The sequence below is a fragment of the Chenopodium album genome, chromosome 24 (genome assembly GCF_948465745.1).
Source record: "Chenopodium album chromosome 24, dcCheAlbu1.1, whole genome shotgun sequence".
In the NCBI taxonomy this organism is placed as follows: domain Eukaryota; kingdom Viridiplantae; phylum Streptophyta; class Magnoliopsida; order Caryophyllales; family Amaranthaceae; genus Chenopodium; species Chenopodium album.
In genome coordinates, this window is record NC_137857.1 from 21202605 (window position 1) to 21346783 (window position 144179).

Genomic DNA, 144179 nt, shown 5'->3' on the forward strand with positions numbered 1-144179 from the left:
CCAAACCGAGTATTTCTCACCATGGTACTTGACTGATTTTCTCAAACCTTGTCATGTCATGATTGTTGTGTTGTGTTTTCTTGTGCTTAGGCTCCCTTTGCTTGAGGACAAGCAAGAAGCAAGTGTGGGGGAATTTGATGAGTGGCATTTATGCCACGGTTTAGTGCTCCTTTTTCGGGGTTTTTCCTCCCACTTGTAGCTTATTTGCCCATTTTTCCTCCCCTCGTTGTTTTCCTTTTCTTTGTTTGCTTTTCTCGTGTTTTCTTTCTTTCGTTCCCTTTTCTTGTCTCTTCTAGCTTTTTTTTTTGTTTTGTAGGACTTTGGCCCTTCCGAATGAACCATTGAAGGCTTGGCTAGACTTGGATGGAGGATGATGTTGATCAAAGATGGAAGATAGGCAGAGCAGGGGAGCCGCGGGCGCCGAGCCTGATGCCGCGGGCGCGGGGACCTGAGCAGGGCAACTTCACAATCATTCAGTAGATGTCGCGCCGCGCCTCAGGAGAGGGCTCTCCTCCCTAAGCCGCGGGCGCGGCACCAGAAGCCGCGGGCGCGGCTATTCGAGCTGACTTGACACCTATTGCTGTGCCGCGGCCTCTCCTTAGAAGGAGATGCCATCTCCTTGGAGCCGCGGGCGCGGCTGTCTGGGTTTAGCACCCCCGTAACCCACGATGTAGAGGGCGCGGCTGCAAGCTAGAGAGCTCTCCAAGGCTTAATATTTCCGTCTTTTATGCTTCATATATATAGCCTCCTATTCAAGTTTGTATTATCATCTATCATTACTTAGAAACATTTTAGCCCTAATCTAGTAAGAGAAACTTCATTAGTAGAGAGAGAAAGTGTGGATTTCCATTGATGAACTTGGATATTGAAGAAGGAGCTTGATTGAATCTTTATAAATCTTCATCTTCAATTAATGAGCAATCTCTTACTCTCTTTCTTTACTTTTGTATTTAGTTTTGTTTGCTTATTTTGATTTTCTTTCTTTGCTTATTGATCATGTTGATGCTTATTGATTTGATGATTGATATTGTTTTCAATATGGTTTGTGAGTAGTCACCTAGCCAAGGGTGTGGGGATGGTGTAGTTGTTGATTGATTCATGCTTATGATGTTGGGGTTTTGTTAATGGTGATTAAAGTCTTTGTATGTTTGATATTCTTTAATCTTCTTGCAAGTGCACATTGTTAGTTGATTAAAGGTGAATCTTTGCTAACAAGAAACGGAAGTTGACTTAGTTAAGGTTCATTGTTATCGATAGTTCTTTGATTGCACCTTCTAATATATGGTTCTAGTGTGGAAACATGGAGGCTATGTTAGGAGAAATTGATTAACCCCGGAAGGCGGTTAGATTGAGCTTTAATTCGATATTCTTGCATGCTTAGTTTACCATTGCTTTGCTTCCGTGTTATTGCATGATCAATTTGCAACTACATCTACCTACTTCCCTTGGTGCTTAGTTATATTGATTTTTAATCATTCTTAATCTCTAGTTTAATCTCTTAGTTTTTCACACTTCTTGTTTCGAGGTAGCTTAAGTATTAAGTAGTGAATGTGGTGTTTATGCGTGTCTCCTTGTGGTTCGACCCCTATGCTTGCCTTATACTTGTATTAGGTTTGTTTAGGTGTATAAATTATATTTGATCTAGGGATAGACAAATTGACGACGCGTTTATTCCTTTGTCAGCTTGTGGTGCCATACCTTCAGATTTCACTTCACAACAACGTCGAAAGGTCAAGCACGAGGCAAAGAGATATATTTGGGATGAACCAATTTTGTTGAAGAGAGGGGTTGATGGGTTGTTGAGGAGATGCGTCCCCAACAACGAGTTTCAAAGTGTTCTCCATATGTGTCACTCTTCACCTTATGGTGGGCATATGAGTGCTCAAAAGACCGCCTCAAAAGTTCTTCAATCAATGCTCTTTTGGCCTTCTTTATTCAAGGATTCTTTGATGTATGTCAAGACCTGCGATAAATGTAAACGGGTGGGGAATATTTAGAGAAGGGATGAAATTCCATAAAACCCCATCCTTCAGCTTGAAGTTTTCGATGTGTGGGCTATAGACTTCATGGGCCCTTTTATCTCCTCAAATGGGAACAAATATATTTTGGTTGCCGTTGACTACGTGTCCAAATGGACGGAGGCCGCCGATGGGTACTCAGTTTACAATGCCAACATTTATGATTGGCATGTAAACAAAGGGCACTTTGACCCACCGGTGAACTATCCGTATTTTCCGCCCCAACAGGGGCCGGTTCCTTCTCACGAGGAATCGCATGTTGACGGCACTCCCCGTCAACCGGTTTGGCCCTATTGGTCTGGGCCTTCATCTCAAGGGGCCCCCCGAGTGAACTACCCTACCTCTGAGGGGTACGATTACAAGGCACCGGTGGGGTGTGATTACCGTGGGGACCCAAACTACCCAATGTACACATCCGAGCCTCTTGAGATGCCCCCTCCCTTTGACCCTCTTCCGGACTACCAACAAGAGTTGTATCGGAACCGCAGTTTTCCACCAGGTTACACCGGTGGTTGGGACCCCCATGGCCCTCCTATCGACGTCGACTACGAGTGGCGTCCATATGGAGAGGGCTTTAGTTCTCACATGGAGGACTAGGGCCCTCGGGCCGAGTTTAGCCCTTCCTCTCACCCCATTCTCCACTTTGTTCAAACCGAGGACGGTTTTCCATTCAAATGTGGGGGGGTGCTTATTTATTGTTTCATTTAAGGGCTTTGTTCTTATGGGGCGCAATTTTGGGCTAATATGTGTCTTTTTGGAAGGTTCCTTCCCCTCTTTTCAAAAAATGATGATGATGATGTTTTTAATGAAACCTTGTGTTGTTTTGGCTCCCGTTTTTTTTAAAATCCAAATTCCCCTTTAATCCAAACTTTTTTTTCCTTTTTCTTTTTTGTTTGTTCTTTTTCTTTAGTAGTTTCTTTTCTCTATTTTGTTTTCTCTTTATTACTTTGTATATATTTCTCTTGCTACTAACCAAATATTTGCCGAGTTGTTTGGGACTTTGACACTTTGTAGGGCTTATTGGCGCATTCCCACGTTTTTCCGAGCAATGGAGTTTCAACTACTGTGGATTTACGTTTCCTAAGCGTAATTGGGTGACAAATTCTCCTTCTCAACTCTTTAAATATTTGATTGGTTGCATAGCTTAGGTTAGTTTAGGAAGGAGTTGAATGGTTCGAGGTTGATTGATTTGGTTCTAAGGAACCTGGGATCGTTGATGTTGTATTCAACGATCATTGTATGTCGATTGGGATTTATATGATTTACATGCCTCATTTATGAACCTTTTTGATTTCTTCCTTTTTCTTTGTGTGTTTCTTTTCTTCTTTCCTTTATGTGACATTCATAATCATGACAAGAGAAAAATTTTTGAAAATTGAGAATTTGCTCGTTCATTTGGAAATGTGGACCTATATGCTTTTGTTATGACATATTTTTGAATGCTTACCTTCCTAGTTGAAGAGGGTCTTCACGGTTTGAGAGTGCTTAGGGTTGAACTAGACACATTTTAAGCTAAGGTAGCCCGGTTTATAACTCTTGAGGACGTTTGAACCACTAGTTCACGGGAAAGTGGTAAGATGGTGTTGCTCTCCGTAGTGAATAGGATTCCCTTGGTTGGTAATTGCTTATTTTCATGCCCCATGTGAGCGTTTATTGTTCAAGCCTCCATCACTTTTGTTGAGCGGCATTTTGGATCCTTAACTATGCGTGTCTTAATCCTTGTGTTGGTATCTAGCTCCCAAGACCGTGATCATATAACTCTAGAGGAGGAAGAGGGCATCTCTTCTCATTTTTCTTTGTTTTCCTTGTGTTTTGTTACAAATTTGGTTTTTATTTTACACATACCTTCTTGCTAGCCATGTTGAGCCTTATTTTTCCTTTCTTGGTTAAACCACATTACAAACGTAGCGGCCTATGTTCTACCAACCCTTATAGTTAGTGAAGCATCGGCTTGTGAGGTTCGAGTTTGAGAGTCTTGATTTTAAGTAAGGAAGTTGTGCAATTTGGTTCGAATGAGGTCTTGAAAGTCTATTCATGAAAAAGTGTGCAAAAGTTTTGGCAAGGAAGTTGTAATTTATGAAAACCAAACACCATTCAAAAAAAAATGAAGAGGAAAGAAAGAAAGGAAAAAGAGAAGAAAAAAAATTGAGTTGAATGAAAATCTTGCAAAAAAAAAAAAATAAATAAAATAAAATAGTATTGTCATGTAATTTGTATTGAAGGTTGTGATTTGAAATTTAGGTTAGATTCCTATGTTGTTATTGAGAGATGGTCACTCATATGCTTCACTTAGGAGTTTCCACCAAAGTTTTCAAATTAATTCCCTACCTTAACCTTTAGCCATGACATTACAACCTTAACTAAGACCCTTAGACTTTAGAGGGGCGTGGTCAAGGAAACGGTGGAGGGAGATGGATTTCAACCCTATGGAGAGAGTATTCATAATTGAGATGTCGGGATAGCCTCATTGTTCCACATAGAATTATTTATTTTTCCAGTTCCCTCGCGGAATCATGAGGAGCCAACTAGGGGATGAATTGTAGCTAGCGGAGAGATCGTGGACCGTCTTGGATGGGGCTAGGGCGGAGGATGAAATCATTAGTTCTCTATGCTTAGCTTAGGTTTGTCTCTTTCAACCTTGAGCATCTTAAAGCGTGTTTTCCCTCTTGAATTGAGAAAGGTAGGTATTCTTTTATCAATGTCATTATTTTTTAGTCCGAATTGAGCATTTCTCACCATGGTACTTGATTGATTTTCTTGAACCTTGTCATGTTGTGTCTGTTATGTATGTTGTCTTTTGCCTTGGTTTCCTTTGCTTGAGGACAAGCAAGAAGCAAGTGTGGGGGAATTTGATGAGAGGCATTTATGCCATAATTTAGTGCTCTTCTTATGGGTTTTTCCCTCCCATTTGTAGCTTGTTTGCCCCCTTTTTCTCTCCTTTTTGTTCCTCTTTTCTTTGTTTGCCTTTCTCCTTGTTTTCTTTGTTTTTATTTTGTAGGAATCAAGGCATTGGAAGAAGAGCAATTCACCCCCAAAATCCCTTGTATGCGGGCGCGCAGCACTGTGAGAACCTGCGCAGGAATGCTTCAAGAACTGAACAGAAACAGAAGATTTAGTGCGCCTTGTGCGAGCTTTCTGTGCGGGCATGCGACTTTGATATGTGCGGGCGCACAGCCCTAGGAGAACCCGCACAAGAAAGCAGCAGAAGCAGAACCAAAACAGGGAGTTGTGTGCGCCTTGTGCGCACCTTGTGTGCGGGCGCACACTCTTCAAGCGCGAGCGCGCAGTATTGCTGGGAGAAGGCGCGCATCCATGGGTCTAATTCCTCGTACCCACAGATCTGCGGGCGCACAAGATCTGCAAGGGCGCACGCACAACATCTGCGCGGGCGAGCAGTGTATATGCGCGGGCGCGCACCGCTGAGTTGTAGTTTTTTATTTCATATTTTTTGTATCTTTTAAAGGACCTCTATATATAAGTCGTAGGGAGATTAGTGGATCATCTATCATTACTTAGAAACATTTTTAACCCTAATCTAGAAAGAGAAACTCCATTAGTAGAGAGAGAAAGTGTGGATTTCCATTGATGAACTTGGATATTGAAGAAGGAGCTTGACTGAATCTTTGTAAATCTTCATCTTCAATTAATGAGCAATCTCTTACTCTCTTTCTTTACTTTTGTATTTAGTTTTGTTTGCTTATTTTGATTTTCCTTCTTTGCTTATTGATCATGTTGATGCTTATTGATTTGATGATTGATATTGTCTTCAATATGATTTGTGAGTAGTCATCTAGCCAAGGGTGTGGGGATGGTGTAGTTGTTAATTGATTCATGCTTATGATTCTTGCAAGTGCACGTTGTTGGTTGATTTAAGGTGAATCTTTGCTAACAAGAAACGGAAGTTGACTTAGTTAAGGTTCATTGCTATCGATATCATTGATTGCACCTTCTAATATATGGTTCTAGTGTGGAAACATAGAGGCTATGTTAGGAGAAATCAATTAGCCCCTGAAGGCGGTTAGATTGAGCTTTATTTCGATATTCTTGCATGCTTAGTTTACCATTGCTTTGCTTCCGTGTTATTGCATGATCAAATGGCAACTACATCTACCCACTTCCCTTGGTGTTTAGTTATATTGATCTTTAATCATTCTTAATCTTTAGTTTAATCTATTAGTTATTCACACTTCTTGTCCCGAGGTAGCTTAAGTCTTAAGTAGTAAATGTGGTGTTTATGCATGTCTCCTTGTGGTTCGACCCCTATGCTTGCCTTATACTCGTATTTGGTTTGTTTAGGTTATATAAATTGTATTTGATCTAGGGATAGACAATTGACGACGCGTTTATTCCCTTGTCACTATCCAGCCTATGAAACTTTGCACAAGGATCACAAATATTGTGAGAATTATTGGTGGGCTCATATTGCCTTTGAGGAGTCTTATCGGCCGCAATACTCCAAGTCGGCCTCCATTATTCATGCGGCTATGCGGTATTTTAGCCGAATCCTTACATATGCATTCTTTTCCTAGGAATCGCTTGGTTCCATGTTCCCAAGAAGAATTGAGTTGGCTTTAATTGGCGGATAAGCCTAAGGATGATGAGGTTGAGGTTATTTTTTTTGCCTCGCATTTGCTTGATAGGTTCGTTGATATTCATGATGGGATTTTCCTTTCGGGGACCATCCTTGTGCTTTCACTTGAAAAGAAGTATGGGGCAATGCTTAAGACCCTTGAGCCTATTCAAGATGTGAGAGAGAAGAACCCCACACATATTCAAAGCATCTATGCATTGATTAATAAAAGGTTTTTGGAGCGCACCATCAAGGACAATTTGTTTGTTTGGACGGTTTCTCGTACAACGGATTGGTGTCTCATTCCTTACCCGGAGGCCATGGTGAGAAATTTGGAGTCGGACTTACCTTGGAGGCCGGGCAAGATGGACATTGACCGCTCTCTCCGAAGGGTGCCTTTGCCGTCCCCTCGCCCGAAGCGACGTGTTCCCTCGTAATCTCGGGGAGGTACCTCTAGCCCTCCTCTTTCTCCCTCTACTTCTTCTACACTTGATTTGACTAGCTTGCATGATAAAATTGATGCTCTTACTTTAGCTTTGTCTTCCTCTTCTTCTTTGGGGAATGATTTTGTGGGAGGGTATGATTATCATGCTAGAAGGATTTATGATTTTCATGTTGCTAGATGTGAGATCGAGCCATACTTGAACTATCCCTATTTACCGGTCCAAGAGGGCCAATTCCCCAATGGGAGCCTTTTGATAAGGTCGTAGGTCCTCGACTTTGCTACCCCTATTGAGAGGGACCTCATGTGGCACCTAGTGCCATCCGTGGGACCACCCGAGGGGACTATGACCATAGGAGACCGGGGGGATGTGATTGGGCTTATGATCCGGGTAACCCTAACTCTTTTCCTTCACCCGAGACCGAGGGGAGGTGGGGACGTTCGGGTCCTCCTATTCTTGATGATTGGACGTATTTCTTTGCGTTAGATTCGCTTCGTAGTTTGAGTAGGTCCAAGGGGAAGAGTGCCCAGATTGCTGATGATGTAGTTCGTAGTGTTGTCTATAGCATTGGGGGGGGGGGAATTCTAGTTCTACCCCCTACCACAATGCCGAGTGAGCCTTCTTGGCTACCCTCCCTATGCTTGTTTTATCTTGCTTAATCTTGAATGCCTTATTGTTAGGTTTTGGCTTGGGGGGGGTAGCGTATTTCTAGCTTGGGGGAATTATTTCCTTGTGGTTTTGCGTTATTTGTTTTCCCCTAGCTTGTGGTTCATTTGGTTATGTTAGCTTTTCATTCTTGCTGTCCTATATCTGCTTCAGCTGTTCCTTTGATGTTTCTGTGATGATTTCCTGATGATGGTTGTTATGATATTTTTCTGATGATGTTCTCATGATTTTCTGATGATGATACTTTCTATCTGCTGCTGTTATGCTCTTTTTCTGGTTTTGTCTGGAAGTTACTAACAATTTTCTTTGTATATAGTTTTCTTTATTTCTTTTGCTCTCATTCGGGTTTGATTGTCCTGCATCTATTTTGGAGATTTATTCGGTGACTCTCACATTCGCTCTTATTTCTTCGCTTTGCATGGATTATCCGGTGAGACCTTTCCTTTTTCTTTCTTTTATTTTCTTGGTTGCTTAGAATAGGAAGTCTAGGGAAGTTGAATGGTTTGAGGATGTATGTGTTTAACACCTAGCGTGTTTGGGATCTTTTGGTGTTGTTGCCATTAAGATCACTCATATTTTGATTGGGGTTTATGTGTTGCATATGCATTCTTGTTCTTTTCTTCATTTCTCGCTTCTCCTTTTCTTTGATTTTTCTTCTTGTTCTTTTATTTTTCATCCTTTATTTTTCTTTTGCTTTGTTTTTGGTTTTGAGGCTTTTCCTTTTCTTTTATTCTCTTTTTATGATTTAAACTTCATATCACTAGACTTTTGCCTTTGAATGATTTTCTTCCTAAATAATAGAGGTTTGCACATTTTGAGATTATGTTCGATTGATTTAAGAACTAATTCATGCTAAGGTAGTTGGTTAGAACTAAGAGGATCATGAAACCGGATTCTACTTGATTGTGGCATGTTGCTAGTTGCTCCCTATGGTTGATTTGATGCTAATATTGAGTTTTTGCTACATCCGTGTGAGTTCTTTGTTTTTCAAGCCTTCTACCTATACTTGTATGAGCGGCATGGATTCTTGACTTTTCCAAACCTAATCTTGAAACTTGACTCATAGATCTTGAATCTGATACTGAACCGTTTAGGGAGAACATAGGCATATTTTTGGGGTGGTATTTTTCTATTTCTAGAATAGTATTCTTCATTTTTGTTCATTTTGGGTTTACATTTGCCTTATTGCTAACCCATTTGAGCCTTTACCTTTCTTTTCTAGCCACTTACCTTACATTCTTGAGCCTTTTGTTTCTTTTCGTTCCATTTTTGGTTTTTGTGAAGCAATTGGTCATCTTTTGGAGTTGTGGTGTATAAGTTTGGTTTTAGTTCTAAATGAAAGCAAATTTGTGTTTTGTATGTATTTTGTGAATAATGGCAAGTGAATAAAAAAAAAAGCTGTCCAAGTTCATAAAAGGCATGGACAAATAATTGCAATATTGAAAAAGCCGTCTGAATCTAGAAAAAGGCAAGGACAAAGCAAGTCTTAAAAAAAGACTAAAAATTGAAAAAAAAAATTGAAAATCCAAAAATATTTTGAAGTATTCTTTTCTCCTTCTAAGCATTGAGGACAATGCTTCATTTTAGCTTGGGGGAGAAGCGTTTACGCTTTTGTGTATATGTTTGTGAATGTAGTTTTGAATAAACTTGGGGGTATAAGGTGTATGTATTTTTTTTGGTTTGGTGACTACTTGATTGTGATCCTAAGAATTGGCCATTCTATTGCTTCATTGATTAGGAAAACCACCAATTTCAAATTTTAGCCTACCTACACCCTTTCTCGCCCTTGCATTACAACCTTGGGGAAAGACCTTTTGACCTAAGTGGTTGAGTCATTCATCGGAGGAGAGGAATGTAAGTTTTAAGAATAGGGAAAGGGGATGCAAATGTCAAGATGTCGAGTAGCCTAAAAAATTTCCTTTTTCCGGTTCCTTCGAGGATTCATTGGGACGCTCACTAGAGGTAAATTTGAAGCTAGTAGGGAGAACGCGGTAAGAACGAACGGGATGAAAGTGGAGTGTGATACTTAGTTCTCTATGCTTAGCATGTTTTATTCTGTTATCAACCTTAGATATCTTGAATTATGCTTACCTTTATTTATTTGAGAAAGTTTGTCATTCATTTGAATTGTAGTCATGGTGAAAAGTCCAAGTCGTAGAATTTTGCTTCTCTTTTCCTTTGTTTTGACTTTGTCTTTTTTATTTGCCTCGTGTTTTATTTATGAGAGTTATGGGTCAAACTCTTAGGACACCCTTACGAGACCTCACTCGTCCTCATAGGCGACTTTAGGGTTTAAAGGGCTTGTTGTAGCTAAAAACAACCGTGATTCCTACGACAGTGAGTCTTAGTGTACATTCCCATCATGAGTATTTCTTTTTCCTTTTTAAATAAGTTTTTCATCCTTATTCTTTCTTGCTTTGTTTTGCTCGAGGACGAGCAAAAGTTTAGCTTGGGGGAATTTGATGAGTGCCATTTATGGCACTCATTTGATCTCTTTTAGGATGATTTTCTTTCCATTTTATAACTCTTTTTCTCTAGTTTTCTTTATTTTTGTCCTTCATTTCGTTAGTTTGTGCTTTTCGTAGTTAGTTTCTTTGTTTTGTGCATTTCTTTGTTTATTTGTTCTTTTTCCCTTTTATTTGTTTGTTTTCGTTTGTTTTAAGGTTATGATCGTGTTTCCAAAGATTCCCGAGCCTCCCTCTTTCATTTCTAATCAAGATTGGATGCTTTGTGTTCGCTTTGGAGCTTCAAGTTTGAAGGAACGCAAGGAGCAAGTCAAGAGATTGGTGCACATATGCGGTGGGGGCGTCATTATTGCCAAAAACCCACCAAAATATCCATTTCAAGACTGCCTACCTTGGTGTTCATCATCATCATCATGTAGATCGCACGAGGTTGAGCTTGGATGAAGAAGGGGAAGGAGGCCCTATAGCCAAGTGCGGGCGCGCCCGGGGTAGGTGCGGCCGCACACCTGGGTGGTGCGGGCGCACCAGGTGTGGCCGTACAAGTGTACGGGGTAGGGACCCAGGTAGGTGTGCCCGCATCTTCTCCCTTGTGCGGCCGCACCTCCATGGGTCTCTTTTTGGACGATCTAACTAACTTCTCTCTAGTTAGTTTAACTATATAAAGCTTTTTCTTTTATTTTTTGAGAGAGAGGAATTAGAATAGAATTAGAATTAGTTTAGATTGAATTTTTGGGAAGAGAGAGAAACACTTGTTCTTAGATTTTTAGAGAGAGAAAATTTGGGTTTGATGTATGATGATTGAAGATTGCTACATTTGGTTTGATTTCTATCAAGTTTGTAAGAATTCTTTTCACTTTAATTCAATCTTTTGTTTGATTTCAATTGTTTTGTTGTTTGTTCAAGTTTGTTGATAGTTTGATTGATTTAATTAGTTTGATTCAATTGATGAATATGAATTTGTTGGTTAGATAAACTTTTATTTTGATGTTATTAATGGATTGTGAGTAGTTTGATTGCTAGGGTAATGGTGAAGCATGTATGAGTAATGGATTTAAGTTAATTTGGAGAAATTGATTGAGTTGATGATGTGATTAAATTGGTTAATCAATTTTGTGCATGTGTGTGTTCGATTTAGGCTTGATCACCCTAGTTATTCACACTAGATTGCATTGCAAGTTTGCATTGATACGAACAATTGATTTGTGGCTTGAATTTACACGATTGAGGTGTCTTGTGATGTTTCCTAGCTAGAGTTTATCGTAGTTGACGCTAGTTAGACCTCTAGAAGAATAGCTTGATATGCTCTATTGGTTGAAAATTTGATTTTCCCTCACATTGCTTGACCTCCCAATTGATTGAATTCATTATGAATGCATGTGGATCCCAAACCCTAGCACCTTATACATTTGATTTCATCTAGCTTAATACTTGTGTTTGCCCTAGTTTAGAATTCACAACCCTAACTATAGACTTTGGAATAGCTTGACTATAGACGATAGCCAATAGCTCACCATTCTTTTGGGTTCGACCCTTGACTTACCATATACTTGTATAGGGTTGGTTAGGTGTTTATAAATTTTGTTTAACAGTTGGGGAGGGTAGATAACGACCTATGTTTCTCATCGATCAGCCATGCTAGGCTCGGCTTAGTGCGCATGCTAGCCACCTATGCTAGGACATTTTTGCCCCTAGCACTCGGATGCTCGGGGCAATCTGATGTTAGGGTAATTTGGGAATGTGGTTGATTTATTATTATTTTGCGCGTCTCGTCATTTACTATTTTTGGCTCGACTTCCGACGCTCGGTTTCGACGCTCTAAGCTCGAATTACCGACGTCTAAATATTTAACACTCGGGCGAGGAATTAATTTCTTCCGAATTAATTCGTCGACTCGGTTCGTTTATTTGCTTGGGTGTGACCCGAAGGGTTCAGACAAGATTAAGCTTTAATATTAATTATGCAATAATATTACTGATCGAAAGCGGCCTCCACCCAGGCATTCCGATCACTTGACCTTACTGAATATATTAGCTTTCTAATTATTCTGAACCCGCTATCAGAATAATACACTTGTTCGAAGGACACCATTCCTTTTAGATGTTACTTCTCACTTTTTTGCCTTTTGTAGGACTCAGACGAAGAAGAAGTCATGTCTTGGGGCCGCTTATTCTTTCCCCTCATTTGGATATCACCATCGATATCCACCCCAAATTCCCTTGCCATATCGGGATTAGAGATAGCCTTTGAAGAAAATTTGTTTTCTCCTTTGTCATCCTTTGACCCAATAGTAAATCCACCCTTTTCGGACCACCTATGATGCCTCTTAAGCCTCTTTCTTTCGACCCTCTCAAAATCAGATTCACTGTACCTAATCGAGTCCCCATCACAAGAATGCGGATAGTGCCCAACTGCCTCCCTTATGCGCTTCTTATCATTAGCACTATCATCATGATTAAATAAATCAGTGAATTAAATGACCTAAAGTGTGATACCAGAGTATTAGGTGGATCAATCTCCGTGAGAGGGAGGTTCGGGAGCCCTGCCAAATCGGATGAAGAAAGTCGAAGGAAGGGTGAGGTCGTGCCTCTAACTATGCGGTGGATGGATTAGATTTCCTCCCTCCTTGCATTCCAGATTCCCAAAGACAAGATTGTGCTTGCTTCCATTATGCAAGCATAGTCATCATCAGCAAACTGCTCTTCATTCCCACCTCTTCTCGTCGCCATAATTGAGGTACTCTCCAGCCATTGTTGCGTATATCCCTCAATAGGAAGCTCAATCCTCCTGTTATAACCTCTCGCATTTCCTAAAATACCATCCTTGTTCCTTTAGAACTCCACGGGTGAAGTAGCCCATTCTGAAATACCCAAATAGTGTAACAGGGTAACAGGCCCGCCTCCTTGCCTGTTCACGTGTTAGGCCGATGATGATTCCCCAACTTCATAAGTTGAGCCCATGAACAAAAGCTGAGAGGGAGGAGGCATACCAATGGTTGGTTGCGCACCAAATTCCCTAGTAGCCATGGGACTAATTAGGCTTAACCACCCCCCTCTAAATTCAGCAGCATCATTATCAACATTCCGTTCCTGTTTTTCAACAAAAATTCGAGTATTCCCCATATTAGGGTTACTCGAGTAAGGGTTTGGCATCTGTTCTAAAACAAATTCAGCGGAAGGGTCTCCACTTAACCCCAAACGCCTCCCAGGTGATAGCTCAAGATCCGGCCTAACTGATGACAAGCTAAAGTAGTATCACCTAATCAAAAGTATAACCTAAGTCCTTTAACTAAAGTAGATTGGGAAGTAGGGTCGAATCCACAAGGAAACAAGTCTTTCTATTCCTAATTTATAATTATAATCTAAATAATTAAGGTAACCAATTGTTGTTATTAAAGGGAAACTAAACTACGAAGAGTAAAAGTAGGGAAGAGTAAAGGATAGAGAAAAACCTATGAATTAAAGACCTAGGGCACAGGTTCACCAACAAATAATTATCCAGCGTAAAACATAGTAATCAATCATTAACATTGCATAAATAATATATATCTAACAAGCTCTCGCAATTTACTAGATCTAAGCTCTTATTGAAAATAGCCTGTAATATCAAATTAACATCTGCTCGATTCATCAATTCAATATTGCTATAATTTACAAGCCATAATTGTAAAGCATTAAAACAAATCAATAAGAAATTATCATGTAATATCAATAATAAATACTAGTCAATCATCAATGCATCAATTAACCAGATCATAAAGGGCTCTCGCTACGTATTATATAATCACATAATTAATCTACCGGTATCAAATCTCATCTCTCGAATCTCGACTTAACCATTTATTAATTAATCTGCCTATTGAAACTAGACCTTAATATCAACTCTCATCTCTCGAATCTCGAATCAATATTTTCAAACTCATGTATAAAATATCTGCGCTAATCTAGTCACAGAGCATTAAATCAATCAATAGGAAATTAATCTAGCATTGACAATTAACAACAATAAATTACCCCTTCATATTATTTATGGATCCCCATAAACCCTAGAAGAAAACAACTCACACATAATTAAATCTAAACTAATCAAAGCAAAAAAAAAAATAGACATGATCAAAGGAATAAAATAAATAGCTGAGATTAAGATAAAAGAAATCGTTACCAAAGTAATCAGAATAAAGAGTTGAGTTAAGAACAAAGTATAATGTGTAGAGAGAAGTCTAGAGAGAGAAAATAATCTAAGTAGAGAGATACAAGAAATCGTTACCAAAGTAATCAGATTAAAGAGTTGAGTTAAGAACAAAGTATAATGTGTAGAGAGAAGTCTAGAGAGCGAAAATAATCTAAGTAGAGAGATAAAAAAAATTAAAAGGAAGTACTAAAACAAACTTAGACGACGAATAAAACTCCTAATGCTGACACGCACCCGATCGGGCGAGGCACCAACAGATCGAGCGCGCCTTTTCGCCTATAGAGTCTTCTCTCGCGCCCGGCCGGGCACGAGTTTGGGCGACAGCTGATGCTTCATATACTCCGCCCCGCCCGGTCGGGTGCGCCTTCGGGCGGGAGCTCTCTTGGCCGAGCAAGGCCACTTGGGCACAATGGACTCCTCGTTTGGGCTCGTAACTCTGGCCCAAACAAAATATCCTCATTGTATCTTGAATACTCGGTCCAATTGCCTCGAAATCTCAAATACCGAGCCCTTAATCACCGGTTCGATGACTCTAACCGGCCTTGGGCTACGAAGGATGATCGTGCTCCACCAATGTCCGTAGTTGCTCCATGAAAACCCGGGAAAATGCTCCAAAAGTACAATTTCCTACAAAACTCTACCAAAACTACGAAAACACTAGAAAACACCAATTAGTAATAAAAGTGGCTCTAAAGAGCCAAAAACACTACTAATTATGACCAAGGGACAGGGGTAAAATACTATATAAATTAGACACGTCAAACTCCCCCAAGCCTAACCTTTGCTTGTCCCTAAGAAAAGAGCTCATCAATGAACATATAAAACATGCCTCACCCCAAATAAACAAATCAAGCACAAACGACTCAAGGCAAATCTAATAAACATGCTTCAATATCAATCAATCTCATTCATCCAATCACTCACATTCCCCAACAATTGTCAAATAGAGCAAACCACAAGAGCATATAGAATTCAAGACTAGAACTCACACACTCAACTCTCATTTATGTGGCGAGTAAAAGATGTACTCGATCGCTCTCCATCCCAACCCTTTTATGTGAACAATGCCCTCCTAAACTCACAACACTCGTGTATTTAAAAAGACATACACTCAACCTAGTAGTCGACTCGGAATATGTCAAGTCAAAACTTGCATTGATAAGCAACACTTTCACGTCCACACAACTCTATGCATAAGGTCGAAAGGTCTTTAAAGCTTGTAATGTAAGGCTAGGGTAAAGGGTAGGAAATATTTGGGAACGTATGCGAGAAAAGCTATGCTTAAAGGGAGCCAAATAATAATAAAACCAAGGTTAAAAATAAATAATGACCAATCATCTCCAACATACTCAACTTCAACAAAGGTTCACCAAATACAGCTCCAATCATAATAAACAATCCCAACTGTTTAGGGTAATTTTACCCCGCCATGTGGACCAACCAGAGGGCGACACGTGTCAGCCCAAGGATGGTCCAAAGTGGACCTATCCCTGCTTGACACGTGTCATCCCAGATATTTGGGGAAATGACGGCCTTCAGGCCCAAATCCCGAGAAAGCCACAATGCGGCGCAGCCCACCACTAATTAGGGTTCTGTGACCTAATCAGGGGCACAATTCCCAAGGACCCTATAAATAGGGAGATTCCCCTCTTTTGGAGGGCACGTTTTTCCATTTATTACAAATTGTCCCTTTGATAGAGACAACTGAGCTAGAAATCCAAGCAGATCCCCACCTAAATTTCCGCACCTTTTTCTCTCCTTTCAAGTTACTAACTTGATCGTCGGAGGCGGAGCACCTACCAACAGGTGTCTCCGTTTGTCTTGCATGTACAGGCCGCTTACTTCTATACCAATTCTTAACTCTACTTCTCTACGTCCGGTTACTCAGACTAGTAACCAAGAGGACTTACAGCCGGTTATTCAACCGGAAGGTTTTGAAATCCCTCAGCCTCCGCCTCAGCCTCAGCCAGAGGTGTTCACTGAGGAGGAGGAAGAGGAAGACAATGATGTGGAGACCTACATAACTAAGGATGGCTCCCTCATCTCTAAATCCATTCGTTCCAGAGATCAACTGGAGCAAAATCTAGACCAGGCGGGCCCAAGCAGGCGCTCCTCTGGAAGGCCAGAAGGGGAAACCCATAAGGCAAAAGGTCAAGCCCTAGTCACCCAAGATGAGCTCATGAAATTCATGACTTCTTTCAAAGATGAAATCAAGGCCATGATCAACCAAAACAAGGCAGGCTCTAGCAAGAGTTAGCCGGCTAAAAAGACTCCAATGATGGGAAGAAAAAGACGCCGGTCAAGGACAGGCAGCCAACTCCTCATCCAAAGGAGAAGGCAGCCGCAAAACTTGACTAGTCTAAGATTCTGATGCCCCAGCGACCCCAGCCGGAGGCTCAAAAGGCGTCTACCTTCGATGCTAGACATGTCATTAATCGGAGGAGACAGCAACAGTTTGAGTCAGCTTCTACCTCCAGCTTTCCAGACAACTTCAAGGAAGCTTCTGCAAGGAATTCTATGTCCTTGCATGAGAGTCGGACAGGCGGTAAATCCGTCAACACCGAACCTCAACTGATGATAGGGTCTATGCCATACGCACCCCAGGCGCAGTTTGGGCAATATGGCCTCCAGTTCATGCAGCCACCCCCATTCGGAGGTCAGGCGGCATATACCAATGTCCAGCCACTGGACTGGCAGCTGCGGCTGATGAGGCTAGGCGAACAGCCGTTTGCCTTTGCAACCAATATAACCGAGGCGTCTCAGCCGTCCAAGGTAAAGAATGTGTTGGTGGGCACCTATGATGGTACCACCAACCCAGAAGACCACCTGATGGCATACACCAACCTCATGTGCTTACAGGGTTGGGACGATGCCACCTGGTGTCTATGTTTCCCGGCTACACTGAAGGGCATTGCCCAACAGTGGTTTAGCAACTTGCCAGCCGGCTCAATTGATTGCTTAAAGAAGCTAGCCTTCATGTTTGCCACCAACTTCTCAATGAACATCCCTGCTAAGAAAACGAGCCTTGATCTGAGCACTGTTAAGCAGGGTAAGAGAGAAGGGCTACGCTCATATGTCAGGCGGTTCAACCTGGTCAGAATATAGATCCAGGGACTGTCTGACGAGGTAGCTTTTACGGACTTTTTCAAGGGTCTGAAGGACGGGTCAGCTTTTAAGTTTGACCTCGTCCGAAAAGGGGCATTTACGCTACAGGCGGCCCTGAAGGAGGCGGAGAGCTACATACAAGCTACCGACCTCTGCACGCCTGGTAGCCAGTTAGACTCTAAGAAGTCTGACAAACAAAAAGAAAGCCGGTCAGCTCAGTCGGGTAATAAAAAAGAAGAGAGCATAAAGAGAAAAGAAGTCTGGGCGGTTAGTGATTCTGACCAGCCGTCCCAGAAGAAAAAGAGAGAGTTTAAACCGTACGTCCCCAAGTACGAGTTTAACAAAGACTGCAACTCCATCCTCATGGAGGTAAAGGACCAGCTGTCTATTGAGAAGCCGAATCCAATGAAGAGTTCCGTCCAGTCACGGAACAAAAATAAATTCTGCCAGTTCCATGAGGAGGTTGGCCATGACACCAACGACTGCTTCAGTCTACAGCGGACGTTGGATCGTCTGGCTGACAAAGGGCTTCTAAAGTCCTACATTTCTAAGTCCCCAGCCGGGGAAAAGAAGAAGAACAAGGGTCAGTCCTCCAAGGCTACCCCCCAGCCTACTAGTAGTTCGGATACCGACAAGGATCCGGTCTACACTATAGCAGGCGGGTTTTCATGTGGTGGCCCTACTATCCGGGGCACCAAGAGCCATCTTCGAAAAATGGACAAGGGTGATGATGAGCAGGCGTCTGCTTCTTCCACCTTCCCAGACGTCCTCATAACTGAGAAGGACAGGGGCAGCGTCCGCCGTCCGCATAACGACCCGGTCGTCATCGAATGTAAGGTTGCCAACCAGTTGGTTGGACGGATCCTTATTGACACCGGCAGCTCGTCGGACATTATCAGCCTCCGGTGCCTGTAGAAGCTGAAATACAATGTCAGCAACATGCATCCGGTAACCCACCCCTTGATTTGTTTTGGAGGTGGGATGGTCTACCCTGCCGGCAGAATTGACTTGCCCATCCGGCTGGGAGAAAAAGGCTAGGGACGACATATTGTCGTCAGGTTCTTGGTCGTGGAGGAGTTGACCGCCTACAATATCATCCTTGGTAGGCCAACCCTCAACTAAGCCAAGGCGGTGATCATCCCGTCTCTCATGCTCATCAAGTATGAGCGGGATGATGGCTTTGTTGGTTCCCTGAACAGGGATCAGAAGACGGCTCGGGAGTGCTATTTCTCAGCCGTTAAAGATACAGTGGCCCCAGACGGCCAAGAGAAGGAACCAATAGACCTTGACGATGTCAAGGATGTCAACCCTGCCCCAACAGCCGTTGGTAAGAAAAGAAAAGCGCCTCTGCTGGTGGAGGTGAAGAAAGAGAAAAAATAGCAATCACTAACCGGGGAACGGTCAAACGAGCTCCGTCCCCAACCGGCTGGAGAGAATATTGATCTCGTTTTGGACAAAAGCCGTCCAGAGCGTACGGTGAAGGTTGGGACGGTTGCTTATACTACTCAGGGTGCAAGCTTGCACCTTCTGCTGAAAGAATTCAAAGACATCTTTGCCTTTGAAGTGGAAGAGATGCCAGGCGTCAGCCCGGATCTCGCTTTCCACAAACTCGCCGTGGATCCCAAAAAGAAGCCCATCCGGCAAAAGAAAAGAAACCATGGCGAGGAAAGAAGTCAGGCGGTAGCTGCCGAAGTCAAAAAGCTGCTAGACGCCAGGTTCATTCGGCCCTGCAATTTCCCCGACTGGGTGGCCAAAGTGGTCCTTGTTAAGAAACCGAACGGGACCTGGAGCATGTGTGTTGACTACACAGACCTCAACAAGGCGTGTCCAACGAACAGTTACCCGCTTCCAAAGATCGACAGTCTGGTTGACTCTACAGCCGGTCACGCCTTGATGAGCTTTATGGATGCCTACTCCGGCTTCCATCAGATACCCCTCTGGAAGAAAGATCAAGAAAAGACGACCTTCGTCACTGATTTGGGGTTATTCTGTTATACTGTGATGCCGTTGGGCTTGAAGAATGCGCCTGCCACTTTCCAACGGATGATTAATACGGTCTTCATTAATCAAATTGGGAGGAATGTGGAGGCGTACATCGACGACATGATAGTCAAATCCAAGCAACAGACGGATCACCTTGCTGATCTCCGAGAAACGTTCACAACCCTCAGGCGGCATAAGGTCATGTTAAACCCCAAGAAATGCGTCTTTGGTGTTGAGTGTGGGAAGTTTCTCGGATTCTTGATTGATCAAAGGGGGATAGAGGCTAACCCCAAAAAGATACAGGCTGTAATTGACATGAAGTCAACCCGTTCTGTCAAGGAAGTTCAGAGACTAACTGGTTGCCTGGCGGCCTTGGGGAGGTTCCTCAGCCGGTCAGGTGACAAATGCCTTTACTTCTTCTAAGCAATCAGGAAGAAAAACAGGTTTGAATGGGGAGACGATGCTGAGACGGCATTCCACAAGCTAAAAGAGCACCTGCACTCTCTGCCTAGGCTGGTCAGTCTTCTACCTAGGGAGACGTTGTATATGTATTTAGCCGTCTCAGATCATGCTCTCAGTGCCGTTCTCCTTACTGAGCGAGACGGCGTTCAGTTCCCGGTTTACTTCATTAGCCATGTTCTTAAAAATGCTGAACTCCGGTACCCCGTGGTTGAAAAATTTTGGTCTTGCTTTGTACATGGCATTCAAAAAATTGAAGCCTTACTTTCTGGCTCATCCGGTGGTGATTTACACCGACCAGCCACTCAAGCGGCCAATGTCTACCTTGGAGTCATCCGGCAGAATGTTAAAATGGGCTATTGAAATGCAAAGTCTTGAAATCACTTACGAACCAAGAAAGGCGGTGAAAGGTCAGGCGTTTGCTGACTTCATTGTGGAAATGACCCGTCCGGTGGCTCCGGATAATCTTCATCAGGTTTGGAAAGTGTATGTAGACGGGAGTTCTACAAAGAACGGCTGTGGTGCAGGCGTAATTTATGAGTCTCCTGAGGGGGACAGATATGAGTATGCACTACGGTTCAAATTTCAGGCCTCGGACAATGAGGCGGAATATGAAGCCCTGCTAGCCGGAATCCGCATGTGTAAGGCGGCAGGGGCAACAAAAATTGACGCCTACTCTGATTCACAGTTGGTCGTTAGCCAATATGAGGGAATATTTGAGGCAACTCACCCGGCTATGATCAAATATCTTCAGGCGGTCAAAGAGGAGGCTGGGTCACTTGAGGAGTTTCATTTGAATCAAGTACTCAGGTCTGATAACAACCAGGCGGATGCACTATCAAAACTTGCATCCTCCGCCTGCCATGATACGCTTCGGTCAGTCTTTTGGAAGTACTTAAAAGAAGAAGCATCTATGAAGATCCCATTGGAGTCCTAGACCGAAGCTCTACCTGGATGGATGGCATCCGGGCATACCTCTCAGACGGTACACTTCCTGATTCGCCACAGGAGGCAGCCGTTCTGAAAAAGCGAGCCGCAAGCTTCGAGTTGAGAAATGGAGAGCTCTTCAAGGCGGGGTTTATTAAGCCTCTTCTGAAGTGTGTAACCCCAGAAGAGGGGAAGGAAATTCTCGAAGACTTGCACTCGGGATTCTGCGATATAGGTGGCAGATCTCTAGCCGTCAGAGCCAGATGACATTACTCTTGGCCCACTCTAGAGGCAGATGCCAAGGAATTGGTGAGGAAATGTGACAAATGCCAGAAATTTAGTAAACTTATTCACCGTCCAGCTACTGATCTGACGGCCATCCACAGCCCAATCCCGTTTGCAAAATGGGGCATGGACATTTTAGGTCCTTACACTCCTGCACCAGGCGGAAAGTGTTACATCTTGGTGGCTGTGGATTACTTTACCAAGTGGGTAGAGGCTGAGGCGGTAAAGAACATCAAGACATCAGACGTCATTTCCTTCATCTAGAATAATGTTATCACTCGGTATGGGGTTCCTATGTCCATGGTGTTTGATAATGGTCCTCAGTTTGAGACGCCTCAGCTTAAAACTTGGTCGGGAAATCAAGGGATCTCAAGTTATTTTGCATCAGTCGGCCGTCCCCAAGCAAACGGCCAAGTTGAAGCCTTCAACAAACTGATCTCAGAAGGCATTAAGAAGAAAATTGAAAGAGCCGGTGGCTTATGGGCTGAGGAATTAATCCATGTCCTATGGGCCATCCGGACAACAGCAAAGGGGGCAACCGGTGAAACCCCATTTCTCATGGTTTACGGTGCTGAAGCCGTCTTGCCCATTGAACGCTATGAGCCGACTCTCAGGGTCATGCTCTATGATGAAGAGGCAAACTGGGAGGCAATGCGCCTGGCATTGGACTCACTTCCAGAACGCAGGGGCAATGTCGCCTTGCGTCATGAGATTTACCGTCTGAGAATGACAAGAGCCTACAACAAGAGAGTACACAGGCGTCCTCTGAAAGTGGACGACCTAGTGTTACGGAAAATGGAGGCAATCGGTAGGGCCAATGAGCTTGGAAAGATAACTCCTAATTGGGAAGGCCCCTACCGGATTTATGAAGAAGTAAGAGACGACACCTACCGCCTGGAAACTCCAGACGGCAGGCGCCTGCCTAGAACTTGGAATGTAGATAATTTGAAAAAATACTACTTCTGAGATTTTGTAATTTTTGTAAACAAGAAGTACGTTAATGAGAAATTGCCTTTTGTTTTCATTTTTGTTTGTCTTATGCCCCGTCTGAATTTCAAACGGGTCACTTGTGTGTTTCTCTGAGTTTGACACTTGGAAATTGAATTAACGTCTGATTGACGAAAGGCCAATGGCTAGATAATTAAGCTAAGCACAAAAACGCTTAGTGGCTATACAGCCGGTCTAAAACAAGACCAGAGGCCAATGGCCGGATGGCTGCTTTCCCCATAAATTCGCCTGTCCCAACATGGACAAAGGCGTCCGGCGACACCCCTCCGGGTGCAATCGTCGCAGAGAGAAGCCAGCTTGCTTACTCTACGTACCAATGCAGGCGGCCACAATTGGACAGCTGAATCAACCATCCATAGCCGTCTGACCTGAACAATCTAAGGAACGACCAGGTTTCGGATCCCGGATGTTCAAGGACATCAGTCGGCGATCGACTGCAGTTCTTACTTATCGTTTTTTCGGTTTCAAATTGTATACATCCTCGTTTGGGGAAAAAGAGTTGTGCAATGGCTATATAAACTCTACTTAGACGGACAACACCGTCTAGCTAGAAGCTGAAACGCCTGTTAATGTACGGCTGTGTACTTTGTTTGGGGTAATCACTATTGTGATTGATTGACTTACAAACGTATCATGCTCTTTGCAGCATCAGACGTTCCCAAGTCAATCAACCAACTCCATTTGATACCAACCACACAGCCGTCCAGGGCCCTTAGCCGGTAAATACATAGATACTCGGCACACAGGCCGGAAAAGCAAACTAATGGCATACTGCCGCAGATAAATAAAAAAAAAAAGAAATTGGCACACAGCCACTGAATTCACTGCCCCGCAGACGGTCCCTCCTGGCCCTTCTCTCCTTCTTCAGGAGCTTCAGTCTCTGGAGCTTCAGGCTCAGGCTCGGGATGCTCAGTTTCAGCCCAGGCAAGGAAGGACTCAGGCTCCAGCTCACCTTTCTCTCTCAAGTATATAACTTCATCAGCATACTTGTGAGCCATAGCCTAGACGCCATAATCCTTGTCAGGATACAAGGCGTTCCAGGCAATCCTCATCATAGCCTCGTTGTCGGCGGCCATCTCAGTAACCAGACAGTTTTGATCCGCTTGGAGAGTCGCTCGGAAGTTATCCTGAGCCTTGGCCGCCTCCTTCTCCAACTTAGCAATTTTGCTCTTCAGATCAGCATTCTCTGAAGAGACTCCTTGGAGCTTTTGGAGGTCTTCCTGGGCCTTCTTGAGGTCCTCCCTGAGTTTGGGGAGGTCCACCTCCGCCTGCTTTTGGGCCGTCTCGGCATCCTTAGCCCTTTTGTTGGCCGCCTGCAGATCCGTCTCTAGCTCTGAAATCTTGGCCACCTGTGTCATTTGGGTTGCTTTAGTTTCACAATCGTCAATTATGCACGAGTATAAAGCAACATTATCTGCGTCTGTGGCGGCCTGCTTGGCCCGTCTTACCTCATCCCGTTTGCGGGTGTAAGGACGCTTGAGCCCGTCTACCCGCAGCAGAGCCTGGAAAAGCAAAAGAGGTTAATAGTGCAGGCGGAGAAAAACTTGGAGAAAGCTATTGAAAATTGTTCAAGTGTCTTACCTCAGCCAGGAGGGTCAGAATACGTTCAAGGTTGAACGTCTCAATCCCCAGGATAGTATCCTTATCCCGTTTGCTGACAGCATCCAGCATGGCCTTGGCATGCTTCTGGACGTCTGGCCAACGGGGAGATTGATCTGCACCATAATCAGCGTTAGATTGAGATACTAAAGCAGCGCCTATCTCGTTTCGACCGTCTGAGGATGACGTCTGCTGGGAGTGTGTTTTCACTTGCAACGGCCATCCCAGCTCAAGCGAGGATTCAAAAGGGTTCTTACCTGCAGAGCCGGCTAGACGAGAGCCGCTGGCAGGCGTGGTGAACCCCCCGGTTGTAGATAGGGGGTTGGCCAAATCAAGACCAACAGAGCCGGTCACCCTCTTATTCCTCCCCCCTATCCGCATTTGTCTCCCGACTGGGGCGTTGGGAGTTGCAGTGGAGGTAGCCTTTTTTGAGGACTTGCTGGGGTTAGAGGCGGTGGTCTCCTCCCTAGCCCGTTTGAGTTTTTTCTCAAACGTCTTGTCCACCTCTCCTCCCTGAAAAAATATAACAACAAGTTAATGTTAGCAGTCGAAGGAAGAAAACTTTGAAAGTAAACTCGCAATAAGAGTCAGCTGTTTACCTTGGCCTTGAGCTCCCGCGCCTGGGCCTCCGCCAAGTCACGGCAACATGTTCAAAGCTTCTTCTGCAAAAACAAAAAGGGAATCAATTAGTACATCATCAAAAACATTTCCGACACAAAAGTACTACAGACGGAAAAGTATTCAGGCGCATACGTCTGGTGAACATGTGCCCTAGCCCGCAGGTGGCTACAAAGCATTCATCCCTGAGCCAGGCGCTCTTAGGGATCCAGTTCTTGGGGACTTTTATTGTCTCCCCGGTTGACAATGTGGCGTCTGTGAGGCCGAAGAAGTCAGCTTCAATTATTTTGTCAAAGTCCTCATCCGGGATCCGGGGAAGACAGCATTTCCGACCCAGAAGGTCGGGCTTCTTATTGTACTGGCGGAGCTCGAAGTTCTCCCGCCTGGTGGGAGCCGTCAACAGATAGAATCTGTGCTTCCAGCCGTCGAATTTTGAGACCTTGTCCAAGGTCATCATGTATTGGGGGAACGTGGTTAGAGTATACCACGCTCTGTACCCGCCTGGGTTGCGGCTAAGATAATGCATCTTAGCAAAGGCTTCCCAGCCGGGGTGAATTACTTGGAATTCACAGGCGGCAACATACCCTAGAATATTTGCCCAAGAGTTGGGGGTAAGTTGCCAGACTCCGAGGCCATAGCCTCTCAAAATTGCATTCACCGCCTCGTGAAGGGGGAAGCGAAGTCCTGCCTTGAACGTCGCCTCATAACAGCCGAAGTAGCCGTTAACGTTTCGTTCTTCGTCTGCCCAGGAAATGGTGCCGTCTAGGGGAGGCACCCTTATTTTCCACCCGTCTCCCATTGGGTGCATCTTCAAAAAGTTTTCAAGACCTCTTTCCATAAGGTCTCTATCTTGGAGGGAGACGTGGATCTTGAAGGGGTCGTCCTTCTCCTTCCATTTCTTCCTCTCTTCTTCCTCACTATCCTCAAGCGGAGGAAGATCGTCACTGCTCTCTGAGGAAGAGACGTCAAGTCCGCTTCCCGTCTCCTCCCCAGATTGGGAAACGGAAGCTGAGGCGGCCTCCTCACCGCCTTGGTCGTACTCGTCCAAAAACGAGTCAGGATGAGTTGGGGGGCCACGCGGAGGGGATCTCTCCGGAGTCGTCTGGTGTTCAGAGCCAGACGTCTCTCCCTCAGGCGTTTGGCCGCCTGAGCCTTCGCTTCTGTAATCAGGGTCTTGTGCCGTCTGCATTGTCCGAGCCATTGTGTCTTGCACAGACGCGCAAATGGTCGGAATCCAAGCATGAGGGTGGTCCCAACACCCTAAGACGGCACTACCAGTCCTAGACTCAGCCGTCCCTGGTGAACGGCTGGATTCTACCCTAGGTTGTGCCGTGTGTGTTGGTGATGAATCCATTTATTGCAAGGAATATATACAAGCGGTAAAATGAAAAAGAGCTGAGAGAGTCAGAGACGGTACCATTAGATTTGAGATCTGAAGGTAGACGGGTCCGCCTGTGTTGAAGAGGCTGAGTTTTCTTAAACTTGCGCTTGACTTAGACGGGTGACTTTTGCTCTCTCTTTCAAAATTCTCTCTAAGTTTACTCTGAAAATTTTTGTGGAACGTACAAAAATATGAGCGTAAACGGCTATATAAAGAGGGTTAATGAAAGGGTATTCTTGTAATTTACCTAGAAGGTGAACTGTAAAATTTTGGCGGTAAAATTACCACCATTCAAAGAGTGACATGTGTCACAGATGCTCCGTGGCGTGCCACGTCACATCTGTGAGGGGCAAATGTTTAGGGTAATTTTACCCCGCCATGTGGACCAACCAGAGGGTGACACGTGTCAGCCCAAGGATGGTCCAAAGTGGACCTATCCCTGCTTGACACGTGTCATCCCAGATATTTGGGGAAATGAAGGCCTTCAGGCCCAAATCCCGAGAAAGCCACAATGCGGCGCAGCCCACCACTGATTAGGGTTCTGTGACCTAATCAGGGGCATAATTCCCAAGGACCCTATAAATAGGGAGATTCCCCTCTTTTGGAGGGCACGTTTTTCCATTTATTACAAACTGTCCCTTTGATAGAGACAACTGAGCTAGAAATCCTGGCAGATCCCCACCTAAATTTCCGCACCTTTTCCTCTCCTTTCAAGTTACTAACTTGATCGTCGGAGGCGGAGCACCTACCAACAGGTGTCTCCGTTTGTCTTGCATGTACAGGCCGCTCCGGACCAGTCTTCGAGCTGTAACTCTCCCGAGGGACAAAAACACCCAAAACACCAACACTTACAAATTTCAATCAAAAAGATATAATATCGTAACACTTGAGTGAATAACAAACTTTAACTCTCAAACTTGAAATTTTCATTGAAAATTTTTTTTCTTTCTTTTCTTCAACCTTCACTTAGAACATTTGAAAATATGACATTTTTTTTCTTTTTTTCTTTATTTTCCTTTTGAAGTTCACTCTTTTTATTATTTTTTCTCTCCTTTCAAGTTACTAACTTGATCGTCGGAGGCGGAGCACCTACCAACAGGTGTCTCCGTTTGTCTTGCATGTACAGGCCGCTCCGGACCAGTCTTCGAGCTGTAACTCTCCCGAGGGACAAAAACACCCAAAACACCAACACTTACAAATTTCAATCAAAAAGATATAATATCGTAACACTTGAGTGAATAACAAACTTTAACTCTCAAACTTGAAATTTTCATTGAAAATTTTTTTTCTTTCTTTTCTTCAACCTTCACTTAGAACATTTGAAAATATGACATTTTTTTTCTTTTTTTCTTTATTTTCCTTTTGAAGTTCACTCTTTTTATTATTTTTTCACTTTTTTCCTTTTGAACCTCCAGTCAAGATATTGTGTTGATCTAAGGGGCCGGAGCACGGGAGAGATACCATGCGGGGGCATGGTGACAAGGCTTTTGACTCGCATCCGCCTTGACCACTATCTACCCTTTTGCAAGGAGGTTGGAGATAACACTACCCAATATCTTGACTGGAGACAATTGGGGCAAATTCAATTCATCTCCAAGAACTATGAAGATGGGAGATATGAGTGGTTAAGGAACAACGAGCATTGGTGCTTTTTGCCTAACCCCGGGTTGACTTCTTTGGGCCAGATCAACACCGAGAACATTTGGCAGGTCCCTAGGTCCTTTCGGCGCCCCAACTTTGACTCCGATGAAGATGATGAGGATGATGATGAGGAGTTCCAAAGAGTCCAACAACAACAACAACAACGTCAACAACAACAACAAATTCCACAACAACAAGTTCCTCAAGAACAAGAACAAGAAGGGCAACATGCTTATGAGAATGCCGACATGAGGGCTCTTAGTGAGCAAATGAGCGGATTGCAAATCCATTTGGACGGCATGTATGATCAAGATTTTGAGGCCGTCTACAACCAATTGAGAGGTATCCAAGAAAATGTAACAAGGTATGTTCGCACAACAACAACAACTCTATGATGCGGAAGATAACCGCGGGAACATTGTTCCCCCGGCTAACTATCCTTACTTCCCGCCCCAACAAGGTCCTATACCTTCTTACGGGCATCCATATTGGCCGGGTCCTTCCGACCCCGATAACGAGCGTCGCTTCTACCCAAATGAGAAAGGTAATTACGATTACAAGGCTCTCGGTGGATGTGACTACCGGGTGATCCTAACTACCCCCATGTCCATGAAAACCACCCTTACGAACTACGATTGCCCGACAACTTCACCCCTCTTGCTCCTTGGCAACAAGATCTTTTCAAGGGGCATTATGGGTGGCCCTAGGGTTTTACCGGAGGATGGGAGCCTTATCCACCTCCATCCTTCGATGACCCCGTGGGAAACATTGACCCCAATGGGGCAGGGACAAGTGGTACTGGTAGTGGTGGTGGTGATGGTAGTAGTCAATAGTTCCCTTATACTTTTTATGCTTTTTGCCTCCATCCCTTTTATTTTTGATGCTTGTTTTGTTTTTCTTGGGATGTTGAGATGTATCTTTATCTAGCTTGGGGGAACTAATGCTATGCTAAGTGGCCAATATTTGTTGTTGTGTACATATCTTAGTTGCTTGCATGTTTATTTTGCTCCTCTTGTTTGGTTTCCTCTTTTTCTTGATCTCTATGCTACTTTCCTTGTAGCTTGTATGCTTGCCCGGTTTGCTTGGTTACTTGTTGATTGTGATGATGCTTTGCTTATGATGTTGTTGTTGTGGTTGCTCCCTTATATCCAAATCCCTTTAATCCAAAACCCTTTGATCCAAATCCCTAAAATCCAAATCTTGTACTACCTCCGTTTCATCTTTTTTGCAACTTTGTAATATTTTATATCTCACAAATAATGTCCAAAGTTGCAAAAAACATGAAACGGAGGTAGTAGTTTAGCTTAGTTCTTTAGCTAGTTAGTTATTTTCTTGCTTTCTTAGATTTTCTTTCTTTTATTCCTTTTATTCTTTGATAGTTTAGCTTTTATTTTCCTTAGTTGTTTATACTTTTTGCTTAGTTTAGTTTCCTTTTATTTGTTATTTTCTTTCCTTTGTTTTGAAGTTACTAACCATTTTCTTTGTTTATAGCTTCTTTTATTTTTCTTTTTCTCACTTGGTTTCTTGAAGAAGCTCTTGGTCATGGAATGCAACCAAGGTGGTTTCTACTTGCTTCGTTTATTTTTGCTAAGCTTGGAGCCCGGTGGATCTTTCTTATTTTTCTCTTTATTTTTCTTTGGTTGCATAGAATAGGATTAGTTTAGGGGAAGTTGAATGGTTCGAGGATGAATGCTTGTTAACACGTAATGTGTTTGGGATCGATGACGATGATGTCGATCGATCACTTGTTTGTCGATTGGGATTCTTATGTGTTTAACTTGATTTCTAGTCCATTTCTTTATATTTCTCCTATTTTTTCCTTTCTCTATGTTTCCATTTCTTTTCTTTTATTTTCTTTTATTTTCCTTTTCTTTTATTTTCTTTTATTTTTCATTTTATTTGAGGTATGATTTTGAGGCTTATTTTTCATTTTTATTTCTTTTGAATTGGACTTTATACATTAGACTTTGTCTTTTACATGATTTTCTTCCTAGGTGGTAAAGGTATGCACAGTTTGAGACTATGTTCGGTTGACTCCAGGATAGGTGTATGCTAGGGTAGTTGGTTTGAACTAGGAGGAACATGAAGCCGGATTCTACTTGTTTGTGGCATGCTTGGTAGTTGCTCCCTATAGTCAATTTGACACCATTTGTGAGTTTTTGCTACATCCATGTGAGGTTCATTGTTTTTCAAGCCTTCAACATTCTTTGTATGAGCGGCGTGGATCCTTGACTATGCAAACCTAATCTATAAAGCTTGATGTATGATTCTTAAACCCGACACCGAGCTATCTAGGAAGGACAAAGGCACATTTATCGGGGTGGTAATTTTTCATTTTTGATATAGTTTGTTATTTTCTTTATTTTTGGGTTTACATTTGCCTTCTTGCAACCATTTGAGCCTTATACCTTCTTTTCAAGCCACATCTTTATTACTTTGACCTTTTGTTTTATTTTCTTTTTATTTTGGTTTTTGTGAAGCAAATTGATCATTTATGATGGAATTTGTGGTGGATGAGTTGGAAATTTGGTTTTTATGAGTGCAAGTTTGTGATATCATTTTCTTTTGTGAATAATGGCAAATGTTTGCGTAAATCCGTCCTACTTCATAAAAGACATGGACTTATAAATTGCATTATAGAAAAAGCCGTCCGAATTTAGCAAAAGGCAAGGACATTGCAAGTTCAAATAAATATACAAAAAATATATATATATATATATAAAATAAAAAATAATTCAAAAATATTTTGATGTATTCTTTTCTCCTTCAAAGCATTGAGGACAATGCTTCATTTTAGCTTGGGGGAGAGGCGTTTACGCTTTTTGTATATATTTCTTTGTGAGTATAGCTTCAAGTAAGCTTGGGGGTGTTGTTTTTGTTTGGTAATTTCTTGATTGTGGTGTTAAGGATTGATCACCCTTTTGCTTCACTTTTTAGGAAAATCACCAAATTTTAAATTATAGCCTACCTTCACCCTTTATGCCTTACGTTACAACCTTGGGGAAAGACCTTTCGACCTAGATAGTTGAGTCACTATTCGGGAAAGGGCATCATGGGTCATTGCCTAAGGAAAGGGGATGCATAGTCAAGATTTTCGAGTAGCCTAAATAAATCTCTTTTTCCGGTTCTTTCGAGGAATCATTGGGATACTCACTAAGGGGAGATTTGAGACTAGTGGGGAGAACGCGGTAAGATTGTTTGGGATGAACGTGGATTGTGATGTCTAGTTCCTATGCCTAGCATACCCTATGTTTCAATCAACCATAGATATCTTGAAAAGTGCATACCTTAACTACTTGAGAAAGATTTTCATTCATTTGCATTATAGTCTTTATGTAAGTCCATTTCGCAAAGGTTTTGTTTTCATTTTCTTTTCTTTTCCTTTTATGGTTTGCCTCATTGATATTTGGTGGAGAGTTGTGGGTCAAACTCTTAGGGTACCCTTACGAGACCTCACTCGTCCTCATAGGCGACTTTGGCGTTTAAAGGGCTTGTTGTGGCTAAAAACAACCGTGATTCCTACGACAGTGAGTCTTAGTGTATATTCTTATCTTGAGCTTTTTCATTTTCAATAAGTTTTTTTCATCCTTGATCTTTCTTGCTTTGTTTTGCTCGAGGACGAGCAAAAGTTTTGCTTGGGGGAATTTGATGAGTGACATTTATGGCACTCATTTGATCTCTTTTTGGATGAATTTCATTTCATTTTATAACTCTTTTCTTTAGTTTTCTTTAGTTTTACTCTTGATTTCATCATTTCATGCTTTTCATAGTTAGTTTCTCTATTTTGTGCATTTCCTAGTTTATTTGTTGTTTTTGTCTAATATTTGCTTTTCCTCTTTTGCTTGTAGGTTATGATCAATTGTCCGAGGATTCCCGAGCTTCCTTTCAATGGTTATTATCGCTTTTGATGCCTTATGCTAGTGCAAAGAGCTTCAAGTCAAGAGGGACCCGAAGAGCAAGCTTCAAGACCTTGTGTGTGCACCTTTCATGCTCTGTGTTCGCCAAAAATACCAAGAAAAGATGCTGCCTACTTCGTTCCCCATCACCATCACCAATGGTGTGTGCACCGGATGAGCTAGGACAAAGAAGGAAGGAACTTCACCCACATAGGTGCGGGCGCACACGAGGGATGTGCGGCCGTAGATCAGGCGCGTGCGGGCACTCCTAGCTTGGTATGATCCGTGCGCGCCTTTCTCTCTCCTATGAGCGGCCGCACCGGCATGGGTCTATTTTTGGGCGTCATAACAGACTTCTTCTTTGTATATATAGTTATTTCCTTCTGTTTTTGGCTAAGTTTTTCATTCAACAATTAGATCTTAGTTTTTTATTAGAACTTTAGAGAGAGAAACTCAAGATTGAAGAGAGAGAAACTCATGGTTTTTGGTTAATTGTTCAAGAATTCTCCATTGTAATTGATCTTTTGATCATCAAGTTTGTAAGGATCTTTCATCTTTCATTTCAATATAAGTTTGTTTTTAGTTGATTTCATTTGTTTTTCATATGATTGTTGATTGTTGATGTTTTATTGAAGTTTGATTGATTTTTGTTTTGATCTTTTGATTTCTTATATGTTGATGATGAAATTGATGATTAGTGTAGTTTTGATCTTAATTTCTATGGCTAGTGAGTAGTTTACTTGCTAGGGTAATGGTGAAGCATGTATGAGTGATGGATTAGAGTAATTTGGGGATAATTAATGGAGTTGATGATGTGATTAAACTTGGTTGATGATTTATGTGCATGTGTGTAATTGATTGAAGCTTGGCCATCTTTAATTGTTGCACTAGATTGCATTGTAAGCTCACTTTGATACGGACCATTGATTAGTGACTTGCAATTTCTCGATTGAGGTATCTTGTGATGTTTCCTAGTTAGTGTTTAGCGTAGTTGGCGCTAGTTAGACCTCTAGGAGAATAACTTGGTATGCTCTTTTGGATGCATGTTTGATCTTCCCTCATATCAATTGACTTAGTTAGTTTGACCTCCCCAATTACCCTTCTCTATTTCAATTACATGTGGATCCATTCCCCTAGTGTCTATTACATTTGATTTTATACAAGTTCATTTGCATTGATTAGCTTTAGCCTTAGTTCTTACCATAAACCCCACACTTGACTTCGAAGTAGCTTAACATTAGACAATAGACATTCAATTTCCATTCCTTTGAGTTCGACCTCGACTTACTACTATACTCCTATAGGGGTTTGTTGAGTTATAAATATTGTTTGATTGGGTGGGGAGGTAGCCCAACGACCTACCGTTTCTTCTCCCATCACATCCAAGCAATTAAACATCAAATCATGATCAACAAATCCACAATGCTCATCATCATATACCAAGAATTAAAACAATATTTTTTAAGTATGGGGTGCAACGAAGCATGATTTACAATTCATTGGAACGTATTTTTGTATTTTTTAATTTTTCAATTTTTTTTTTTGTGTTTTTCATATAGGAAAGCAAAAGAAACTATACTAGAAAGCGATAAATCTACTCTAAGAAAAAACACCAAAAATAAAAGAAAGAGAGAAAGAAAGATACCAAATCTAAAATCTTTCCCAAGCCAGAATCAGACAATGTCCTCATTGGCTCGGGAACTAGCCCAGCATGGCTAATCCTTATCATCCTCATCCATGAATCCAAATCCTCCTCCGCTGCCACCTGCACCAGAAGAGCTACCACCAAAATAGTTAGCGTGAAAACTACCCCCTGCCGGTCCCCCAAAAGGAATGTCCTGGCCGTACCCATGAAAGGTAAAATAGTCAGTATAAATACCATGAGCAATGGAATCCCTATCGTATCCCTTGGGTGGAGGCTAAAACCAGTCAGGGTAGATAGCATCGTCAGGAATGTTGCCCCGACGAGCATAATCATCATAAATAGGGTAGAGCCCTCTACCCTGGTTCCTCTCAAGATACCCTAATCTATGGTTAATGGAGCCTACCATCCTCCTAAGGTTAGTGTGGGAATGCTCGATACGACCCAAGGCATGACCTATACTCTGAAGGTCCCAAACTGGGTCAGAGTCACCATAGGGAACGGACTGAGACATGCGAGGTGGTGATGGGATCACTACATGCGAAGGCTCAGGTGGTGGCTATGGTGGTGCTACTGGAGGTACTTGCCCTCGGGCATGGGCAATAAGGATATTGTAAGTGTTGGATGCTTGACCGGGAGGGAAAGCGGTCAAGTCAGGACTAGGTAAGGGAAAGATAGGCAATGGGTGCTCGGTCCCTGTCCTAATACACCAATGGGGGGTTTGCTCACCATCTAATCGTACCCAACCCAATTCCTCAAAGTACCTCACAGTCATATTGTTATTCGGTCCACATTCGGTCATCCGGTGGGGTCCACTCTCAGCAAAACCGGCCTTTTTAACTGATATCCTAGTGATTAGGCCACCTAAATGAATAGGGGTACTAGACTGGGTACTGGCCGTGGCATGTCTACTCAAATGGTGGATGATGTATCTACCTATGTTCAATTTACTAAACCCATACAACTACTTCATTGGTTTGGGCATTATGGGGCTCGTTCTTACCAAGAAAGCACAATCCTGCAAATCTTTGCCAGATTTTTGTGACAGGGTGATGGATAGGTTTTGTACTAGCATGTTGGGGTTCGGGGGTCGGTAAACCAGTTAAAACATGATAAATATCACCCATTTTATAATCAGCATGCCATTGATGAGGTAGTTCAGAATTCAAATCAAAAATTTTACAGAATTCCACATAAGTTAAACTAAGGAAAAAGTTAAACTAAGGAAATTTTGACATTTGCTACCACTAAAAACACTATGTTTCCCATTTACTACCTGTTTAAAATTTTTTTGTAACTTTAATACCACCTAAATCAGAGTTTGTTAAAAATCACTACCACATGCCTTTTTCTATTACTATTTCCGTCAGTGGGGTCCACTTCACCGTTTAGCCACCATTACATCCCCAGCCACCTTATTGCAACCTTCCAACCACCCTCCATATATCTCCACCTCATCTGCCAACCACTCCCTGTCAGCCACCCATCCACCCTTCCCCTGCCGGCAGTTGGCATCCAAAAGTTTCGGCTAGCGCTGCCGGCGACTACACCCCCTTCCCTTACCCCCACTTACACAGCCTTTTCCCCCTTTTTGTTGCCCCGACCACAATCTCCAACACGAACCGAAAACCACGCTACCCCATTTCCATTCCCTCACCAGATCGGCCCCCCACCATCACTAAATATAAACCACCACAACAGAACCATGGCTACCTTCTTGCTGCAACACTATGCCAATTCGATACACCATTTCAGCGGCACCTCACAACCACCATCAATCCAATAATTCGCTGCCAAATCCAACCTCCAAAAACTTCGGTAGCAGCCATTAAACACTCAATTGACCACAAATCGTAGCAATTCACCCAATTTATGCCCCAATTTGAAGATGAGAGCCATTGATATGAGCACCAAAGGGGTCACAAAACCATTTATTGGACTCAAATGGAACGCCATAAGTGTGAGAATTAAAGATAACTAAGGGGAAATTGGGGTTTTTTCCAATTCATTTGAGCAAACTTAGGGATCATTTTTAACAATTTAATTGTCTGCAGTTTAAGGGATAAAGCTTAAAGTTAGGTTGAGTAGTGTTAATTTGAAAGTATTCTTGGAATAATCTGGAAATGATTGATGAAAATGGGTTTTGGGTTACTGTGATTGAGATAAAGAGAAGAGAGAGAAAATAGAGATTTGACTATAGGAAGAAGATGGGTTTTGTTCTTGATTCCATTTTAATGGAGCTTCGAATGAATTTGCTTAAGGGGCCAATTCTGATAATTTTGGTTCGTGGTGGGAAATGAGATCGAGGTAGCAAGAATGCAAACAGGCTTTGGGCTGGGGGTTGTGGTCGGGGTGGGGTTGTCGGCGCCGGCCGCCGGTTGGGGGAGGGTGGCTGACGGGAGCAGGTGGGCTTTTATAAGGTGGCTGATTTTTTTTTTTATGCTTTTTTATTTTATTTATTTATTATAATTATTTTTGTTTTTTTTAATAAACTTAACGGAATCCTAACGGAATCCGTTAAGTGGTAGTCATTTTTAACAAACTTAATTTAGGTGGTAGTAAAGAAAAAAAAAATTAAACAGGTAGTAAATGTGAAACATGGTGTTTTTAGTGGTAGCAAATGTCAAAATTTCCTTAAACTAATATTCCTATTGTTCAACCTAAAAAATAAGTTCGGCCCATTTCTACTATTTACAACTTTCAAAGAGGACAAAAATTCACACGTTAATTTACGATATGTAGGATAATGCATGTCAACAAATTTTCTCATTCCTATATCGTTCAAAAAATGTTTAACAAAATCATATAAACCATAAGATTCAAGGGTAGAGCGGTGTAACCACCGTGAAGGAATTACCTCACGCCCGTAAAGGTGTTCTAGTCGTTCTTTTTGCTCTGGGGTAACAATCCGGATTATCGGCCATTGTGGAAGCTGCAAATTCGGATCATACTCCTCCCTTGAACAAGAACCTCACCCAAAAATCGACCGAAACCTCTTTGTAGCCATAATTAGAAATGGGTATGAAAAATTATTTGATTGAATATTGATGAATTTGGTATGTAAGTGTAGAGGATGAAGAGAGGATTAGAAATATATAGAAATTATTAGATTTGGGTAAGAGATGGAGAGGGAAACTTAAAGAGAAGTTAGAGAAAAATGGAGGATAGATGAGAAAATGAGAAAAAGAAAGGAGAAGAAAAAAGAAGAAGACGCGGATTTTGGATGGCTGGTTTCGCGCTCAGTCGGGCGCCGCGCCGGCCGACCGGGCGATCTAAATTTTAGAAATGATATTGTTCTCGTGCCCGGTCGGGCGCCCTTCGCCGGATCAGGCGATTTGCTGCCCAAAATTCCTTCTTCTCTCGCGCTCGGTCGGGCGCTGTCTCGCCCGGTTGGGCGATAAAAATCACCGTACACGTCAAATCTCGTGCCCGATCGGGCGGAAATTGCCAATTTTCCACATAAAGAGAAAGGAAAGAGAATCTCCCTGATTTGGTCTTGCGTGACCCCAGCTTGCCTAATAGTATTGCAATACTGACAGTAGTCGACAATGTGAAGATTGGGGTCTTCACCCTTAGCTCCACTAAATTGCTTCCTTTCTATCATCGTGATGAACTAGGGCTTGATCTCGAACTTGTAGGAGAAAGGTGGGGAAAATGCGCCAAAGATGGCTGCGAATAATCGTTGATCTTTTTAGGAGGTTCTCTTGTCATCTCGAATTCTAGTTCTAAAGAAGTTTCTGATGGAGTTTCTGAATCACTAGAATCAGATGGAGGGTCTCGAGGAATATCACCACCGAAACTCGCCAGTATTTGCCTGTATAGATTCTTTTGTCTATGGAAAGAGCGCTCGATCTCAGGATCGAATGGAATGTAACCTGATCTGGAACACCTGGCATAAACAAAGAACTCGACGACAAATATGAGAATTGTCCCCAAGAACTTACGTTCTCTGGGACTAAAGAAAATAATCTAGACTACAAAAACAATCAGAAATAAAAATTAAACTGTTTCCCTGACAACGGCGCCAAATTTTGACAGGCTAAAGTCGTTTCACCTGATCAAAAGTATTACCTAAGTCCTCTAAGTAAAGTTGATTGGGAAGTAGGGTCGAATCCACAGGGAAACGAGTCTTTCTATTTCTAATTTATTATTATAATCTAAATTATTAAGGTAACCAATTGTTGTTATTAAAGGGAAACTAAACTACGAAGAGTAAAAGTAGGGAAGAGTAAAGGATAGAGAAAAACCTATGAATTAAAGTCCTAGGGCACAGGCTCACCAACAAATAATTATCCAGGGTAAAACATATTAATCAATCATTAACATTGCTTAAATAATATATATCTAACAGGCTCTCGCAATTTACTAGATCTAAGTTCTTATTGAAAATACCCTTTAATATCAAATTAACATCTGCTCGATTCATCAATTTAATATTGCTATAATTTACAAGCCATAATTGTAAAGCGTTAAAACAATTCAATAAGAAATTATCATGTAATATCAATAATCAATAATAGTCAATCATCAATGCATCAATTAACCAGATCATAAAGGGGTCTCGCTACGTATTATAATCACATAATTAATCTATCGGTATCAAATCTCATCTCTCGAATCTCGACTTAACCATTTATAAATTAATCTGTCTATTGAAACTAGACCTAAATATCAACTCTCATCTCTCGAATCTCGAATCAATATTATCAATTCAATATTTCTATAATTTACAAGCCATAATTGTAAAGCGTTAAAACAATTCAATAAGAAATTATCATGTAATATCAATAATCAATAATAGTCAATCATCAATGCATCAATTAACCAGATCATAAAGGGGTCTCGCTACGTATTATAATCACATAATTAATCTACCGATATCAAATCTCATTTCTCGAATCTCGACTTAACCATTTATAAATTAATCTGTCTATTGAAACTAGACCTAAATATCAACTCTCATCTCTCGAATCTCGAATCAATATTATCAATTCAATATTGCTATAACTTACAAGCCATAATTGTAAAGCGTTAAAACAATTCAATAATAAATTATCATGTAATATCAATAATCAATAATAGTCAATCATCAATGCATCAATTAACCAGATCATAAAGGGGTCTCGCTACGTATTATAATCACATAATTAATCTACCGGTATCAAATCTCATCTCTCAAATCTCGACTTAACCATTTATAAATTAATCTGTCTATTGAAACTAGAACTAAATATCAACTCTCATCTCTCGAATCTCGAATCAATATTGTCAAACTCATGTATAAAATATTTGCGCTAATCTAGTCACAGAGCATTAAATCAATCAATAGGAAATTAATCTAGCATTGACAATTAACAACAATAAATTACTCCTTCATATTATTTATGGATCCCCATAAACCCTAGAAGAAAACTTCTCACACATAATTAAATCTAAACTAATCAAAACAATAAAATAAGACTTGATCAAAGGAATAAAATAAATAGCTAAGATTAAGTGAAAATAAATCGTTACCAAAGTAATCGGAATAAAGAATTGAGTTAAGAGCAAAGTATAAAGTGTGAGAGAAGTCTAGAGAGAGAAAATAATCTAAGTAGAGAGATAAAAAAAAATAAAAGGAAGTACTAATCTTGCTTAACGAAAACGTTTTTATGTTAAGCAAGAACCTGAACTAAAACAAACTTAGACGACGAATAAAACTCCTAATGCTGACACGCGCCCGATCAGGCGAGGCACCACTCAATCGGGTGCGCCTTTTTTGCCCATTGAGTCTTCCCTCACGCCCTGCCGGGCGCGAGTTTGGGCGACAGCTGATGCTTCATATACTCCGCCCCGCCCGATCGGGCGCGCTTTCGGGCAGGATTTCTCTTGGCCGGGCAAGACCACTTGGGCACAATGGACTCCTCGTTTGGGCTCATAACTCCGGCCCAAACCAAATATCCTCCTTGGGTCTTGAATAATCGGTCCATTTGCCTCAAAATCTCAAATACCGAGCCCTTATTTACCGGTTCGATGACTCTAACTGGCCTTGGGCTACGAAGGATGGTCGTGCTCCTCCAATGTCCGTAGTTGCTCCATGAAAACCTGGGAAAATGCTCCAAAAGTGCAATACCCTACAAAACTCAACCAAAACTATGAAAATACTAGAAATACCAATTAGTAATAAAAGTGACTCTAAAGTGCCCAAAACACTACTAATTATGACCAAGGGACGGAGGTAAAATACTATATAAGTTAGACACATCAACTGATTCAAGCTCCATTTACACAACTCCGAGTCTTCATTTGACAGATCTTCTTCACCCGTATGGAACTGCTCGCTGCCATCACTCTCTTGAGATGATAAAGGGTCATCACACGAATGGCCCTTATCAAAACCCATATCCTCTCTTGGCACTCTCCTATACAAAGAAGAGTCCTCTTGAATCTCATACCGACGGAGATCGATGCCGGTATTTCAAAACCTGCGGCAGGCCGCGAATAAAATTTGAATAAAATGGGTACTCAACTTGCCCATACAGAACCCATCTCCCATCCGCTTCCACCTCATTTAACCTACGTCATACTCTTCGCCTTGCTACCACAGCATGAAGCTTGCAACGAGAGGTGGAGTGGCCTGCACGACAACAAGATTTTCAGAATTTGTAAATTCCTTCGTACCTCAAATACACCCATATTACTCTATTAGCCTACAAGGGAATAAAACATCCCGGTATAAGTGGAATAGACAGATCAATTAACATACAAGCTCTCTACTCAACATGAGCAGAAAAATCATGACCTTCATGATATATTTCTTTAATATACCCCACGTGCCAAAAGATTTGCCTTGCCCAACTTACTGTGAGATAGGCTAAAGGTAGCCCATGTACTCTCACCCATACTCTCGTTAGAGTGAAACTCATTAGGTGGGGCACGTAATCTACTTGATACCTTCTCAAGTTGATGACTTCCATCAAAGACTATCGTACTGGCACTCACTAGGCTCTCTTGATCTTGATTGCTCCTGCATTAAAACAGGAAGTACGGCCCCGACCTATGAACCCTTATCTCCCCCCTCATTATCCACCGAGTATTCACAATGTGTTGCACATAGTGTTTAGAAGGGGGTTATGGTTTTGAGTTGAAATAATAGCCACATTTTTTAAGGTAAAGTCTTTTAGAGTGGGAATCAAAGGTCCCCCCCCTCCCCGCAGATCTCAAATATTATGACCATCCTGATCATTATGAGGGTTTTCTTCATAACTCATAATGTAGACAAGAAGAATAAACAGATAAGACAAGATTAAAGAAAGAAGGAGGAGTTAAGTACTGGCAGAAATAGAAAAAAGAAGAGGAAACGAAGAGAAAAGAGACTAAGAAAGGAGTAGATAGAAGTTAAGTTATATATCTGAAGTTCTTTGCATTTATAGGCAAAATTCTGTTCTTGGAAGATTAACCAGAACACGCATGGGGAGCAAACACTGGAGAAATTAAACTCTAATTATATAGCCGCCTCTAGCTATTAAAGACTGCACCAGTAGGAGACAAGAGCAATTACTGCTTGAATGGTATTGGTTGCAGAAACCGAAGGGGTTCACAGCAATGTTGGGAGGATAAATTATCTAGTAAAAGGTTGAGGCCTTTTATGAAAAACGAGGTTAGATTAAATGCCAGAAATTTAATCTTCTTGAGATAACAGAAAGATGATTAGGATTACAACAGACAGAAGAAACCGATTGATATCCCTCCCCATTTCGATGTGTAGAATGCTTATTAAATATGCTGTTGGAGAAACAAGCATACAAGCAGCTCCTTGAAGGAGATATGAAGAACCCTAGCTGAGCTAGGGAGACTCACTTTTTAGTGAGAGATGCTCCCAATTCTAGAGAGAGAAAATTAGAAAAAAAAAAAAAAAACTCTATGGATGTTTATTACGTTACAAAGTTGTTTACCCTTATTCTTGAATAATTAGTGACCACTTATTATTAAACTCTTTCGCTTTACGTCATTTACATATTATTAAACTTGGTGATAACTCTCAAACCATAATCATTCAATCAACAATAATTATTCAACAATCAACCATACCAATTTAATTCTTGAATAATTAGTGACCACATAATATTTAAATGTTGAACCTATTTTAAATCTACCTCGGTGTCGACACCTTAAACGCATAAAGCGCCACAAATCCTATCCCTCGGTGTTAAAAACACCTTTAGTGCACTAAGGCACCAACATTAAATTTATTCCTCGTGTACAAAGACACTTAATTAGCTCATTCCTCATGCTTAATGCATCAATAAAAATTATATGAACCATAAATAAATTCCTTTTTGATATCTCAAACTCAATTAAACATGTAGTTTAATTAAACATTCATCCTAACATGCCATAAATAAAAGTGTGGTTCATATATAACATGTCAAACAATAATTTCCAATCCTTCATCCATCACAAATAAATCATGCTTCATAATTCAATCACCAACATCAACATATCCACAATTTCCAACATAATCTTAGCATGATACTACTTGGGATTAATTAAATCAAGCCTAGCATTTTCCTACATCACAATTATATGCCAAGTACGGGAACGTACCTTGGATATGATCTTAGAATCGCCACAACTATACGAAATCACTTAATTGGAATTCTCCTACAAACCAAACTTATAAGGAGGCATTAATATCTACTCCACACAAATTTCCAGCAATATATACTCTTATTAAATTAAACCACTCAAAATTAATTAAAACAAGCTAAAATTTTATTTAAAACTTCATACTTTAATCCCAAAATAATGGGTAGTTAAAATTCCTTAAAGAAACTTGATTTTTAGCATACTACCAAAAATTCCAACATTATGAGTATATTAAACTTGTTGTAATTATACTTTAAAACACTTAAATTAAAGGTTTAAACCACCCTAATCATAAATATAATCCTTTAAACCATTTATGAATCTAGGATTTCAAAATTAGAGCTTTTTAAATAGAATTAAAATCTGAAAATTAAATTGCATACTACTCATGATCAAACATCATTATATTAATCATAAAACCCATATTTAACAATTAGATCTAAGGTTTAATAAAAAATTAAAAACAAAGAACAAGATTAATTTATTTTTTTCGGAAAAGTCGCAGGACAGCAGCCACCACGACACAGCTGGGCTGCAATCGCGCCCTGCCGGTGCCGCTGCGGCTGCTAGCGCTTGCGCTGGTGGCTGTGGTGGCGGCCAGTGGTGCGTGGTGGTGGAGTTGGTCGGCCGTGATTAAAGGAGAAGGGGAAAAGAAAGAAAAAGAAATAGAAAATAAAGGAGAAGGGAGAGAAATGTTACCTTGGGTTTTCTCCACTCTAGGCAAAGTTTAATTTGCCCAAGTGTTGAATATTTATACCCCTTTCTCTAGAAACCCTTCTTACTTAACTTTCCCTTTTTAATCTTTCTAAACCCTTTCCAATTAAAACTTTACTAAAATAAAACTTACTTAAATTAAACCCCAACTTTAATAAAATAAATTATTAAATAAACTTTCCTTTTATAAAAATATTTCCAAACTTATTTAAAATAAATAATTAAAATACCATAATAAAACCTTTCAAATTGTTTTAAATATTTCACAAAATACTTATTTTAAACAAAATACGTATAAAAATACAAGGTATGACAGTCTGAAGCTTGAATTTGACTATCATATCATCAATGAACGTTTGTACATTCCTCTCAATCTGATTAATGAAGATTGTATTAATCATTGGTGGAAATTAGCAGGCGCATTTTTCAAGCCAAACAGCATCACAGTATAAAAGAATAACCCCCTGATCAGTGATGAAAGCCGTCTTCTCTTGATCCTTTTTTCACAGGGGAATCTGATGAAAGCCTTTACATTGCTCAGAACATTACTTCTTTTTTTTTTGAAACCGCTAGGAACAATATTATTGGTAAAACAATCTATAATAAGGTATGTGACAAGATCATCCAATTTATCCCAAGGCAAAAAGGTTGGACAATCTGCCAAGGAGTTTTAATGAGCTTATGGGCTCATTAGAAAAAGACTTAACTTTATCAATGTTAGGAGAAGAACCCAGCTTGTGAACATCCTCTTGAAGATAGATTTACTATTAGGACTTTGGGTTTCAACCAATTTATACATCATTCAGATTTGAAATTACATCAAAATAAAGTAACCAAAAGGATAAGCAAAACCCTTAAATTATCGTTAACAATTTACATTGAATGGTAAGAGTTTTCAGCTTAGTAATTATTTTGCCATTCAATCGGTTACATCAAAATTAAGTAAACCTAAATTAACAGGAAATCACATAAAACATATCTAACAATTAAATCTTTTACAGAATTGAGACCATCAAATCCCTTAGAATGTGTCCTGCCGAAGATTCATCTATTGGCAGCATGAGAGCCTCCCTCATGTCACCATTAAGAAGCAATTAATTATATGGAGGAGGCATAAAATTAGATGATTGTCAGCATCAAATCGATGCAAGCTTCGCAAGAGTATCATGAACATCAGCAAATCAATTTCCCAGATGCTGCCTTCTATACGTATAAGTTCCGAGGAGCTCTTTGTCATCAAAATATATATCACAAAGGTAATAAGTTGTACTACTCATCTTTCACCTGTGACATAACTGGAACCCCTTTGCCTGTAAAACTACAGCACTGCACTCTCAATTCATCACCTACCTTAAAGTCCCTCTCGTCATTTGCCTGCAGACAAATATCAAATTGTTAGAAGAAAAAGTTTTATGCAGAACTCCAATCTCAAAGGAATATACTTCCTCTATATTCATTGGATTCATCACTTTCTAAATATAAAAATTTTAATTTAGATGCATCACTTTCCCTTTTAGTTCATAAATTAACTCTATCTCTATCTCTATCTCTATCTCTATTCTACCACATGGACCCTCTTTATTTTTTTCTCTCTTAACTCTCTCTACTCCCAAAAATATCTAATATTCTGCAATTACGAAAATGATGCATCTAAATAAAAATGGAGGGAGGAAGTAAGTTGATTCACTTCACTAATAAAGTAACAATTAAATATTACAACAAGACCAGTGCATTGCACTTGGCTTATGAAGAAAGGCAATTTGCACACTATTTAGCTTCTCTATAAGAAGCAATTTAAGCAACAAAAGGGAAAAAAGGTGATGAATTTTGGTAGGATTTGTAGATGCTAGAAATTTTTATTTATTTTTTTTTAAATTTCAAAACAGCGCGATAGCTGGAAGGACACCAGAATGGTAATAAGATTACAGAACAAATTTAATGTCACAGCAACAAAAAGATCATGCTCCTTTACACTGGAACTAATGGTGAGGCAACCTAGGTACATACTCGGTGGGGTATCAATCAATCAATCCAAGCCTAAATACCATATTGAAACCTGTTACATATCGGGGTATAATAGTCATTTTATTTGAAGCATCAATGCCATCTTTTGTGTTATAGTATAATTTATTAGATTTTACTAGGAGTGAGTAGAACCGGAACCAAAATTTGTTGAAACAATTTCCTCAAAATGAGAACTGGAACCGAAAACTTTAAGTTCCTGAAAATTGGGAACCGAAATCGAAACTTGTAGGTTCCAGTTCCAATTCAGGATACCCTGTCTTTTAATATATTTTTTACATTTTTTGCAAAATAATTTCAAGAAAAATTTGGAGGATTGTAAATTTACAAATCTTACATCTTGTAAATACAACAAATTAAAGAAGTTGTTTAGCAAATTTATTAAATATATATATAACTATTATTTTATTTTTAATTATAAAATTTTGGGCTTGAATTGATGTATGATGTGGGCTTAAATGATACTTTTCAGGTTACAGGGTACCCTACTCGTTCCGGTTCCAAAAAATCGAGAACATGACCAGGTTCTCCATTTTATTACCCGAAACCGAAACCTCTCGTGCAGGTTCCAATTCCGGTTCTGATTCAGAATCTGATTCAGGTACCCTGATTTTACATTGGTGTATAGAATATGATTTACTACTTACAAATTTATCCTAAAAAGGTTGCATTATATCATTACACCTTTTAATGGTATTACTGATTTACATGGTGGCATATTTCACATACACTAGCATAAGACGTACCCATTTACAACTTTGGCAACTTTTAATATATCATGTGTAACTGTACCATCGAAAGGTATTATTTACTTGACAGCATTATGATACCGAATTAATACCTCATTTAAGTTGCTCAAACTGGGTCATTAATGATGGCCAGTGAGGCAGTTAGTATGTTTTTAAGGGTTAACACCAGTTGACCTCAAATAATTTATGCAAAGTTTACATTTTGTTGTGCAAATTGAAGCATCAAGAGTTCATATATACGTTGGAATGTTGAGTATTTCAGATTGGGGTGATACTAGAAATGTTCTAGAATTTTGCTTCAAACCAATTACTGAAAGCAGTATGCAACCCAAAGTTTTTCCTTCTACACATCTAGTGTGACCCCAAGTCTATAATATGCTCACTTACACATTAACATGAGATGGAAACCATTTTAACAGCTTCCTCAATATTCCAGTCAGTGATAGAATACAGCAAAGATATTTAAAATCTGAAGGGCAGTGTCCTCATTGATCTCCTACCTTAAAGGGGAATTTGAGAGAGGGAGGGGAAGGGAGCATATTAAATGTAATGGTGACTACAGATTCTAAAAAGTTAACAAGAATGACCACAAAATGTAGCACACAGATCACAGGTGTACAGAGTCTGCAAAAGACACTAATATAGGCTACCAACTTTGAGCATCCACGCATACAGTTTCTTAATGAATAGCTTGCCTAAAATTCTTTGATGATAGATCAATAATGTAAATCATATTAGAGATAAGTTATACTTTGTAAAACACATAAAAATTTTCATGTTGACATGGAGGCCTGAGAATACAAAACTTCTATAACAGAGTCAATTCAGAAAAGGATGAGATGTAAAAAGGAAACATACCTCGAAACGATACATTCCTTTAAGTCCGCCTCCCAAATCGAGGACTAACCCCCGTGTACGAATTTGATATACTTTAGCTGTGACTACTGTGCCAAGTTTCAGGTCTTTTGCACAAATACCAGATCCCACTTCTGACTTCTTATCTTTAGACACATTATTCGGACTAGCAGATTTTTCTCCACCAGAGTCATTGACACTTTGATCTAGAGTTAGTTGATCAGAGGATGCAAAAGTGCTGAGAGTCCTATTTTGACTTAAAGCAGCTAACTTTTCTTCCTCTTCATCACACTCTGCAGCACTTCGAATAAAAAAGGAACTATCTGAAACAGCAGAGGTTGCGACTTCAGCAGCTGCATATTTAGTTACAACTGGGTCCTTTTTACCACTATTCTTCTCTTGACCATTAGTTTTATCTCCAATTGATGCCCATACTTGAGATGCACCTTTTTTTGTTCCAGCAAATCCTTTATCAGCAGAAGAGCTCTTATTCGCTTTAAGGGATAGTTTAATATTACCGCGAACATCCTGCTCTATACACATCAAAGAAAGCTGCTGACCAATAGACACTACATCTGAAATTCGAGAGACCTGATGGGAAAAACAGACACGGGAAGTTAAAAACATTTAGCTGATTCAGTTGACCTGCTTGAGCTGTAGACTCCAAAAACTATACTACCTCCGTTACATATTAGTTGCAACTTTGGGCAATATTTGTGAGAGATAAAATATTCCAAAGTTGCAACTAATATGTAACGGAGGTAGTACTAAAAACAAAATTTGGTCAAGGTCACTTGATTTGACAGCTCAAAACAAACGAGACCTGAAAATCAATCTTCTAGAAGAGAATAAAACCACCGCCAAACTGATCAGCACAGTATCAAGGGTTGTCAATGATCTCAGGTATATAAGACTTATAGTGCAAAGGCATGGTATAAATCTATTGCTTTAGATTTGAGATGGATGCATTTAGTTTTGATGTTCTTATTTCCCAATTCTCCTATGATTACTACATTTAATCCACCTTCATATTGTTAAATTAAGCAAATTTCAATTTAGAGGCCTAGAGGGTCCTGTAAAATGCTTGTACTTGTCCAATGGTTGAAAGAAATTATGTGCTAAAGCAGGGGATTACTAATTATTCACATGCTGCTGATGGAAAATTTTGCTGAATTTATATCTCTTGACTTGTCATTCGGTGTTAAACTTTAATAGATAGGAACAAATGAAACACAAATAATAAAATAGACAAAAGACAATTTTATGAATTTGTTTGCTATTTCTTTCAATTTGTGTGCCACTATTATGAAAACTTCAGAAATATAGTAAAGCAAGATATTAATGTTCTGTTCAAAAATTTAAGCATGAGAATATTAAGCTCTGTAAAAAGAGCGTAAACTACTTGGACCTTGATTCATTTTTGGATGCCGTCCATAACATTCATAAGGCCACAGAAATACTAATTAAGGGGAAAATTCTGATGGAAAATATGAGCTGGAAAATGTTAGGAAGAGCAAAAGGTTTCTTCAATTTGAAAGAAGGTTCATCGTTATTAAGGAAGGTGATTCTTACAAAGACAAAAGTTAGATTACTTTTAAGTGAATTTGCTCACAAAAACTGCCAACGAAGATACAGAAAGGTCAGTAGGTTAGTGTTGGCAGAAGCATGAGACCAGTATTAGCAAGCATATTTTATACTGGAAAATGTGAAACTCTTATTTTCATTATAATGTTGCTTCAGATTATCAGAAGCTAGTTTCTAGGAAAGTAGTTTCCTCTGATATCAATCCAATTAGATGGCTACTATGCGGATAAGAACAAAAAATTTCAAGCATGGCTTCATAGGACAAACTATGGTGAATTAAAAATCAAAATTCTAAGAGGAGACGAATTCCATCCCAGCAGTGATGATGACAAAGGAAAAAGTAACCGCATTCATAGAGTCCAATGAGGAGCACTGTTATGTCACTAGAGTAATGCTCGGAATGGATTTTTGATTGGAGACTATAGCGACTCCATTGAGATAATTCCAATGGACAGATGCTTAGAGTAGACTAGTATTTCAATTTCTACCGTCTTCCAGTGGGAGCATCGTTGCCACCCAATAACACAATGAGAAGAGATAAAAGGGATGCTTCTGCGTAAGTTCCGACCTTGCATGAGCAGTGGTAGCATACACAACTCAGAGCAGTGGCAAATTACCAGCAGCGGTTTATCAAGCTGTCATAAGACAATTTGTTTATGGATTGCGCAATGACATTAAGGTGGAGGTAAGGCTATTAAGACCCAACCAGCTAGACTCGGTGAAGGATTTGGCATGCAAGGTGAAAGATAAGCTTCGTTTGGGCTAGCAAAGAGAGTTTAGTGGCCAGGCCCAATTTTGAAACAAGAATAATGCTGCTTCTTATAACACTTTTGATTCTTATAACTCAATAAGAATTTGAACAATGATTTCACCCCGCCTGCTAAATAAAAACTTTAAACAAAAAGCGCGCTAAAGTCCCAATCAACTCCAGTCAATATCAAACTTTAGTAATCCCAATAGTGTTGTGAGTAATTTCTTTACTGCAACGGTTGCTGTTGGAAAGCGGAGTGGGGTAGCAACAGTGGGATAACCGATCAGTTATATAAGAAGGTTAATTTAGGAGAAAACACACAAAACAACTAAATAATAAATAAAGGAAAAAAGAGGAGAAGAAAAAAAAAAAGAAGAGGAAAGGGTTGTTTTGAAATGTAAATCATAAATGGGGCAAAAAAGAGTTGGAGTATTATGTTAATTTATGAATGGTAGATGGTCTGAAATAAATACATAATTCCTTGAATCACCGCAACACCATTAAGGTAATATCATTCCTCTCCAGAAAAATGCTCAACAGCATTTTCCTCCAAAGCAACATAATCTCTTTCCTTAACAAACCCCACAAGCTAAATCATCATTAGCCAATCTGCTAAATTTGGGCCCAAAGCCAAGGCCACTTTATGCATTAAAAGAATGTTCTCTGAAGAAATAAAACCACTTACATTGATAGGGATAGGGATAAGGAGGATATTGTAGGATAAAAATGATGATTTCCCTTTATTGTTATAGCTTAGGAATTAAATTGAGATAAGTTACAGAACTACTTAACTACCCTTAACCTTCTCCTCTCCCCTCCTCTTTCCCTATTTATTACGGGTAAAAAGTCTTTTACTAACTCATTTTTATCCCCATCCCTTATAACCCCCAGCCCCTATAAGTAGCTTTCTTATCCTTATCCTCATTTCACTAAACAAACAAAAGAATTCTCAGATCCTTTTCCTTCTTATCCCTATCTCTCTTCTCTTATTCCTCCAAAAATTATGTGAAGGAAAACATTTGAGCAAGACTCACTGTTAACTTAGCAAAGCAAGTTGTGACCTACTTTTCGGAGCATATCATTGGTATTGATCCTCCACAAAGTTGGTGTGTTAAACAAAAACTTCCACCTTAAAAGAGATCTTAGCCATTAATACAAACTTTGTAGGTGGAAAGGCATAGCGTTTTTGGAGACTAGCAATAACCAATCGGCAGTTGCAGTCCCTATGCTATTTGTTTTGGATTCTTTCTCTTTTGTTATTTTGCTCTCTAAAAAAGAAGGGAAAGAAAAACACTCAAGAACCACCAAAACATACTCTGACGAGTACAACACACACACATCTGATTTTTGCACTAATAAATCATTATAAGCTATTTGCTATATTACCTAAAGCAGTTTGAGAAAAGAAAAAAAAAAATCAAATAAATTATCAAGATACAAGTCATTACTACAATAGAAAATCAACAAAACTACAATGGAAAAAAAATTAAATTTTTAACATTGAAAAAGTGACAACCATTACAATATTTCTTTGAAGTTCAAGAGGAATAAGTTCATGCTCTTTTTCCCATCCTTTTTACTTCTTTTTTTGGGTTGTGGGATTAAATGGGATATAAGTTGTAAGTTTGAATTAAAGATATCACAAGAATCTCACTTACAGGTTCATGAGACAGCTCAGACTTGTGCAGAAGACCTTGCTGACCTCCATTAAACTCCACAAAAGCACCATACTCTTTGATTGACGTTACAATGCCTTTATAGACCTTTCCAACTTCAATATCACGACCTATGATAAATTCAATCTGAAAAAGAGAATTAGTATTCCTATAACTCAACAAATCATAAGAATATTTGTATTGGTGTACAATGGAACCACAAGCAACTCAACAGACTGAACAATTAGGGTTGAAAATAATTATAATTGTAAACAGAAGAGCCTAGATGGGACACCTTCTCCTGTGCTTTTTCCATTATAGATTGATTTTTAGCAATTATAGTAAGTGTTCCATCACCAACGGAAATCCGTGCACCTGACAAGAAAATTGATGTAGCAACTATTAGCACTTGTTAAAGAGAATTACAGGCAGTAGATTGTGTTATTAGTTTTCCAATCTCAATAACCTTATATTTGAAGTTTTAATATTAATAACCTACAGAACTCCTTTTTTTTATTATTAATATTTTTTTTTTTTTTTTTTTTTTTTTTTTTTTTTTTTTTTGCTTTACACAGTTCCTGTTCTTACATATTTGGATAATGCTCATACTGAAATTTGCTGATCCACAATTAAATTTTCGAAAACTAGGTACAACAAAATAAACCGTATTAGATTTTAAATAAACCTGTTTCTTCTTCAATCCTTTTTTTCAGGGCACCTAAAGGTCCAACCAAACGGCGAATAGAGTCATTGTGGTACTTCAAGGTAGCTGCAGCAAGGAAAGTAACTAGAATTAGTAAAGGTGCATCACAATGGTGACATAGTAGTGCGGATGTCATCAATAATTACCTAATCGAGGGGAGTTTCTATCATCTTCAGTACGAGGTGCATTAATCGCACGCTCCATATGATCAAGAATCTGGAGACGGCCTCTAAAAGCAGGGTCCAAGCTTTCACAAATTATATCCAACGGAATTCCAGCTGGTTTTATGTCTAATTGAATTGCTGTTATTCCATTACGTGTCCCGGATATCTTGAAGTCCATATCTCCGAGATGATCTTCCAGCCCCTGAAAAATTTGATCAATAAAAGCATTACGCTGTGATAGTCTGGCCAATCACAAAAATAAAAAACTGAAGAGTGTGATTTAGCTCGGACAGGCAAAGGGTGCCTTAGCAAAAAAGTTGCGTTGAAGTAGCTAATGAGCTATAAAACATATATCTGGCAGTTCCCACAGTAATAGTAGTTAAATAACAGACAATAGATGAGAAAAAAGAACTATGTATCTCGCTGATGCTAATTCAAATCTTCACATTTATATATGTAATCAAATGAAACAACAGAAGTTTCGACACTTATCTTTGTTATAAGAAGCTTCCAATTCTGCATGTAAGGACTCAATCAAACAACAATTATAGGCTCAAAAGACTAGAGCTCATTGTGACAAGACCACTTCTTAAAAAGTTCATGAGCAACATTGAATGACAAAAAGTAAAGTGATGCATTTGTGACCACAAAATTTCCTACTATAGTTCACCTATAACAGCAGCCCAAGTTTATTACAGTAATGATACAATCAATAGTAATGTGAAGGCATAAATAAGATTAGTGGCTAAAATGAGTGCTTAGAATGAGACCAAGGCACAAGGGCATCAATTTTTACTTCTCTATCATAACACTTTAAATTTAAATCCTACATGATGCTCGATTATTTGCATATAAGGACTCAATCAAAATTCTATTGAAGGCTCAAAATACTAGAGCTCATCGTGACATGACCACATCTTAAAAAGTTCATGAGCAACAGTTAATGGTTATAAGGGTTAAAAGTTTAGTGATGCACTTGTGTGCAACAAATTTCCTACTATAGTTAACATAGAACATCAGCCCAAATTTATTATAGTCATGATTCAATCAATAGTAGAGTGAAGGCATAATTAAAATTAGTCGCTAAAATGAGAGCTTAGAATGAGACAGAGGCACAAGAGCATCAATTTTCTAATTCATTCCAATAACGATTTTCCACAAAGGGGATATTCAATCAATCAATCAAAGCCTAAATCCAATAATTGGGGTCAACTACATGAACCAAAAGTGATAATTCCATGTAGTCATCCACATAAATCTAAAGGTTGATATTGTTTCTTAGAGTTCCACTACAAAAGAAATCCGTGTGAGAGAAATTTTAAATAAAAATAGTTTGTTTTTTGAGTTCAAGTTGGGTGCTTCCTTAAAATTCATAAGCAAAAGGATACAATCAAGGGACTCTTATACCATTTTGAATATACTCCCCTCTTCCCCTTTTGTTTGCTCCATAGGATTAAGGTCATTTTCTTTTTTATTTTTGGTTGGAAGAAATTTATGGAAGAGAAAAGTTTTAGGACCAAGGATAGTGGTTGTGAAGATAAAAGTGTGGTCCCCTAACCTTGGTTGGAAGAAATTTATAGTAGAGAAACTTTTTGGGACCAAGGATAGTGGTTGTGAGGATAAAAGAGTTCCCCTAACCAAAAATATTAAGGGGTAATTTAAAAAAGATAGACTAAAAAGGAAATTAGAACAAATATTAAGGGCAAAGGGAGTATATCTATGCTCACTTACAAAATCCTTATGTGCATCATCTAGTCTTTTAGTTTCCTACATTTGGAAATCTAAGCTATAAAAAAAATGTTCATTAGCCTTTATGTGGGCAACATATTATGTTGGCGACAAATTAGGAGTTGTTTCATATTGGTAGAATGACTAGAGTTTTCTAGCACTCTAAGTTACTGCATATCTTTAGAATTTGGAATCTCGATTATTTTCTCCTTCCATTTGTCAGGAATAAGCCAACCTTTGCGTAGTTAGCTCAAAATAAGTCAATCTTTCGATTAACTTAAAATAAGTCGACTTGTAAGAGTATTTTCTTTTAATAGGTAAAATGACCTACAACTTATTAAACAGGTTATTTTTTTTAATTATAGATAATTTAATAAATTTATTATGTTAATTATTATGTTAATAAACAAATTTAAAAAAAATTAAAAAATAGCTCAACCCCCTTCCCCCTTCCCCACCACTGCCAGCCCCTGCTTTGCCAACCGCCGGCGGCCAGAGGCCAGCAACTATCTCCCTCCTTCGGCGCCGAAGACCACCTCCCTCAACCGGCGCCGACGACCCCCACCTCTCTCTTACCCTTTTCCTCATTCTCGTTTCCCCTAACCCCACTCTGACCTTCCCATTTTCCCCGACGAACACTACTCCTCTCCCTCATCCCCACCATAAATCGACCCACCTGTAAATGCGTCATCAAAAACCTAATCCCAATCCTTGCGAAACCATTCTAAATTACTAAATGGGTTTAGGTTTCACGTTTCCAAAAAGGGGAAGGGGGCAGGGGAACGGGAGAAAGCAATGGGTTGGGTGTCGCGATGGTGGGGGAGAGGGGTGGTTGGAGTCGCCGGCGCCAGGGAAGACATCTGGCCGTCGGTCGCCAGCAGGGGGAGGGGCTGCCAGTGGTCAGTGATGGTGGGTGGCTGGTTTTTTTTAGTTTATTTGTTTATTTTATCTTTTGATATAATTATTAATTGAATTAATTGTTAATTACTAATTAATTAATCTTAATTATTTTTTTAAAAAAAGGACCAACCACACAATGACACATGGCATACTTTACCTTAATTGCCGGTTAATTATTAGTCTAACAGGTTTTGACTCATTTTGAGAAGATATCATATAAAGATCGACTTATTTTGAGTTAATCGAAAGGTTGGCTTATTTCGAGCTAACCACGCAAAGGTTGACTTATTCTTGACAAATTTTCCAATCACATATGTAGGTACCCTGTATAAGTTGGGTAGAATGAAATGAGAAAATCAAAATTAAAGATAAGAGTGTTTAGCTTAATTTGGATTGAGGTTAAAAAGAAACATTGACACCTTTTAATAATACTTTGCGTAATTTTCTAGGACCTTTAAAAGATGACATTCGTGATGCCGTGATGATACCCCCCCCCCCAAAAGAACTTTCATTATAGGATCATATTTACAAGTATAGCAATAATGAATGAGGGCTTCTTCCACAATCTTTACCTCAATTAACTTTTCAAGTCCCACAAATATCAGGCATTATTAGAAGAATGATGATAAGTAAGTGTCTCACCAAAATGTCAGTCAGAATGCGATAATCCGTTATCTTGCCAGTAATTGGGTCAACCTCACTAACAAGGCCTACAGATACACCTGCTACATGTTCTCTCACAGGAATTCCAGCATCCATTAGAGCCATACTACCTAATAGAAAAACGGAGTAAGCGAAGGGAGGGAAACAGAATTTAAGTAGAACTACAAATGCATCAATAATAACCCATGAAAATTCATAGAGCACTTACATAGAAAAGTTGTCGTTATATCATTTAGAAAAAGAGGGGGGAGAGGGGGCGGCGGAGGATGGCATCATTGGCAAATCAAAGATTTTGAGGGAAATAGGTGCATATTTCTATACAAAAATTGTAAACTTAATAATGTCTAGCACATAAATAATTAGTTTAGTGTTACAACAGAACAGTGGTGGATCCGAAAAAAAAATTCCTAATATGTTCAGGGTCATAAAGAACGTACTCCTTCCATGTTTTAAAAAGCATTACACTTTGATCGGTACATAGTAGGCAATTTAATTGACTTAAATAAAATAAAAGGTAAGTGGGGTAGTTGGAGTATTAAAAAATTGTAAAAGAAAGATAGTGGGGTTAACAGTTTATTGAAAAGTAATGAATGTGAGAAGAAAGAAATAATAAAAAAAAAAGGTAGTGGGTTGGGTGGGGACCATGAAAGGAGAAAGGAGTAATATTAAAATGTAGTTTTTTTCCAATAAAGGAAATGTAACACTTATTAAAACACGGCTGCATTTGGTAATTGTAACACTTATCAAAACACGAAGGGAGTATAATAAAATCCAATAGTACAATTTAAAATTTAAATTACAAATCATGATTCGGGTGTGCACATTCCTTTAAAAAAAAAAATTCCAATTAAGATGAGTCTTCATGTTTTGAAAGCTATTTATTATATCATCATCCTTAACCTATGTTACTCGACTCGGGTACCCATGTCCGACACGGGTACGTATCCAAGTGTCCGACTCGGCTATTTTGTGAATTTTTTTTTATGATTTTCAACTATAATGAAGTGTCCATGTGTCATACCCATGTCCGAGGGTCGAGGGTCCGACACGGGTACTTGAGGTAAAATGAAGAGTCCGAGTAACATAGCGACCTTCTATGTTACTCGGACTGAGGTACCCATGTCCGACACGGGTACAAGTGTCCGACACGGGTACAAGTGTCCGACTCGGCTATTTTGTGAAATTTTTTTATGATTTTCAACTATAATGAAGTCTCCATGTGTCATACCCATGTCCAAGGGTCGAGGGTCCGACACGGGTAGTTGAGGTAAAATGAAGAGTCCGAGTAACATAGCGACCTTAACTATATGACTAACAATCATTCGATAGGTGATCACTCATCTTGTTGAACAATTTGTTTTTTACTTCTTTACATAAGTCATTGAGGAGATTACTCTTCACGTATTCAAAACTAATTAACACTAATTCTACATCAAACCTAACTCAAAGTCTCTTGAAAACATGTAAAATTGTATATTGTTATTCTAATTCAACCCTAAAATCTGAAATAATAAAATTGCTTGAATTGATTATAGATGACAAAAATCACTTCAAATAAAAGTGAGGTAGTCAATGCCTACTGCTTTGGTTTGTTTAGGAAATAGGTACCGGTATTTAGGGGTGCTCACATCCGGGTACCCGTGTACCCGGGTTTTCGGGTAGTTAGAAACTCGTCCCAATGCCCCGACCCGAGAAAATCGGGTTCCCGGGTTTCGAGTACCCGGATATCTCGGGTCGGGTCACAGAGTACTCGAATTTTTTAATGATTACAATTAATTTGCTCCCAAAAGGTAAAAACGTGATAAACAATCAAGATCTACTACCCAAACTGAACACAATAGAATAATTATATTACAACCTACATACAAAATAACCAATTTCACAAAGCCAATTTCAAAAAAAATAAAATAAATTGAAATATACAAAGAATAAAAAAGAAATTAAAATATAATTAGAAATTGCATTGCCAATTTGCCATCAAGGAACTAGATCGTACATATATAAACAATTAAAAAAAAAAGAGAACATTGGTATTTGCCTATTTGGTACTGTTGAAAGTCTTGCAACATAGAAATGGTTTATTAGAGCTTGGAGTAGCGACCACCGCGATATTGTTGGGCGAAGTAGCAACGACCACTGCCAACGGAGTAAGGCGAAGCAACAACAAGCCAGAGACGAAGGTTGGAAAAGCAACGGTAGTGACAGAGGAGTGGACGATTGCCGATGAAGCTGAGAGTGAGGGATGAGAAGAGGCTTTGAGAGTTTGAGGAGTAGAGAAATATGAAAAGGGGATGGAATTAAGGCGTGAGGAATTAAGGATGAATTGAGTGAAGAAGAGATAGAATGGTGGCTGCTTTTTTTTTTATTTTTTTTTTTAGGGAGTGTGAAAAATAAAACCCTATAGCTATTGGGCTGGGTTGGCTTGAGAGAGTGAGACTTTTTATTTTCACGGCATTATTCTATTGTTAACGGGTACTCGGGTACCCGAGATAACCAAATTGCGGCCCATGACCCGTCTTATGAAATTGTTATTTTGGTAAGTCGGGTACCCGACCCGAAAAAACAAAAAAATTATCCAATTACCCATCGGATTTTTTGCGGGTCATCGGGTAGTCGGGTCGGGTTTTTTTGAACACCCCTACCGGTATTGGGAGCCCTTTTTGGGCTAGTAAAAGTCAAAAGGAAAAAAAAAAAAAAAAAACCAATCAAAAAAGGGGGGGGGGGGGGATGCCATGACCACATGTATTAAGTCAGACTCCCTTACCGCTGGCAGTGGCGTTTATAGAAACATAGTGCATTGTTTCATATAACCCATTATCAAAACTAGTATATATACATAACCGATCAATTATTTTGGATCCAGTATGGGTTCAACTAAACCCATAATGGATTGAACCCATACTGGATGTGCCACTACAGTAGATCATCATTGTTTATAACTATAAACTTTTTTGTATTTTAATTAAAGTAACTTTTAGCATTGCCTACCAAACTGACTAACATAATAACAAATTAGATTTTTTTTTTTTGGTGTTCCACTCGGTTCACCCTTTGGGCTAATTCGAATTCGGGAATCAGTGGGTGGTTAAGTTCCCTCCTAATTGTCAATTGTTGTTGCAGGGGATCAAACACAAGTCCTCCCTACAAGTGTAGTCCTAATCACCACTACACCAACAACTAATTGGTTAATATAATATCAAATTAGATGATTATAGTAATAAATTTATACTTGTGTAAATTATAAATTCTCTCTTAAAAAGATAGTTTATCCAAAATTTTTGCTTGGCGCAAAAAAAAGACAAAATTCTAATTGTTGTAAAGGTAAGTTATGTAATTTTAATAGAGTGAAAAATGAGAATAATTAGTGAAAAAACTTTAAAAAAAAAAAAAAAAAAAAAAAAAAAAAAAAAAAAACACGCAATTAATAAGTAAGCAATTCAAATGGAAGTATCTAGTAGACCACATTTGTATTTATTTAAAATTATGTATATAACCCTCTAAAAATTGACTAACTTTCTTCAATATCCTTGGAAGAACTTAATATTACAAAGCATATGGCAAAGTTCCTGGAAAAAACCATCTTCCATTATGGGGTCCCCATGAGATAATCAGTGACCAATGAACCCATTTTCAAGCAGAATGCGAAAACTTACGGGCAAAATACAAGATTCAACACCACAAGTCCTCTCCATAAAGGCCACAAATGAATAGGGCGATGGAGGCGGCAAATAAGAACATCAAGACAATTATCCGACAGATTTAGGCAACAGGGTAGGTTAAATACTTTGCCGGATTAACCCATTTCTTTCTTACATTTTCGAGCGATAGAAAACCCTAGTGGGGATAGGCCTTATGAGGGTAAAAAGAGCATTTCTCTATACTCAAGTTCGCTTCGGAGGTTAGACTACTTGAGCAACGAGGCCTTCTTGCACCTACCCTGCGACTAGTCTACTACTCGCTTATCGGGAGTTATTTAACATAAGGCTATCAAAAATGCATTTAATGATTATTCCGTTTGTCCCGTAATTAAGTGCTCATATTCCATTTTAGGTGTCCCAAAAAACCGTGCTCATTTGAAACCTTACCAATCTATCATAAAAGTTTGGACAAATTTACCCTTGTAAAAACTTGTCCTACCTTTTTGTACCCAAAAGTGCCATATTTGTACCATTTCACCTAATTCCCATTCATTCAAATTTCAAACCATCACTTTCTCTGTCATTAAATGCATAAGTACTAGCAGATTTACATACCGTTAATTACAAATAAAGGAATCTCACTATTCCTTAATATTCGTACTATGTGATAAACAAGCACTTAATTATGGGACGGAGGGAGTAGCTTTCTTTAATAAACAAAACTTCCATATTACTATACAGATATTTTTATAAATAGAGAAAAAAAAAATATTCCTTCAATAGTCTTTGGTCTGATTTTAGACTCGTGATCAAACCTTGTTGATTACTGAAAAAGGTATGAAGTATGAACAACGGGAAAATATTAAACAACCAAAAACTTAGGGTTTGAACATAGGAGGTTGGGACTCACTGCAAACATGTACAAGGCTGGTTCGTGTTTAACACTCTAAAATATTGACTTATAGGTATGGAAGCCGAAAATGAAATATAAAAAAGACAACTAATTGGGCTCGGGGGTACCAGACTCCACCAGCCACCTTATAGCTCCTTCCATGGGAGTGGAGACGTAAAAAAAGAAAATAAAAATTAAAAGATAACAAAATAAAATTAAAAACCTTTCAAATATGTATGAGAATAAAAAGAGAACAAATGATGCAGTACAAAGCATTTAACTTAGATGTACAAGATATAAGACAAAGTTAGAGACCAAATAGTCACTCCCTCCATTCCATAATAATATTGACACACTTTACTTTTTTTCAATATCCTTACATTAACTTTGACAATGGTTTTTTTTATTAATGCATTATAATTATAATAAAAAATTAAAAATTAAAATCATCATGTACATGTTAAATTAGATAATGATATAAACTTTCATTATATCAACTTTTTTGTAATTTTATTTATCTTTAATAATTCATATTTAGGGTCAAGCTAGTGCATTGGCAAGTGTTCTATTTTGACTGTCAATTATTATGGAACCGATGGAATATTATTATGAAAAGTTAGACAGAACGGAACTGATGCAAATAATGTATGAGAAATACCTCCACAAACACTTGCCATTGAGGTGGAGCCATCAGAAGCCATGACTTCTGAATTTACACGCACTGTATAAGGAAAATCATGTTCTGGAGGCAATACAGCAAGAAGAGCTTTCTCAGCAAGTGTTCCTACATCACAACAAATTATATTTTAAAGCCATCAATTGTGTGAGATATTGGAAGAATTGGCCTTTAAGTATAGTATTTAGAACAAATAATGTACCATAGATTCAATAAATTTTTAACACATAAACAGAAGATTAAGAAAATCATAAGTTACACATAAACAACGACGTCTCCCACAATGTCATCAATTTTACGACACAAACATAAAATAAAACATTAAAGGCAAAAGCCAAGATTTTGAACCCATATTAACGGATTAACCTCATTCAATAGAGCTTCCTGAAGCAGCAAAAAAAATCTATAGAATCAACTATGTCTGCTAAACAAAACAACCGTACTTTGCCTATCAGTAAATAAACTAAGCCTCCAATCAGCATTTATGCACGGCACATGTAAGCTATAAAAGATCCAGATACCACACAGCTTGCAAATCTAATGTTCTGGATTATTGCAATTGCTTGATAGAAGACAAAATGATGCATATGTGGGGCAGAAATGGCTATGCCTAGTTGCCTATGCTAGAGTATTTCTCTACTCTCCTTACATCTCACTAATGCATTTGGATGCCACAATTTAAAGGTTAATGTCCAAGTTTGACCTTTCACATCTTAGATACCCACCATAAATCTTTTATGTTTATGAAAATGCATAGGACAACAAAAACAACCTACATCACTACACATTGTAAATTGTAATGCTTACATAGAAATCTAGCACGACATCAATTAGTCAATGACTTAGGCGTTAGTCTCTTCACCTTACATTAGGATCTTGTCATGTGATCAAATATCTGTAATTGTGTACTAGTCAAAATTATTAAAATAAAATATCTTATAAAAATACACAATAAGATAAATCTAACACCTTATTTGATATTGGTTTTCCACATGTATTTGTGTATATATATATTGTAAAAGTTCAGTCATACTGTAAATGAAGAAAATCTATATGATTTTTAAAACTCAAAGGAATAACATGTGATTGCCATGTGTCACTCTTCCTTAATATGAGGTGGCGACACATGAGTAATGACATTGCATAAATATTGTTTAAAAAATTGTTGGGTTAATTAAAGGTTTGATCCGTACACTTTAATTTTAATGAATGTTCAACACAGCAAGAAATAATTTGCAAGCAATATATTAACTAAAAAAGTCAATAATTAAAAATAATAATAAAAAGCATAAGGAATAAAAATTATTACGGAGTATTCCTTATTCACAATCAATTCTAATTCTCTTCATATAATCCCACTCATATCATCTCTTTAAATTTTTCATTTCACATAAAATTACATTCATTTCCCTTCAAATCCAACTAATTTCACTATATATTGTATTCTTTTATCTTTAAAATACATTCATTTCTCTTTAATTTACATTCATTCACTTTTTATTTGAGTTATCAATAATTCACTTTAGTTTGTAACCAAAATTGCATGTAATTAAACCCACAAAGATTTCGAATTGCAGTTTTCAATTAGCCATCTATTCTTATGTAACAATCTCTGACGGCTTGCTATTTTTCCTTTAACACAACTTTATAAACACTTACTTTTTTTACCCTTTCATATCTAATTGCCTTCGGGAACTTGGCATTCACAATGATGTATTTTATTTTAGTTTGTATATATTTTTTCTTACGGTGTATCAGAGTTCACTAATCATTGTGAATTGGCAATCAATCAATCAATTAATCAATCAAAGCCTTAATACCATAAATGAGGTCGGCTAACATAAACCAAATTTATTTATTCCGTGTAGTCATCAACATAAATCTTCCTCTTCCTATCAAATGCTTCATCCTCATGCAAATCCATATAATTTATATCCTTTCTAACTCCTTCCAACCAAATCTTTTCGGTCTCCCTCTCAACTTGGCCTTCACAATGATGTATTTTATTTTGGTTTTTACATAATTTTTCTTATGGTGTAAGAAAAAATATACAATAAGATAATTAAGTAAAAACCAAAATAAAATACATCATTGTGAAGGCCAAGTTGAGAGGGAGACCGAAAATGACTTGGTGAAACAAAATTGGTAAGTTGCATAGTTTTGTATTCTATTATTTAAAATGGTTTGATTATGGCTTATTGTTCTGCATGATAATCTGAAATTTATTCATGAAAAACATTTTATTGCATGCCATTATCTCTTTTGGTGAAACTAGAGAAATTTTTAGGAAAATCTTTAATGTACAATTAACCGTGTTGTTAATTGGTTAAATTACAAAAGATAAGCAGACAACTGCAGGAAGAAAACATAGACGCAAAAAGAAGCTAAGTAAGCAACTTAATCAAAATGAAGCCCCTCCAAATACTAAAATGGAAAGGACAGACAACAAATGGTAACAAAGTTGAAGTGTAAGAAAACTCTTCACATATTATCTACACAACAATCACAAATAAATAATGACTTAACAATTAATGTATTTCACTTGTATTGCTGCCTACAGGGACAAAAGAGTAGTGAGGAACAAAGCTACAAAAGGGAGAAAAATATGTATTTCGTTTAAGAAAAATGATAGAAATGTCATCTAAATTATGCTATAAAGTCAAAGTCTTCAAAAGACCTTTAATTACTTTTAAAGTGAATGTTTTATGCGGGACAATTTAAAAAAATAAATAAATAAATAAATACAAATAAAAATAAAAAAAAATAAAAAATAAAAAAAAAAACCTTAAATAATTTACGGTAATTCAATGACCTTCAAATTTGTTAAGGAAATAATCTCAGCTCCATCTTTCAAATTCAAAAAAATAAAACCCCCAACTCAAATTAAAAATTCTGGGCAACGCCCGCACCACACACTAGTTATGGGATCAAACAAAACATTAATAAATTCATATTAGATAACCTACTTTAGGTGAAGGTAGCAAAGCCTTTATAATAAGGCTTACTTTTAATACCCTATATTTAACAAAAATAAAAGAAAAAATTTCCACACGTTATTCTGTTTTTCTCTTATAAAGTACAAGGTCCAAAAAAGCCACTATAATAATAAATTTATTCTTTCAATGAAGTAGTTTAAGCATTCCTTAGGTTATTTGCATGAAGCACGATGTTCCACTTTCCCCATTGTCCTTGAGTTAAAGACATAAGATCATTCTAGTAAAGCATTTTACTCGATACCAATTTCACATAAATACCCACTATAAACCCCTTACCCCAATCCACAATGAAAGGAATAACATTGCATTTTGAAAAAGGCTAGATATTATTATCATAAACTCAAAAGTGCAAGGAATTAAATATATATATATATATATATATATATATATATATATATATATATATATATATATATAATTAAAATAATCAACAAGAAATATTTGTTCTAAGTCCTTTTTCTGATTTAATAATTTATGTAATTCACTAAAAATAAACCTTTAATAATGAAAACTAGCATAATAATAAGTATGCATAGAATCCATGATTCAATCCACTTCAATATAATATTTATTTCTTATGTTGTCTTATAAGTTATATGTATTTTGTTTGCAATAATTGGCATATAATAAGATATAGCTTAATGTTTAACCTTGAGATTAAGAGTTTAATTATTGATATTTACGAATTATTAATTACTTTAGACTCCAAATGATGCAACTATGAGAAGACCTGGAATTAAACTTAAAGTAATAAAGCAATTAATATTTTATTTTCTATTATTAATTTATAATTAACTTCGCCAAACCCACTGCTAGTCCCAAGATAAAGGAGGAGGGTTATGGGACAGCCAAGTGTAAAAAGTGTAAAAAAATTCTGTCACATCACGTGACATGAGCCACAATGTTTGAGAGTAGTACTAGATGGGTGACCTCCTAGGAAGTCCTCGTGTTGATTCATGTAGCCGATCCCTCTTATGGGATTAAGGCATTCACGCAAGCAAGCATTATTAGTTGATTATTATTTGACAGATTTTTATAATTTTTAGGAGTTAGGAATAATACTATATAAGGAAACAATTGTAATTTTTATATTAGAGTTTATGCGGAGTTAATTCTCCTTTGTGGCATTAATCATTTAATTATGTTTTTCAGGTGTAATACACAAACTTAACTCTTTATTCAAGAATGAGCTAGTTATTTATAGTGTTCTCATTTAAGAATGATTTGAGGGATTCAAGATCCAAGGAGTTTCTTTAAGTTGTATGATTTGATTATTAGTTACTTTATTTTTGTGGTCAAATTCTATATCATCCAAAAGTTCTTGAAATTTTTAGAACTTCATAAACAAAATGACTCATATGGTCCATTAAAATAAAGTCATCCACAACCACCGTATGAATTGTCAGATAGCTTTAAATTATGTTGATATACACATAAGCTATTTCTCTATAAATCAAATACCAAGGACTCAAAGTTGACCTTGGTTTACCACATATACACAAAGAAAAGTTCACATATCTATGTTGTTTGCCCGATTTATAATACATCCAACCCCACAATTAATTGACTCCACCCACCTAAAAATTAGACTCGCTTTTTCTCCTTCGTTAGCCTTCATATATTCACAATGCAATAAATCTTCTCTCCCTCTCTCCATTTTCTTTAGTTATGTGTCATTACAAGTAGAAGTACCAATCGAAAACATAGACGTTATTTATCCTTTGCTTTGTTGCAATAGTAAAAACAATGTTTCTAGGTTTATGTTTCAAATGTAGGTATTAATAAATGGGCTTCAAAATTATTAATATGACACGAAGTTATCAGATTAGTAAAAAGGTAAATGACCAGAACCCCCTCCAACAAATTATGTGGTTTGCAATAACAAAAATTTAAGTAAATAAAAACATATTAAGATTTTGCCATCTAGTGATTTATTTTTCTTCATATATTCAATCATCCCTTCATATAACATTCAATTAAAGTGATTTCTAATTTATTTTTTCTATGCCTTTTTCTAATTTAGACTTCAAATCTCAAACTGTGCAGACTGATATGCACTTCATTATTCTTGTACTTTCTCTAACACTGTCTTGGTCGCAGGTTTCTTAATTGGATGCTCTCTGGTTTAATGTCTTCTAATTTTTCTTTCTGCTTTACAATCTTGTTATGTGCTTCTAGTGTGCACTTTCCTGTTTCCATTAGTAAATCACTGGCCCTAGGCTAGCAAAAACGCTAGAGTCACATGTCATTCTCTAGAGTTCAAAGGGTCAGAAGAAAATTCAAACAAGGCACAATCAGACAGTAGATATTACTATCATACCATGCCCGACTTCTCGCCTATTAAGGCCAGCTCGTTTCCCCACTTCATTGATTGAAAATGGAGGAAAACTATAATGAAGCATGAAACGTTTACTTGAAGGGCCCACTACAGATTCCAAGCGTTGTGCATCACCAGGTGCTCCAAGAGTCACAGTACATAGTACCTGAAGTTTAACAAGGCAAGTGACATGAATAGAGCTTCAAAGCATCCCATATGAGTCTTTTTGTCCTGTTTCTAAAGATATTATACAAATTAATACTTGTACTGTATCATGGCAAGTGACATGAATAGAACTTCAAAGCATCCCATTTCAATTTTTTTTGTCCTGCTTCCAATGAAAATATATAGATAGATACACTAACCTGAGTATCTCCACGTGAGAAGAGGGAAGATCCATGCAAAGCAGGCAAGTTACCAGATTCACAGTAAACTGGCCTCACTTCGTCAAGGCGCCGTCCATCAACTCTCGCACCTTCTTTAAGAATTCTTCTTCGAACAATCTGGCAAGACATCATTCTAACTATTACTCCAACATTCACACATGTATGGAATTAATGTTCCATGAGCACAAAAGGTGGAAGATAAAGGGAAAGACAAAAGATTAGCGCTGGCGAAATATATAGTTACTGATATGGTAAATGCACTCCTAACGTTGAGGCAGCATCTTTCAACTGTAATTAATAAGATTTGACAATGGGTTGCCTACATAAGAGGATTCATGAAGTATTTCTCTCTAGACCACATTCAGATGAAAGTCAACAAATCATGTGAGAAAAGGGCGCTGAGACTGGTCTCAAGCTCATCTTTGACCTTGAGTTATGAGCAAAATAAAGAAAGTAATCCAAATTAATGACTTTGAAAATTGCAGAAATAGTGGTTGTAAGCCTAACTGCACCAAGAAAATACTTCATGCCTTAGATTTACAACCAAAACAAAAACCCCAAAAATAGGCTACTTACAAGTATGCCTTACAAGAATTTAACTTAGTAAAGAATGCCAGGAAACTATGCAGAATATAACAACACAAACAAACTACCTGCTTCCTCACAGTATCTACTGCCTTGGATAGTCCTTGTATGCTTTCTTCATCACATTCTTCTTGAAGGGATTTCTTTACATCTTGGGTGATTTGGTCTAAAGCTTCTCCTCTTTCAAACTACGCACAAAAATAATTAAAAAGATGGATCAATTTTCTACTTCTATAAAACACTGAACCAAACCAAGAATCTTACATTCACTAGATAACATTTACAAAAGTAATATGTTTACCTTGCCATAAGTAGGATCAGAAAAAATAGCCTCAATACGTGATTCTGACAACTTCCTAATCTTTTCCATTGTAGTTTCTGGCATCATAGATAATCTGTATTCCTTCTTTTGTTTGCCAGCTTTAGAAGCCAAGCGGATTTGAGGCTCAAGATACTTAACAGCCTGCAGAACTTAAGCCAAGGTTCACCAATAGTCTCTAGATTATCAATACAATATAGAAGAATGCTAATTTGAAACTGACCTCAGGATGCGCAAGCCTCAGGCCAGCCTTTAAATCTTTTTCAGAAATTTCGCAAGCTTGCACATCTATCATCAAGGTTTTATCCTTTGTGCAGGCATACACCAAGTTAAGATCACTCGAGCTCAGCTGCAGAACGTTGACATCAAGGCAATAAAGTTAACAATTCTAAACATTGTAAGTGCACCAAGGCACTCAGGAGCAAAGCTCGATTATATACTCTCTTAGGAGCCCCAGCACACTGTTTCTAATGAAAGGCAAGGTTCTATTGAGGTTGATGAGGCAATTCACAAAGGAAGAAGACTTTGATAACTATGGGAAAAATTTTACACCAATGTGTTCCCAGTTACACAATTTGCATCACACTACTATATATTTATAGAAATCTTTGTATGCATGTCACCTTGACAAGGCACATGCGCTTGACTTAACCTTAGACTAACACTTCAAGACCCAAAGTGCCTTGATGCACCTGAAGCCTTTCACAACATTGATTTCAACTGAAATAACTGGAGTATTTCACAGCAAGGCCACCACAATATTTGTTCATCACAGAGACTCAGATGTTTTCATCAAAATAAATTATTTACTAGAGAACCATCAAAAGAGGTACAATTTCAATAAAGATTTACTTATACATACATCTATGATGCTGGTCATTCTCCCACGATTATTAGTTTTGGACATGTCAACCATTAGAATACATATTCCAGATAGACAAGCCATTTAATATACAAATTCCTAGGTTTCAACATTAAGTAAGCTTGCAAGTTGTTCATATAAAGTAGTGTCTTGGATTTGTTTTTAAGCATATTCCAAGGTCTGATGTCCATTTTAATTACGTGAGTCAAGATAGGAAAGAACAAGAAACAACAATATATCAATTTAGACTTCAAAAATGAACTCCATAGAATATATGATCTCTACCATTGCACGCAAAGGTAATCCTTCCCAGAATAGATATCTGTATTCAACACATATACACCATTCACCCACAACCCAAGTTATTTCAGCATAGAAATCTTACACGAATTTGATAGCTATAGGCATAGCAAAAATCATGTGCAAATTGACATATAAAACCAACATATAGCTATTCTACTTCAGTGTCATATGATGGTTCACTCATAGGTGATTGCAAAAACTCCTTGACAGAGCAAAGCTTAAGCAAATCAAACAACTCCATTCCAAGATGACAAAAGAAGAGATCGTGTCAACTTTTTCCAAGAAGTATATGTGATACTTGCATATATTTCCTTCATGTTCACTTTTACCAGGAGATTAATAAAGAACGTGGCAAGTTCGGCTGACCTAGCCATTTGTTTAGTAGGTCCTAGTTATATCATAAATTATTTTCAGAGTCGGTTTATATGTTTTTACTACCCTTTTTAGGAAGGTATATCATGTTTTAAGCACGTTTGAGTTTCTTATCATTATTCAAAATTATTTGTAAACTTTGTTTTCATCCTTTTTTTTGTTTTGAGCTTTCTTAGGCAATAAGGAGTCATAATAAGTGTGACTTAATAACCAACGTAAAGGTAAGAAAATCATTAAAAATTAGTGAATATGTGTTTTTTCAGCCTATAAGCTTTTCGAATTCGGAACCTTAATATTTCCTTTTAATCAATGTGTTTACAACTAGACATATCCCTATCTTATTAAAAGTACTACCTCCGTTTCTTTTTAGTTGACACGTTTTGACTTTAGCACTATTCATCCACCTCCCTTTGACCGTATTTTGTGATTTATACGTAATGAAAAATATAGTCATGTGGGATCTTGTTAGATTCGTAACGTTATATACTTTCAAAATATCAACTTTTCAAAATTTTTGCTTATCGACAATTAAAGATATTAATGATAGAATAAGCGCATTGGCAAATGTGACTAAAGAAACGTGTGTCATGGATCGGGTCGAGCCTACACAACGGCCCATAAGGGTATATGAGAGAAGGCACAAAATCAGAGCACAAGACCATCAGCAGCACCAGAGTACCCCGGAACACCCCGGAACAGGACAAAATGATTTAATGCTCCACTATGGAATGTGGTGAATGTACTACTGCACTGAAGGCCTCCTTGGCAGAACAAGACAAAGCATTTTATTGCTAGGGTTGGATTGCTTGTATTGGGAACTTGGTATATATAGTAATAGTAATGAAATAGGAGAGGCATGTTGAGAGAAGTATTGTAGTAAGTAGACTATCAGTAGCAGTAAAGAACCTTGTAGCCGTTATTATTCAATTAAATCAAGTTCCAAGCTTTCCTCTAAAAGATTCCATTTTTATTGCTATTTCTTTACTGTTACATTGTTAGAGCTAGCTAGTATATTGCAAGTGGTATCAGAGCAGTTCGATCATGGTGACACCCACGCTATCACAACGAGCAGATGCAGTGGATGAGAAACTAAGAGAGTTGGAGTCGAGATTGCAAACCATTGAACAAAAGTTCGAGGCACAAGAAACACACCTTAAAACCATTGCGGAGAAGATCGGCTCTCAAGAATCCACCATCGAGAGAGCAGTGCAAGCCGCGGTGGCGGGGGTAGTGGAGGCTGAACGGAAGAGAATGGAGGACACTTTCGCTCGGACCACTACGAGATTGGAGGAGAGGATTGATAGGTTCAGGATTGAACATGAGCGGCTAGCAGCAGTAGAAAGGGAGAACAATCACAAATTCCGGGAGGAAGTGAAGAGGAATGCCGCCGGAGGTCAGGGAAACCGGCCACCAATACAACCTCAACCAGTCATTCAACCGATCAATCTGGATGCCGAGGTGAGTCACAACCACGGTATTGACGAGAACGAAGTGCATTCACCGATAAGGAGGGGCTGGAGAGGCGGTGGTCAGGGAGAAGGAGAGTTTGAGTTCCGCCACTGCCTGGTGGAGACGGTGGTGGTGACGGCTCCGGCGAGAACAGGGGGCAGTGGAAACACCGCAAACTTGACATGCCGGTGTTCGAGGGCACCGACCCTGATAACTGGATCATTAGAGCAGAGGTCTTTTTCGAATTTTATCAATTGACTGAGAGGGAGAAGTTGGAGGCTGCGGTGGTAGCTATGGACGGGGCAGCGCTCAAGTGGTATCAATGGGAGAAGAAAAGGAGGCCGTTGACAGGGTGGAACGACCTGAAACAGAGGGTGCTGCACGAATTTCGACCTTCTCACACGGGGTCGCTTTATGAACAATGGTTAGCTGTTGAACAAATCGGAAGTGTAGAGGAGTATCGGAGGAAATACATCGAACTAGCAGCGCCTTTGGAGGGTATCCCTGAAAATATTATGCTTGCTTAGTTCATCATCAATGGGTTGAAGGGAGAGGTCAAGACTGAGTTAAGGATGCTCAACCCGTTCAATCTAGAAGCAGCCATGGACCTTGCAAGTAGGATTGAGGAGAAGAATAGGGTTTGTCAGCCTAAGAGAGGGAGTTTTGGGCCTCCCAGATTTGGATCAACCCAAAACAACATCAGCTCATCCCAAACCCAGTCCAACAATATACCACCCACCCAAAATAGAGGATCCGGTTTAATTCAAACCTATGGGATTCCTAGTCATTCGGGTTCGACCCGACCCGGATTAAAACCACCCGAATCACAAGGCTCAGTTAATGTGAACGGGCCATCTGGATCTTCCTCAACCCGCAATAACACGCGTTTCACTCGGAGGCTAACAGAAGCAGAGTTGCAAGAGAGAAGGGCGAAGAACCTCTGTTTTCGTTGTGACGAACGGTGGGAAGCCAGTCACCGTTGCCGGAGAAGGGAGATGAGTGTGCTGCTGGTGGCCGAGAAGAAGAAGAAGAAGAAGAAGAAGAAGAAGAAGCCGAGGAGGAAGAGGAAGAATCGAGGGCGGTCGGAATGTCCTTATGCTCTGTAATCGGAATTTCAAATCCCAAAATGATGAAATTGAAGGGTGAGGTGGCCGGAAAATCTGTGGTGGTCATGATAGACCCCGGTGCTACGAACAATTTTGTGGCGGTGGAGCTCGTGAGTGATTTGGTGATTCCGGTGTCGAAAGGGGGAGAGTTCTCGGTCGCGTTGGGTAATGGTGAGGTCATTAAAGGAAGAGGAGTGTGCAAGGGCGTGAGATTGGCGTTGAATGGAGGGGTTGCAATAGAAGAGGACTTCCTCCCTCTAGAACTAGGAAGTGCTGATGTAATTCTCGGGATGCAATGGCTAGAGAAGTTAGGGGCGGTGACAACGAACTGGAAGACTCATGTAATGAAATTCAAGAACAAGGGAATGCCGGCCACGCTCATTGGTGATCCGTCCCTTGAGAAGAGAGAAATCTCTTTTAGAGCCATGATCCGTAGCTTGAAGAAAGAGAGGCAGGGAGTTTGGGTGGAATTTGGGGGTTTAGAGGGAAGGAAAGAAGAACAGGGGAAACAGGACACTATTCCACCCTTCCTGACCGAATTATTAGAGGAATTTGTCAAGGTGTTTGAGATGCCTAGTGGGCTACCCCCGAAGAGAAATCATGAGCATGCTATTGTGTTAAAAGGAGGGAGCAATCCGGTGAGTGTCCGACCATACCGATACCCACAAATACAAAAAGATGAGATCGAGAGGTTGATTCAAGAGATGTTGCAAGCCGAAATTATCCGACCTTCCACAAGCCCTTTTTCTAGCCCCGTGATATTGGTGAAGAAGAAAGATGGAAGTTGGAGATTTTGTGTGGATTATCGTGCCTTGAATAAGGAGACGGTGCCGGACAAATTCCCGATTCCGGTGATTGATGAACTACTAGATGAGTTACATGGTGCTAAGTGGTTCGCTAAATTGGACCTTAAGTCCGGATATCATCAAATACGAGTGAAGCCCGAAGATGTCCATAAAACCGCTTTTCGTACACATGAAGGGCACTACGAGTTCTTGGTCATGCCTTTCGGATTGACCAACGCACCGGCTACTTTCCAATCACTTATGAACAAGGTTTTTAAACCTTATTTGAGGAGGTTTGTGTTGGTGTTTTTTGATGATATACTAGTGTATAGCAAGGGAGAGATGGAGCATAAAGAGCATGTTAGAGTAGTACTTGAGACATTGGCAAGGCATAGTTTGTATGCAAATCGAAAGAAGTGTGAGTTTGGAAGGAGAGAGGTGGCGTACTTAGGGCATGTAATTTCGGAAAAGGGGGTTGCTATGGATTTGGAGAAGGTGAGGGCAATTATGGATTGGCAAGAACCCAAAAATTTGAAAGAGCTTAGAGGTTTTCTCGGACTCACCGGCTATTATAGAAAATTTGTGAGGCACTATGCTCAAATCGCAAAGCCACTGACTTCCCAACTTAAAAAAGATAGCTTCGGATGGAGCAGGGAAGCTTCTCAAGCGTTTGAGTCCCTCAAGAGAGCCATGGTGACAGCCCCTGTTTTGGCGTTACCCAATTTTCAGCTAGAGTTTGTATTAGAAACGAATGCATCGGGGTATGGTGTAGGGGCTGTGATGATGCAAGGTGGGAAGCCCATCGCCTATTTCAGCAAGTTGCTAGGAGTGCGGAACCAAGCCAAGTCCATTTATGAAAAGGAATTAATGGCCATCAGTTTAGCCGTGATGAAGTGGAGACATTATCTCTTGGGTAGGAGGTTTGTGATTCGCATCGATTAGCAGAGTTTGCGCTTCTTGACTCAACAAAGGGAGGTTGGCAGTGAATATCAAAAGTGGATGCGTAAATTGATGGGGATGGATTTCGAAATTCAATACAAACCCGGTCCATCCAATAGAGTAGCAGATGCCCTCTCGAGAAAAGGGGAAGGGGCTGTGCAGTTTGGGGTTTTAATTTCTACGCAAGTGATAGATTGGGCGGACTTGGAGAATGAGATCAACCTTGATCCGTGGCTGAGTGAATTGAAGATCAAGTTAGCAGGCAGGGAGATGCGAGAAAAGGATATGCCGTGGTAGGAGGGAGAGTTCTTTACAAGGGAAGAACGGTGGTGCCCAAGAATTTGAAGTTTATTCCTATACTGCTCAAGGAATACCACGACACCCCGATTGCAGGCCATGATGGTGAGGTAAAAACCTATCTCCGCCTTGCAACCGATTGGTTTTGGCCTGGGATGAGAAAAAAGGTGGGTGAATATGTGCGGATGTGCGAAGTTTGCCAGAGGAGTAAGGGGTCACAGCAAGCAGCAGCAGGGTTGTTGCAACCCCTGCCTGTTCCGGAGGTTGTTTGGGATGAAATCTCAATGGATTTTATCGAGGGGTTGCCACTTTCCAAGGGTGTTAATGTGATTATGGTGGTTGTGGATCGTTTATCGAAGTATAGCCATTTTGTAGGACTCAAACACCCCTTCAATGCCCTTAAGGTAGCTGATGCTTTCGTAAGGGAGATAGTTCGTTTGCACGGTTTTCCTTCATCAATAGTCTTGGATCGAGATAAGGTTTTTATGAGTCTTTTCTGGGAGGAGCTTTTTCGATTGCAAGGTACTCACCTTAAGCGGAGCACATCCTGCCACCCCCAAACCGACGGTCAAACGGAGGTGGTAAACAAGTGCCTTGAAACGTATCTCCGATGTTTTGTGGCTAACCAACCAAAAAATTGGGCAAGTTGGCTGCCTTGGGCAGAATTTGCTTATAATACATCACCCCATATATCTACCAAAATGACCACATTCAAGGTAGTATATGGAAGAGACCCCCCAAAGGTGTGGAAATTGAAGGATAATTCGACTATGGTGAAGAGTTTGGAGGAAGGGTTGAAAGAGAGAGATTTGATTCTTGATGAGTTGCGTATGAACATTAACAGGGCCCAGCAACTTATGAAAGAAAATGCGGATGGCAAGAGGAGGGATTTAGAGTTCAAGGTGGGAGATTGGGTGTTCCTCAAACTACAACCATATCGGCAACAATCAATTGCAAGGCGCCCTTTTGAGAAGCTAGCAGCACGATATTATGGTCCCTTTGAAGTTTTGCAGCGGGTTGGAAAGGTTGCGTATCGTCTGAAATTACCAGAGGGAAGCAAGGTCCATTCAGTCTTCCACGTGTCTCTGTTGAAGGAGGCAGTAGGTGAGGCCCCAGTAAACCCAACAATTCCTACTCAGCTCACGGATGACTTAGAGCTGATAGTTGAACCAGAGAGATGCTGGCAGTAAGGCGCAAGGAGGAAGGGAGAAGACAGAAAATTGAAGTGCTCCTTAAGTGGCATGGGCTACCCGAGTTTGAGGCTACTTGAGGACAAGGTGAAGGTTTTAGGGGGGAGTATTGTCATGGATCGGGTCGAGCCTACACAACAGCCCATAAGGGTATATGAGAGAAGGCACAAAATCAGAGCACAAGACCATCAGCAGAGTACCCCGGAACAGGACAAAATGATTTAATGCTCCACTATGGAATGTGGTGAATGTACTACTGCAGTGAAGGCCTCTGTGGCAGAACAAGACAAAGCATTTTATTGCTAGGGTTGGATTGCTTGTATTGGGAACTTGGTATATATAGTAATAGTAATGAAATAGGAGAGGCATGTTGAGAGAAGTATTGTAGTAAGTAGACTATCAGTAGCAGTAAAGAACCTTGTAGCCGATTATTCAATTAAATCAAGTTCCAAGCTTTCCTCTAAAAGATTCCATTTTTATTGCTATTTCTTTACTGTTACATTGTTAGAGCTAGCTAGTATATTGCAACGTGTCAACTAAAAAGAAACGGAGGAAGTATTAGATTACTCTTATGTATAGTGTTATTCCATTTATACCCTTATATACCCTCATTAATATATACAAGTTTTTTTAATGAATAGTGTTTGGACAATTACACCATCTAAAATGTTCATTTACTTATTTGCTCTCATAAATGATAAATATTTTTTTTTACTAACTCTTAATAATAGTGTGTAGACATTTATACACTTTAAAATAATTGCTTATATATTTTCTCTCATTATGCTCCCAATAACTAAATTTGTGATGTAAGGCCAAACCACAAATGATTCTGGATATGGCTAGCTATGGCGCTGCCCTAGTAAAACTTAAATTAGGCATGTGGAGCTAAATTTTAGCAAAGTTAATTAATTTAGCACGTGAAGCTAAAATATCTACCTAAAATACCCTCTTAAATCATGAATTTAGGTGATTGAAGTCTTACAAATCAAAATTTTGAACCCTTAGGCTAAACACTGGTGTTGTAGCCTAAGCTAAAGGATTTTAGAATCAAACCATAAACCAGCTAATTAGAGAATCCTAATATGCCAATTGGAAGTATAGCATAGAAGGTTTATTAAAGTATTTCATTCCATGTAGATATTAGAGGGCCTAATTCAGATAATATGGACTGCGAGTTCCCTTGAAATTAAGTGAAGGCTTAGATTAGAAAAGACAATTTACAATCCATCTAAGACGATTCGAATATATTGGACCTTCAACTAGTGTGCCACTCACAAAAACTATATTCCATTGTGTAAGTAAAAGAGTAGTAAAAGTCAATACACATCATCAATATACACCATATGCAGAGATAAAGGAAGGATTGGAAAGCTTCAGAACCATCTACAAAAGTAATCTTAGTGTGTGTATATATGCTGCAAAAAACATACAATAGATACATCAAAAAGATCTGAATTTCTTACCTCATCCATGGTAGGATTAAATATAAATTGACCATTAATCCTCCCGATACGAATCATTCCAATAGGACCACCCCAAGGTATATCTGATAACATAAGGGCAGCAGATGTTGCGTTAGCTGCCATCACATCAGGGTCTTGTTCCCCATCAGAGGAGAGAACACTTGACATTACCTACGGAGAGGAGAATTGAAGGGCAGTGGAAATATTATTGCTCGTCATACAAGGAGGTGGCGGGAAGATAGTGCAAAACATAACTTTAACAACCCATTTGAATGGCCGCAATTAAGGGAGTTTGTATGTAATTATTTGTCGGACATTACCTCTGGCGTACCTCATAAACACTACCATGGTTGATATAAATATGGAATCATATTATGATCTCCAATTCTCCATATAACATATAATTTCAATAGCATGGACATCGTACATTTAAACCTAACATAAGAAGCCTAATAAATGAAAATAAATCATACCTGAACCTCATGGTAGAAACCATGAGGAAACAATGGCCTAATAGGTCTATCAATTAAACGACCACACAAAAGTTCGCGCTCTTTCGGAGCACCCTCCCTCCGCATAAATGTGTTCGGAATCACACCTTGCGCATACTGCTTTTCCTGGTAATCAACCTTAAGCAAACAAAATAAACAATGAGTTTCTTTTTTTACAATCAAATAAGCAAACAATTAATTTCAATTTGGAGTTATTTCGATTTTCAATAATAATCAGACTAAAGGGACAGGCACCTACAGTGAGAGGTAGAAAATCACGAGCAGAATCCCCTTTAGCAGAAGCAACAGTAGAGAGGACTTTGGTCTCATTGATAGACATGACAACAGCGCCATTAGCAAAGCGAGCAATTTTACCAGTTTCGAAGGACGTTAAGCGATTTCCAACCTCGAATTCCTCCTTGAAAGTTTCAAGGCACTTCGTCCCAAGTCTCAAAGGAGAATTTCCGCAGCAAAATGTGCGTAATTTGAATCTTCGTCGAGTGAGTAACAATGGAAGAGAAGTAAGGAGAGGATTCAAGACTTTGGTCGCCATGGAATTGGTGGCTTTACAGCTTGGAGGGAACTCAGTCCACTGAATAACGGTTTGACAGAGAAGGGTTTAGGGTTTAAGGGGTTTTTTTTTTTTTTTTTTTTTTTTGTTAACTAGTTTAAGTCACGGTTGTTATTAACTTTTTATAAAGTGTTATTAGATTAAGTTTTATAAAAAAAAATTATACTCATAATATTAATCTACTCTACACTCTTTAAAAAGAGAGAAGAGCACCAGCACTGTTCCTTATGAACAGTAGGATAGTGCGCGGTCGCTTATACCCTCCTACTAATGTGTTTATTACGAAATTGTCATTTGTTCTTGTTCTTCTTTTCTTTTTTTCTTTTCCTGGCTTTCTTCGCTATCACTCATTTACGGGGGGCTTTCACTATCACTCATTTTCATTTGCTTTTGCCAAATTCAATTCTATTCTGCCTTGCTATTTGATCTTGTTTGGTTTTGGTTCTCTCTTTTTTACAAGGTCATTTTCTAATTTAGAATAGAATCGATTATTGGTGTTGTTGGATTTGCCGTTCGTTTGATTGGATTTCGTGCTGCGGTGTATTTTTCGCATCATTTGTGCACCAGACGGATCGAAAGATAAGATTATAGCGATTTGATTTGTCAAATTGAATGTGGGTACTGGGTTTTCTGTTGTTTAATTATGTATCGCAGGTGGGGGTTTTGCCTTATTTTTCTTCTGGATTGATTCATGATTGCTAATTGTTTTCTTTTGTTATTATGATTCGTTTAGGAGAAACCAGTGAAAGTGGGTTTAATGTGTTTGATTTTGCAAAAATCATAGATTTTTCGAAAAACTTGACAGTTGGAATATGCAGCTGGACAAGTAACCAATGGCATGGATGGTGCCGATCTCACTGCCATCGTTTTCCAAGGTTCAATTTTGGTAATTTTTCAATTTTTTTAGTAAATGGGTATGTGATTTTTGTTTTTTTTAGTTAATTCCTTGATGGGTTCTTTGATGCTAAATATATACAGAGTTCAATAGAGCTATTTGTTTGTGTTTGTTATAGTTGGGTACCTTGATTTGGTTCAGGTTATTTGTGTGATGTTTGTGCCTTTTTTTTTTAATTTAGTAGTGATCAATTTGTATATGTTGCCAAAAAAGCAAAATCAAAAAACCTAATTTGTTCAATTGTGACAATCAAATTGTGGGGAATATGGATGCAGGCAAAGCCACAAAGAGGTCAAAGATAAAGTAGATCAGGAAATTCCCAATGCTAAAGTTGATATTATGGAGTTGGATTTGAACCCAATGGCATATGTATGAAAATTTACATCAGATAATAAATCCTCAAAGCGGCTACTTTACCTTTTAATGTAAGAAACTCCTATCTAATTGTGTTATTTTTGTCCTAAGCTTTCAACCCTCACATTTCTTAGTTTAGCTACTATCCTTATATTCCTCTCCCCTTATATGAGTGTGTTGGCACTTCCTGAGTGCATGGTAAACTTGGTAATGGTGTGCCATATAATAATACTGGTTCATACATATGCTCTGTGTTTCAACCTTTTTTTAGTATACTCTTAACCTGCCTTCATCATTTTAAGTAACAATGCAGGAATAATGGTCACCCCTTTCATGTTCTCTGAAGACACATAGAGCTTCAGTTTGCAACAAACCACTTAGGCAGCTAGGTTATTTGCTTAGGGGTAGTTTTTGTTGATTTTGCATGTGTTACTCAAATTTATGTCATATAGCTTATCTCTCACTTTTATAGAGTGTAGATTATAGATAATTTAATGCTTATTTTAATTAGGGATCACGATTTCAGAACTTTGTTTATGGGGTGTTTGGAAGATCTAGGGTTTTTACCACCACGATTTCATTTTTATTTACATTTTCAATTCTATTTGATTTTAGGGGTTTTTGAGGCTAAAGGGGATTCTAATTCATTTTGTTAGTTGTCGGTTTGCAGCAAGAAGACGAGGAGAAGGGAAGATAGAGGTTGTAGTTATGGTGGTTTGATCAATCTATATATCAAGGGTTTCAGTTGTGATGAATTTATTAAGGTGTGGAGCAAATTAAAAGTTAGAGTTTCAATTAGTAAATTTTTGGGTTTATCCTATGATTTTTTGCTTTATATATTTTTTAGAACTATTGCATGATACAAATAGTTTTGATTATTTTAAATTTGTTTTTTTTGCAGAATAAAATTTGTGATTATTTCTAATATTGGTAAAATCGCCTCAATTCATTTTCATTACCTTTGAAAAAGATGGAATATTGATGTGTTTTTGCATGCTCATAAAGTTTGAAAAGCTCTGTTAACATAAAGTTTGAAAAGCTTTGTTAACATAAAATCGCCTCAATTCATTTTCTTTATCTTAGAAAAACATGGAACATTAATGTGTTTCTACATCTAATACAGCTGTCAAACTTTATATTAATAGAGCTTTTCATTGGAGAAATTAATGAGAAAAAGAGCTCCATTATATCTGAGAAGAATCTGACCATTGTCTGAGCTGATACACCAATATATTGGAGATGGTATTTTAAGCTAAGTGGAGGTACATATGGAATTAGATTTGTTATTATACCCGACCAAATCATCATCGAGTACTATACTACCCTCCCTTCTTCCATGTGTGGGTTGGTTTAGAAAAGCCATCTAATTTGATATTGCCAAACAATGTCAACTAATTGTTGTTTAATTATTGTTTTTGAGAAAAGCTACTAATTACCTTTTTTAGAAAGTTGTTTTAATGCTATATAAATCTGATAATTTACTCCATTTTCCAAAATTTATTATCTAAATTATGTTTGAAATTAATTGAAAGCTCATGTTATTTATTTATTTATTTATAATACCTCTTGTGGTCATTAGCAAGACACATCTTGTATTACTGTGATTTTATGTGGGTTTCTGGTTTATTTATGTTTAATGCATGATTTGCATTTTGTGCAGATTCTAATTGTAAATTTTTTGATTTAAATGCCGAAGAGTACCTATTATGATGGAAGAAATACATGCTAAGAGGTTGATTGGAAGGAGATTTAGTGATGCATCAGTTCAGGCTGACATGAAGTTGTGGCCCTTCAAAGAGTTCAATGCCAGACCTTGCAAGGTACCTTTCTCTCTCTGCTCAATTTGGTTGCTTTTTTATTTGAATTAGATATCTATGTTTGATTTCTTGATTACATATTATTAATTATAATTTGGTTGCAAAATTGCAGTTTGGTTTGCGGTTTGGTGCGATCTAAACCGCACTCTATACATCTTTAACTAAACTGTTGAAAATAAAACAACTCTTTGGTTGCTTTCTTCCATTACTATTTTGTATTAATTTTTAATAGATTTATGGGATAAAAAATGCACAGAGTTGAGATTGCACACATTCAGACCGCATATTCTGTGTTTTTTCTAAGTTTTTCTCTCTCACTAATATCTCCTTTTATTTGCTATATGATGGGGGGTATGCTTATCAGGGAAAATCAGAGCCATACGGTGCTCAAGGGATGGGGTTGAAATCATCTAATTGGTTTGGGTTGTTTAATGACTATGAGAGGGCTATTAGCTTCCATTCTGCTACCTCAAAGAAGGAGAAGGAAAAGCCTACGACTCTTTTACTGATCCACTTATCATTCGAATGAAGTTATTAACACATGATGCTTGAGTGTCACTATGATTTTGTTGAAAAGGCTATCACTTTAAGTCATAATATCCCAAAACAAATCATATACGGTTATCCTAATTAATCTCGACAGTAGTTATATGATAATTAATAGTTAACACTATGAGTTATATTTTTTGGTGTCTTTGATTTCAGAATGTTAACCTGACAGAGAAGCTGCTTTGTCTGAAGTAGAAATTCATGGAGGAAGATCAATCTGAATGACCGAACCACCCAATAGACGTATGCAACCTCAAAAAAAAAAATCTAAGAGCCCATTGTGGGTAGACAATTAGGTTGCCTTTAAATTTTGTGGTTTGAAGGACTCATTGTGGTTAGAAGAGCCCATTATTGAATCTTCTTTTGCCTTCTAAGAGTAAGGATCACCTAGCATCAAGCTTTGGATATCTGCAAAAACATTGGTTGTTGAATAGGCATGATAGGAATTTTTCCTTACGTTTCGCGAATAAGAAGTTATGGGACATACAATATCAGACATGACTGTTAAACCAAATCTTAGTTTTTTTTATAGGTTGCATCAGACTGCACAATTTTAATGCACTAAATTGAACAAGTATGCCAATTGTTGTATTACTTTCCATTTTTTTTATCATGGTCCTTTATTGAAAAAAGGTTATACAAGTTACAACTAATTATTATATTTGATAAAAATTAAGGCGTATCTATTGTTATATATGTAAATGCAAGTCGTTCTCCACCCATTCTTAAAAAATAAAATTAAAGCATATCCTAATAACTTTTTTTTAAATGCAAAAAGAGGTGGTTATGGTGATGAAAGATACGAATGTCTTTATGTTCAGGGTAAGGTCAGGTAAAAATATCAAGTTCTTCACGATGCCTCATGGAAGGTAATGCTCTCTTCACGATTTCTTAAAAACTTGTAGCTTGCAATGTTATTTATTCCATTTTCGGTATGGTAAATGGTTTTGACAGTGGTGACATTTGCTTGCATCCTGATGACTTCAATATTATGTAGTGCAGGTTATTCTAATTTTCTTTTTCTTAAACATTTAACAGTTTCTTTCAAACATTGTTATCCGAACATAATTCTCGTCAGAAATTAATTGTTTAAATGTGCAGCAGCTTCCTCTTCTTCCTCTATCTTTCCAAAATTTTCTTCTTGTATGAGTGTTCTTTTTATTTTTGTCTATTACGTTTCAAATTAATGTTGAGCATTTCAAGCAAGTAATGTAGGTGTTGTGTTAGCTTATTATGATCCTTCACAGAGCCAGCAACAGAAAGAGAGAAAAATAGAAAGAAGGATTTTATCATGCATCAATTAACTTTTTTATATTATTACATGTTGACCAATTGGCATGATAATATTTCTAAAATGAAGATACAGCTCATCCTGTTGCTTGCTCTCTATTTTCTTGATTCATAATCCTGCGCAGTTCGGTGTACATTCTGGGACAAAGGGAGAACCTTTGTCATGACTAATTCATCTTTTGTCTTCTTCATCCATTTACTAATTCATCTTGTTCATCTGAGTTGTGAAATATAAAAAAAATAATAATAAAAAAAATAGTGATGATTGTCTTTGTGTGTGTGTTTGTGTGTTTGCTTTAATTGATTTGTTCCTATATCTAATTTAGTTTTTATAGCAATGTCACTTTCGAGTTTGAATGTGTAATAATACATCGTATTTCAGCATTGGGACTTTGAGGTTGTATCCAGCAGCTTTGGCGTGATACCATTGTCTATTTTAATGATGATGATCCTTATACATTGGTAAATCCTATGGAAGAATTAGCCGACATTCACTTCACAAGGAGTTGGCGCACAGGTAAAATACTAAGATGTGCATTTGGTATTTTCATTTCTTTGTTGGTCTTGAGATTTTGTTGCCTGATTTTATTTGCTAGCTTTATGTAGTAATGTAATAATTAATTTAGATCATATTCCTACTTTAAATTGTGGTGAAATTGGTGACCTTGAGTTATGTAATAAATTTGCTATCACATAAAAGGCTTGTGGTAAAATTGGTGACCTTGAGTTAATTAAAAGGGGCGTTGTAAATAAACAGTTAAATTGACAAGTTTTTCATGCCTACATAAAGTGGGTGGTTCTAGGTCTCCCAGGGTGTTGTAGGATCCATGGTTGGGGTGTTGTGGATCTATGGTAAGCACTTTGACCTTACCGAGTCCTGAAATGTCAAAAGATGTCCAAAATGAAAATTTAATCCAAGAATTCTGGCACCAAACAAAAAGTTTTACAGTTAGATTTTCACAAGTTTATAATCGTTTTTATGTTACTGTCAATTGGAAGTGGACATTTTTTTGGAGCATATACGGCCTGTTTTGTAACAGTCAATAAGTTGTGCTAATGAAAATGGATTTTTAAGGAAAATTTAATGTAAAAAAAAAAACCTTATGTATTCATATTGAAATACTATCCTGTGTGCCCTGTGCTTCTTGAGCCTTTTCATATTGGTTGAAACTTTTAGTGTCTTTTTTCAACATAATTGTAAGATCTTTGGAGATTGTGGGTACCCACCTCTGGGCACACATTTAAAAGCGCAAGGGGATATAAAAGGCATAAAGCCTCTTGTGACATTTTTTTTTTCTTTACATCTTTTTATTGTAAGAGATCATGACCTTCAGATAATGATCCATGGACGCCATGGAGTCATGTTTATTCCTCACACTTGTTTTATGTTCTCTATGAATTTTCTGTATTCTATTACTATTTGTTGGATGGAAATAGGGTTTCAGGCCTCCCTTAAGCTAATAAGTGATTAAACATTCATATTGCATATATTTTTGAGTTGGTGGTTTCTTGTTTTAACTTCTTATTCCTGCTTTGTACTGCATAATTAATTGTTTGCTACTTGGCCTCACTATGGCCTTGTTTGGCAATTGGCTGCTGGCTGTTGGCTGTCGGCTGGTTTGATTGGCTGGTTTGACTGGCTGTTTGTATTGGCTTTTCTATTGGTTGTTTGACTTTTTATTATTTTAAAAACATGTTTGGTAAAATTGGCTGTTGGATGTTATTTATAACTTAGATAGCCAAAAGCCAAAAGCCAAAAGCTACTCCAAGTAGCTTTTTCATTTTGGCTTAAAAGCCAGCTTTTCAGCTGGCTAAAAAAGCCATTTACCAAACACAATTTTTAGATGTTTGACCAAATGAAAAAGCCAAAAGCCAAAAGCCAATCAAAAAGCCAATGAAAAGCCATTTACCAAACAAGCCCTATGAATTATATGATAAATGGCTTGATTTATAGAGTAACTTTTTTGGTTTGAGTTAATTTTTTCATTCCCGTGGATAGATTTGTCATTGATCTGATGGATTTTATTCCTTTTTATGAATGTCATATATGTTGTGGTCTGCTCCTAAAAATAAAAAATGTATTTTGTGAGTTCTGAGGTGTTGGTGCCTTTCATATGCTTGTCATTGCATAATTTGTAGCAAATATTGTGTCATCAGCTAAAATTTAGCATTTATATATTTGGCATTGAATATAAATCTTGTTTGTCACATAATTGCACACACCAATGGATAAGGCTTGAATCTTCCTTTTGATTAAAAAAAAAAATAATAAATAAATAAATTTATGTGGTTCTACTATAATTTCCTACATATTCATGAAATATGCATCTCTTTAGCAAGTTATGTTTAATTTACAGTTGTTGCTCATTATCTAAAGAACTTTATTGGTATGGAATCAGTCACTTTACAAATACAGAATGCAAATGAGAAGATTTGAGGATGAAAGATTGAATCTTTGATTATTAAGCAAAAGGTTCCTTGCAAACGCTGAGCTTAGCGCACTACTCTCCAAGGGTAACTTTAGGTTACCAATCTCCAGAATAGTTCACTCACAAATAGCAATTTTCTAAGGAGATTCAACTGGCTGCTGATTTTCTCTTTTGTTATGTTGTCTTCTTCCTCACAGGTGGCCACTTGGTTCATGTTCATTAGCTGACTTGTATTTGGCTGCCCTACTGCAGTATCAGGTCCTTTGGTGTTCACCTTAGTGCGCCCTTTCCTCCGAAGTGGTAAATTGTAAATTACTTTTAATCATAATAATTTAAATGCATACATAGTTTAAACACTTTGCAAACAATAATTGGAGAAGCCCCTTTGCTTTGCTAGGTTTCAATGATTTCCTATTACGTTACATTGGCCATTAGGGGTAATACTTTAAATACATACAAAATTTAGACACTTCACAAACTGAATACCACTGTATACATAATTTACAGACAATTATCACCGGCATTAGGGGACTGCGCGCGAAGCGCGCGGGGCCACAATTAGTTCAAAAATAAATATAACTTTAATTTTATACCTAACTATATCAATGTACAGATTAATGACACTTAGACTTGATTTGAAAATAAAAAAATAAAAATAAATAACAGAGGATATATAGTACCTGCACGTGCTACGTTATTATCAATACAACTTTTAAGAGTAAAAAATAAAGTGTATATATATATGTCTTATTTTATTTTTAATTAAATTAAACATTATTGCAAAAGTAACTAAATTGGAAGAAAAAAAAAAGTTAATAGTATTATCGAAAACTAAATTAATACTATATATAGCAATATTGTTTGATAATATTCACCTCATTTTTTTTTATAAAAATAATACCAAATATAAATGACTATGTATATGTTAAAATATATTAGTTGGGTTTATATGGAGAATTATTATTGTTAAGAATTTAGTTGGAAGAAAGATAGTAAATATTATAAAATAATTTCCTTAAAAAATTTGCGTAAAAATAGAAAGTAAAGTGGGCGGGAAAATTGTTAATGACATTGCGACAAGTATTATTTTAGGTTCGCTTTTAGTATAGGTTAATTGATTATTTTATTTTAAGTTTTTTTTTAAAAAAAGGAGAAGAAAAGAAAAGGTGCATCATTGCTAGGAGTAGTGATAGACCACTACCAGGTATGGGCTCGTTGGGTCCATACGAGGGGAAAAATTGTAATTTCGATCAAAGAAGTTACCAAGCTGTAAAAAATATTATTCTCTCTCCTACATACCACTTAGTACTCAATCGGAAAACCTGTCCTCGTGTTTTCCTCTTTCCTCTTCCCTCTTTCTCATCGAACGGTCATCGAGTGGAACAACCTCACCGGCATCGGAAAAAGGCTGTTGAATTTTCACCAAAATTCGCCTCTTTCTCTTGTTGTGGAACAAGCTTGGTGAAATTTTTACCAAAATTCGGGCTTTAGGGTTTATATGATGTCAGGTAATTGTATGAACTAATTTTGAAATTGAAAGTGTAATTATGTTTGTTTTTACTTGCGATTAGGGTTTGATGTTGTGGTTTGTTTGATAGTTGCAAAATGGGATGTGTAGGTGGTGGTGGTCGGAGAGGTGCTCGCAGAGGAGGTGTTGTTCGAACCGTTGGTAGTGACGTTTTAGAAAGGTACTTTACTCTTGATTTTGAAAATGTGGGTGTATATCTTTGATTTAATTTGTAGTTAGAGGTAGCTTAATCGTGGGGGTGTACATTTTTTGATTCATTAATTTGTAGTTAGTAGGTGATGCAATCAAACTAGTAGGTGATGCAGTAGGCTCTGTCAAAGGTAGTGTGTACTTTTTATGCAATTACAAGTGTGAATTATTTTTGAATTGTCTTGCATTATAGAGATAATGATGTGCTACTTAGGTTAATATTCTTGACTTTAAAGTTCTTAAGCCTGAAAATGATAGTGTGAATTATTTCCATGTTATTAGGTTTTGTTACAGTTTAACTTGTGTGTGTTGTTTAGGGTAAAAATTACCCCTCATACGTGGTCTAATCCCATGATGACACGTGGCCCAATAAATGGGCGACATGTGTCACCATTGGAAGATGACACATATAATCACACAAGAGAGCACCTGAAATCAGTTATGTCATAAAGGCCTCCTTACATCAGGAGGCCCAAAATACTAGAAATGCCGTAAAACGGCGCCCCTAGAGGACACATATCCTCCACAGATTGCGCAGCCAATCAATGGGCCTAAAATCTAGGTCACTTAACCTAAGGGGCACAATTCCCCACCCCAATAAATACCCCAATCATTGATAATGGGAGGGGTGGATTGTGACATATCCTTAAAAAGAGCACTTAAAGCTCCAACTTCTCTCTACTTTCTCTCTCTACATTTATTCCGTTTCCGGTCACTAACTTGATCGTTGGAGGCAAATCTCCGATCATCGGAGATTTGTGTTTTGCCGGTGTCCGAGTCTCGTTGTCTGGCAGAGCGTGACCAGTATCCCGAGGGATTCCAAAAAACCCCTAAACATTTGGCGCCATCTGTGGGGATACTCGTCCGTTAATGGTAATGGATGGTCAGACACCAGGTGCCGGCCCTAGCCCCGGCCAAGACAGCAATGTAGAAGATATAGTCACTACGATTCACTCGAGTGATCCTCTGACTACTTCATTCCATGAGGTGGAGGATCCTCCGGTCACTACTGGTTCGCTCTTGCTTGCTTTGAATAAGCTCCGAAAGGAGATGGAGGGTAAACGGTCGTCTTCTTCTAGGCAGCCGCCCTGGAGAAAAAGGGGATGGCCAGTTTAAGAAACCCAGAGTAAAGCGACTAATGTTGAAGACGCTGGTAACACCCCATACCGTCGGCATGAGCGTTCGCTGAGGGTGCCGAGGGAAGATTTGATCCGGATCCTTGACAAAACGCAGTCGGCTGGGGGGCAGGCCAGACGACCTCATAAAGAGATTACTGAGCCGTCTCGGCGGTTTAAGGATGGTAGATGTAGACATCAACTTTTGGCCTTCTGTCCCGACAGGAAGTGCAATGATGATAAATAAAACCATCTTCGTGTTGGATCGAAGTGAAGAATGCTTATGGATAACTGGTTAAGCCACAAAACACAAAAGACTAGCCCAAATAAAAGAACAAGGCCAACACAAGGTCCAATCATCTAAACCCGATCATAATTAGTCTTAAGCCCGTGCTTAAAACCCAATAATGACGGATTTAGGAGCGTCTAGGTTAAAATTTAAGCTGCCGCAAAAAATGTCGCGTTCATCTCACAAAGTCGCGCTCTGCAGTCGCGTGCAACTTATTGAGTTGCACGCGACAGGCTACGCAACTTTCAGAGATGCGCTCGCGAAAGATTCAGAATATTAAAATATTGGAAAATCGAATCTTACCATAGAGCCACGCGCAAGACAAATAGTTGCGCGCATATACCGCGCGCGACACCTGCTGCGGCAGAATGCTCTAAACCCTAAACCTAATCATTCCCTATAAATAAGACCCTAATCCGAGGCTTAAACACACTGAAAAATAACCTAAACTCTGGCAGAATACTTGTGAACTTGTGCATCCAAACCCTCTTGTCTTAAACACTCACCCTTTTCGATACTTTGTTACTACGGTGGAGGTGCCCCAACAAGAAGGAGTCAATAAGTGTTCTAAAAGGAGATCTAGCAAAGAGAAGAGGTAAATTCCCAAGCACTTAGTTAAATCACAATCATTTTTATTATTTAAAAGAACCTTAATTGATTAATTAGTGTTGCCTGACCACTTTTAAGTAATCAATTAATTAATTTTGCATAGTATTCTTTCGTTAATCAAGATTAGAATTGAATAAAATAATTGTTGGTTGATCACCTAAGTCAAGGAGAATATTGTTTATTTTATTGTTCTTTTCACAAATTTTATTAAATAAGAATAACGACTATACAATGTAATTCCTACTTGAATTAAGGTGTGTAAATGAAATCCATTAACATAGTTTTTAGGTATCACGTTGCATATATTGTTTGACAATGAAATTGTGCAAAGGAAGAGCTAGTAGAGGACGCACTAGGGCTAGGATCACGATTCCCCTCTAAAGGGAACGTTATCCTAGTACCCTCGCTCTCAAACTCATTTCTGGTTTTCTATACCAATTTGGGCATGGGTAAACTTATGATTCATGCTAAATATCCCTTGAACTCCACTTGCGAGAAAGACATGAACGAGGTTTATGAGTTTTCCTAAAACTCATTGGCGACTCCTACTTGTTTCTTACAAAAAAGCGCGTATGATAGAATCATCTCTAATTCAAAGGTCTCCCAAACAGTCAGGAATTCAAATCCTAATACACCCTAACAAGTGTAAAGTCCTAGGCTTTAAAGGGCCATGAGCATCTAAGGAGAAGGATCCCCTACGACGGGAACACCCTCCTTACAGTGGCGACTTCACTGGGGACTTAGAGGTTACATGATTAGTTCATAGTTATGGTCCAAGGTATCCAACACCAGGTTACCTATGGGTTGTAACGAGAGCTAATTTGGATAATCTCTAGTTAGAGAGCAAGACTTGAACGCATAATATCTTCCTTTTGCACAAAAGTAAAAGTAAAAAAAGCAACATTGCATCATGCATAAGTATAGCACACTTAAACCTTGGGGGATTGGCTCATTGATTAGGGGTTGCAAACACCAGGCTTCTATCCCGAAATCAATAACAATCATCCCACCCATACCACCAACAAAATGTTGGGAGAGCGATGTCATGAGTCAACTCGTTGAGTGATTGATTTGTGCGTCGTTTCTTAAGGTATGGTACCTTGGACACCCAAGCCTTTTTGACCTTAGAATGGCAATACGCGAATTATAACTTGTGGCATGCTTATGTGATTACATGACTATATGTAATGTGTTAGGATAGATTTTTTTTTTTCCTTTTAGTTTGGTCTAGGTTCCCGGTTGTCTCTTCGTAGTTTAGAGTCATGTTCAACGGGTAACATAAAAAAAAAAGAACGATGTAAAAGAAAAAGAAGGGAAAATAAAAAAAAACGCTCGAACAAAAAAAAAAAAGAAAAAAGTCATACGAGCTGAGCAGGTGGTGCACGTAACTCACAGAGTTGCGCGCCCAGGCCCAGCGCAAGAAAATTAGTTGCGTGCGACATCCGCGCGCAACTCAATTACTTGCGCGCGCCCACTGTACGAGTCAGTTTTGATTTTGCAAAAAACAAGTTGATTCGTTAAAACGATATCTTTATTCAAGAATTGTTGGGGCAATGTTATCCGTTCGAATATATCTTGCGTCATTTTCTTTTTTCTTTTCCTTCTTCCCCTTCTAAGAAAGCATATTGGTTTACTTATCCTTTCGTACTTCTTTAGGGCCGGTTTCCCATATTTGGAAAGAAGAATCCCGGGCGCTCGCCTTCTACGTTTACCACCTAAAGATCCAACCCTTTCAAACCATTCTCCTTCGGCAACTAGTCCTAGTCCAATAATGATGTCTACCATTCAAGAACTTCAAGAGGAGATTCTTTGTTTGAGAGAAGAAAAGGCTCAAGAAGCCGAGGAAAGGAGAATTAAGAAAATTGAAAAGGCTAGTAAGAAAAATGCTGAAACTTTAGCCTTACAAGAAAAGATGGAACAATTATCCATCAAAGAAAAGTCGTTAGAGAAGCTAGTTCTTCGTTCGACAATGGGGAACAAGTACTTTGATGCAGAAAAGTTTGCTCCTTCCGCAGGACTTGCTTTACCAGAAAAGTTCGTAGCCACGGACTTACCAATATTCGAGGTGACCAATAATCCACAAAATCACTTAATGTGTTTTACTGGCACCATGGCACTAAAGGTGGTTGATACTAAGCTTTACGCTTTGACTTTCCCCTTGTCTCTTGACCCAACCGCAAGAGAATGGTACTATGGGCTAGACCCAAAATTCAAAGCAACATGGGAAGATGTAGTTTCGGCTTTCATTACCCAATATGAGAGTAACGTAGAGTTCAACCACTCTACATGAACTCGAAATGCTTAAGCAAGGCGACGATGAAGGTTTCCTTGCTTTCTATGGTAGATGGCGAGAAAAGGCGGCCCACCTTGCCCAAAGGCCGCCCAAACTCGAGTTAATACAAAAGTTTATTGACAATTGTCATGAAAAGTACAACAAACATCTACGTTACCTTGGTTTAGACACTTTCCAAAAGGTCTATTCCGTGGCTACTAGGATTGAAGATGATCTTGCTAAAGAAAAAGCAAATAAGCCTCATCATCATCGACCTAAAAATAACTACAAGAAGGGGAATGATGGCTCATCATCCTTTATTGACGTATTTGCGACCTCCACGCAATACCACAACACCAATCAATACAATGATCCTAGGAAAAGATGGAAAAAAGAAAGAAAATTCACTCCATTTCCTGTAAGCTATAAAGAATTGTTAGAAAAATTAAATGAAAAAGGCTTACTTGCACCAATAGGACCAACACCACCCACTCCACCAGAAAGAAGATTTCCTAATTGGGATGGTAATGCTTATTGTGCTTATCATAGAGGCAATGGACACGACACTGAACGTTGCTTTGTCTTAAAACATAAATACAAGATTTGGTAGACGATGGGAGAATTCCCACGCCTAAACCAAAAAATAATGCACCCCCCTTGGGGGTGTTTCACATTAATGAGGACCATATGGTAAGCGATACGTTCAATCCATTGAACTACATCACACCTATAGGAGAACCTCTACCTACAATACTCATAGGGGCAACTAATGAAGTATGTAGGCTATGGGACGACGACTTTCAAGACTTATATGTCTCTAAGTATGCCGCTGTCCCACCTCCATCTTATTTACAAAATGAAACAAATGGAGCGCTTGATTGGGATCATTTCTTGAGGAAGTCACAAGACTTATCAAATCTCCTTCGATGAACAATGGCATCAAGCTCAACTCATCAAGCTCGACGAGTTTACCAAGCACCACCACCAAATGGATCTTCGACCACGCAAAATTAAGGTCAAGTACAAAATACAATATCACCTCCTCTTGAGGTGGAAAATCCATTGGTCAAACAACTTCACCAATCCAAGGCGAATGTTAGCATTTGGGAACTCCTAAGTACTTCTAAAGAACATAGGAATTCCCTTATGAACGCTCTAACGGCTTTGTCTGTAAGCACAGACACAACCCCTCAAGATCTCTTTAGCTTGCTTACTAACGAGAAATCTGACAAATCAATCATTTTCACTAATGATGATTTGCCTTCAAAAGACACTACCCACAACATTGCATTATACTTAACTGTGGGGTGCAAGGGATATAACATCCCTCTAACTTTGGTAGACAATGGGTCAGCTGTAAACGTATGCCCATTGCAAACTGCTAAATACTTAGGCCTTAATCCAGAAAAAGATTTTTAATCAACAACACAAAGCATTAGGGCCTATGATAACTCGAGAAGATCGGTTTGTGGAACTGTTAAGCTACTAATTACCACATGCCCAATACAAAAGATGGTTGAATTCCATGGTATGGACATAAAACCTACATTCAACCTTCTACTTGGACGTCCTTGGATACATGAGCTTGGTGCAGTACTGTAGGGAATATTTCAAGCACTATGATAACCCCAAACTTGAACCCCACTGTGATCATACACTAAAGTACGGTGGCGTTCCAAAGGGAAAGACAAAGAGCAAAAAGAGTCGCCAACAAGTTTTAGGAACTTGTAAACCCAAAAGACAATCCAAAGGACCGTCAACTACTCCATAAGGTCTTGAACCAAACAGGGTCCGGGGATGAGGGTACGAATCCAATCTACAAAAGAAAGGACCCGCCCTATAAAATAGGCCTCTACTTTGTTCTGCTCGTATTCATGCGCGCTTTTCGAATAACATACAAACATTATATTGATCCTAACCTGTTTATCTATGTTGGTTGAATATTAATGCACAAATAAATCTATTATTGGCGATCACTTGAGTTAAAATCACATTAACCTAAACCAAATTATTAATTATCTTATTAAGCGTGATTTCAAGTACACATTCCCTTTAAACCTGCATAAAAGGTGTGATCAAGCAATAACAAAATATAATCAAGCAACATAATAATAAATCAATAAACAATAATGATGATAATAGCATGATAAGGCATAATGAAGCTTAATAATAATAGCAAGATCCTAGGCATGATACTAACAAGATTAATAACAAATCCTAGCATGTCACTAAACAATAAAGATCAAAGCTTCAAACCTAACATGGTACTAACATGATACTAGAAAGGATTAAAGGTACCCTAAACATGATACTAGAAAGCATAAAATAACATCCTAACATGATACTAGAAAGCATTAAAAGCATCCTAACATGATACTAGGAATCATAAAACAATAATAAACATGCTTTCTACATTGTGAAAGAAATAGAGAGTAAGCTAATCTACTTACTTTGAAGCCTCGTACCTCTTTCTAATAACAAAATACACAAGTTAGTAAACTTCAATGAAAATCAATAAAGAATAATTAAAGAATTAAATTGAAATCAAATTAAATAAAGTTTTGACTAGTTTTGGACCAAACCCTCAGAAATTATCAAACCTTGCACGTCTAGGGCGAAGGCAACTTCGAACTTGGCTAAGAGACTCTAAGTCTTGTGAATGCGGAATATTGTGTGTAAAAAGCTAGTTTAGAAAGAGAGAGAAAGAAAGCAAATATTGCTCAAGAGAGAAAAGAGAGAATTAAGGAAGAGTTAATGAGAATTGATGATTCTGAAAACAAGGATTCGGACCCTATTTATAATGAAAAAGTACGGAAAATCATAGAATTTGATAAGGAATAAAACTCCACGCTGTCGGCAGAAATCGACTCTGTCGCGACGCGACAATGTCTGTCGCGAGGCGACAGGCTTGTCGTTTGGCGACAACCTGTATTAGCGCGTTTTCTTCACGCGGAATCCGATCTTTAATCAACTTGATCTATGGAATCCGTACAGAAGATAAAATATGTATTTTTAAGATAATAAAACAATATTTTACTCCAAATAAAAGTCTATTTTAAAATAATTAATTATTAAATCTAATAATATTAGTATTAAAAAGAACTTTCTAGAAACTTCTAGAAACCTATAATTAATCCTAACAATTTTAGGAATAATAGTTAACATTGGGCCCTCCTCTAGATCATTGGGCCGTATTTTAACAATTAACCAGGCCCAGTTTAGTATTTTGGCCATAACTTCCTCATTATTCATCGGAATTAGGCTTATAATATATCGTTGGAAAGGTCTTTTCAAGCCCCATCCATCTATACTATTATTGGACCTCAATCATGGACCAAACTAAACTGGTTTGGCTATTTCAAATAAATAAAGTCATTTTCAAAAACAGAGAGAAGAGAACTTTAATTAAAACTAAACCGCAACACTTGACTTTCAACCACTTTCACCTAATTCGATTATGGTTCGACGTGACAGGTATTCATCACTGGGTTTGGTTTTGGGGAGACACAAATGGGTGTCTACAGAAGCCCCCACTTTGACTGAGTTTGGAGAAACTTATGTTTCAAAAAACGAGAGTCAAAGTATCGATTAGGGACGGAGAATGATTCAAAATGTTCTGCAATTCCAAATCATTCTTATAACGCCGATACCTGCAAACTAATCATTAGTTAAAACAGATAAAAGAGTTAAGAAACGCGTATCTTACACTGTCGAGCACACGCCTCTGAAAGTAACCATTTTGCTGTTGCTTTTGTTGTTTGTGACAACCTCCACAGTGCCTCGTGAACGCCAGTGTTGAAGATAACCATATGTCGTCGTCTTCAATATTCTTGGTGACAATCTTCCACATTATTTCGGGAACATCGTCGAAAATAACTGTATGTCGTCATCTTCAGGGTTGTGGCCGTACGTCGCCACGGCAGTGCCTCACCGCTATAGACAATCTCTTCTTTACTTTGAGGGACCGTCGAAGTTGTCCTTACTTCGCCATCTCCAAGATTTGTGAGACTACCTCGCCACGGCCGTGCTTCGCCACTAGACAACTCCTCTCTATGTTGAGACATTGCCAAAGAATCATTTTGCTTATTGATCCTTAATATACTGTTATTTATCATTGCTTTTATATTTGTGCCAATACTTTGGTGCTTTTGCCGTTGTAAACCATTATTTCGGTGAACCAATATTTCGGTGCATTATTATGAGCCAATACTTAGGCGCTCTAAGCTAAGTGAGACGATCTTCCATCAAGTCGATCACTTAATGCATTCGCAATCAAGCTGACTGAATCATGTCAATTTGCTTAAAAGGGCTAACTGGCGTACCAAGGAACCCAAATTACTAAAATAGGCCCACAAAGTCATAAGGAGGGGCCCAGCATTCTGTCGCCGCTCCTGCGCTGGCCAGAAATGTCTGTCGCGAGGCTTTGCTTCTGTCGCTGCGCGACAGGGTCTGTCGCCTCGCGACAATTCTGTCATTTGGCGACAGAATCGGAGTTTTAAAACCCGTCTTCTTCTTTATTTATGCTGCTGCTCTGCTTCTCATATTTTCGCAAAAACTTCAAATTTCTCGTTCTTGCTCATTTCTCAACCAAATTCGCTCAAACTTGTTGCAAATCGAAGCTTTTCTCATCTATTTTCCCGTTCTATGTAAGTTTTGCTCAAACTCTTCTCGGTTTTTGACGAATTATGCATTCTTGTTCGCGGTTTTTCGAAAAATCCGAAAACGTTCTTGCTTAATTTGCTTTGTTTGTTGAATTTTATGCCTTGAATTTGTTTAATTATGCTTGTATATTACCTTGGGAGTACTTTGAGACTTGTTTGACTCAATTTGGTGAAGAAATGAATGATTCACCATTGTTGGACCTCTTAAGGTCGTGAAGAACAATGTGGGTCGTTCTTTGCATTTTTTACTGCTTTTACTTGTACAATTTATCACAATATTTATCATATGTTTGCAAGAAATTGTTTATTTGCTTAAAAAATGCTTCCATGCTCGTTTGAAATTTTTGCTCTGTTTTAGTACTATGTACTCTGTTTTGCGAACATAGTATCATGCGGCCTAGGTGAACCTTAGATACTATAGAGCCTTAAATTTAATTACTTTTACATACTTTATCATGGCTAGACGACGTGGTTCCGGTTCTCGGTAGAGAGACGCGCGTCGAGAGGACGAGCCCACCAGCGAGGGCGAGGACGTGCCTTCTACTTCCAGGCTGGGTCTCATGCCGGATTGGGACGAGCGCACCCTGTTTCACGCACCGGTTCATCATCTGTCGGAGCGGATCCGACGAGGTCTTGCGAGTGGGAGGACCCGTAGCCACGGCTCGGGTAATTCCACCATCATTTCTCTGTACGACAACTTCATCAGCCGCGATGAGGGGCTTCGTCGTCTTTGGGAGTCATGTGGATTGACTCCCCTGCTGCAGGCCACGCGGGCCATGTTTTCATATGATGGGGGTAACCTCGTCGTCCGAGCTTTTGTGGAGTTCTTTTGGGACACCACCAACACCTTTCATTTTCCCTGGGGTGAGATGACAGTCACTCCAGCTGACTTCAGCCTTATCACGGGGCTGGAGTTCCAGTATACTCCTCTGCCTTTCGATGCTGGTGTCACCGTCTATTCGCCGGAGGTTCTGGAGTTGTTGGGGCCGATCGTTGTTCGGCCCAGGCTGAGGCTCAGTCGGGACAGTTGAGTTCCCGATGTATTCGTCGCTGCACGCTGGCTGCAGCTTTTGAGGATGATGCGACCACCCGAGAGCAGCGGGTGCGCATCTTTGTGCTGATTCTGCTATCAGGGACGTTTTCCCCTGATCGAGGTAGTAGGGTACTACTTTACTACCTGTCCGCTGTTCGCGACCTTCACTTGGTCGGGACGTATGACTGGGCCAGCATGGCCTATGCGGACTTTCTACTGGGCTTGCGGCGTTCTTGTCGTCACAAGGCCCTGTCTGGAGAGGTAGCCCTTTCCAGTTTCTGGAGGGTCGTAGAGGTACATCTCCTTTTCCTTTTTTAGGTTTTAATTCTAAATTTAGAAGCACAATCTTTACTGATTTTCATCTTTTCGTATAGATCTGGTTCTACGAGTATTCTCTCGCACCTGCGAGGTCTTCTCCTCGCATGCTCCCCGTTGCTGCCAGTTGGGGAGGCCGCAGAGGTCCACCGGAGGTGCTGCACCTTCGAGAGATGATCCTCACGGTAGGTCTCTACAATTCATACTTTTTCTTTTATCATCTTTTGGTGTTAGTGTCTTATTTAGTGATTTTTGCAGGAGCCTAGCCCAGTCTATCGACCTTGGGCTGCTTTCCCTATCTCTGCGCTGGCGGCGTAGTACAAAGCCGAGCGTCGTTACTTTCTGGGGACGTACGACGCGGTGGTCTACCTAGGGGAGAGGGTAGCCATCCAGCATTCCTCAGATACTTTCGTTGTTCCTGCTCCTCCACCTCAGCATATGTTCCACGATGCCTTGCAGCGGGATCGTGCTGGTGGGCCTACCCGGGGTACTCCTTGGAGGTCTTACGTTCTCCTCGAGCAGAGTTATGAGGAGGACCTACTACCGTTGCTAGCGCCGGCTCCTGTCCTTTTAGAGGAGGCAGCGGTATGTTTTCGTTCATTCGGTTTATCTTTCTTTAGGTAGCCCCCCAAGTATTTTTCTAACTTTTTATTCTTAACAGGTTGGCCCTAGGGAGTTCGTTCCTCCGCGGATGTCCATACGCTACCAGGGTACGTATGGGCCGATCGAGGAGCTTATTCCACCAGCTCCAGAGGGGGAGCAGTTTGTGGAGCGGTCTATTCCTCGTCACTAGACTCGAATAAGTGATTTCTTACATATTATCTTTATGTTCGCTTCGTAATTGTTACTGACTTAGTTATTTTGGCAGTTTTCCCGCGAGGTGGTGACGGCTATGGCTAGGTGCATAGACGCTTTTCGCAGCCAGCTTGTGAGGTTGCGGAACCGCGCTACTTGTCATAGCAATGATGCTGAGGAGGTATTACTTTTTGCTTTTGTCATTCTTGACTTTATTTTTTCGTTTGCATTCGCTAACTTTGATTTACTTTTGCAGGGGCAGCCTATTCCTTCTCCACGCACTCGGTCGAGACCCGAGCCTAGGAGAGAGACTACTAGGTCCGATTCGAGGCGTCGCCGGACTACTTCCGGTGGCCGGGGTGGTCGTTTTGAGGCCGCAGCTGTAGAGGACTCGGCGTCATCACCTGAGGATGTTTCGACCGGGCCGACCGTTCGAGGTGGGATGGGTGGTGGGACATACGAGTTTGGCTCGTCGTCGCAGCAGCCTTTGCAGCCCCAGCCTCTTTCTGTCGGGTTTCAGGGTGAGATTAGGTGGCCTGGCCCTGAGTTGCAGTTTGCGCCGCCTAGTGGTTCAGGGGACGATGATGGACATACTCCACGGAGTAGGACATTTTTTGATACATTTGGCATCCCTCGCGACTTGCGACCTCCGGCGCCATAGTTGTACCTGTGTCTATTTACTTTTGACTTTTGTAGGAATTTGTCTATTTTATTCATATGACTTATGTACTAGACACTTGTATATATATGCACTTTATTATTTATTAACATTTAATTTACCTGACTTATTATTTTATAACAAGTGTATTGTGCATGTGAGTGTGTGAGAAAGTGTAATTTTTGCGCAAAACTTCTGTCATTTTTAATATTAGTGGAGGGTACCGACTCTCTCCCCCAAAAAAGAAATGAAAAAATAGAAGGAAAAAAGGTATAATTATCAAAAATAAGCCTAAAATTAATTAAGCTTAATATAATATAATAATAATAATAATGATAATAATCATAAGGGTGTATGAATAGGAATAGAAAGATAATAATAAGTCAAGTCAAATTCGAAATCAAGCACGTAAAAACACGGTTTCCTACGCGTAATAGGTGTCGCTGCAAAGAAATAAACTGGCGCCACGTAATTCATCCTGTCGCCACTCGACAGTTTTGTCGCTTGGCGACAGACGCGCTTTCCTACTTCCTACAGAAATTGAAGTCTGTCATGAAAAAAGTTATAAATAGCCCCCGAATCATCCGTTTACTGCATAATTTAACCAGTTTATTAATTAGCTAATTAACTAGGAATCATGCCTTTAGCTAAAAGAACTTTCTGTGGGTACATGAATGAGTGGTGTCGTCTTTTAACTGCTAAAGATAAAAAAGCATTAGATATTTCTCATATGGGGGGTATGTTTGGAATCAAGGGGGTGAGTCTTGACATTGATTTTATTCATTCTGCCATAGACTATTGGGATATTGATACTCACTGTTTTAGATTTTTCCATGATGAAATATGCCCTTTACCGAAAGAATTTGGAGCCATTATAGATTATTATTCCACAGATCTTGCGGTAATGCCTAAAATTAATGAATATTATTATAAAGATTTTGAATGCTTTTTTGATCTAAGGGGTACGGCTTTAAAACATATAGTGCATGGGAATGTAGTTGATTTGACAGAATTTGTACATTATTTTTATGACAATCCTAATCCTGATTTTCGTGTCCATAAGAGAAGGGCTTTTCTTTTTTGTATGTTTAACCAATTACTTTTAGTTAGTGGTAAGGATAATGAAGGCCAATCAATGATTATATTTGTTATAGAACAAGTTGAGTCTGGGAGAAATCCAATGCCGCTAATTGTTGGCGAGACTGTGGTATGGTTAGATACATTAAGAAAGAATCCAAGAGCACCCTTTCGAGGTTCTCCAATTTTATTACAGGTATAAAATAATACTATTTTTAATTTACCAAGAACTAAAAAATATTTTTTACACTGTAATACTAATCAAATACATATTTTACAGATATGGCTCATGGAGAGGTTAAAGCTTATTAATCCTCTTGATGATATACACACATATGTCCCAAATTGCATAGTCCGGCGAAAGAAACGATTTTTGAAGATAGGTCGCCGTGAGTGGAGCAAGGTGTTTGCTGCCGGTGATTTTACCATAAGCTGGATCGTTCCTTGGTGGAAGATTGAGGCGATGGTTGGTTGTAGTAACCAAGCATACTGTCATCTCCCGAGCTTGTCAAGATTAACCTTTTATTTTCCTTGTAGAGTTATGAGACAATATGGTCTCGCACAAACCATTCCTACAGGAGATCTCCGCCGTCCTTATGAATTTCCTGTGTCACAAGAGATTGAGCGTTTTGACAGATATTGGAGTGGTAGGCCCTTATGGGAGGTGATTACCCACAAGGATCCACCTTGTCTGTCAAGCAAAGTGAAACAATGGCTTGATGGAAGATTCCAGAAATCTCAAGTCAAGATTGAGAAGACCAATGTGAAGGATCGTCTAGGTGACAAAAAGGTCCCTGCTAAGCAACGCCTAGGGGAAAGGATCGAATTCAAAACTCCTATTATGCCAAGGAAGAAAAGTTCTAAGAAAGATCAAGGGAAAAGAAAAGTTGATTCTACGAAGAAGGAAGTTTGGGTAGAGAAGAAACATGGGGTTTTAGCGGAGGGGGAAACTATCTATACTAAAATAGAGTGTAGGTCTTCTAATGGTTGTCTCCTAGCAAAGGTTATGGATCAAGAGGAAGAGAACGAAGACAAAAATTGGAAGAGAATCAAGAAAGAGAAAAAAGAATAGAGCATTGCTTTACTTTTGATTTATTAGACAAAGTTAATTTGTTTTAGTTAATTAATTTTTTTTTTCAGCTTTTATTTTATCAATAATGTAATTTCTTTATCAAATAATAAAATTTCAGCTTTTATTTCAATTAACTTTTAACTAAAGCAATGAGAAACAATTACAATATTTATTTTTCGGAGAATTAATTCAAGTACAGAAGTCGAATAAATTTCCAGAATATGCGAAACTTGCCCAGACACTCGCAGAAACTTGGCGCTGCTATCCAATTAGCTGTCGCTGTCAATTTGACTCTGTCGCCTGGCGACAAAATTGTCGTCTGGCGACAGAGGCTATCTTCTGGCGACAGTCTTGAAATTTTGCAGACATGTATTTGTTACTTCGGGGATATAGAATTTGAAGAGATTAAAGTGGCCTCACCCTGTCTGGGTTGCCTATGTATCCTTTGTTTAAGGAATCAGGCCAAACGTAGCTCTCTTGAGTATTTCACTCAAGTACTTATGGGTAGTATTTCTTAAGTTGGTCAAGGTTTGTCATGTTCGAAAATTCATTACCATCCATGTCAGTTAATTTAGCCGCGCCTCCTGACAAGATCGTTTTGACAATATATGGTCCGGACCAATTAGGCCTGAATTTGCCTCTTGGGTCCAAAACATTTTTTCTTAATGCTTTTAATACCAAGTCCCCAACCTTGATATTTCTAGTCTTGACCTTTTTATTAAAATGTCTAGCCATGCGGGTTTGATAACATTGAGTGTGATGTAGAGCCTCTAGTCGCTTTTCATCGAGTAGGATTAACTCTTCATACCGTGCTCTAGTCCATTCGACTTCATCGAGTTTACTTTCTAACGCGATGCGTAGCGAAGGTATTTCTAACTCTACGAGTTGTACGGCATCCATTCCATATACTAAGTTGAATGGCGTATTTCCTGTTGATGTTCGGATTGACGTGCGATAACCCCACAGTGCGAAGTGAAGTTTGTCAGGCCAATCCTTATAATTTTCAGTCATTTTCTCAATGATTATTTTTAAATTTTTATTAGCGGCCTCAACTGCTCCATTTGCTTGAGGTCTATAAGGGGAAGAATGGTGATGTTGAATACCATACTTTTGTAGCAATTCTTCACATTCGGCTTGAAAGTGAGTTCCATTGTCACTTATCATTTCATGTGGGACTCCGTATCGACAAATTATGTTTCTTTCGATAAAGAGTGCTACATGTTTGGCAGTTAGTTTTGCATATGATTGTGCTTCCACCCACTTTGTGAAGTAATCTATTGCAACTAAGATGTATTCGTGACCTCCTGTTCCGGGAGGTGTGATCTTTCCAATTATGTCTATTCCCCATGTAGAGAAAGGCCATGGTGAAGTGTAGGTGTAGAGGAGAGATGGTGGGATATGTTGTAAATTTGTGTAAATTTGACATTTTGGACATCTTTTTACATATTGATGACAATCTTTATTCATGGTAGTCCAGTAATATCCTTCTCGCATTAACTTTTGGACTAGCATTTTGCCATTAACATGTGTTCCACATATACCTTCGTGGACTACTCTCATAGCTCTTTGAGCATCCTTTTCGCCTACACATAATAGAGCTCGACCCTTAGGCACCCTTTTGTGTAGTTCATTTCCTATGAGTACAAACTGGGAAGCTAAAAGTCTTAGTGCTCTTTTTGCTCTTTTGTCAGCATGAGGAGGATATTCTCCTTTGGTGACATAATTTAATATATCTATGAACCATGGTTCTTCTTCATGTTCTTCTTCTTGAATCACTTCATCATCTTCTATAGCTTGAATATATGCTGGTTTATGCCTTTTTTCTATGGTTAAAGGCATTTGCTCAATTTCCTTAGGTATTCTAACCATTGAGGCTAGTCTTGCCAAGGCATCGGCGAATTGATTTTCCTCTCTAGGTAGGTAAGTGTATTCCATTTTTTCCAGCTGATCAGTGAGAGTTTCCAAATATGTTTGGTAGGGAGCTAAGCTTTCACTCCTAACCTTCTATCTTTTGGAGATTTGATTAATGATTAAGGAAGAATCTCCAAATATCCGGAGTTTCTTTACGCCTAAGGCTAAAGCAGTTTCGAGGCCTACCACACATGCTTCATATTCGGCTGCGTTGTTGGTGACGTCGAAATCTAATTTAATGGATATAGGAACATGTTCCTCTTTAGGTGATACTAGTAAGACTCCTACGCCGCATCCCTTTTGATTTGAGGCTCCATCGAAATATAGAGTCCATGTATCGTCCTCCGTCATCATTAAACTTTCATCTGGGAACTCATTCTCTTCTAAGGGTGTCGAATCTTCTATTGGGAAATCTGCTAGAAAATCCGAGACCACTGATCCTTTAATTGCCTTTTGAGGCATAAACCTTATATCAAATTGGGCCAAATTCACTATCCACCTTGAGATACGCCCGTTAAGTGTAGATCTTTCGAATAGGTATTTAAGGGGGTCCATTCGTGAGACTACGTAAACGGTATGCACGAGCATGTAATGTCTTAATTTAGTTGTGGCCCACACCAATGCGAGGCACAACTTTTCCAATGGTGTGTAGTGCGTCTCATACTCGAGCATTTTCTTACTTAGGTAGTAAATAGCATTTTCTTTACTTTCTACCTCTTGTGCAAGCATAGCTCCCATTGTTTCCTTTGTGACGATTAAGTATAATCTTAGGGGTATTCCAGGGAGTGCTGGAGCTAATACAGGAGGATTCGAGAGATAGGCTTTGATCTTTTCAAAGGCTTTTTGACACTCATCATCCCATATAATTGGTACATTTTTCTTAAGCTTCTTGAATATTGGTTCGCATATCGTGGTTAGCTTGGATATAAACCTACTTATGTATTGCAACTGGCCAATGAATCCTCGAATTTGCTTTTTGGTTTTGGGCGGTGGCATGGACATGATTGCTTTGATTTTGGTGGGGTCTATCTCTATTCCTCTAGAGCTTATGACATATCCCAAGAGTTTTCCTGAGGTAACTCCAAAAGCACATTTGGAGGGGTTTAATCTCATGTTGTATTTTCTTAGCCTTTCAAAGAACTTTTTTAAGGCTATTGGGTGTCCTTGGCGGTCTTTTGATTTTACAATCATGTCATCCACATAGACCTCCACTTCTTTATGCATCATATCATGGAGTAGGGCAGTTGCTGTTCGTTGGTAAGTAGCACCCGTGTTTTTTAACCCGAATGTCATTACCGTGTAACAATAAGTACCCCAAGGTGTTATGAATGTTGTCTTTTCCATGTCTTCTTCAGCCATGAGGATTTGATTGTATCCTGCGTACCCATCCATAAACGAGAGAAGTGCATGATTTGCTGTGTTATCTACCAAAATATTGATGTGTGGTAAAGGGAAGTCGTCCTTTGGACTTGCCTTATTTAGATCTCGATAGTCGACACACATTCGAACTCTACCATCTTTTTTCGGAACCGGGACAACATTGGCGACCCATTCGGGGTATTTGAATACCCTGATAAAACCTGCAGTTATTTGTTTTTGTACTTCTTCTTTTATTTTAAGAGCTACGTCAGGTTTCATTCGACGTAACTTTGGTTTTACAGGTTTCATTCCTGGAATTAATGGTATTGTGTGTTGAGCTATCTCTCTATTAATGCCTTGCATATCTTCGTATGACCAAGCGAATACATCAATAAATTCTTTAAGTAGATTAATTAAATCGGTTCTTTCTTCTTTATTTAGTGTTAGTCCGATTTTAACTTCTCTTTTAATGGTTGGATCTTTTGAGATGTCAACCGTTTCTGTATCCTCAATTATTGGTGTCTTATTTTCAAGTGTTTCCATTGCTTTAATTATTTCTTTATCATTTTCATCATTAGTTAAGCAATGCTCGTCATCTTTAGATAAAGAAAAACAAGAAGAATACGAGGAAGAAGACATATTATTGAATTCAGAAATCATTACATCAAATAAAGAAATGTTTGTTGGGACTTGATTGCTAACTATCTTAGGAGTAGAAATAGAAGGTGAGGGTGCTACAACTAAAGGCTTAGAAGACTCGATAGGGGAATACTCTAACTCAGACTCTGACTCAGACGATTCTTCGAACATTGGTCCTTGTCCTGTAGTTACTGAAATCTTCTTTCCATTTGTAGTGGTTATCTTTACCGTCTTGCGCCATCCACGCTCTTGATCTTCTATTGGAGTGATAAATTCCGAGGGATCAAAGCCTTCACTTTGGAGAACCGTTTGGATAAGTGAAGAATCATCCTCCGCGTATCTTGATTCATCCTTTTCTCTTCCAAAGAGGAGTCCCATGACATTAAAGTCAAAGCAAGGAGGTGCCTTCTCCTTATAAATTGGAGCTAGGATCTCGTCTAGGAAGTAACAATCCAAAAAGATCTCGAACCCAGGTTGTCTTATGCCGTTTACAACGAAGGGTTCAGGAAATTCATGACAAGGGTAGTCCTCTCCTTCTCTTATAAATTGTCCATTTAAAGTGAGAGGATATTGATCCATGGGTATCTCCCTTTTTTGTGTGCGGGCATTCTTTCGTGCTCTTGATCTTTCCTGGGCCCACTTAAGGTCTTCGCGTGTTGGTTCAAAACCAAGTCCGAAAGTATCCAATTTAGGGAGGCCAGGTAGTCCCATATGTTTAGCTATTCCTTTCTTTATTCCTAGAGTCATTCCAGGAAAATGGCCTTGCTTTCTTAGGATAGCATTCGTCATCATGTTTGAGTGGAGGTCGTAATAAAGAGGGGTTCTTTCGTCTTCCTCTATTAAGGAGACCTCTTCACTAAAGCCCCACAAGTCCTCATCATTTTCATCATGTTCCACATTAATTAGTGGATTTTCTACTATTTTGATTCTCATAGATGAAGCATCAATGGTAATTGGAATTCCTCCAACTATGGCCTTTACTTGTTGATGAAGAGATGAAGGGACGGCCTTTAAATCATGAAGCCAAGGGCGTCCAAATAGCAAGTTAAAATCCACTACTTGAAATGTGGTGGCATGCTCAATTGCACCCGCCGTTATATTCATGGTAATTGTCCCTAGTGCTTGACGGCGTGAGTTATCATAAGCTCTTATGCCTTGGGTTGATGGGGACAAATCTTCATCTCTTATTCCCAACATTCTTGCGGTTCTAAGTGGGCACACATTAATGGCTGAACCATTGTCCACAAGAGTCATAGGAACGTTCATCCTTTTGCATATGACTGTGAGGTTTAGAGCTTTATTGTGTTTGTCACCTTCCAGTGGTAGATCCTTATCCGAAAAGGTAACTAAATTGATTGGACTTGGAAGATCACTCGTGAGGAAGTTAGCAAGTCCCTCAGGAGTAGTGTCCGAATCTATGCCTACTTTAGCCAAAGCATCCATGACTGCAACTCTATGCTCTCGAGATGTGGCTAAGAGTTTCCATACGTTCATTTCCACTTTAGTCTTTTTTTAACTGTTTGACGACATTGTTTTCTTCTATAATAGGCACGGGAATTTGCTGGATAGAAGGTATAGGTTGTGTTGAAATGGGAGGTTGTATTCTCCCGGACCTAGTGAGGACAACTATGGGCGAATCCTCCTCGTCCCAAATGTCACTTACTGGGTATATTGTTGATAGAGGAGTCTCTTCAATATCTTTGAGGTAAACATCCTCATCATCACTGTCCCATACTCCGTTAATCGTGGCGTCTTGTGGAAGTTGAACGAATTTCTTTTCATCAATCAAACGTTGAACCAAGTCCTTGAACTTGAAGCAGTGCTCTATTGTATGTCCCCCTGATTGATGATATGAACAATAGTATTTGTCCATTCTTTTCAGTGATTCAAATGGTCTTGGTTCGAGAGGATGAATTTTTCCATTCTCGGAGAGCATTTTGAACATGTTTGCATACGACGTCCCAATTGGAGTATATTTTCTATTATTCTTTTTGGGAGTGTCAATTACTTGGAGAGAAAAAGGTTTCTTTTGTTTGGGTGGAGGTCTACTTTTAAGTAACTCATTTTTCTCTTTTATAGCCTCAAAGGTTTGTGAGATCAATTTTTCCAATTCTGTCAATATTGATGTCAACGCCAATACTTCTTGCTTAGTTGCAGGTTCCTGGCCATGGAATTCGAGAGCATCTTCGAAGATTTCTTCTTCAATGGTCTCGATAGGCTCTATGAGGCTAGATGGATCCACTTGATTTTCTTCGTCGGAAATAGCCAAAGAATCTGATAGCGGTGCGGTATTGATACTTGGTTTCTTACTTGCAGGAGGCAATGGGAGCTTATTACTGTCGATCAAGTCTTGAATGGCTTCCTTTAGCCTCCAACAATTTTCCGTAGGATGACCCCTACCTTGGTGATATTTGCAATGAGCATTTGGGTTCCAGCTAGCCGTTCTCCTTTCGACAGGTGGGTCCCCAAATGGTCCAATAGGAGTAATAAGACCTTTTGCGTGTAAACGGTCAAATGCGGTGTCATAACTCATACCAATAGGAGTATAATTCTTCCTAAATGGTTTCTTTTGTCCTTGATTATTGTTCATTGCCAAAACTTCGTTTAGATTAAAGGTGCTAACATTATTTGAATGGGTAGATTTGGATGAAGAAGGATTGTCGTTCTTCTTATTTTTCCAGCCACTACTTGAGTTACTATTAGCAGCTTTTTGTTTAGCGAGGTCATCTTCAATATTAATTCCAATATCATAGACAGCTTTGAAGGTGTTTAAATTGCTTTGGTACCTGTAGACACCTAAAAATGTCTCCCCAAAACCAAACCCGATGATGAACAACCTTTCACCGCTATTATTGGTCGGGTTAAGTATTTAATTTTTTGGAGTGCTTAAATCCATGTTCAATCTCAATACATTGCATAAACCAACCCAATTCCTAACCCATTTCACCAAACCATAACTTATTTTTCTCATTTCGTGCCTTTAAACCCAAAATAATTCATTTCATGTCCTTTTTATAAAAACGTTTAGACCAGTTTATTTTGGTCCATAATCTGGGTCCAATGATTAAATATTTGGATAGGGCTTTAAAAGAGCTTTCCAACGATGTATTATAAGCCCAAATCCGAGTTATAACGAATAAGTTATGGCCAAAATACTAAACTGGACCTAAACCGAACCTAAGCCCACCTTACCTACGACCCAATGATCATGTGGAGGGTCCAAAGGATTTAATCTCACTCCTAATCCAATTAGGATTAATTGGAAGCTTCTATAAGTTTCTAAAAGATCCTAAATATCATTTTTGAAAAGATAAGATTAAAGAGTTTGAAATAGAATAAAACTCCTCTAGTAATTCTATTCGAATTGAAAGACGGTCAAAGATTGACAGATATTATTTTCGTGATTCATATTTTTTATCTGATTTCTATATGGTTGGATAGCTCTTGAAATTATCTTTCTAATGATATATTATAATATTAATTCCGAACTATAACGAAAAAGATATAAAAGAAATACGAAACTCTATCCAAAACTGACACCGTCCCACTATTTCGACCATATCTTTTATTCTACAAAATATTTTAATCCGATTCTAATTGGGTTAGAAAGTAGACTTCAAGATCTTTCCAACGACATCTTATTCATCTTATTCCGATTTCTGGATCAAAAGATATGATAAAAACAAAAACCGCAAAAACTGCTGTCTATCGCAAGAGTTTTATCCGATTTGAATTCTTATCTTTTCTTGATTCGACCCCTCTTTTTTCCCTTTAAATAGAGGTCATATCTCCCCTTTTTCAATCATCAACAAGCTTGATCACCTAATCCTTCTCTCTTTCTCTCTTCTACACCAAAAATGATTCTCTGTCGCTACACCAAAAATCATTCTCTTGCTCTAGCCTAAATTCTAGCCACCCTACTCTCTCATTTTATATCCTTTAAGCACTCTAAGGAGTCCATAAAATACCCGAAGTTCTATACTTAAACCAAGGCGTGAAAGGTAGAATTAACTGAGGGTTTGGACCAAATCAACTCTACTTTTTAGTTAATTTAATTTCCATTTGATTTATTTTTATTGAAGTTACTAACAGTTTATTCATGATGTAGCAATTCAAGGAAACGCGGAAAGTGAATAATTAATCACTTAATTACTCTTATTATTATTCTTATTGCTAGTATCATGATTAGGGTTATTATTTGATTTGACTAACATTATTATTGTTGAATTGCTTCCAATATTAATGTTTGTTCTATTATTTATTTATTGATCACCATATTGCATGTTAAAGAAAATATGTAATTGAAAATCACGCCTAATAAGATAATTTGGACAACCGGTTTAGGTTCCTTTTTAATCTTGTTGTTTTATCAAGTGATCACGATATTGTAGAATTATATGTTGCATTAATATTAAACCAATTTAGCATAATAATAGTTTGGAGCGAATTTGAATTTTGTTTGTATGCCTTTGAGATCACATGAATGCTTTTCACAATAAGAATCGAGTAGAGGCTAATACGGGCGAATGTGACTCCATGACTCACTTCGTACCATCATCCCCGATCCTCCTTTCGTGGTTCCGAACCATATGGAGTTAGTAATCTCATGGATTATGAATGGGGTGTAACCTTCACGGGTCAATCGTTGTTGCCTATCGTTGTCCCTTAATCGTGGTTGCCTTTAATGATCCGTGAACGGTTTACAAGTTCCTTAAAAACTTGTTGGCGGCTCCCTACTTTCCTTGTCCCTAATCGTGTCCCTAATCGTTATGTCAATTCCCACTTCCTATGAGTGCCAAGCATATTCACACCATGCTTTAACGTAGGCGCACTCCAAACGACGCCTACAGTACCTAAGGTGCTTAAAATATTTTTTTTGGAGGTTCTTAATGAACATCCTGACAGATTCTTTCTCACTAGGTACTTCAACCATTTTTGCAGTAGTTTCCCTCCATTTATTAAAGAAGGAGGTGAAACCCTCATTTTCTTTTTGTTTTAGCATTTCTAGCTCTCTATGATCGGTTTCAACTTGTATATTGCATTTATACCTTTCAATGAAAGCGCTTACAATAGACTCCCAACTAGAGGTCTTTTCTTTATCAAGCGAAAAGTACCACTGTTGACATACAACTTCTAAGGATAATGAAAATACAGAGTGAAATGCTTTTCTATCTATCCCCTTAATGTTCATTACAGTTTCAAAAGCTCTTAAATGAAAATAAGGGTTGTCCATAGCCTTAAATTTGGGGATGTCATTGGGATTGAACTTTTGTGGGAGAAGGTCCTTATCCACCGAGACCCCTTGGGAGCTAATCTCTTGGAATCTAAAGTCGTTGGACAGTTTGCCCAAGCTTTCCTGGATTAGGTCCATTTGCTTCTGTTTTTCGGGATTACTTATTTGCAGTGATAGGTTTTGTAACATCTCAGCCAAGTTGGCTACCTGTCCCTTAACTTCATTAAGTTCTTCTTGACTAGCCATTGCCTTCTTAGCTTTCCTTTTCCTACCGATTGGTTTGTCAAAAAGTAAGACTTGAACAAAAGTGTTGTCCTTGAGAAACGCCCTTCCTTTCTTGACCACGCGCTGTAAGTTAAACCATATTTGTTTTAATACTTGACTCTAATTGACTTGACTTTATGGTTCAAAAATTAAAAAAGAAATAGGCAAAAAAAAAAGAAAAGAAAAAATGTGGTATATATTTTACGGTAAATTTTGAAATTGGAGGATTAATATCCGACTTACCCCCCTAAAAAAAAATGACGGAAAACACGCATTCAAGACTCTCTAGACATGGTCATAATGTGACAAACATGTTATGTGTGTGCTTTATGTGTATGTGAGTGACATGCTTTGACTGCTAGTGTATGACCATTGGACTTTAAGTGCCTAAACTCAATTAAAGACTTAAACATGGTTTGAACCATTAATAAATTGATTAACCGATTAGTAGACTGTTAATTAGACTCGTCGTGATGACTCGAGCAAGAAAACTGGACTGTCGCTAAAACAACAGGACTGTCGCCACTGTTTAGAGCCTGTCGCCAGGCGACAGACACTAAACTGTAGCGCCACAATCCAAATTTCTGTGCCATTACTGGAACGTTAATCTGGACTGTTTCCAGTAATCTTACTCTAAATGGACATGCCTAAAGTCGTACTAAGTCAAATTGATTAATTTATTAGCCTTTAATTAATTCAAAATTAATTAATTAATTAGACAAAGTTCTTTTAGTCATTAATCAATTTTATTTAGTCTTTAACACAAGTCAAACAAACGGTTAACACATATATAATATATACAAACAAAGGCACAAGTAGTTCACATAGTCACAATATGATGAGTTTGCAACCTAACCATGGCTCTAGTTCTCTAAAGTTCGAGGATATGGGTTAAGTCAAAAAAGGTCCATGGTTAAGAATCCATATGCATTGCACACAAGCCTACCGTGAGGGTTGGAGCGAATGGACAGGATTCCGCGAGTTCGTGATGAAATCGAACTCGACTCCATGGTTTGGTGGATTCACAAACTTTGCACGTACCCAAATCTGAACTTTGCACATGATAGTGGGATATTCCATTGGGCAGGTGAAGCATGAACCCCCAGAGGGTTATTTCCATATGTCAAACACATACGGGTTCAGAAAAGTGAGAAAAGGACTCAATTAATAAGCAAAATCAAGCCAACAATGCTAGAAATGGTCAAAGCAAGAAGGCAGACCCCTGGCTCGGTATTGGAAGAACTTGGCGCCAGACTACAGGGACTGTCGCCGCAAAAAAGCTCCTGTCGCCAAGCGATAGAACTATCGCCAGGCGACAGAAACTTTTTACGGGCGACAAGCCCTGTTTTCTAGACGCTAGTTCCTACATGCCTTGGCAAGTTTCTGTGTTCTTCGAATTTTCCAGATTTCGCGTCATCTTTTCGATTCTAGTCATGAAAGATATTTCTCAAATTTCCTACGTGTAAAATTCCTATGGATTGACTCATAGGGTGCTCCCATGAGGACCTTTTAATGCATATGACAATAATGTTAATCAAATCACGCACATGATGAAATACTTAGAATTTTTCGAGTCTCATCCGCTCATTCTAAATAATTGCCAAAATCAAATAAATTTTAGGAATATAAATAGAAATCCTCCCCAGTGGAGTCGCCAAAAAATGTAGGGAATATTTCAAGCACTATGATAACCCCAAACTTGAACCCCACTGTGATCATACACTAAAGTATGGTGGCGTTCCAAAGGGAAAGACAAAGAGCAAAAAGAGTCGCCAACAAGTTTTAGGAACTTGTAAACCCAAAAGACAATCCAAAGGACCGTCAACTACTCCATAAGGTCTTGAACCAAACAGGATCCGGGGATGAGGGTACGAATCCAATCTACAAAAGAAAGGACCCGCCCTATAAAATAGGCCTCTACTTTGTTCTGCTCGTATTCAGCGCGCTTTTCGAATAACATACAAACATTATATTGATCATAACCTATTTATCTATGTTGGTTGAATATTAATGCACAAATAAATCTATTATTGGCGATCACTTGAGTTAAAATCACATTAGCCTAAACCAAATTATTAATTATCTTATTAAGCATGATTTCAAGTACAAATTCCCTTTAAACCTGCATAAAAGGTGTGATCAAGCAATAACAAAATATAATCAAGCAACATAATAATAAATCAATAAACAATAATGATGATAATAGCATGATAAGGCATAATGAAGCTTAATAATAATAGCAAGATCCTAGGCATGATACTAACAAGATTAATAACAAATCCTAGCATGTCACTAAACAATAAAGATCAAAGCTTCAAACCTAACATGGTACTAACATGATACTAGAAAGGATTAAAGGTACCCTAAACATGATACTAGAAAGCATAAAATAACATCCTAACATGATACTAGAAAGCATTAAAAGCATCCTAACATGATACTAGGAATCATAAAACAATAATAAACATGCTTTCTACATTGTGAAAGAAATAGAGAGTAAGCTAATCTACTTACTTTGAAGCCTCGTACCTCTTTCTAATAACAAAATACACAAGTTAGTAAACTTCAATGAAAATCAATAAAGAATAATTAAAGAATTAAATTGAAATCAAATTAAATAAAGTTTTGACTAGTTTTGGACCAAACCCTCAGAAATTATCAAACCTTGCACGTCTAGGGCGAAGGCAACTTCGAACTTGGCTAAGAGACTCTAAGTCTTGTGAATGCGGAATATTGTGTGTAAAAAGCTAGTTTAGAAAGAGAGAGAAAGAAAGCAAATATTGCTCAAGAGAGAAAAGAGAGAATTAAGGAAGAGTTAATGAGAATTGGTGATTCTGAAAACAAGGATTCGGACCCTATTTATAATGAAAAAGTACGGAAAATCATAGAATTTGATAAGGAATAAAACTCCACGCTGTCGCCAGAAATCGACTCTGTCGCGACGCGACAATGTCTGTCGAGAGGCGACAGAGTCTGTCGCGTGGCGACAGACTTGTCGTTTGGCGACAACCTGTATTAGCGCGTTTTTTCTTCACGCGGAATCCGATCTTTAATCAACTTGATCTACGGAATCCGTACAGAAGATAAAATATGTATTTTTAAGATAATAAAACAATATTTTACTCCAAATAAAAGTCTATTTTAAAATAATTAATTATTAAATCTAATAATATTAGAATTAAAAAGAACTTTCTAGAAACTTCTAGAAAACTATAATTAATCCTAATAATTTTAGGAATAATAATTAACATTGGGCCCTCCTCTAGATCATTGGGCCGTATTTAAACAATTAACCAGGCCCAGTTTAGTATTTTGGCCATAACTTCCTCATTATTCATCGGAATTGGGCTTATAATATATCGTTGGAAAGGTCTTTTCAAGCCCCATCCATCTATACTATTATTGGACCTCAATTATGGACCAAACTAAACTGGTTTGGCTATTTCAAATAAATAAAGTCATTTTCAAAAACAGAGAGAAGAGAACTTTAATTAAAACTAAACCGCAACACTTGACTTTCAACCACTTTCACCTAATTCGATTATGGTTCGACGTGACAGGTATTCATCACTGGGTTTGGTTTTGGGGAGACACAAATGGGTGTCTACAAGTACCATCCTCACTTCATCAAATGATTAGGTTGAACTATCAAGGGCTTCCTATGACTATAAATGCTTCTCCACTAAAAATAGCAATAAATGATCAATCGCTCCTAGAAATAAACCATGACAATGATGAAGAGGACATGTGGGGATTCGCCGCAGAGCAATAGAATTGGAAGAAGACTTGGAAGAACCTTTCAAGCTTGATCCATATTCCACCCAAATAGTAAACAACATCTTATTTAAGAGTAGTTACTTTCCTGGGATGCCTTTGGGATTAGGAATGCAGAAATCTTTCTTGCTTCCTATCCCAAAGAAAAGCTTCTCCTTTGGTTTGGGATACAAACCAACTAAAGAAAAATTGAAGTCTCACGATGCGAAAAGAAAAGCACGTAGAGATGACAACAACAAGGGGATAGTCACTTTACTCCCATCCTATCAATAAAACCTTAATGGGCAATTTATTAGGGAGGAAGAGGACTACCCATGCTATGAATTTCCGGAACCATTGGTTTTGGAAGGAATCAAGAAGCCTGGATTCGAAATATTTCACGATTGCTACTTCTTGGATGACGATTTTAGTATCGTTAAATCAAAGTACCCAGCTCCAGGATGCTATGATAGGCAAGCATTCAACTTGCTATTTGGACTAGAGCAAAATCATGTCACTACAATGACCAATCAAAATGCCATCCAGGATGAAGCTTTTGACCGAACTTCATTGATCACCCCTTCTAATGAAACCTTGGAGCATGGATGGAAGAAATCTTTCAAATGGACCAATCACAAAGGCAATAAGCTGGAATTCATCACAGGCGAAGGGAAGATGTTTGAAGAATCGGACGACGAATCTATTATAGACTATAGGGAAGCTGAAAATTTAGGCCTTGTGGCCATTACTGAGTCTTTATTTTCTAGTTCTAAGGATGAAGATCCCAACAACGATTTTTCTTCTAATGTACTTTCTTTTGATTCTAATAATATGAGCTCTATTTTCGAGTATATGCCTTCTTTTGAATCATTTGAATGCTATAATAATCAATCTAATGAAGATGATAACATTAATAAGTTGGTTGAACTAATGAATGAATGAGAACAAAAGAACCTTATCATTGAAGAAACTGAAACAATCAATATAAGAACTAATGAAAACAAAAGAGAAGTCAAAATTGGCTTAACTCTAAATCCGGAAGAGCGATTGACCCTCATACCAACGCTCAAAGAATTCGAAGACGTGTTTGCTTGGTCATACAAGGACATGCCTGGAATAGATAGGGAAACTGCGGAACATACCATTCCCTTGAACCCTACCTCTAAACCAGTAAAACAAAAATTTCGACGAATGAAACCTGACGTCTCACTAAAAATAAAAGAAGAAGTACAAAAACAGTTGGACGCAGGATTCATTTGCAATGTAATTACCCAGAATGGGTAGCAAACATCGTTCCAGTCCCTAAAAAGGATGGACAAGTTTGCATGTGTGTCGACTTTAGGGACCTTAATAAGGCTAGCCCTAAAGACGATTTTCCTCTACCACATATTGATATATTGGTAGATAACACGGCTGAACATGCGATGTTATCCTTTATGGATGGATACGCAGGTTCCAACCAAATTTTAATGGCAAAAGAAGACGAAGAAAAGACATGCTTTATTACCCCTTGGGGTACGTATGGCTATAAAGTCATGCCATTCGGTTTAAAAAATGCAGGAGCTACGTACCAAAGAACGGCTACGACTCTCTTACATGATATGATGCATAAAGAAATAAAAGTGTATGTGGATGATATGATTGTAAAATCCAAAGATAGAATGGGACATTTAGAAGCTTTACGCAAATTTTTCACTCGCAAAAAAGAGTATAACATGTGATTAAATCCACAAAAATATGCCTTCAGGGTAACTTCTGGCAAGTTACTCGGATACGTAGTAAGCACACGCCGTATTGAGATCGATCCCTCTAAAATAAAGGCAATTGTTGACATGCCTCCCCCTCAAATAGAAAAAGAAATTAGGGGTTTCCTTGGCAAATTGCAATACATTAGTCGATTTATTAACAAATTAACTATGACTTGTGATCCAATATTCAAAAAATTGAAAAAAGAAGAAAAGCATGAATGGGACGATCAATGCCAAAAGGCCTTTGAGAAAATCAAAGATTATCTCAAAAGTCCACCAATTTTAGCACCACCAGTACCCAAACTACCTCTTAAACTATACATAACAGTTACAAACACGGCCACAGGAGCCATGTTAGCACAAGAGGTAGAAAAAGTCGAGCATGCAATATATTACATAAGTAAAAAATTCATCCAATATGAAACAAAATATAGCACTCTAGAAAAGACGAGTCTAGCATTAGTGTGGGCAGCTAAAAAATTACGACATTATATGCTACCACACACCACTCATGTGATTTCTCAACAAAACCCGATAAAGTATTTGTTTGAACAACCACCCATACAAGGAAGAATATCCAAATGGTTGGTGATGTTGGCTGAATTTGAGTTAAAATATATTCCTGAAAAATCAATCAAAGGAAAAGTAATTTCCGACTTTCTGGCTCAACGTCCAATTCAAACAAGTCATGCAGAAACTACTCATCTTCTGGATGAAGAGATTCTCATGACACAAGATGACTAATGGGTAATGTACTTCGACGGTGCTTCCAACCAAAAAGGATGTGGTGTAGGAGTGTTACTCATAAGTCCAGAGGGAGCACATACTCCAATCTCTGTAAAATTAGACTTTGAGGTCACTAATAATGCCGCGGAATGTGAAGCGTGCATTTTTGGATTAGAAGCAACAGCTAGCATAGGTGTGCAAAAATTAGAGGTTTATGGGGATTTCAGTTTGATTATAAATCACACACTGAACAAATGGAAAATAAAGAACTCCAAAATGATATTATACCAAGCACATCTAGAGCAACTCATCAAGCATTTTGAACATATTGACTTCAAATATCTCCCTAGGGATGATAATCAATTTGTTGATGCGCTAGCAAAATTAGTCTCAATGATCAACATTCTAGATCACTTAAATATGATGCCATTATGCGTTGATAGAAGAGAAGAACCATCATATTGCAACGCAATAGAGGAAATAAATGACATCGAAGGAAACAATCCTTGGTATGATCATATCCTCCAATATATTACTCATGGCACATATCCCGAAAATACTTCATCAAAAGACAAACGAGCCTTACGAACACTGGCGACTCAATACGGTCTATTAAATGGTCAATTATGAAAAAAGGACCTAATTGTCAAAGTTTGTTGTGTATAGAACAACCCGAAACCACACACTTTATGGAGAATATTCACAAAGGTGTTTGTGGACCTCACATGAATAGTAAAATGCTTGCAACAATAATTTCACGACAAGGGTACTATTGGTCCACTATGGAACATGATTGCATACAATATGTCAAGAAATGTCCAAGGTGCCAAATGTTTGCTAATTTACAACACCTTTCACCATTTGAACTATATAATCTCACTTTCGCTTGGCCCTTTTCAACTTGGGGAATTGACATAATTGGAAAGATCTCTCCAACAGGAGCAAGAGGTCACGAGTACGTATTAGTAGCCATCGACTACTTCACTAAGTGGATTGAGGCTGCTTCTTACTGATAAGTGATATTTATGTCACTCCTAGGGGTAGTGTTTAGGTTATTTTCATGTTTATTTTCCCTTATTTTACCTTTTATTCTCTTGTTTTCTCTTTAATAAAGTTTCTAGTTTATTTTGGTAATTTTGGAGTGTTTTAGTTTATTTTCTTTATTTTATTAGTTTTAGTCTATTTTCGTATTTTATTTCATTTTATTTGCTTGCGTAGTTTTAATTATTTTTAGTTTAGTTTTATGTCTCTTATTTTCTATTTTATTTTATTTTATTTATTTCTATTTTATTTATTTTATTTTTATTTGTTGTGGTTTTGTTTTATTTCGTCCTTTATTTATTTTCATTTTATTTTATACTTATTCTTTTTCCCAATTCCTTCCTTTGATTTTGTGTGTAGGGGTTCGGGTTTTATGTCAAGTGAGTTCGGGTTCCAAGTTGAGTCAAACGCCAAACAAACCTGCTGCCCCTTATCCATGACCACACTCTTCCTCTCTATTCCCCTTATCCTCCACCACAACAACCTCCTCTGCTTCTCCCCTGCTCCCTCACCTCACAAACACAACACCACCGCAACCATCTCTCACCTCCCCTGCTGCTCCAGCAGCACCTCAGCCAGCACCACAACATCGCACTCCCCATTTCGCCACCACAGTTACAACAGCAACCACCCCAATTCGTACCTCCCATTTCTCTAACCACCAGCCACAACAACAACAACGATAACAGCAACATCAACAACAACTTCCATCAGCCACTACCCCCTGTTCTCACGCACACCACAAACCAAAACCCCCTGCTCCAATTCACTCACCTGGTGCCACCCTCACAGCACCACCATTAATTACAGCAGCCGCCACCTCCAATCACCACCACTGAACCACCGTCAGCCGCCAAAACCACCGCCCACAAAGCCCGCATAGCAGCCCGCAAATTCACCTCTCAAATTCGACTCAATTCGCATACCCTTCAGAGCGGACGCTCACTCAACCGAAGCGGCCGCTCCTTTTCATCCATTTTCACCCAATTCAAAACAGAGGCCTTGAGCGTCCGCTCCGTTGAGTATGAGCGGCCACTCCGAGTTTCGCGTGTGAGATTGTACGGATTAATGAATTTGAGCGGCTGCGATTCCTTCCATTAATCGAACGGCTGGTGATTGAGTGATAATTGCTTGATTACCGTTGATTATTGTTATCAATGGTTGATGAACGGTCGAGATGGTGATGCGCTTCAATGGAGTTTAGAGCAGCCAAATGCGAAGGAAGGGGGATGAGGGTCTGATGTTTTTGGGAGAATTGTGGGTTTATTTTATTTCTTTTTCTTTTATTATCTTTGTTCTTTTTATTTTCCTTTTCCTTTTCTTATTCCTTTCTCTTTTATTTTTCTTTTTATTTTCTTTATTTATTTTTCTTATTTTTTTAGCTTAGTATATATACCCATTTTTGGGGTAATTAGAAAGGGAGATAATCATCCATCATTTTTATTCTACTCTCTAATTAGTTTTTAGGAGAGCTTCTCTCTCTAGGTTTAGCTTAGGGTTAGGGTAGTTTAGAGAGAGAAAGTGAGGGTTTCACCATTGTTGAACTTGGATTTTGAAGAAGAAATTGATCATCTTTTCTATTGATTTACATCTTCAATCAATGAGAATCTCTAACTCTCTCTCCTCTATTTTTATTGCTTTATTTTTATTATTGTTTTAGTTGTTGGTATTACTTGTTAATCATGTTGATTGTTGGTTATTTGTTAATTAATCTTGTTATCATGATTAGTGAGTAATTTCCCCATTAAGGGGATGGTTGTGGTGTAGTTGGATCTTGAGCATGTTCTAGGTTTAGAGTTGATTTATTTGTGATTAAAGTCTTTATATGCTTGATATTCTTTAATCTTCTTGCAAGTGCACATTGTTGGTTGATTAAAGGTGAATCTTTGCTAACAAGGAACGGAAGTTGACTTAGTTAAGGTTCATTATTATCGATTGGTATTTAATAGTACCTCTTAGTATATGGTTCTAATGTGGAAACATAGAGGCTATGTTAGGAGAAGCCAATTGACCCCGGAAGGCGGCTAGATTGGACCCTTTATTTCGATATTTGAGCATGTTTAGTTCATAATTAATTCAACTTCTATGCTTTTGTTTATGTTCAAGTGAATGCTATACCTAAACCATTTTCCTTAATGTTTTATTTATTGTTTTAGCATATTTAGACTTTAGTTTATTTATCTCCTACTCCGGACTAGCTTAATTGTCGATAACATTTGGTGGTGTTTATCCGTTCTTTGTGGTTCGACCCCTATGCTTGCCTTATACTCGTATTAGGGTTGTTTAGGTTCTATAAATTGTATTTGATCTAGGGATAGACAATTGACGACGCGTTTATTCCCTTGTCACTTACGTTAATATAACTTCTAAACATGTCGCAAAGTTTCTCGAACGAAACATATTTTGTAGATATGGAGTTCCGTACGAACTAATTAGTGATCAGGGATCACAATTCAAAGTTGAAGTTGAGACCCTCTTAGCTCGTTATAAAATTAAACATCATCACTCATCCCCATACAGACCTCAAATGAATGGAGCTGTAGAATCGGCAAATAAAAATATATAAGTCATCATTAAGAAAATGGCTGAAAATTATAAAGACTGGCCGAATAAACTACACTTTGCACTATGGGGTTATAGAACGTCTATACGAACATCCATAGGGGTAACTCCATACTCCTTAGTTTTCAGAATGGACGCAATTCAACCAGTCGAACTGTAAATATCATCCCTACGCATCGTACTCGAAAGTAAGCTGCCGGAAGCTGAATGGGTAAGAGCGAGGTATGAAGAGCTCTTATTGCTTGATGAACGACGATTAAGAGCTTTGCATCATGTACAAGTCTACCAAAGGCGCATTGTGCGTCACTTTAATAAAAGGGTAAAACTTAGAAACATAAAAGAAGGTGACTTTGTACTTAAGGAGGTTAGGGGTCCACCTACTGATCCAAGAGGAAAATTTAAACCTAATTGGATCGGTCCCTACCGCGTGATTAAAATCCTATCAGGAGGAGCCGTCAGATTAATGGACATTGGAGGAGATGAAATTCGCCAATTAATAAACATTGATCGACTTAAAAAATATTACATATGAGATCCGGATTACTCGTTCATTCATACAACCAACTTTAAAATAGCATTCAACCAAAAGATTAAAAGTGTTATGCATTTTATCGAACAACACGATAAAATACATAACACTTAGCTTGGGGGGGTAACTCAAGAATAATAAACCATTCTAAGTGTTCAAATTTTTATCAAACTTCACGAAAAAATCTTCACACTGGGGGGGGGGGGGTAAATAGCACAAAAATAATTTTTTTTTCGAAACACTCGTAGTATAGGTGTCGCGCGCAAACTTCTACTTACAATGAAAGAAGGGCATTTCATAAACGTAAACATATACTCGGAAAATAAAAAAATTAAACTTTGATTTGATTCTCTCTTAAACAAAGTTGATTAATTTTTTCATTTAACTTTTACCTAAGGAGTAAGAAAAAATAAAAAAAAAAGAAAAAAATAATGATAATAAAAAAAGAGAACTACGCAATGACTTGATTTTGTAAATGCGAATACGTAGGCAATCTATAAGATTCGGTCATATCAAAATATCGAAAAATATAGCTCATTTTATTTCATTCAAAAAAATAAATAGAAAGGACATTGTTGAACTAAATTGTAAAGCAAAAAAAAAGAGGCATAGTAGTGATTACACTTTATTCAAAAACAAAAGCAACACAATAGAATTGTGTAACATTCTAAGGCTTCACTATATCCTCGATTGTCACGGATGATGGAGGAGTAGTTTCCATCGCAGTATTTTCAGAAACCTTAGAACTCTCCCCTACATTCTTCTTCTTGACCCATACATTATTCTTCAATTTGGGGATATGAGCCTTCTCAACCCTTTTTCCCTTTTCCAAAGCTTTTGTTAGAGTCCTTTATCGGGTTTGCTGTGAAGGTTCCTTGATTATTACGCCTTTTGGTGCGGGTTTTGAAGGAGCTTTCCTTTTGGGTTCCTTCGAACGCGCCTTAGGAGATGAGAAGTCTAATTTTCTTCTCACTCCTTTGTTTTGACCACTAGGAGGAGTAGTGGTGGTTGAATGTATTAGTGGCTTAGGTGGATTGCAGTTGTGACAATTTGATATTGAGAATGGGCTTTGTTTAACTCGCCCTTGTCCGCCGCATTCATCCAGGCCTTTTAAAAAAAAGATAATACAATGCTCGCAGTAGGATTTTGTTCTACCCATCTTGGAAGACTTGACCAATACTCTATCCAACGGAAAATTCGCTCTGGTCTAAACGACGCATCCTTGGGTGCGTCACAATCTTGCGGGGGTATAATCTGTTTCATCCCATATTGTCTCATTACCCTGCAAGGGAAGATGTAAGCAGCACTGGATAGGCCTAAAAGCCTAATGTAAGTGCAATTGTGACTACTCCTAACCATACTATTTATGTTCCACCAAGGAATCACGAAACGTATGTTAGGAACCCCGTGACAAAAGAACGACGTCCACTCCTCTCATTCTTATGCTTGTAAAGGATTCGAAGTCCAGGGTATATCTGCACTCCGTTGGCCTCAATATTTTGTGGCTGGTCAACTATTCGCAAACGCTCCATGAGCCAAATCTAAAAAAAAATAAAAAATCAGTTTGCGATTTTACACGAGTAGGTGGCGCGTGCATCTTGAGAAGTTGCGCGCGCCATCCGCGCACAGCATAGGAGATTGCGCAGGCAGTGCCAGCGCAACTCCTTAACTTGCGCTCAAAATACGACGAAAAAAATTAACGTGTAATAGGAGTGGACTCCCCGTGAAGCCATTTTCGTTAGGATTTCCCCTAAGGCGATTCAAGCATAGAATGGTTTCCGCCAAAGCCAAAGGAGCGGGTGAATGACATCCCTCTATTTGCTCAACTACAGACACCATGGAATAGTCTCCATATTCTTTGCCTGTCCTAAGTAAACAGTTGACAACAAGACAATAACATAAAGCACGAATTTTAAAGCGTTGTTTAATCATGTTGTCATGAGGGGCGACGAAATGTTCAATAAATTGAATTAAATTCACGCCTTCATCAGTTCCAATATCAGTCATGTCATTGTCAGACAAGCTGAATAATCTTTGGAATACAGGTTTGGGATTTGACAATGGAGGCGAATAAGTCACTGGGAGAGTATTTGTAGGGAAGCCTAGCAAGGCCTCAAACTCACCAGGAAGGGGAATAATTTCGTCCCCTTTGAATAAGAAAAGATGGTGGTTGGAATCCCAATAGTTAACCGTGGCATGAAGGAAGTCAAAATTAATTACTAATTGCATATAGTTCAATAGAGGATCTAGGTGATAAATTCTGAAAGCTAGTTTGTCCTCATTTGAAAGGAGGTGACTCATTGCTTCAATCGTTGTTCAAAGGTTTTTACCATTGTTCAATATTAAAAAAAGAAGAAAAAAAATATAAGAATTTAGAGAGATTATTTCTTTTAGTTCTTATAAAATGAATGAATGCGAGATGATCAGAAACCTATACGAAGCCATGCTTAAATAGACTCGAGAGGGGCAAAATTTCGGCAATTTTCGCCCTAAGGAAAGTTCCGAAACAAGTGGCATGCGCAACTCATGAAGTTGCGCGCGACATCCGCACGCAACTAAATCACATGCGCGCGACAGCCTGATGTGTGTCATAAATGGCACACATTTGATGAGCATTTAGGTCCTTTATATCTTCTTTTCATAGATTTCATGCTTAATAAGTGCTTAGTTTTGTGCTTGTTGCTTAGTTTTACCTTTCCTCTCTTATTTTGTAGCTTTTGTGCATTTCGTTGGTTTTCTAGCCTTTTCTCCTTTATTTGTTCTATTTTCGTGGTTGTAGGTATTGAACGAGGTTCGGGTCTTGATTTTGGTGATCCACTATGGTGGAGGAAGCTTTTGGATCAAGTTCATGGCTTTCGGGAAGCTTAAGATGCAAAGAAGTGGAAGTTCCAAGTCTTGGCTCTTCTCTTGCGCTCGCATGCGGTGCTCCCATCAAAGGGGTTGTGTGCCCACCAATATTAAGGCTTAGCTACTGCCACTCCTAGTGCTCATCACCATCATAAATCATGTGTGCACCTCTTGTGCTTGAAGCTTTGAAGAATCGAAGAAAACCCAGTTGGGTGCGGCCGCACGCGCGGATGGTGCTAGCGCACACCATGGTGGTGCGGGCGCACATCTCCTGCCGTGCGGCCGCACCGGCGTGGGTCTTTTTCGACCGAATTTTGAGGATTTTCTCTCTCTTTCTATACCTTTTGGAACCCAATTTTTGTAAGCAAGTTTCATAATAGAATTAGATCATATTCTTAGCTTAGTTGAGAGCTTCTCTCTCTAGATTTAGGGGTTAGTTTTAGGAGTAGATTTTAGAGAGAGAAAGTGAAGAATTTCAATGGTTATTGAGAGATTGAAGATTCAATGATGACAATTGTATTGGAGATCTACTCTATTATCAATGAGCATTTCTAAACTCTATCTCATTTATTATTTTGTTTAGTATTAATGTTTGGATTGTTTGATTTTTGTTTGGATTTTGATGAATTGATGATTGATGTTAGATTGGAGTAATTGTTCTTCTTTGATTGTTGATTCTTTGATTGTTGATTGTTGATCTCTTTAGTTTTTGGTTGATTTGATGATGATGTTAGAGTAGTTGTTTGGTTAGGGATTTGGTGAAGCATATGATTTAATGGATTGATGTAATTTGGGGATAATTGATGGAGTTGATAATGTGATTAAACTTGGTTGATTGATCATGTGCATGTGTGTGATTAATTAAAGAGTAGCTAACTTTGATTATTGCACTAGATTGCATTGTAAGTTCACATTGATACGGACCATTGATTTGTGGCTTGCATTTACACGATTGAGGTGTCTTGTGATGTTTCCTATCTAGAGTTTATCGGAGTTGACGCTAGTTAGACCTCTAGGAGAATAGCTTGATATGCTCTTTTGGTTGCATGATTGATCTTCCCTCACATTGCTTGACTTAGTCCACTTTTCATTCCAATTTGCTATGTTCATTGTCATTATTTGCGGATCCTAATCCCTAGCTCTCTTTTTTGTTTGGTTTCTTCGTTTAAGTAGTTGTTAGTGACACCTTATTTCCTTAGACTTCGACCTAGCTTAGGCACATAATTGAAAGCACTTAGACATTACCGTTCTTTTGGGTTCGACCCTTCACTTACCTCTATACTTGTATTTAGGTTTGTTGAGTGTTTATAAATTTTGTTTGGCTTAGCAGGATTAGTCCAACGACCTAATTTTCCCTCGTCAAAATGGCGCCGTTGCCAGGGAACGGTGTCTATGTTTGAGTGTTTTTGATTGCTTGAGTCTAGGTCTTTGTTTATACTTTTCTTTTATTTGATTTCTTTTGTTTTCTTTATATAAAATGGCATGTCTATCTTTTCCTCAATTTGATAATGAGCCTTTTTGTGAATACTTATATAGACTAGCGAGATTTCTTGACTATCATTGTTGTAGTCTTCGGGAGGCTTGTGAGATTTGCTATTTTGGTTTGAATGAACAAACTAGGAATGAAATAGAATGCATGCATAATGGTAGATTTAGAGCATTGTTAATTAATGATGCTTGGGATTTCTATATTTGGTTTTCTATTTCCCCTATTGTTCATGATAACAAGGTGCATGCTCAAGTTGACAAATCTCATATGTTTGATTGTGCCCCCACCCCCCAATGTGATGTACATGCTCATGATTTCAATGTTGATTCTTCCAACCTTGGTTGTAATTCTTCTTCTTTTGTTAAGCCTCAATCTTCTACACCTTTTGAATCTCTTATTGCTACCTTGGAAACTCAAATTAGGCATGTTGAGCTTAGTGATGATCTTGGACCTAAAATGGAGTCTACTCTTAATTGTTTGAGAAGTCAATTGGAGATGATGAAAAAGAGTGAGGAGCGTCTTGAGGTGGAAGAAGGAGAAATGAAGAGCTAGAAAGCCAACTGTCATCTTTGATGCTTGTGTTTGAAAATAACAAATCCAATATGTGTGTTGAGGGTGATAATGGTGATTTTGAGCAACCAAGAGAGTGCGAGGATACCATTGGTGAGAATATGAGTGATGGTGAAGGAGTTGAGAGTGAAGAGAGAGTTGAATTCGAAAACCCCAACCCTACCACCCATTGTAATGAGTCTCAAGTGTATGAATGTGACTCTTCTATCCATGAGTATTTGGACTCGTTTGAGGTTTTGTCAAATGTGTTTATTGAATGCATAAGGAATAGCCATAGCCTTTTAAGCAAGTTCATTGATGATGCTTCATGGGAGAGAGATGATTTTGAGTATTATTTGCATCCATTCATGCATGGTTTTGAGGCTCTAGGCTTTAAGGAAGTTGAGGGAGCTATTGTTCATGTAGGTAGTGGAGGAGATTATGTGGTTCCTCTTGGGAGTTGGATGTTTGAGGGAGATGGTGATCATGAGTGTTCTTCTTTTAAGGATTCTATGATTGATTTTCATGCCCTCATTGACGATGTGAGACCTTGTGTTGAGGGAGTCGCGAACCTTTTACCTATTTCTCATACCCCTTTCTCTCAAAAGTTTAATCACATCCCCTATTACCTTATTTTTCTCCCTTCCTTTGTTGGTAAGCCTATTGGGGACCCCCTTGTCTATAATGATCTTAATGTCTCTCATTCATCTATTGTTGAGGAAAAGGGTGATGTTGCCACCCAAAAATATTCTAGTGAGGAGGATTTGTCTTTTTCTTTTTCTTTTCCCCCTTCTTCTTCTTATTTTCTTGTTTTTCCTTTTGATCCTTCTTCTTCTTTCTTTTGGCACCTCCATTCTCACTTGCGTGCAATGATCTTGTTGCACGTTTTTCTTCCGTCATTTGCCTACATTCTCTCTTATGAAATGTGTAGTAGTGCATTTGACAAGCTCTTGCGTGCGTTGAATTATTATTTTACTAGAGCGCTCAAGCTTGGACCTTAAGCAAGCCTTTCTCGGTAAGTAACCCGTGTTTTAGATTAGATTTTCCTTTTTGTTTTTAGAATAGATTTTTCTCTCATGGAAATGTTTGTGTGCCTTTTGCTAGGTACATGACTTTATATACTTTGGTGCTTCAATTTGGATCAAGAATCAAGGAAGGTTGACTCCTATTTTTGCGAACATATGGAGACAAGGTTCAATTCTTGAGAAATTAGCTATGAAAGGTTTAATTTGGTCATTTGCGGGTATTTGCACCCACCTCAAATCCGGTAATATCTTTCCTTGCTCTTTCTCTAGTGGATGATGACTTGTTGGACATATGTTGGTTTGTTGGATTGATCTCCTTATTTTCCCCTCCCATGGATTATATGATTTATGTTTGAGTGCATTGTCTCATTCAAGCTTGGGGGAGGGTATTCTATCATGTTTGGTGGGATGTTGATCCTTATGTGTTATGCACCTTTGTATATGCTTTTCCATGTTTCTTATATTTTGATAAAAAAAAATTCTCCTAAAAGATTTTTGTTTCTATCAAGGCAAATTTGCAATGTGTTTTGTTTTGTTCTTGCTTTAGTGATAATAACATTTGGACTAGTATGATTGAATGCTTTTCTTCTTAAATGGTAACGGTGTGCACGGTTTGAGAGTACGCTTGGTTGATTCTAGGATAAAGCATGCTAAGGTAGTTGGTTAGAACTAGTGGGAACATGAAGCCGAATTCTACTTGTTTGTGGCATGTTTGGTAGTTGCTTCCTATAGTCGATTTGACACCAATAGTGAGTTTTTGCTACATCCGTGTGAGTTCTTTGTTTTTCAAGCCTTCTACCTATATTTGCATGAGCGGCATGGATCCTTGACTTTTTGCAAACCTAATCTTGAAACTTGACTCATAGATCTTGAATCCGAGACCGAACCATTTAGGGAGGACAAAGGCATATTTTCGGGGTGGTATTTTTCATTTTTAGGATAGTGTGTTTCATTCTTTATTTTTGGGTTTACATTTGCCTTCTTGCAACCATTTGAGCCTTATACCTTCTTTTCAAGCCACATCTTTAGATCTTTGGCCTTTTGTTTCATTTTCTTTCTTTTCTTGATTTTTGTGAAGCAATTGATCATACTTGATGGAGTTTGTGGTGGAGAAGTTGAAATGTTTGGTTCTTATGAAAGCAAGATTGTGTTATATCTTCTTTGTGAATAATGGCAAATGAGTATGAGTAAAAGCCGTCCTACATTATAAAAGGCATGGACAAATAAGTGCAAAGTTGAAAAAGCCTGTCCAAAGTTAAAAGTGGCGAGGACAAAGCAATATTGAAAAATGAAAAACGAAAAAAAAAAAGTTAAAATGTTAAAATGGAGAAGTTGAAATGTTTGGTTCCAATGAAAGCAAGATTGTGTTATGATTTCTTTGTGAATAATGGCAAGTGTGTTTGAGTAAAAGCCGTCCAAAGTGAAAAAGGCATGGACAAATAAGTGCAAAGTCGAAAAAGCCGTCCAAAGTTAAAAGAGGCGAGGACAAAGCATTATTGAAAAATGAAAATAAAGTGAAAAAATGAAAAATTCAAAAATATTTTGATGTGAGTTTTCTCCCTTTTTGAGCATTAAGGACAATGGTCCATTTAAGCTTGGGGGGAAGCGTTCTCATGCTTTTTGTGTATATGTTTGTGATTTATAGCTTTGAATAAGCTTAAGGGTGTTAGTTTGTTTTTGTTTGGTGACTACTTGATTGTGATTCTAAAAAAGGGCCCGTTCTTTGCTTCACTATTAGGAAAACCACCAAATTTTAAATTTTAGCCTACCTTCACCCTTTTGCCTTAACGTTACAACCTTGGGGAAAGACCTTTTGACCTAAATGGTTGAGTCATTCATCGGTGGAGAGGAATGTGAGTTTTAGGAATAGGGAGAGGGGATGCAAAAGTCAAGATGTCGAGTAGCCTAAAAATTCTCTTTTTCCGGTTCCTTCGTGGAATCATTGGGATGCTCATTTGAGGTCGATTTGAAGCTATTAGGAAGAACGCGGTAAGATCGTTTGGGATGAAAGTGGATTGTGAAAGCTAGTTCCTATGCTTAGCATATTTATGTTTCAATCAACCTTGGGTATCTTAGAACGTGCAGTCCTTTGCTTGTTTAGAAAGATTTGCATCCACTTGTGCTTGTACATTTGTAAAAGTCCTTTCATGAACATTTGTTTGCTTTTCTTGTATTTTGTTTTCTTTTTCATGCTTTGCCTTGTTTGTATTATTATGAGAGTTATGGGTAAACTCTTAGGATACTCTTACGAGAGCATCACTCGTCCTCTAGGGCGATCTAAGGGTTTAAATGGCTTGTCATTAGTTGCTAAAATTGACCGTGATTCCTACGAAAGTGAGTTAGTGTATATTCTCATCTCGTCTCTTGTTTAGTTTGTTTTAATAAGCTCGTCATTTTCATTCCCTTGGTTTTAATTTGCTCGAGGACGAGTAAAAGGTAAGCTTGGGGGTATTTGATGTGTGTCATAAATGGCACACATTTGATGAGCAATTAGGTCCTTTCTATCCACTTTTCATAGCTTTCATGCTTAATAAATGCTTAGTTTTATGCTTTGTTGCTTAGTTTTACCTTTCCTCTCTTATTTTGTAGTTTTCGTACATTTTGTTGGTTTTCTAGACTTTTCTACTTTATTTGCTCTATTTTCGTGGTTGTAGGTATTGAACGAGGTTCAGATCTTGATTTTGGTGATCCACTATGGTGGAGGAAGCTTTTGGATCAAGTTCATGGCATTCGAGAAGCTTAAGGTGCAAAGAAGTGGAAGTTCCAATTCTTGGCTCTTCTCTTGTGCTCGCTTGCGGTGCTCCCTTCAAAGGGAGTGTGTGCCCACCAATATTAAGCCTTAGCTACTGCCACTCCTAGTTCTCATCACCATCATAAATCATGTGTGCACCCCTTGAGCTTGAAGAGTTGAATAATCTAAGAAATCTAGCTGGGTGCGGCCGCACGCGCGGATGGTGCGGGCGCACACCATGGTGGTACGGGCGCACATCCTCTGTTAAGCGGCCGCGCCGGCGTGGGTCTTTTCCGATCGGATTTTGACGATTTTCTCTCTCTTTATATACCTTTTGGAACCCAATTTTTGTAAGCAAGTTTCATATTAGAATTAGATCATATTCTTAGCATAGTTGAGAGCTTCTCTCTCTAGATTTAGGGGTTAGATTTAGGAGTAGATTTTAGAAAGAGAAAGTGAAGAATTTCAATGGTGATGGAGAGATTGAAGATTCAATGGTGACAATTGTATTGGAGATCTACTCTATTATCAATGAGTATTTCTAAACTCTATCTCATTTATTGTTTTGTTTAGTATTAATGTTTGGATTGTTTGATTTTTGATTAGATTTTGATGAATTGATGATTGATGTTTGATTAGAGTAATTGTTCTTCTTGATTATTGATTTTTTTATTGTTAAATTGTTGTTTTCTTTAGTTGTTTGTTGATTTCATGATGATGTTAGAGTAGTTGTTTGGTTAGGGATTTGGTGAAGCTTATGATGTAATGGATTGATGTAATTTGGGGATAATTGATGGAGTTGATGATGTGATTAAACTTGGTTGATTGATCATGTGCATGTGTGTGACTAATTAGAGTAGCTAACTTTCATTATTGCACTAGATTGCATTGTAAGTTCACAATGATACGGACCATTGATTTGTGGCTTGCATTTACACGATTGAGGTGTCTTATGATGTTTCCTAGCTAGAGTTTATCGTAGATGACGCTAGTTAGACCTCTAGGAGAATAGCTTTATATGCTCTTTTGGTTGCATGTTTGATTTTCCCTCACATTGCTTGACTTAGTTGACTTTCCATTCCAATTTGCTATGTTCATTGCTATTATTTGCGGATCCTAATCCCTAGCTCTTATATTTGTTTGGTTTCCTCGTTTTAGTAGTTGTTAGAGTCACCTTTTACCCTTCGTCTTCGACTTAGCTTAGGCACATAATTGGAAGCACTTAGACATTACCGTTCCTTTGGGTTCGACCCTTGACTTACCTCTATACTTGTATTTAGGTTTGTTGAGTGTTTATAAATTTTGTTTGGCTTAGGAGGATTAGTTCATTGACCTAATTTTCCCTCGTCATAAGAAAGGGCCCGTTCTTTGCTTCACTATTAGGAAAACCACCAAATTTTAAATTTTAGCCTACCTTCACCCTTTTGCCTTAACGCTACAACCTTGGGGAAAGACATTTTGACCTAAGTGGTTGAGTCATTCATCGGAGGAGAGGAATGTGAGTTTTAGGAATAGGGGGAGGGGATGCAAAAGTCAAGATGTCGAGTAGCCTAAAAATTGTCTTTTTCCGGTTCCTTCGTGGAATCATTGGGATGCTCATTTGAGGTCGATTTGAAGCTATTAGGAAGAACGCGGTAAGATCGTTTAGGATGAAAGTGGATTGTGAAAGCTAGTTCCTATGCTTAGCATATTTATGTTTCAATCAACCTTAGGTATCTTGGAATGTGCACTCCCTTACTTGTTTAGAAAGATTTGCATTCATTTGTGTTTGTACATTTGGAAAAGTCCTTTCATGAACATTTGTTTGTTTTGTTTTTCTTTTGATTTCTTTTCATGCTTTGCCTTGTTTATATTATTATGAGAGTTATGGGTTAAACTCTTAGGACACCCTTACGAGAGCATCACTCGTCCTCTAGGAAGATCTACGGGTTTAAATGGCTAATCTTTAGTTGCTAAAATTGACCGTGATTCCTACAAAAGTGAGTTAGTGTATATTCTTGTCTCCTCTCCTCTCTAGTTTGTTTTAATAAGTTCGTCATTTTCACTCCCTTGGTTTTGTTTTGCTCGAGGACGAGCAAAAGGTAAGCTTGGGGGTATTTGATGTGTGTCATAAATGGCACACATTTGATGAGCATTTAGGTCCTTTCTATCTTCTTTTCATAGCTTTCATGCTTAATAAGTGCTTAGTTTTGTGATTTGTTGCTTAGTTTTACCTTTCCTCTCTTATTTTGTAGCTTTTGTGCATTTCGTTGGTTTTCAAGCCTTTTCTCCTTTATTTGCTCTATTTTCGTGGTTGTAGGTATTGAACGAGGTTCGGGTCTTGATTTTGGTGATCCACTATGGTGGAGGAAGCTTTTGGATCAAGTTCATGGCTTTCGGGAAGCTCAAGATGCAAAGAAGTGGAAGTTCCAAGTCTTGGCTCTTCTCTTGCGCTCGCTTGCGGTGCTCCCATCAAAGGGGTTGTGTGCCCACCAATATTAAGGCTTAGTGTTAGAATCCGCCTCTTTAACTATGTATCCCCTTCCCTTTTTATTGTATTTTCCCTTATGTAATGTCTATTAAGTCTTTCTTTTTACTTTCTAGGCTCTAGGGAGAATTATTGTGTTACTGTCATTCCAACGTTCACTTGTATTTCTCTAGTAATACTATATAAAGCTCTTTAGGGAGCGAATGGTTATTGAATCTAAGCTCCCTACCCCTTTGCCTTGCTTTAAGACTTGTGTTGTTGTTTAAGCCTTTATAGATATTATGCTTGCCTTGTCTTGAAGCATCGCCCACCAAACTAAGAAACCTTCAAGAGACGCCTTTCCTCGTCGGTTCCGCTTGTGCCCGCTTTGAAGTATCGACCGTCACAAGCCCCGACTCCGCACCCGTGGTTAACGAGTGCTCCTTGAGATACACTTGGTCCGTGTTGCTGTGTGCTCACGAACCTCTTCCGTTCTAGGCTTGCGTCCTTGTCCTCAATAGACGAGGGCGCGCCGCACGACCCGGTGTCAAAACATCCGGACCGTGACAGTTGGTATCAGAGCCAAGTTGCTTGAAAAATGGCTGACGATGAGACGCGAGAATATTCGTTGAAGAACGACTTGCATGGCTTGAAGGCAAGTCGGAAGAGTGGGATATGTTGGGAGAAAGATTGCCCAAGCTCGAGGATATTGTGATAAAACAAGCCGAGCAAATAGAGAGGCTTGCTTCGACGGTAGATGGGTTGACGGAGCAGCTTAATTTTGTGCAAACCCTTGCTGATGAGGCACAAGACAAATGTGCAACCTTGATGCATGCTCAACGAGGACTTGGGGGAGGCGGAAGTGCTAGAATAAAACCTCCCAAAACTCGGACCTTCAACGGCACGAGAGATTCGAAGGAAGTGGATAACTTCATCTTTGACATGGAACAATACTTCCGCATATGCCAGTTAGAGGACGGACTAAAAGTGGATACTGCCACGATGTATTTAGTGGATGACGCCAAACTCTGGTGGCGCACAAAGTACGCCGATATCCAAGCTAAAAGGACGTCGGTAGACACTTGAGAAGATCTAAAGAAAGAATTGATGGCTCAATTCTACCTAGAGAACACTAAGTTTGTGGCTCGCACCAAGCTTGCAACCTTGCAACACAAGACCACTATTCGAGAATATGTAAAAGAGTATTCGGCGTGCATGTTGGAGATCCATGACATGACGGAGAAAGACCGTTTATTCAACTTTGTGCGAGGCCTGAAAGATTGGGCCCAAAGGGAGATATGGCGCTAGAAAATTGATACCTTGTCAGGTGCTATAGCGGCAGCTGAAAGGTTGATGGATTACTCATCAGAAAGGGTGCCTACCCAGAAGAAGGGAAACATGGGGTCAGCTTCAAGTACTCCGAAGAGCACTAGTGGGAACTCTCAGGCTAGCTCGAACAGCGTAGGAAACAGATATAGGAGTGGGGGAGAGGACTCACGGAAGAGCGGAGTTGCGGCGTCCACAAACAGAGGTGGGTCCTCCGGCTCATCATCATGGAATAAACCCCTCACTTGCATACTCTGTCGCGGACCACATAAATGGTTCGAGTGCCAACACAAGGCGGAAATAGACAACCTCCAGAAGAAGCTCTCCTTAATGTCCTCAGAACCTACCAAGGGGGATGACAAAGAAGAGGAGGTGGTTAGTGAAGAAGAGCCCTCTAAGTTGGGGGCAGTATACTATATTTGTGCAATGGGAAAAGAGACATCCGAGAACAAGAGCCGAACCACCAGCTTGATGTACGTGGATGTCTTGATAAACGGGAAGAAAGCTCGGGCAATGGTTGATACGGGAGCCACTCACAATTTTGTTACAAAGTAGGAGGCAAACAGATTAGGCCTGAAGGCCGTGTACAGTGGAGGTCGAATGAAGACCGTTAACTCTGAAGCTCAGCCAACTTACGGGGTGGCAAGGAACGTGAACACGAAGATTGGAGAGTGGAGTGGGACTCTAGATTTCACGGTGGCTACAATGGATGATTTTGAGCTGGTTCTAGGGATGGACTTCCTACACACCAGTAAGGCTGTCCCGATGCCCCACCTAGGGTCCTTACTTGTGACAAGCCACCAGCCATGCCTCTTGCGGACACACACTAAAGCTGAAGAAGGAAAAGAGCTTAAAGGTCCCCTCCTCTCTGCGATGCAACTCAAGAAGGGGATTAGGAGGAATGAGCCTACGTTCCTCGCTACTCTCTCAATGAAGGATGTAGAGGAAGAGGGGGACGTCCCCGAGGTCTTGAGAGAGTTACTTGGGGAATACTCAGATATCCTCCCTAAGGAGCTCCCGAAATCTCTCCCCCCTCGAAGGGCCATAGATCACAACATTGAACTGGCGCCTGGTGCCAGACCACCCGCGAGAAGTCCCTATAGGATGGCCCCTCTAGAGCTCGCAAAGTTACGCAGACAATTGGATGGGTTGTTAGAAGCCGAATTTATCAGACCTTCCAAAGCTCCCTATGGTGCGCCGGTCCTTTTCCAGAAGAAGCAGGATGGTAGTTTGAGATTGTGCATCGACTACAGAGCTTTGAACAAGTTGACAGTGAGGAATCACTATCCGATCCCATTTGTGGCAGATTTGTTCGACCAGCTAGGAGACGCTGTGTACTTCACCAAGCTTGATCTAAGGTCTGGCTACCATCAAGTTCGAATTGCTCAAGGGGAAGAGCCGAAGACGGCCTGCGTCACCAGGTACGGGGCGTTTGAGTGGTTGGTCATGCCATTCGGGCTAACAAATGCCCCTGCAACCTTCTGTACATTGATGAATCAAGTCTTTCACGACTATCTAGACAAGTTTGTGGTGGTCTACTTAGACGACATTGTAATCTTCAGCAACACCCTCGAAGATCATTTGGAACACTTGAGGAAGGTGTTCGAGAAATTGAGACAACATCACTTGTTCGTGAAGCAAGAGAAATGTGCTTTTGCAAAAAAGGAAGTAAGCTTTCTTGGACATTTTGTAGGAGGAGGCCGCATAAGGATGGATCCTAAGAAAATCCAAGCCATTAGTGATTGGCAAGCTCCAAAGAACGTTTCTGAGTTAAGGTCGTTCTTGGGGTTAGCTAATTACTACCGCCGATTCATTCAAGGATACTCTGAGATAGCAAGCCCTCTAACGGAGTTGTTGAAGAAAGATAAAAAGTGGGATTGGTTAGAGAAACAACAAGGAGCTTTCATCAAGCTCAAAGAAGCAGTAATGAAGGAGCCGGTTCTAGCGCTCCCTAACATCAACAAGCCGTTTGAAGTTGAGACGGATGCGTCCGATTATGCCTTGGGCGGGGTCCTACTCCAAGATGGACACCCAATTGCGTATGAGAGCCGGAAGTTGAGTGATGCAGAAAGGAGATATGCAGCACAAGAAAAAGAGCTCTTAGCCATCGTTCACTGCTTGAAGGGATGGAGACACTACTTGTTGGGTTCGAAGTTTATTGTTCGCACCGACAACACGGCCGCTAGCTACTTCCTCACCCAACCAAAGTTAACGGGCAAGCAAGCTCGTTGGCAGGAGGCCCTTGCCGACTTTGATGTGGAGTTCACCTATAGACCGGGAGCAAGCAACAGAGTCGTTGATGCCCTGAGTAGGCGTGCTGATCTTGCCGCAACATACAAACTGGCCCCCATGACTGCAAGCAGTATTGCCACGTCGATTATGGATCATGTACGAGCTTACCTTCTAGATGATCCGATGACAACAACAATAATGAAGATGATTGAAGAGGGAAAGACCAGGCGTTTTTGGATGGAAGATGGGCTCATCTTCACCAAAGGTATAAAACTTTTCATCCCGAAAGTCGGCGGGTTAAGGAAGATGTTGTTGAGAGAATGTCACGACACTTTGTGGGCGGGACATCCAGGTTGGCAGCGGACTCTAAGCTTACTCTCCATGGGGTATTATTGGCCTGGGATGAAGGACGATGTCATGAACTACACTCGGACCTGCTTGGTTTGTCAGCAAGACAAGGTGGATCGTCAGAAACCCGGAGGCCTCCTTGATCCCCTCCCAGTGCCATCCCGTCCGTGGGAAAGCATATCGATGGACTTCATCAGTGGTCTCCCCAAAGTAGATCAATACTCAGCTGTAATGGTGGTGATCGACCGATTCTCAAAATATGCCACCTTTGTTCCCTTGCAGAAGGCCTGTGGTGCTGAAGAGACGGCATCATTGTTCTTCAAACACATTGTGAAGTATTGGGGGCTGCCACAAAGCATCGTCAGCGACCGAAACACAAGATTCACGAGCATATTCTGGACTGAATTGTTTAAGCTAATGGGATCAGATCTGAACATGTCTTCGAGCCACCATCCACAATCTGATGGGCAAACAGAGAGATTCAACGGTCTTTTGGAGGAATACTTGAGACATTTTGTCAGCGCCAACCAGAAGGATTGGGTGAAACTCCTTGATGTTGCACAACTTTGCTGCAATGCCCAGAAGAGTACGACATCCAACAGAAGCCCTTTTGAGCTGGTAATGGGCCAACAACCTCTCCTGCCACACACCATAGCAACGTCCGAAGAGGGGAGGAGCCGCGAAGCACGAGAGTTCAAGCAACAAAATATGGAAGTTGCTCGTGCCTACTTAGAGCGAGCATCGAAAAGAATGAAGAAGTGGGCCGACCAGAACAGAAAGCCGTTGGAATTTAGTGTAGGGGACATGGTGATGGTGAAAATTTTGCCAGAACAACTCAAGTTTCTTCGAGGAAGGGATCGTCGACTGATCAGGAAATATGAAGGCCCCATCCGCATCACCAAACGGATTGGGAAGAGTGCTTACAAGGTTGAACCACCTACGTGGATGAGGATACACCCAGTCTTCCACGTTAGTCGTCTCAAACCATATCACCCAGATGCAGAAGATGACAGCCGCAACAACAGCAGTCGCGCCAACATCAGAACCAGGACGAGAACCTCCTCAGCAACCGAAGATTGAAGCTACTATTTCTTTTTCTTTTTGTGTAAGTTTGTTTGTAAGTCGACGAGGTCGTCGACGGCTTAAGTGGGGGAGGATGTTAGAATCCGCCTCTTTAACTATGTATCCCCTTCCCTTTTTATTGTATTTTCCCTTATGTAATGTCTCTTAAGTCTTTCTTTTTACTTTCTAGGCTCTAGGGAGAATTATTGTGTTACTGTCATTCCAACGTTCACTTGTATTTCTCTAGTAATACTATATAAAGCTCTTTAAGGAGCGAATGGTTATTGAATCTAAGCTCCCTACCCCTTTGCCTTGCTTTAAGACTTGTGTTGTTGTTTAAGCCTTTATAGATATTGTGCTTGCCTTGTCTTGAAGCATCCCCCACCAAACTAAGAAACCTTCAAGAGACGCCTTTCCTCGTCGGTTCCGCTTGTGCCCGCTTTGAAGTATCGGCCGTCACAAGCCCCGACTCCGCACCCGTGGTTAACGAGTGCTCCTTGAGATACACTTGGTCCGTGTTGCTGTGTGCTCACGAACCTCTTCCGTTCTAGGCTTGCGTCCTTGTCCTCAATAGACGAGGGCGCGCCGCACGACCCGGTGTCAAAACATCCGGACCGTGACACTTAGCTACTGCCACTCCTAGTGCTCATCACCATCATAAATCATGTGTGCACCTCTTGTGCTTGAAGAGTTGAAGAATCGAAGAAAACCCAACTGGGTGCGGCCGCACACCATGTGTGTGCGGGCGCAAATCTCCTGCTGTGCGGCCGCACCGACGTGGGTCTTTTTCGATCAAATTTTGACGATTTTCTCTCTCTTTATATACCTTTTGGAACCCAATTTTAGTAAGCAAGTTTCATAATAGAATTAGATCATTTTCTTAGCTTAGTTGAGAGCTTATCTCTCTAGATTTAGGGGTTAGTTTTAGGAGTAGATTATAGAGAGAGAAAGTGGAGAATTTCAGTGGTGATTAAGAGAGTGAAGATTTAATGGTGACAATTGTATTGGAGATCTACTCTATTATCAATGAGCATTTCTGAACTCTATCTCATTTATTGTGTTGTTTAGTATAAATGTTTGGATCGTTTGATTTTTGATTGGACTTTGATGAATTGATGATTGATGTTTGATTAGAATAATTGTTCTTCTTTGATTGTTGATTCTTTGATTGTTGATTGTTGATCTCTTTAGTTTTTGGTTGATTTGATGATGATGTTAGAGTAGTTGTTTGGTTTTGATTGTTGATTGTTGATCTCTTTAGTTTTTGGTTGATTTGATGATGATGTTAGAGTAGTTGTTTGGTTAGGGATTTGGTGAAGCTTATGATGTAATGGATTGAAGTAATTTGGGGATAATTGATGGAGTTGATAATGTGATTAAACTTGGTTGATTGATCATGTGCATGTGTGTGATTAATTAAAGAGTAGTTAACTTTGATTATTTCCCTAGATTGCATTGTAAGTTCACATTGATACGGACCATTGATTTGTGGCTTGGATTTACACGATTGAGGTGTCTTGTGATGTTTCCTAGCTAGAGTTTATCGGAGTTGACGCTAGTTAGACCTCTAGGAGAATAGCTTGATATGCTCTTTTGGTTGCATGATTGATCTTTCCTCACATTGCTTGACTTAGTCGACTTTCCATTCCAATTTGCTATGTTCATTGCCATTATTTGCGGATCCTAATCCCTAGCTCTTTATTTTGTTTGGTTTCTTCGTTTAAGTAGTTTTTAGTGACACCTTCTTTCCTTAGACTTCGACCTAGGTTAGGCACATAATTGAAAGCACTTAGACATTACCGTTCCCTTGGGTTCGACCCTTGACTTACCTCTATACTTGTATTTAGGTTTGTTGAGTGTTTATAAATTTTGTTTGTCTTAGGAGGATTAGTCCAACGACCTAATTTTCCCTCGTCACAGCCGCGCGCAACTCCTTCAGTTGCGCGCGTCTCCTTTGTCGCGACATGTGGTTTAGTATTATTACCGTATTTTGACTTACATAATAACGGAATCTTAACGAAATCTTAAGACTAATAATATGCTTGCCTTTTGCTAACTCTTGTGTTCTTTGTTTCCTTTTCTTTTTTTATTTTATTTTTGTTTTTTCTTGTTTTCTTTTTTTCTTTTCTTTTCTTTTTTCCTTTTTCTCTCTTTTTCTTTCCTTTTCCTTTCTTTCTTTTGTTATTTTTTTCGAGGGGGGTAAGTCGGGAACCCTTTCCCTCCCTTGGAAAATTTCTGTTTTGTTTTTTGAAGTACACATGGAAACAAAAATAATAATAATATGACATATACAAAAAAAAAAAAAAAAAAAAAAAGAAGAAGAGGAAAATGTGTGTCACATGTTCAACAAAAACAGAAAAATATATGTACAATGTTTCCTAAATAATAATATTAATAACAAAATGTGTACAAAAGGGCTCAGGGTGCTCTGCGACTGCAAGACGGCTGCTGTACATCCTGTAAATTCTCAAACAGATGATTAATACATGCAATGTAATAACTTCGTCAAAAAAATATAAATAAAACTCACCGCAATCATTCAATGATCACGGCATGACAAAGTCACGAGGGCTCTCCGATAAGCAGCTCGGAAAGCACGTAAGGTCCTCACCATGCCGTTCACGGTCTCCCGCGGAACCTGTTCAAAAATAAAAATACAAGGACATTAATAGATAAATGTATATGAAGCAAAAATAGAAATATTTTAAGTACATATACAAAAGGACATACCGACTCAACCGTCTGAGGAACAAACGGTATCCTCTCATCATCCTCCGCTGCTGGAAGGATCTCACGAATTACCGATCCAATAGCATCGGTATACGTGATCTCCGCTGAAGGAGGCATCCAACCACCTAGCTCGATTCGCTAAAAAATAAAAAATATAAAACGGTAAAAAAAAGAGAGGTCGAAGTTCTGAAAAAAAATATAGAAACAAAAAAGGAGATACTAACCGGAACAAAAGCTAGGAAAGGAGTCTGCCTGGATGCAATAAAAGCCGGATAGGAAGCATCCGGCAACACTAGTTGATCCCCTGGATAACTAAGGATCGCTTGAGCTCGATCCTCGGTCTACAGCAAATTCGGACGAAGCGTCCGGACCGGAGGATCCACATGGACCACTAGCTCGTCTGACGAATGCTGCCAGAGAACGCGCTCGCCTAAAAACCAAGCGTCTGTCCTCTGCAACACTGGAAGTCCTGAGTAGAGAGCCCGGAACTGGCAACGAACCATGTCAGACCGGATATCCTCATGAACTCCAACGATCAAACTCCAAGGACGGAGATCGATCTAATACAATCACATGAAAATCGTCAAAAAAAAAGAGAAGAGATACACATGTATTGTCAAAATACTCACCGACGCACGAGTCGCCGAATGAATCCTCTGGCGAAAGTCGCCGGCTGAAGTAGCTCGCTTCTTCTTAACCAAAGCCAGTTGATGGCCGATAGGAAAGCAAGCAGCCCAGAGCACCCTAGGGGCTAAGAAAGGCAGGTACGAGTATCCCCAAGCCTAAGAAAAAAGAAAAATGGCTTAGAAAGAAAAAAATGTATATATGAGTTAAAAAGGAAAATTTAAAGGTACATACCTCAAGGATACGATCGTGCCGTGTAAGGGAAATCTGAGGCACCTTAGTAGCTGCCACAAGATCCACTACCCGGGTCGCCTTGCCCATAGCTCTTAGCATACAGGCATACGACACCTCTGCCCAGTTCAGGTTACTTACCTGCCCCAAGTCGGAGAGGAAAGTAAGTAACCCGATAGGGAAACACTCTCCCCGATCACTCAAGAGAGTGACGGAAAGAATGTGGGCAATGTATATTCGAGCCAGCTGCTCATGTTTGCACTGTCGATCTACCTCGTCAGCCGACAATTCGTCGGCAAGAATCGAGTACGAACAAGTCTGAGCATACACATGAAGGACCGCCGCTAAACGATCCCTCACGAGGTCCCTCAGTCTCGAGTCCGACCCCACTACGGTCTTTATAACTACGGGCTCGCCTACAAAAGGAAAACCCGTAATGATAGAGAAATCCTACGGGGTGACCGTTATCTCTCCCCACAGAAAGTGAAAAGTGTTGGTGGAATCCCACCAAAACTCCAGCAATCCGCGAAGGAAAGCTGACGAAGCGGACTAACTCGACAAATCCCGAAGAGCCGCCAGCGCGCGACCAATCCTAGAAAGCTCCACGATGTCCCTTACCATGTCGGGTAAGCTCCTAAAACGGGTCCACAAGTCACCAAAACCGTAGAGTCTCATGCTAGACTAACCCTAAAGAAATAGGAGAAAAGCCAAAATAATAAAAAGACGGTTCCTAAAAGAAAAGAGAAAAAAAAGGGGCGTAAGAAAATCACGATGCCAAGCCACCCTCGAACCGAAACGTGATGGTCTGGGTCCCACTTAAGGACCCTAGGGTCCCAGTTGGGAGGAGCCTCCCAGACCACATCCTCCTGGCGATGCCGATCAGAAGCAGCACGTCGCTCTCGACCCTCCTCTCGAGGCCGGGTCACCCACTTTCGAGGGTGAACTACCTCGTCAGGACCTCCTAGAATCTCCTCATCATCGACAAATGGAGGCGAGTCCATGTTATGATAAACAAGGTTTCTCTATTAGTTTACTTTCTAAACTAAGCGAATAAACGTGTTCCAGATCCATTTCGGCAACATAGCGGCTACCGATAGGACGAAACACGAAAATCGAATGCCACCCATGCTTGGGGGCTACGATCTTGCAATTAAACTCGGTAAATGGGGGCTTTCAAACACCCACAAAAGCTTTCCTATACCAGTTTCAACTAAACATTCAAGAGATTATATTTCAAAATCTCAAAGAATCAATTGTTTTCAGGCGAATAATAGTAACAACAAATGCAATTATCGTCTACCAAACAATCTTGAAGTTCGAATATGGCAAAAACAAACTAAGTTTACACTTCGCGCCATTTTTCAATTTCAAAATTTACAAAATATAAATTATGAAAGTAATGCTAGTTCTAATACTATATTCTACTTCATAATCAACAAGTATAACCAAAATGAGCAAGAAAAACAGCAAATTCGAGCAGAATTCAAGCAAAAAAAAGCGAGAACGAACTTAAACAAAGAAATGCTCATACAAGGTTCAATACTTAACAATTTTTCATGAAATTTGTTGTAAAACACTCCATAAACATAGCATGACAACGTAGAACAAACAATTTCAAGAACAATGGACGAAATCGAAAACCCCCAAATTCAAAGTTTGGGGTTTTGCGGTTCGAAAATCGCTCATATGCCAACCAAGAACAACGAATTGAGCAAAAAACTTACATTGGATTATGGAAAATATGAATTAAGAGTAAGATTTGCTTCCTCTAGCTTCGAAAATCGCAAAAAACGGAGCTCTTTAGAGAGAGAAAGAGTCAAAAATGGAGGAAGAGAAGAGAGAGAGTGCAAACTGAAAAATCACGCCTGCGATTTTCTTTTGCTGAACTGAATGTCGCGCGCAACTTCTGAAGTTGCGCGTGACATACGAGCGCAACTTAGAAAGATGCGTGCGCCTGGCCAGCGTGACCTACTAAGTTGCGCGCGGATACTGGTCACTTAAATGATCGGTATCCGGATTTTGTTCTGTTTGATCATTTTTCAACGATTTTCGCTCGTTATTAGACGTAAAAGCGCGCGAATTATCAAAATCCTTTTTAAAATTGCTTTGCTTTTGTAGTTTATTTTCTTCTTTGATAGTTTTTTGCATCATCTTTGCATGCACACCGTGGTTTGTGCCTTCCCCAAGCATACGTTTTGAACGTTTTTCGTAAGCGTGCCTTAAGAGATTCCGTGATGGTGCTTTACGTAAAAGCACCCATAGACAGGTTTGTCATTTTACTGTACTGACGATATAATTGTCCGGGTTTTCTTCTTTTTCACGTACGAAGCAAAAGGAAGGCGTTTTCATGCAGCGTAAAAATGCAAATGGTGTAGCGTACAGCTTAAAATTGTACGGCATAGGTGTTGTGTAAAATTTCACCACAGCCCAAGGTTTCCGAGATCTACCTCTCGGAACTAAAAGGTAGACTATTTACTGTAGGCGTTAGCTCACGAGTCGACAAGCGCGCCGAACCTTCAGGAACAGGCACTTCGCGAAGGGAAGCAAATACGGTAGTTAGTGAGCTTACTAACTTATCGGACAGTTAGGGTGTTCGTCCACCCCCTGCCATAGAGCAACGGAACAATGTCGCACCCATGTTGTCACGTGCCCCCAGTCCTGAGACACGTGTACTCATCTTGTGGACAAAAATCATGAGAGAGTTGCTGACTTTCTTCTCTCTCACTGGATTTAGGTACATGCCTCCAGTCCTGAGACGTGTATTTCTATCTTGTGGACGTCCGGCTCGAATACCGGACCCCTTTTCGATTCACATGTGGAAAACCTCTTTTCATTCTTTTTACTTGTTAAAGTCAGGCTAATGTTTCAATGACGTATCGAGGGACTTTAGACCAACGATGACATAATTAAGAGGAAATCATCCCCTTTTATTCTTTTAAGACCGATCTCTTCTCATGACTTGACATCACCCAGAACACCTTTACTTGTAAAAGCGTTCTACAATTGCAAATGATCAATCTAAATTCTTTAGCGCGTTAAGATTAGGAAAAAAACTATTTCTAGCCTTAATAGCTATTTGTTTCAAACACTTAGCGAACCAAGGACCGTTTCGACATCCTCAAACATTACTGAAAGATTCTCTAACCTTGGAGAACTTCGTAGAATGAGTCTCGGATTTTTCCTTGACTACTTTGATCGTCGTCTATTTTAGACTCGATCAAAGTGGGGGCTAACTGTAGACATCTACTTTTGGCCTCCTATCCCGACAGGAAGTGCAATGACGATAAATAAAACCATCTTCGTGCTGGATCGAAGTGAAGAATGCTTATGGATAACTGGTTAAGCCACAAAACACAAAAGACTAGCCCAAATAAAAGAACAAGGCCAACACAAGATCCAATCAACTAAACCCGATCATAATTAGGCTTAAGCCCGTGCTTAAAACCCAATAATGACGGATTTAGGAGCATCTAGGTTAAAATTTAAGCTGCCGCGGAAAATGTCGCGCGCATCTCACAAAGTCGCGCTCAGCAGTCGCACGTAACTTATAGAGTTGCGCGCGGCAGGCTGCGCAACTTTCAGAGATGCGCTCACGAAAGATTCAGAATATTAAAATATTAGAAAATCGATTCATAACATAGAGCCACGCGCAAGACATATAGTTGCGCGCATATACCGCGCGCGACCTATTCACTTGTGCGCGACACCTACTATGGCAGAATGATCTAAAACCTAAACCTAATCATTCCCTATAAATAAGACCCTAATCTGAGGCTTAAACACCAGAAAAATAACCTAAACTCTGGCAGAATACTTGTGAACTTGTGCATCCAAACCCTATTTTCCTAAACACTCACCCTTTTCGATACTTTATTACTACGGTGGAGGTGCCCCATCAAGAAGGAGTTTATAAGTGTTCTAAATGGAGATCTAGCAAAGAGAAGTGGTAAATTCCCAAGAACTTAGTTAAATCACCATCATTTTTATTATTTAAAAGAACTTTAATTGATTAATTAGTGTTGCTTGACCACTTTTAAATATAATTAATTAATTTTGCATAGTATTCTTTCGTTAATCAAGATTAGAATTGAATAAAATAATTGTTGGTTGATCACCTAAGTCAAGGAAAATATTGTTTATTTTATTGTTCTTTTCACAAATTTTATTAAATAAGAATAACGACTATACGATGTAATTCCTACGTGAATTAATGTGTGTAAATAAAATCAATTAACATAGGTTTTAGGTATCACGTTGTATATATTGTTTGACAATGAAATTGTGCAAAGGAAGAGCTAGTAGAGGACGCACTAGGGCTAGGATCGCGATTCCCTCTAAAGGGAACGTTATCCTAGTACCCTCGCTCCCGAACTCATTTCTGGTTTTTTAGACCAATTTGGGCATGGGTAAACTTATGATTCATGCTAAATATCCCTTGAACTCTACTTGGGAGAGAGGTATAAACGAGGTTTATGGGTTTTCCTAAAACTCATTGGCGACTCCTACTTGTTTCTTACAAAAAAGTGTGTATGATAGAATCATCTCTAATTCAAAGGTCTCCCAAACAGTCAGGAATTCAAAAAAGCGTGTAAAGTCCTAGGCTTTGAAGGGCCATGGGCATCTAAGGAGAAGGATCCCCTATGACGGGAACTCCCTCCTTACAATAGAGACTACCTCCGGCACAAGTAGCGTGAACGAATAGCCTATTCGGACACTGCCTCTACACCATCAATGTTGGATGATTTCTCAAACCATACCGCCTCCAAGCATACCAGCACGGCTAGGACCGGCAGAATTCAAGCTCATCGGACTCTACCTCTAGTCCTAGTTCCAATTCAACCATTTCCTATATCATGTTCCTTAGAATTTTAATGCTTTTCAGCCGACTAACCCTGCTGTCTTCTGGTAGTATGGACAGCACGGCCAACCATTCGACCAGGCTGCATACCTGGCTGAACCATCAGCTCTGCCGCAGCCAATTGATTGGCAAATGCGTACATTAAATATCGAAGATAAGCCGCCTCCATTTTCTCAAGAGATCCTCAGCACTCCTCAACCTTCAAAGGTGAAAAGTGTTCTTGTGGGTGCCTACGAGGGTACGGGAAACCCGGAAGAGCACGTCACCTCGTATAGAAATCTTTTGTATTTACAATGTGTAGATGATGCAACTTGGTGCAGATGCTTCCCGACCACCCTTAAGTGCGTGGCGCAAGATTGGTTCAATAGCTTACCAACCGGGTGCATCAATTGCTTTACAACATTAAGCATGCTGTTTGTTGGAAATTTTTCCAACAATATTCTGCCATGGAAGACGATCCTTAACATGGCTATGATCGTTCAAGGAAAGAATAAAGGTCTGCGTTCGTACGTCTAGAGATTTAATCAAGAGAAAGCCCAAATTTATAATCTGTCGGATGAAATGGCTTATTCGGAATTTCTCTAGGGGTTAAGGCGTAATGGTTTTAAATTTGACTTGGTCCCCAAGAAGATTCGGACAAACGCAGGTATACTGCGGGAAGCTAAAGCTTATATTGAGGCGGCAGACTTTTGGTCTCTCACAAAAGCTGAAGTACCAGCCAAGGGGGCTGAGAAGAAGCAAACTTCTCAGCAAGACCCGGCCGGAAAAAAGAAACAAGGGAAGAACAAGAGAAAGGAAGTCTAGGTATCTGATTGCCTAGAAACCAAGTCAAAAAGCTGAAGGCGTACGAACCCCAGTATGAATTTAACATGGATTGTTATTCAATCTTGATGGAGATCAAAGATAAGTTCGAGTTTGAGAAGCCCACGCCGTTGTAAGGCTCGGTCCAATACAGAAACAAGAACAAGTATTGCCATTACCACAAGAAAGTGGGGCATGATACCAATGAGTGTAACAATTTGAAAAGGTTGCTGATAAGTTGGCCGAGAAGGGCATGCTCAACTCGTGTGTGATGAAGTCCAAGTTCACATATACTCGGATAGATAACAAGTCTGACAAGAAAAATCAGAATGAGAAAGAAAAAGATGGGAATAGTACAGACGCTGGTTATATGGCTGTCATATCAGGCGGCTTTGCCGTAAGCGGCCCAACCATGAGAGGAATCAAGCAGGACGCAAGGAATTTGGGAAAAGAAGTAATGCACGTTGAAGGCGTTAAGCAGGAACCTACGGTATTCCCGAAGGCAACTGTGAACGAGG

General features: G+C 39.0%; 2 protein-coding genes across 37 annotated transcripts; one reads left to right on the forward strand and one right to left on the reverse strand.

Moving 5' to 3' along the window:
- Nucleotides 1-42980: 42980 nt before the first annotated feature.
- LOC145611143 (polyribonucleotide nucleotidyltransferase 2, mitochondrial-like) lies at nucleotides 42981-75775 on the reverse strand. 2 transcript variants are annotated; one of them, XM_081666387.1, is made up of 16 exons: nucleotides 75339-75775; nucleotides 75062-75217; nucleotides 74589-74759; nucleotides 66043-66168; nucleotides 65802-65963; nucleotides 65569-65688; nucleotides 64895-65032; nucleotides 64533-64695; nucleotides 59199-59324; nucleotides 53990-54120; nucleotides 50702-50921; nucleotides 50538-50621; nucleotides 50148-50227; nucleotides 49856-49999; nucleotides 45866-46453; nucleotides 42981-43610 (listed from the first exon to the last, which is right to left on the reverse strand). In XM_081666387.1, the coding sequence occupies exons 1-16, from the start codon at nucleotides 75630-75632 to the stop codon at nucleotides 43506-43508; spliced, it is 2808 nt and encodes a 935-aa protein (XP_081522513.1). In that variant the 5' UTR covers nucleotides 75633-75775; the 3' UTR covers nucleotides 42981-43505. The 2 variants fall into 2 exon arrangements, with proteins under 2 accessions (XP_081522513.1, XP_081522514.1); XM_081666388.1 differs by lacking the exon at nucleotides 74589-74759.
- A 133-nt stretch (nucleotides 75776-75908) lies between these two features.
- LOC145611144 (uncharacterized) lies at nucleotides 75909-96597 on the forward strand. 35 transcript variants are annotated; one of them, XM_081666394.1, is made up of 13 exons: nucleotides 75914-76536; nucleotides 76821-76970; nucleotides 77570-77663; nucleotides 78560-78719; nucleotides 82955-83284; nucleotides 84135-84492; nucleotides 84603-84672; nucleotides 94111-94974; nucleotides 95055-95180; nucleotides 95254-95580; nucleotides 95657-95769; nucleotides 95864-95971; nucleotides 96047-96597. In XM_081666394.1, the coding sequence occupies exons 12-13, from the start codon at nucleotides 95888-95890 to the stop codon at nucleotides 96449-96451; spliced, it is 489 nt and encodes a 162-aa protein (XP_081522520.1). In that variant the 5' UTR covers nucleotides 75914-76536; nucleotides 76821-76970; nucleotides 77570-77663; nucleotides 78560-78719; nucleotides 82955-83284; nucleotides 84135-84492; nucleotides 84603-84672; nucleotides 94111-94974; nucleotides 95055-95180; nucleotides 95254-95580; nucleotides 95657-95769; nucleotides 95864-95887; the 3' UTR covers nucleotides 96452-96597. The 35 variants fall into 35 exon arrangements, with proteins under 35 accessions (XP_081522532.1, XP_081522520.1, XP_081522518.1 ...); XM_081666392.1 differs by having other exon boundaries at nucleotides 82955-83079; nucleotides 83182-84492; XM_081666390.1 differs by having other exon boundaries at nucleotides 82955-83069; nucleotides 83182-84492.
- The last annotated feature ends 47582 nt before the right edge of the window (nucleotides 96598-144179 follow it).

What these genes read in the sequence shown, in the direction of transcription:
- LOC145611143 (XM_081666387.1), bottom strand. Translation starts at nt 75,632, where the DNA reads ATGGCGACCAAAGTCTTGAATCCTCTCCTTACTTCTCTTCCATTGTTA. An exon ending in AAGGATTGAAGAAGAAACAG is followed by an intron (nt 50,228 to 50,537) that starts GTTTATTTAAAA and finishes TTTTCTTGTCAG; the next exon opens with GTGCACGGATTTCCGTTGGT. An exon ending in CTGAGCTGTCTCATGAACCT is followed by an intron (nt 46,454 to 49,855) that starts GTAAGTGAGATT and finishes TTTTCCCATCAG; the next exon opens with GTCTCTCGAATTTCAGATGT.
- LOC145611144 (XM_081666406.1), top strand. Translation starts at nt 95,888, where the DNA reads ATGGCTAGGTGCATAGACGCTTTTCGCAGCCAGCTTGTGAGGTTGCGG. An exon ending in ATAGCAATGATGCTGAGGAG is followed by an intron (nt 95,972 to 96,046) that starts GTATTACTTTTT and finishes TTACTTTTGCAG; the next exon opens with GGGCAGCCTATTCCTTCTCC.